This window comes from Salvelinus namaycush, chromosome 40 (assembly GCF_016432855.1).
Source record: "Salvelinus namaycush isolate Seneca chromosome 40, SaNama_1.0, whole genome shotgun sequence".
NCBI lineage: Eukaryota > Metazoa > Chordata > Actinopteri > Salmoniformes > Salmonidae > Salvelinus > Salvelinus namaycush.
The window spans coordinates 15,021,610-15,164,449 of NC_052346.1; the positions used below are offsets into that span (position 1 = coordinate 15,021,610).

The 142,840-nt window shown below is 44.7% G+C and overlaps 8 protein-coding genes across 12 annotated transcripts in view; 3 read left to right on the forward strand and 5 right to left on the reverse strand.

Annotated features, from left to right (window-relative positions):
- Positions 1-37,217: 37,217 nt before the first annotated feature.
- On the reverse strand, positions 37,218-65,252 carry LOC120033431 (rho guanine nucleotide exchange factor 7-like). Of its 2 annotated transcripts, none has more exons than XM_038979791.1 (20): positions 64,820-65,252; positions 62,341-62,424; positions 59,117-59,201; positions 58,515-58,648; positions 58,113-58,314; positions 56,430-56,518; positions 55,274-55,368; positions 55,037-55,132; positions 54,583-54,705; positions 51,677-51,815; positions 50,063-50,122; positions 48,282-48,428; positions 48,129-48,215; positions 46,911-46,989; positions 46,517-46,671; positions 44,233-44,454; positions 43,901-44,084; positions 38,918-39,017; positions 38,711-38,765; positions 37,218-38,506 (listed from the first exon to the last, which is right to left on the reverse strand). In XM_038979791.1, exons 1-20 carry the CDS (start codon positions 64,982-64,984, stop codon positions 38,384-38,386), a joined length of 2,424 nt encoding a protein of 807 aa, XP_038835719.1. In that variant the 5' UTR covers positions 64,985-65,252; the 3' UTR covers positions 37,218-38,383. The 2 variants fall into 2 exon arrangements, with proteins under 2 accessions (XP_038835719.1, XP_038835718.1); XM_038979790.1 differs by having other exon boundaries at positions 46,475-46,671.
- A 1,048-nt stretch (positions 65,253-66,300) lies between these two features.
- LOC120033297 (eukaryotic translation initiation factor 5B-like) lies at positions 66,301-85,804 on the reverse strand. The gene is made up of 22 exons (XM_038979574.1): positions 85,690-85,804; positions 83,347-83,469; positions 83,125-83,191; positions 79,522-80,296; positions 78,791-79,011; positions 78,453-78,702; positions 78,273-78,359; positions 78,064-78,135; positions 77,678-77,982; positions 77,329-77,547; positions 76,596-76,663; positions 76,368-76,509; positions 76,013-76,144; positions 75,355-75,537; positions 74,957-75,118; positions 74,261-74,392; positions 73,467-73,598; positions 73,277-73,353; positions 72,982-73,146; positions 68,042-68,180; positions 67,766-67,927; positions 66,301-67,533 (listed from the first exon to the last, which is right to left on the reverse strand). The coding sequence occupies exons 1-22, from the start codon at positions 85,722-85,724 to the stop codon at positions 67,426-67,428; spliced, it is 3,756 nt and encodes a 1,251-aa protein (XP_038835502.1). The 5' UTR covers positions 85,725-85,804; the 3' UTR covers positions 66,301-67,425.
- Positions 85,805-86,999: 1,195 nt separating this feature from the next.
- Positions 87,000-88,306, reverse strand: LOC120033402 (lipoyltransferase 1, mitochondrial-like). Its single transcript, XM_038979745.1, has one exon. It carries the CDS (start codon positions 88,158-88,160, stop codon positions 87,021-87,023), a length of 1,140 nt encoding a protein of 379 aa, XP_038835673.1. The 5' UTR covers positions 88,161-88,306; the 3' UTR covers positions 87,000-87,020.
- A 1,717-nt stretch (positions 88,307-90,023) lies between these two features.
- On the forward strand, positions 90,024-97,906 carry LOC120033506 (testis-specific gene 10 protein-like). Its single transcript, XM_038979876.1, has 17 exons — positions 90,024-90,276; positions 90,367-90,575; positions 91,462-91,617; positions 91,720-91,905; positions 92,038-92,115; positions 92,245-92,396; positions 92,559-92,674; positions 92,837-92,991; positions 93,170-93,225; positions 93,383-93,551; positions 93,949-94,059; positions 94,476-94,661; positions 94,883-95,050; positions 96,712-96,893; positions 97,090-97,194; positions 97,278-97,430; positions 97,531-97,906. Exons 1-17 carry the CDS (start codon positions 90,111-90,113, stop codon positions 97,559-97,561), a joined length of 2,379 nt encoding a protein of 792 aa, XP_038835804.1. The 5' UTR covers positions 90,024-90,110; the 3' UTR covers positions 97,562-97,906.
- Positions 97,907-102,608: 4,702 nt separating this feature from the next.
- On the forward strand, positions 102,609-115,930 carry LOC120033706 (capping protein inhibiting regulator of actin dynamics-like). Of its 2 annotated transcripts, XM_038980139.1 has the most exons (11): positions 102,609-102,647; positions 110,587-110,664; positions 110,877-111,033; positions 111,170-111,305; positions 111,403-111,564; positions 111,816-111,884; positions 112,015-112,209; positions 112,351-113,767; positions 114,054-114,098; positions 114,538-115,157; positions 115,352-115,930. In XM_038980139.1, the coding sequence occupies exons 2-11, from the start codon at positions 110,616-110,618 to the stop codon at positions 115,502-115,504; spliced, it is 3,003 nt and encodes a 1,000-aa protein (XP_038836067.1). In that variant the 5' UTR covers positions 102,609-102,647; positions 110,587-110,615; the 3' UTR covers positions 115,505-115,930. The 2 variants fall into 2 exon arrangements, with proteins under 2 accessions (XP_038836067.1, XP_038836068.1); XM_038980140.1 differs by lacking the exon at positions 111,816-111,884.
- Positions 115,931-118,335: 2,405 nt separating this feature from the next.
- Positions 118,336-122,715, forward strand: LOC120033397 (protein unc-50 homolog). Its single transcript, XM_038979738.1, has 6 exons — positions 118,336-118,431; positions 119,021-119,289; positions 120,907-121,027; positions 121,216-121,355; positions 121,440-121,547; positions 122,260-122,715. Exons 2-6 carry the CDS (start codon positions 119,025-119,027, stop codon positions 122,394-122,396), a joined length of 771 nt encoding a protein of 256 aa, XP_038835666.1. The 5' UTR covers positions 118,336-118,431; positions 119,021-119,024; the 3' UTR covers positions 122,397-122,715.
- LOC120033396 (inosine-uridine preferring nucleoside hydrolase-like) lies at positions 122,623-127,540 on the reverse strand. Of its 3 annotated transcripts, none has more exons than XM_038979734.1 (8): positions 127,221-127,540; positions 126,858-126,966; positions 126,420-126,708; positions 125,517-125,716; positions 125,200-125,382; positions 123,963-124,074; positions 123,670-123,806; positions 122,623-123,375 (listed from the first exon to the last, which is right to left on the reverse strand). In XM_038979734.1, the coding sequence occupies exons 1-8, from the start codon at positions 127,466-127,468 to the stop codon at positions 123,061-123,063; spliced, it is 1,593 nt and encodes a 530-aa protein (XP_038835662.1). In that variant the 5' UTR covers positions 127,469-127,540; the 3' UTR covers positions 122,623-123,060. The 3 variants fall into 3 exon arrangements, with proteins under 3 accessions (XP_038835662.1, XP_038835664.1, XP_038835663.1); XM_038979736.1 differs by having other exon boundaries at positions 122,623-123,401; positions 123,669-123,806; XM_038979735.1 differs by having other exon boundaries at positions 126,858-127,540.
- An 8,500-nt stretch (positions 127,541-136,040) lies between these two features.
- LOC120033511 (inositol polyphosphate-4-phosphatase type I A-like) overlaps positions 136,041-142,840 on the reverse strand; it is a 35,966-nt gene continuing 29,166 nt past the window's right edge. The window contains exons 13-23 of the mRNA XM_038979882.1: positions 141,578-141,764; positions 140,852-141,070; positions 140,402-140,546; positions 139,835-139,867; positions 139,352-139,524; positions 138,508-138,631; positions 138,120-138,387; positions 137,942-138,039; positions 137,744-137,856; positions 137,422-137,576; positions 136,041-136,253 (exon numbers count right to left, since the gene is read on the reverse strand). Of these exons, the coding sequence (XP_038835810.1) occupies positions 136,073-136,253; positions 137,422-137,576; positions 137,744-137,856; positions 137,942-138,039; positions 138,120-138,387; positions 138,508-138,631; positions 139,352-139,524; positions 139,835-139,867; positions 140,402-140,546; positions 140,852-141,070; positions 141,578-141,764 (1,696 nt within the window). The 3' untranslated portion in view covers positions 136,041-136,072. The remainder of the gene's footprint in view (positions 136,254-137,421; positions 137,577-137,743; positions 137,857-137,941; positions 138,040-138,119; positions 138,388-138,507; positions 138,632-139,351; positions 139,525-139,834; positions 139,868-140,401; positions 140,547-140,851; positions 141,071-141,577; positions 141,765-142,840) is intronic.

Sequence of the window (142,840 nt, forward strand, 5' to 3'; positions counted from 1 at the left end):
TAATCAAAATTGTCAAAACAAAGTTGGAAGTTATCTCCCTGTCACTGCCCGGGCACACGAAATGTGTGTGTTTGTGTGTGGCTAAGACACGGTCTAAGACTCTAAGGTAGGAGACAACATTGCAGCAGTAGCCCAACAGTCCATGCATCTACCTCGCCGGGGAAAGAACAGAAAACGTCAGGGAACACAAAAGCTGAGTGCACACACTCTCCTCCGCTAACAGCAGGCTTTATGGAGGCTGATGTGAGAGGGGGTGCGTCTTTATGCCAGAGGCCTTGGATGGATACAACACCTACACAATGTTCAGACACATGGTTTTCACTCTGCTCCAGTACACTTCTTCCATCCTCTTGATAATCTTCCCTAAGTGAATCGGAGTGACAACTGAATTGAGTGACCATTCCAGTATAACTACGGATGTAGGATCTTAATTAGAGCCAGTTTGCTACATCAGGAAAATAATCCTGCAGCAACAGGAAATGTGAATTATTATGTGGATTATAATTAATGGCCATTTTTTTGTAGGGGTTGATACATTTTTCATAAGGGCAAATCAAGTCTGACATTTTAAAGTGGAAATGACAAACTTTAGATGCCTGGATTTAGCGAAGGATAACTAAACACAGATTAAATACATTTTATCTGGAAGGATTTATTTTGTAAATCTTATTTCAGCTGGAGTTAACCTGGTATATCTTGCAAGAAATTCAATATGTTTGGTAACTACCTTGTACCACATAGTGATCGCCAAGAAACCAAAAAGTAAATAATTGTTACGCAATTACCATTTGATTTCATTTAACCTTTACGTAACAAAAAAAATCCCATTGAGATGAAGAGGAGCTTCCCTAGAATACAACCCCCTGGTTTAAAACAGACAGAGAGGAGAGAAAAATACATTTCTTTCTTTCTAGATAGAAAGAAAAGACATTATTATGAAAACAACATCTATCGTTCTCCCTTCCTCCCTGAGCCAGCCGTGTTGTGTTGGGGAGGAGAAGACTAGAAAACAACAAGGCTGCAGTCTGGAGGTTCCTTCCTTCCCACAGAAGGACCTGCACTTAAAGCTGTTTGTTTTGATAAGGTGAGTCTCCATTTATCTGTCCTCCCAGCCCGTGTATTACCATAATAATGATTTAAGCCAAGACTAATCCTTCCTGTTTTAATGAAGATCTTCATTTTCCCAAGCTGCCTGCTGCCTGCGTGTGAGAGGAGACGTAGTCGCTCGGCCCCTGTTCGCCGCCGCTGCCACACGGTGTCAATCTTCCAAACCTGGCAACCCGGCCCCAGTGGAATTGTGTTGATGATACTGTGTTGCCTGATGGGTAATTTTCCCAAAACGCCCCTATCATTCACTCCCATTCAATAGCCGCCCAGTCCTGCTCTCACCCCTCTCTCTATTGCTTCACAAAGGCCCACAGAGATTTCATTTATACTTTCTTATGGCCATCTACCTCTCCATTGCCGTCGGATACAAAGAGGGTAATATTTAAGGGATTGATAATATTCATAGCCAGCGCTGTGGGAGGACAATGAGGTGTACTCTGAAAAGGGAATTGTTTGGCTCTCTTTAAGTCAATACAAGTCGCAACAATGTAGTGGCACTGGTATTCATGGACTTGCCTGCCGACGGGAGATTCACAGAATTCCAACTGCCCTCCATCACAATGTCTCAAAGCCCCCGTCCCCCCCCAAAATGGCCACCCAAGTTAGCTTTATGGGGAACCCCCCTGGGAGCAGTGTCCGCCCCTCATACCTCCACTTCCCTCTCTCTTTCTCCCACGAGACCTCACCCCACCACAGCAGTTCACATGGACACCAGTCGATTAAAGAACAGTTAGCAGGGCCATTCAGACAGGGGATGGGTAACAAACAGCTTTTAGAAAAATTAGGGTGTGGGGGATTTCTTTCTGCAATCAAAGTTGACATGCCCAATTAATGTATTTATTTATGCCATGTTTTATAAAAAAGGGCACTGGTAAAAGTGTCACATGTACTCTCCCATGTCACTAAGAAAAGTATCCCAACCCTACATTACATGGATAAATGTTTTTGACCAGAGAGAGAATATAGCCTACTTAGCTAACTCTTTACTAGTCAATAGCACAGCAGGAAATGCACAACTTTGTTTAAAAAGTTTGTAATTTCCAATTTAACATTTCAGACTTGATTTGCCCACGAAAGGTTTTATTAAGCCCACAAAAACATCTATTAATTATAATGTATTTTCCTGCTGTGAGAAACTGGTCAAGTTGAAATCTTACATCTGTATATGTAAAATGAATGTAAGCACTACAGGTATGAAGTGCTTTTCAATGGTGTTTTATAAACACTTGGAATGCACATGATAATGCTGGGTGACAGTGGTGTGGTTCTATAGAATGTACAGAGACCCTGCGGTGAGTGACATTTCTCTAAAACAACATTTAAGCTAAAAGGTTTGGTGAGGAGTCCTGTGGACCAGAGAGGTTACAGCTCTCTCCTAATGCAGACCCCCCACAGAGTACAGCTCAGCTAATATTGCACTTCTGTCAATCTGTCAGAAAAACATTATACACTTGTTCAAGTCCCCTTAAGTTATGAAAACCTATTTTGTTAATATTTTCTCTCTATTCAGTTTCATAACTGTTGCTATGAAAATGTTGCAAATGGATGCAGAATAATATACACACACACACACACACACACACACACACACACACACACACACACACACACACACACACACACACACACACACACACACACACACACACACACACACACACACACACACACACACACACACACACACACACACACACTCTCTCTAGATACATGCATGTATGTATTTCCCGATAAATCTGTATGTGACATATCACTGTTTGCAGGGAAATCATCTCTTCTTCCCAACTTAAAACCCAAACACTTCAACATCTTAGGCCTTTGATGACTACGATGGTGAGGAGATTTGTAATTGGGGTGACTAGAACATTCTGGGGGATTTTCAGGGCTTTAGTTATATGCTCGCTCCGGAGTGATCCAAAATCCCTTGGCAAGAGCCACTGGAGGGATAAATATACCCAGGCAGTATGGAGGGAGCTGTTAGACTCTGAGCTGTTAGGCTCTGTTAGGCTTTGAGCTGTTAGACTCTGAGCTGTTAGACTCTGAGCTGTTAGACTCTGAGCTGTTACACTCTGAGCTGTTACACTCTGAGCTGTTACACTCTGAGCTGTTACACTCTGAGCTGTTACACTCTGAGCTGTTACACTCTGAGCTGTTATGCCCTGTGATGCTCTGAGCTGTTAGGCTCTGTGAGGCTCTGAGCTGTGAGGCACTGTGTTGTGAGGCTCTGTGCTGTGAGGCTCTGTGCTGTGAGGCTCTGTGCTGTGAGGCTCTGTGCTGTGAGGCTCTGTGCTGTTAGGCTCTGTTGATTGTTCAGGACTAGATGTACTTGTCATCTGGCCATGTGTTCCAGGCTAGCTAGTGACAAACAGCCCCTCCACTCCCAGATTGGCCTCTGGCGAGGGAGCGTGCCAAGCCAGCATCGGGAAAGTGGTCTTTACATTTTATTCTTTACTTGTTGGGCTTATTTTTTGTGCGTGAAAATCAGGTATTGTACTCAAAATATGGACGAAAAATATGAAATCCTTCCTGAACTATGAAAAAATAAATAGACATGAAACAAAATATGTTCTATGTTTTCTGTTTCTATGTTTTGGCCGGGTATGGTTCTCAATCAGGGACAGCTGTCTATCTCTGATTGGGAGTCATACTTAGGCAGCCTTTTTTCCTTTGGTGTTTGTGGGTAGTTGTCTGTGTTAGTGGCCTGTATAGCCCTAGTCAGCTTCACGTTCATTTTTGGTATTTCTTGTTTTTGTTGGCGACATTCTTAATAAAAATAAATGTACGCTCACAACGCTACACCTTGGTCCTCTCATTTCCACCCTGATGACGATCGTGACAATGGCTCCCTGGGCGAACTCCCCCTTCAACCCCCTCCCCCAGCCAACAAAATATATACAAATATTTATACAAAAATAACACTCATAAATATCAAAAAGAAGTAACAAGACAAATAGAAACACATTTGTGTTGATTTGGCACTCAAGCATCAATACATTAACCATCCCCCAACACTGTCAACCAAGAGTCAAGACTAAACCAATTCACCTTGGTGGTGTGCAGACTGGTTTTATATTACTCTTAACGATTTTGCACAAAACAGAAAAAAATGCAGCAATATGTCTGTGAAACTATATATTCCCAGTATTATGAATGAATTGTGTTTTATTTGGTAGCATTTCGTACTGTGATTGTACAGTACTAATGCATTTAGTAAAATCAAAGTTAGAGGTGCTCTTCCAGTGGGGAGACATGAGGTCAACCAACCCCTGCCCCCCTCCCCATCTCATACTTCTGAGTGGGAGACCTTCCCAGGCAGTAGCCTGCCTAGCTCACAAACTATAATCAGGGCTCCCACTCCGACAAGGTTAATTGACCCACAGTCCCACACGGTGACATGATATCATTGACGTGACGTGCAAATGAGCGATAGAAAACCGATCGGGCAAATGTCACCATTCCAAATGTTTTGGTGCGGGTGCCCCGGGGCCATCCCCGGCAAGATGCCGCCTTGGGCGGCTGCCCATGTTGCATATAGCTAAATACGCCACTGCATAGGCCATCAGTAAACAGCAGTTTTTCAACCTCAATCACATGAGCAGAGGATCAGGGGTAGTCTGAAAAATCCATCTTTGATAATTCCTATGTTTCACTGATGTCTGAATTACGTCCCAGACATGTTCTGACACGTCTGGGATTAAATCTAGTCTAAGACAGCTGTTGCTGTCAGGGGTGACTTCACAGCGGACCTCCTGTCCGTCACCAACAGATGTCCCACACCACAAGCCCCTGTCTGGCAATATTCCCTGGCACAGATATGAGAGAGGGATCTGGGGGAGATATGAAGAGAGGCAGAGTTCATGGGGATGTAGACTGTCTATGATCATGTTGCTAAACTGTGAGTTGATATTGACAGAGAGAGATGGAGAAACACTTTCACATACTCTCTCTCTCCCACCCCATCTCTCCTCTCTCTCTCTCCGTCTCGCTCTCTCCCACCCCATCTCTCCTCTCTCTCTCCGTCTCGCTCTCTCCCACCCCATCTCTCCTCTCTCTCTTCATCTCTCTCTCTTTAAACACATACAGTGCATTCGGGAAATGCATGTAGACCCTATGACTTTTTCCACATTTTGTTACGTTACAGCCTTTTTCTAAAATGTTTAAATTGTTTTTTCCCCCCCTAATCAATATACACACACAATACTCCATAATGACTGGCTCTCGAGTGGCGCAGCGGTCTAAGGCACTGCATCTCAGTGCTAGAGGCGTCACTACAGACCCTGGTTTGATCCCAGGCTGTATCACAACTGCCCGTGATCAGGAGTCCCATAGGGCGGCACACAATTGGCCCAGTGTCGTCAGGGTTAGGGGAGGGTTTGGCCGGGGTAGGCCGTCATTGTGAAATAAGAAATTGTTCTGAACTGACTTGCCTAGTTAAATAATACATAATAATAATGACAAAGCAAAAACATTTTTTTTTTAGAAATGTGTGCAAATTTATAAACAAAATAATAAAAAAATACCTTATTTATATAAATATTCAAAGCATTCATAAGTATGCTTTGGGACTTGAAAATAAGCACAGGTGCATCTTGTTTCCATTTATCAATCTTGAGATGTTTCTACAACTTGATTGGAGTCCACATGTGGTAAATTCAATTGATTGGACATGATTTGGAAAGGCACACATCTGTCTATATAAGGTCCCACAGTTAACAGTGCATGTCAGAGAAAAAACCAAGCCATGAGGTCGAAGGAATTGTCAGTAGAGCGCCGAGACAGATCTGGGAAAGGGTACCAAAACATTTCTGCAGCATTGAAGGTCCCCAAGAACACAGTGGCTTCCATCATTCTTAAATGGAAGAAGTTTGGAAGCGCCAAGACTCTTCCTAGAGCTGGCTGACCAGCCAAACTAAGCAATCGGGGAAGAAGGGCCTTGGTCAGGGAGGTGACCAAGAACCCAATGCTCGCTCTGACAGAGCTCCAGAGTTCTTCTGTGGGGATGGGAGAACCTTCCAGAAGGACAACCATCTCTGCAGCACTCCACCAATCGGGCCTTTATGGTAGAGTGGCCAGACAGAAGCCACTCCTCAGTAAAAGGCACATGATAGCCTGCTTGGCACCTAAAGGACTCTCAGACCATGAGAAACAAGATTCTCTGATCTGATGAAATCAAGATTGAACTCTTTGGCCTGAATGCCAAGCGTCACGTCTGGAGGAAACCTGGCACCATCCCTACAGTGAAGCATGGTGGTGGCAGCATGATGCTGTGGGGATGTTTTTCAGTGGCAGCGACTGGAAGACTAGTCAGGATCGAGGGAAAGATGAGCGGAGCATCCTTGATGAAAACCAGCTCCAGAACGCTCAGGATCTCAGACTGGGGCGAAGGTTCCCCTTCCAATAGGACAACAACCCTAAGCACACACCCAAAACAAAGCAGGAGTGGCTTTATGTCACGATCGTCGTCAGGGAAATGACCGGACCAAGGTGCAGCGTGGTGAGCGTACATTTTTCTTTATTAAGAATGTCGCCAACAAAACAAGAAACACCAAAAACGATCGTGAAGCTTACTAGGGCTATACAGGCCACTAACAAAGACAACTACCCACAACTAAGGTGGCAAAACAGGCTGCCTAAGTATGATTCCCAATCAGAGACAACGATAGACAGCTGCCTCTGATTGGGAACCACACTCGGCCAAACACACAGAAATACAAAACATAGAATGCCCACCCCACATCACACCCTGACCTAATCAAATAGAGAAATAAAACGGCTTTCTAAGGTCAGGGCGTGACACTTTAAGACAAGTCTCTGAATGTCCTTGAGTTGCCCAGCCAAAGCACGGACTTGAACCCGATCTAACATCTCTGGAGAGACCTGAAAATAGCTGTGCAGCGACACTCCCCATCCAACCTGACAGAGCTTGAGAGGATCTGCAGAGAAGAATGGGAGAAACTCACCAAATACAGGTGTGCCGGGCTTGTAGCGTAATACCCAAGAAGACTCGAGGCTATAATCGCTGCCAAAGGTGCTTCAACAAAGTATTGAGTCAAGGGTCTGAATACTTATGTAAATGTGATATCTAAAAATCTGTTTTTGCTTTGTCCTTATGGGTTATTGTGTGTAGATTAATGAGGGAAAAAAGCAATTTAATCCATTTTAGAATAAGGCTGTAACGTAACACAATTTTGAAAAAGTCAAGGGGTCTGAATGCACTGTATACCACTCCCTCTCTTCTTTTCACAGCTGATACAGTAGAAGAGGAAAACACCCTATCTCTCTCTGTCTCTCTCTCCAGGTGTTCATACAGTAGAAGAAGTAAACAAAGAGAGAGATGGAGAGAGTCGGCTCTGAACAAACAGAGAGAGGGAGAGAGATGGAGAGAGTCGGCTCTGAACAAACAGTGATCTGCAGCTGCCGAGGAAGCTGGGCAGAGCGTGGCACACAAGACACGGCTGCAGGCCAGTCGCCTTCACACCCATTGATATTCAGCAACGTAAGCAAGCAGGCACACACACACACACACACACACACACACACACACACACACACACACACACACACACACACACACACACACACACACACACACACACACACACACACACACACACACACACACACACACACACACACACACACACACAGCAACCCCTGATTTCTTTGCAGGATCGCAAGGCAGTCTGTCTGTTTCATCCTCAGTAAAATAAAGGCAATTTCTCAAAGAGGTGTTGCCCTGAGAGAGATTGCTCCCCGCAGGCATTTAGCCAATAGGAAAGCCACGACAGAGAGAGCGGCGAGGAGAAAGAAGGGAGAACAACACGAGGCTTAGAAAAGCATGTTAGCCCAGGCTGCATTAGTCTGTGTAGGTATCAGTGTTTGAAGATGAAGGGCTTGCAGGGCCACAGATAGATTTTTATTGCAGGGCCACAGATAACTTTTTATGGCTGCAGGGGCAGTATTGAGTAGCTCTGTTTAAGGTGCCCATTTCAAACGGCCTCGTACTCAATTCTTGCTCGTACAATATGCATATTATTGTTATTATTGGATAGAAAACACTCTCTAGTTTCTATAGCCGTTTGAATTATGTCTCTGAGTGGAACAGAACTCATTCTACAGCACTTTTCCTGATATGGAGTGAGATTTCAGAAATGTTGGCCTCTGGTCCCAGGTCAGTTTTAAAGTCCCTGTAAATCCTATGAGGATACAAACACTGCCCACGCCTTCCTCTAGATGTCAGTAAGAGGTGACAATTTGAATGGAGTCGATTGCGCAATCAGGGCCTGTATAAAACGCCAAAGACCGGATGTACCGTTCTTTTCCTGCTGCGCCTGACGCACGATGGACGTTGGACCTGCTCTCTTTCCAAGCTTGGGTTTAGCCAGTAATATTTCGCCGGTCATGTTTTTACTCGTTATAGGTGTTAAAGACATCATAAGGTAGTTAATTTAAACCGTTTTATAGCAATTTATATCCGTTTAGTGTGATTTTGAGGCAATTCTTAGTGATGCACTTTGAAGCTTTGGGCACGTTTCCAGTACCGGTCGAACGTTAGTGGGCATTTCGACGGACAAGAGGACATCTTTCGACCAAAAGAAGATTAGACCCAAGAAAGGATACATTGCCCAAGATTCTGATGGAAGATCACCTCATAGTAAGAAATATTTAAGATGATAAATCGTTGTTCTGTCGAAAAATTTTAAACGCATATTCCGCCATTTTCTTTGGTATAGCTTCGCTTGGCGAACCCTGTATTGCACAGTAAGGATAATTTTAAAAATGTAATTCAGCGATTGCATTAAGAACTAATTTGTCTTTCGATAGCTGTCCAACTTATATTTTTTTAGTCAAGTTTATGAATAGTTAATCATGAGACAAGATCACTGTCAAATATGGCGTCCGACATTTTCAGGCTAGTTTTGCTAGTTTTGTCATTGTATAACCACGTTTTTTTGTGGCTAAATATGCACATTTTCGAACAAACTCTATATGTATGTTGTAATATGATGTTACAGGAGTGTCATCGGAAGAATTCTGAGAAGGTTAGTGAAAAAATTAATATATTTTGGCGATGATTACGTTATCGCTCTCTTTGGCTAGAATCAATGCTCTGGTAACGTTTGCACATGTGGTATGCTAATATAACGATTTATTGTGTTTTCGCTGTAAAACACTTAGAACATCTGAAATATTGTCTGAATTCACAAGATCTGTGTCTTTCCATTGCTGTGAGCTGTGTATTTTTAAGAAATGTTTTATGATTAGTAATTAGGTAATACACGTTGCTCTGTGTATTTATTCTAGTCGAGTTGTGATGGTGGGTGCAATTGTAAACTATGATTTATACCTGAAATATGCACATTTTTCTAACAAAACCTATCCTATACAATAAATATGTTATCAGACTGTCATCTGATGAGGTTTTTTCTTGGTTAGTGGCTATCAATATCTTTATTTGGCCGAATTGGTGATAGCTACTGGTGGAGAGAAAAAATGGTGGACAAAGAAAAATGGTGTCTTTTGCTAACGTGGTTAGCTAATAGATTTACATATTTTGTCTTCCCTGTAAAACATTTTAAAAATCTGAAATGGTGGCTTTATTCACAAGATCTGTATCTTTCATTTGGTGTCTTGGACTTGTGATTTAATGATATTTAGATGCTACTATTTAATTGTGACGCTATGCTAGCGATGCTAATCAGTGTGGGGGGGGTGGGGGATGTTGTCATAGGTGTACCGACCTCGGGCTTGCAGCCATAATTAAAGGCCTCTTCATCCCCTTTCATTCCCAACGCCAGCAGGAGATCACAGAGAGCAACGGAGAGGGAGCCAAAGGTACATCACCGTGCGGGTCTTCTAATGTACCTCCCAAATGGCACCCTATTCCCTTATAGTGCCCATACGGCTCTGGTCAAAAGTAGTGCACTATATAGGGAATAGGGTGCCATTTGAGACACACACCTAGTGTTATTACTGGATATCTGAAGAGTAGCATTGTAGACTACCACGGTTACATTTAGCTTGGCTGGCAATACGTTTAGCCTGCAAGTACATTTATAGAAGCTTTGGAGTAATAGCTGTTCAAGGTTTATGCAATGCAACCATTTATTGTCGTGCTTCATGGACCTTGTGGTACAGTGTCTATGTAACTAGAAAGCTGTAACTAACCTGTTTAAGCCCTGTCATAAGATACTATAGAAAACAGTTATTTTGCTTTAGTTGACCAGTCATTCCAGTGGTATTGTGTAACGACTGTCTTAATTAAGTGCCTGCTAGCCAGTTACTGCCTACCTAATCCTCTCCAGCTTCCACAAGGCCAGGTGATGTAAGGATGTCCTGCTGGCTTTGACATTGTTTGTTTTGATAGCTGTGATGTGCTCAGTTTCATGGCTCTAAATGTACTAGTGAATACACACGTGCACACACACACACACACACACACACACACACACACACACACACACACACACACACACACACACACACACACACACACACACACACACACACACACACACACACACACACACACACACACACACACACTTTACACCGGGATCCACTCTCAGCATCTCTGGTAAGACCCTTCCTCACAGACACATAAACAAGCACACACACACTGCGCAGTCTGATAGCGTTGGCCTCCACTCTGGCTGGCACTGAGTGTGAGTGTGAGTGTGTGTGTTTATGCATTAATCAGAGGAGCAGGGCTGGCCAACAGGGCGACAGCCAAATGGAAAATTACAGAGTGCGCTGGCTAGAAAGCTGCTATGGCACATCACCCCCCCTCCCCTCCCGAGACAATTGGCAGTCCAGAAAATCCCCCCCACTGTGGAAACTACATGAGCGATTGAAGAATGTTAGAGGTGAAGAGAGAGAGATAGGAGGGGAAGAGACTTGGGGAGAGAGGAAATAGGTGGGGAGAGAGGGGAAGAGAGGGAGAGAGGGAGAGAGGTGGGGAACGAGGGGGAGAGAAGGTTGAGGAATGGAGAGAGAGTGGAGGAGAAGAGAGGAGAGGTGGGGAGAGAGGAAATAGGTGGGGAGAGAGGGGAAGAGAGGGAGAGAGGTGGGGAACGAGGGAGAGAGAGGGTTGAGGAATGGAGAGAGAGTGGAGGAGAAGAAAGAGGATGAAACACTGTCATTCCCTACTACCAGTGACAGTGTTCAAATCCCCTCCTAGAGTGTGGTTGTGCTTGTGTGTGTGTGTGTGTGGCAGGAAAGGGAGTAAACAAACACATAAACACACACACACACACACACACTGCCTCCAGTGATTAAACAGGTGCTTGTAAATTAATTAGCCTGATGAAATGCACCTTTAAAATGAACGACTCCCCCAACGTCCTCCCTTCCCCCTCATGCCAGACTCCTCCTCCAATCCCCCCCAACCCCATACCCTGGCACAGTGCCACCACCGTGACTGGCCCCAGGGGGATGCTGGGAGCCTGGGTAAATATTGAGCTGGGATCGAGTAAACAAGGTGCTGGCACCAGATGGCCTGGGACTGCTGCACTGACACTGCCTTCAGCCAAACGAATAGCAGAGACAGAACAAGAGATTGAGAGTGAGAGGAAGAGAGAGAGAGAGAGAGGAAGAGAGAGAGAGAGAGCGGAAGGAGGCCCTGGGGGATGGATTGCTCCTCTCCTCCTCTCCAGTTATTTACCTCCTAATTGAAATGCCCTCCTTCCCTTGTTCCCTGGTTCCCTGATGGAGGAGGGTGGGGCGTTCTCCCCACCTGTGTCTCTCCCAGCCTCCCCCTGTCTCCTCCCCAGCCTTCCTCTGTCTCCCCCTGTCTTCTCCCCCTCCCCCTGTCTCGTCCCCCTCAAACCGTCTCCTCCCCCTCCCCCTGTCTCCTCCCCAGCCTCCCCTGTCTCCCTCCAGGCTCCTGGCCTGCTGATAGCAGGATAATTGATTCCTGTAAGGCAGGTTAAATGTGACTCACTTAGAGCTTAATGAATATGATCCATCCTAAAGTCATTTATCATCTCCTCAGTCTCAGGCTGTCGTTGCTAAGCAGCCCCAGGCCCGGCCACTGATTTAGGTTGGGGCTGTGTAGCTTCAAACCTGTTTTCACTTTATTAGGTGAAAAGACTAAATGTTTCGGGTGGCCACCATACTTTAAAAAGCTTTGGGTTTGGACATGACTAATAGTAGTAGGTATTGCCAAAAACCCACCCCCACCCACAAAATGGCCACTTTGTGGATTTCCCTGCATTTCCCAGCCTGAACTTTCGCCATCAAATAGCCAGCTTTTCACATGGCGCGACTGGTAAGACGCTTCAGGAGGGCGGTAATGTGTGCAGGCAAAGCAGAGGTCCTGGGTCCTGGGTCGAATCAGGAGGGCGGTAATGTGTGCAGGCAAAGCAGAGGTCCTGGGTCCTGGGTCGAATCGGGAGGGCGGTAATGTGTGCATGCAAAGCAGAGGTCCTGGGTCCTGGGTCGAATCAGGAGGGCGGTAATGTGTGCAGGCAAGCAGAGGTCCTGGGTCCTGGGCCGATTCAGGAGGGCGGTAATGTGTGCAAGCAAAGCAGAGGCCCTGGGTCCTGGGTCGAATCAGGAGGGCGGTAATGTGTGCAAGCAAAGCAGAGGCCCTGGGTCCTGGGTCGAATCAGGAGGGCGGTAATGTGTGCAAGCAAAGCAGAGGTCCTGGGTCCTGGGCCGATTCAGGAGGGCGGTAATGTGTGCAAGCAAAGCAGAGGTCCTGGGTCCTGGGCCGAATCAGGAGGGCGGTAATGTGTGCAAGCAAAGCAGAGGTCCTGGGTCCTGGGTCGAATCAGGAGGGCGGTAATGTGTGCAAGCAAAGCAGAGGTCCTGGGTCCTGGGCCGAATCAGGAGGGCGGTAATGTGTGCAAGCAAAGCAGAGGTCCTGGGTCCTGGGCCGATTCAGGAGGAAGCGGTAGTCGCTAAGCAAGCAGCGTAACGTCCTTCACACATGCATAGGCCTTCCTAGAACAGACTCAGCTTCATACATACTGACCACAACAAACAGTCCGGATGAAATATCACTGTCTGGGTGATACAAGCCTTCCAGAAGGAAGAAGGAGAAGAAGAAGAAACCAGAAGAATGCAAACCTGGAGCTCTTGGAGGCCTTGAATCAGCAAGCAGGTGTACAGTAGTCTCTCTCTCTGTTTTTATTTACCATACATAATAACACCTCCACAACAGAAGACAAACAACAACAAGTGCTGGGTTTTGACAGCAACATGATGTCTTCTGTGTAGAAGAGCTTCTCTCCAGTTGAAATAGTTTAAATACCAGGATGACGGTTAACATTTATCTAACAGGATTCAGATTCATTATTACACTCATTTTGTATCCTCCTGTTATTCATGCATTTATCCATACACAGTCCAACATAAAACACACACATCTCTCTCACACACACACACACCCGCATGCACATGCACCCACACCCGCACACACACACACACCCTCCTCCTAATAGACCTGTAATCATAGTCTGTGTCACTCACTGCCACTCACCCCTGCTCCCCGTCCCCTCATCCCCCTCTTCTCCTCCTCTCACCCCCCTCTTCTCTCACTCCTCCACCTCCTCCCATCATCATTAGTCATTATTACATCACAGAGACTTGGAGGGGGTCTGAGGTTGGCCAGCCAACTCACTCAGATAAACTCTTAGCCTATCATGGTTCAGGTCTGACATCAATGCAACATCAACTGTGGAGAAACCTTGCAGTTAAAAGTATACATTTACCAGAATTATGTAGTGTACTCACCTCAAACAGGCAGTGAACCATCAGAAAAACAGATTGGCTTTACTTGTGTAGTTTGAGGGTTGTTAAGCTGATGGATGGAATAGTCTCTATGTAGACCAACACTGGATGGAGACGGATTATTCTATAGCAGGTTTAACTGACTACACTTACAGCCATACATCAACTCAACTAACTCCTGTTCTCTTCCAACAATTAACAAACATCTGACCAATCCGAATAGAGCAAGGTAGTTGCTTGGTAGATAATCAATTAGCATTACAATTCAACTGATTCATCGTATTTTAGAACCACACAGCGGAGACTTAAGAAATAGTGGTGTCTTTCATAAAATAATCCTACACTTGCATTTGGAAAGCAGCACCTAAAACATTTCAACTCAACTTCTTCAGGCTGGGGTACAGGATCTGACATCACATGTGATCAGTTGAGACTTCCTGGGATGGTGAATACATAACAAGCCCATTTGTTAAACTACTCAGGGATGTCCCAGCTGGGATGGTTTATTGATATAAACAAATTTTTAAAAGAATATGAAAAACATGTGTGAGGAGAAAAATCACAAATAAGAAAGCCTTACATAAAAAATAAGTTTAATATCCACAAAGATAACTATTTATTGCTATGTGTAGTTTATACGTTTACACAAAAACAAACATTTCACAACAGACAAACAAAGGTGTGCACTCACTCACACACTGATCATATCCACTAGCGTGTACATTGTGCTATTTCCTCCTGCGTCTCCCTGACTTCAGGATTGATGTGGCAAAACAAGGCCTGGAACACAATCGTCCTGAAGGGAAATAATGGAATTGAATCACCTCTGTTCTGACCTCTGAGCCAAGCCTCATATCCAAGGCCCTCTCCTCTCTCCTCTCTCCTCTCTGCTCTCTCCTCTCTCCTTTCTCCTCCTCTCTTTGTCTTCTGGCCTTTACCTCTCGTGTCAGGGTGAGAGTGGGAGCAGTGCATTCACCGTTTACCCTGACCCCGTTCCTCTCAATACTAAATCCTGAAGTCTCGCTAGGTCAGGATATCTACATTAATGGCCTGCCTGTCAGTCTGTCAAACCAACGCTTGACTTCATCCAACCCAGTCTGCCATTAGAGGTCACATGACAGAGGGCGATTTGAGGGATTCTCTCCTTGCTATCAAGCAGGAAGCCTCTCTTCCCCTCTGTCTGTCTGTCTCTGTCTCTCTCTGTCTCTCTCTGTCTCTCTCTCTCTCTCTCTCTCTCTCTCTCTCTCTCTCTCTCCTCCTCCTCCTCTCCCCCCTCTCTCTCTCCACTTCTCTCCTCCTCGTCCCCTCTCTCCAACTGCCTGGGTCCCCTCAGCAGCATTAGCATATTGGGGCTTGCTCTTTGTTTTTCTCTGACCTGTATAATGCGTGTCACATTAGCAACACAACATATCAAACGTTTGTTAATTTCCCTCGCTTTCCTCCACAGCTGCTCGCGTTATTGTGTCACCAGATTTTAATTAATATGATAAGTAACACTTGCAAGGCAGGCAGAGTTGTTTTTCTTTCCCGTTTTAATTGCCGAGTGTGAATGGAGGTAGCAGAGGAGAGGAGGAGAGGAGAAGAGGGGAAGAGAGAGACGGGGAGTTTTTCAGTGAGGAAACAAGACAAAATCTGGTGTGTGTGTGTGAGAGAGAGAGATTTGGCATTTCACCTGAGAGAGCTGCTGGGGAAGACGTGCGAACATTTCAGCGTTTGTGATATCCTGTCTGATTATCATGGGACATGATACGTTGGTAATGTCACTCTTCAGAATCATTTATAGAGTGAACCCAAAATCCTTTCAGAGGATGGAAGAACCATCACAGGGTTGTGATTAATCTAACACACACACACACACACTTTGCCCCCTGCCGTGATCTTGGAAAGACAGCTGACACTATGGTGTGTGATATGTTGCCTTACCAGATCCTGCCAATCAAAGCCATATTCATCCTGTTTCCTGATTTGAAGAAAACACACAAAGATGCAAAATTTGCCAATACCCGATTTTAACACAAATTTGTCTTCCTCTACATCTGCACGTGCGACAACTTGCACACACAAAAACAAATACGCACATACTGCACACTTCCATGCACGCACACACGCTCACATCAATACACCAGCAAGGAGACTGAGTAGTGACAAGCAGTGATTCCTATGAAGTAAAACACATGGCTACTTCCATATACTGTGTAGGATAGTACAACAATGAATACATACGAATTATAGACCAGTAGGAAACGGTTGACATATTATTGAGGGCATAACTGAAGCACTACCTAGAAGTATTCAGATGAACTGTTTCATTATAAAGCTTCTCCCAGGCCACACACACACACACACACACACACACACACACACACACACACACACACACACACACACACACACACACACACACACACACACACACACACACACACACACACACACACACACACACACACACAATCTCTTCCTCATCCAACGTTAATCCAAATTCATCCGCATTAAAAGAAAACCTGCCATGGGTGAAGTACTATTAAAACAGGTCTTTTCAGATGTTTAATCCCTCCGTCAAACACTGTGATCTTCTTCTGTCTGACAACTCCTCTCACAATCATCACCAAATCACCCCAACTATACACACACACACACACACACACATGTGGTTTCAGCTAGCTGTTTCTAAAAGGAACTGTGGATTTTCTCGACTCCCTGAGCTGGATGTATTAAAGTATCTTGAAGCATGAGATTCTGGGGGAGACAAACTCCCTACCTTGGTTAGACTGTATCACTTCTGGAACCCCAGATATAAATTTGTCCATTGAGGACAGGTATATCGAGTTCATCAGTTTAATACAGAGTTAGTTTTCAAATCCCAAACCCTATGTTGTAAAGTACTTTAGTAAAAATACTTTAAAGTACTACTTAAGTAGTTACTTTCTATTATATTTTGGACAACTTTTACTTCACTACATTCCTAAAGAAAAAAATGTACTTTTTACTCCATACATCTTCACTGACATCCAAAACTATTCATTACATTTTGAATGCTTAGCAGGACAGGAAAATGGTCCAATTCACAAACTTATCAAGAGAACATCCCTGGTCATCCCTACTGCCTCTGATCCGGAAGACTCACTAAACACAAGTGCTTCATTTGTAAAATATTTCTGACTGTTGGATTGTGACCATGGCTATTCGTAAATAAATAAAAAACAGGAAAATGGTGCAGTCTGGCTTGCTTAATATAAGCAATTTAAAATTATTTATACTTATACTTTTGATACTTATGTATATTTTTGCAATTACATTTACTATTGATACTTAAGTATTTTGAAAACCAAATACTTTTATACTTTTACTAAAGTAGTATTTTACTGAGTGACTTTCACTTGAGTCATTTTCTATCAAGGTATCTTTACTTTTACACAAGTATGAAAATTGGGCACTTTTTCCACCACTGCCCAAACCACAACCCTCTCCCCCAAAGCCCCAGCCGTGGTCCATTCACTAATGACTAGCCACAAGGTGATAGGAGTCACTCGATGGAGAGGTGGACTAGCACTTGTGTCTAACAGCTGCAATTATCAAACCCACACTAACTACTATTGATCGCCTCTCAGGTCAGGTGATAACAGGGCATTTCCCACTTACTACGAGAGCTGTTCACCGTGAGTGCTTATCCATCTGTGGAGGGGACCAGAAGGACTTGCTCAAATACCTGATGAGCGCTACGCAAATATTGGTACAGAGTTAGAGTTAGAGTGAGAGTGTATGAGGTTGCTGTGGATGACTTTTTCTGCCTGGCATGGCGATGGAGTGGGAGTGTGTGTGTGTGTGTGTTTGTGTGTGTGTTTGTGTGTTTAGGTCTACACTCTTAGAAAAAAAAGTGCTATCTAGAACCATTAAGGGTACTTTGGCTGTCCCCGTAGAATAACCCTTTGAATAAACCCTTTTTGGTTCCAGGTTGAACCGAAAAGGCTTCTACCTGGAACCAAAAATGGTTCTGCTATGGGGAACGCCAAAGAATCCTTTTGGAACCCTTTTTTCTAAGAGTGTACAGTTTAAGTCGGAAGTTTACATACACCCTAGCCAAATACATTTAAACTCAGTTTTTCACAATTCCTGACATTTAGTCCTAGTAAAAAATCCCTGTCTTAGGTCAGTTAGGATCACCACTTTATTTTAAGAATGTGAAATGTCAGAATAATAGTAGAGCGAATTATTTATTTCAGCTTTTATTTCTTTCATCACATTCCCAGTGGGTCAGAAGTTTATATACACTCAATTAGTATTTGGTAGCATTGCCTTTAAATTGTTTAACTTGGGTCAAACGTTTCGGGTAACCTTCCACAAGCTTTCCACAATAAGTTGGGTGAATTTTGGCCCATTCCTCCTGACAGAGCTGGTGTAAATGAATCAGGTTTGTTGGCCTCCTTGCTCGCACAAGCTTTTTCAGTTCTGCCCACAAATGTTCTATAGGATTGAGGTCAGGGCTTTGTGATGGCCACTCCAATACCTTGACTTTGTTGTCCTTAAGCCATTTTGCCACAACTTTGGAAGTATGCTTGGGGTCATTGTCCATTTAGAAGACCCATTTGCGACCAAGCTTTAACTTCCTAACTGATGTCTTGAGATGTTGCTTCAATATATCCACATAATTTTCCTCCCTCATGATGCCATCTATTTTGTGAAGTGCACCAGTCCCTCCTGCAGCCAAGCACCCCCACAACATGATGCTGCCACCCCCGTGCTTCACGGTTGGGATGGTGTTCTTTGGCTTGCAAGCCTCCCCCTTTTTCCTAAAAACATAACGATGGTCATTATGGCCAAACATTTATATTTTTGTTTCATCAGACCAGAGGACATTTCTCCAAAAAGTACAATCTTTGTCCCCATGTGCAGTTGCAAACCGTAGTCTGGCTTTTTTATGGCGGTTTTGGAGCAGTGGCTTCTTCCTCGCTGAACGGCCTTTCAGGTTATGTTGATATAGGACTTGTTTTACTGTGGATATAGATACTTTATATAGATACGGCTGCATGGTCCCATGGTGTTTATACTTGCGTACTATTGTTTGTACAGATGAACGTGGTACCTTCAGGCATTTGGAAATTGCTCCCAAGGATGAACCAAGGATGACTTGTGGAGGGCTACAATTTTTTTTCTGAGGTCTTGGCTGATTTCTTTTGATTTTCCCATGATGTCAAGCAAAGAGGCACTGAGTTTGAAGGTAGGCCTTGAAATACATCCACAGGTACACCTCCAATTGACTCAAATGATGTCAATTAGCCTATCAGAAGCTTCTAAAGTCATGACATCATTTCTGTAATTTTCCAAGCTGTTTAAAGGCCCAGACAATTTAGTGTTACTGTAGAGTACAACTGGGGTTCTACATTAATTAGTGTTAGCTCATTGACGTCCCTCTGGAAGAAATGACAAATGGACAGTTTTATGGTCTGCTTAATAACACTATCTCCCTACATCTTCACCTCAGCAGATCTCCCTGCTCCTGTCCAATAACGTACAGCAGACCCCATCTGGCTTTGAAAGGGGAGCTTCACACCATAGAAAAAAATAAAAAATAAAGAATCGCACTCTTTTGTTTTGCTTGTCTTCCGCCAGTCTTATTGCTATGAACAATGTTAGCAGATGGCCAGACCCTTTAATAATAGCATATTGCAATGAATTGGACTGTCTTTTCTATGGTTACACAATTTTGCTAACTTTCCCAAAGTTCCCAGGTTTCCCAGAGATCCCGTTTGGAACATTCCCGGAATAATCAGGATACCCGGAATCCTCCAACCAGAATTTCTGGAAAACCTGGGAGCTTTGGGAACGTTAGCAGAATTGTGTAACCCTAGAAAAGACAGTCCAATTCAACGCAATATGCTATTATTAAAGGGTCTGGCCATCTGCTAACATTGTTCATAGCAATAAGACTGGCGGAAGACAAGCAAAACAAAAGAGTGCGATTCTTAATTATTTTTTCCGCCAATTGGCATTTTGCAGAATGAGACTCCAGTGACAAATTCTATCGTGCCTCCACATTGAGTTACATTGTGAAAAATCACATGGATATTCTAGCTATTGTCCTCTCTAGCCGTTATATTTCTATGGGCCCCACCCCATCAATGGATATTTTAGGGCTTTGAGCTAATCACCAGTGTGCAGATAACAAAGGCAAGGTTAATGGTTGCTGACAGCATAACCTACATGAAGGATCTTGATAAGACCAGAGCCTTATGTTATTGCCACGGCAATTGCTTTGCCTATTTCCTGGTCAAGAGCCAGGGCAGCGAGGAAGACGACGATCAATGCCCAGGGGCCAATGACCATGCATCTCACATTGTAACATATATATGGCCCATTCAGATAGCCCCTATTCAAAGGCAACAGGATATACGAGGAGTGCAGTGGCCGAGACACACAGACAAAGACAGGCTTTTGTTTTGTCCCGTCACCTTCTCAGGATTTATGACGTCCAATTACAAAGGTGTACAGCGAACACTATTCCCCATTAGCCTATCAAATGCCTTAGTGGTTGTTGTGAACTGCTTATCAGGCCTTTCTGTGGACACAAAGAATTTATAGCGCCCTGAATTCCACAAAGTTGGCTTTCTTTTCTTGTTGTGCGGCACCAAGTTAAAGGACAGGTAATTTAGAGCGGAGGACTTTATGTTTCATTTGTTAGATGATTATGTTACTTAAACTTGCATCTCAATGCTGCACTTTCCCCATCTCCAACATCTCACATTTGAAGGAAGAAGTCATTGGAGGATTGTACTGCTTCAAAACCAAGCACACAATGGCTGGTTTTACTTTGGTTTCTTTCTGCTAGGAGTCATTTAAGATATTACATTAGGTGGGAAAATGACTCAATTTAACACCAGAAGGGACAGAGTCACTATCCATGCCATTCATACAAGTGTTCATTTGATCCAAAGACAAAACACAGGCCTACTCATAATAATAATTTCTCATAATAATATCTCATTTAGTTGTCTCATCCTATATATGACTCTCGTACCATGTTTCTTTGGCTCTGGACAATGTAAGCTAAACGTTGCATGGATATAAACACTTTAAATCTGTCCCCAAGTCACTGCCAAACATACATAATACATCATATATAAAACTAAATATGAATAGCTAAAAAGACAAACACATGATAAAATAGTGGTATTATACAGTAACATTTCAGATGGTTTTTGGTTGTGTCTCCGTGAGTGGATGTCGATAGAATATCACTTGATTGTTGATTGTAGAACCCAGGCTTCTCCCAGCTCCCTCTCAGACAACCCAGTGCTGGAGGACGATCTTATTCTGTCACATTTGTTGGCAAGTTGCCATCAGGGCATGACAGGGAAATAACACTCTTCAAGGATAATAATACAGCTGTACGCCATCGGCTGCTCCAGACAGGCTTTAGCGGGTGTATAGTGAAAGCCCTACCATCAATGGCAAACAAAAGGGTTTACTTTATACGATTTACATGCATCTTTTAGAATATATATGGTGCACAACTTAGATGTTGAAAATGCTTTAACATCCCAATTAATGGATTAACAAATTCCCTGTCACAATGTCTAATCATAGTGAGGAGAGAAATGGTAAGAAAGCTCTCTGTTGACATGTTGAGAATAATAACTACAGTAGGGCCAGTAAACAGTCAATTCCTGTTTCATTTCTGGTTCTTTTCCAGCCTTTGCTGTGTGTGTGTGTGTGTGTGTGTGTGTGTGTGTGTGTGTGTGTGCTTGTGCGTGTGCGTGTGCGTGTGCGTGTGTGTGTGTGTGTGTGTGTGTGTGTGCGCGCGTGCGCGTGCGCGTGCGCGTGCGTGCTTGTGTGCGTGTGCGTGCTTGTGTGCTTGTGTGCTTGTGTGCTTGTGTGCTTGTGTGCTTGTGTGCTTGTGTGTGCTTGTGTGTGCTTGTGTGTGCTTGTGTGTGTGTGTGCTTGTGTGTGTGTGTGCTTGTGTGTGTGTGTGCTTGTGTGTGTGTGTGCTTGTGCGTGTGTGTGTGCTTGTGCGTGTGTGTGTGCTTGTGCGTGTGTGTGTGCTTGTGCGTGTGTGTGTGCTTGTGCGTGTGCGTGTGCGCAAGAGAGAGACCTGCCACAGTTTGGGGTAGATTGTCAAAATTGTACATGATGAATAGCAAAATTGTTAGTTGTGTATATATGACACTTAGGCAACAAAGTTAATAATAAAAAATAAAAATAAATTAAATGTTAATATTTCTAGGTCCAGAAGTAATAATTTAGAAGTTACAAATAGCAGCATATTAAGTCAAGTGCAGAGGTTTCCCATAAACAACCCCAACAGCTAAACGTTGCTCCAAACCAGCACCGATCTGACTTTATTCATATTAAGTGCAAGACAGACAAGCATATGGATTCATGTCAGTGGTAATCGCTGCTACTATTCCCATACGTTATTTACATTCTGTCCATTACCTGCACGGCTCAATTCTCAATGTCAAATAGATTGTGGCGACTAGGAAATGGCACTCAATTTTCCTTCGCTAATGCAAACAATATAAGTTTCCTCCAAATCAATATAATAGGGCTGACCATTACCCTGATTAAATATCTACTGTAATGCACTTACATCCCAAGACCTAGCTACTTAGTTTCCTCATACAGAGGAGCTTAAGTAAGACTAAATATCCAAATTAATGTTGATGGTTTGGAATTACAGTCAATCTTCGTGATGGACATTCTCTCTATACTCCACCTGTATGAAAGTATAAGGATTATCAGATTTTTTAAAGAGCATAGAATTACAGAAATTACATTCTGTAGTTTAAAATGACTTAAAAGTGTACACAGGACTGTGTACAAGATTACACAATGTCTTCCCAAATACAAACAATCTAATACTCCCTGCTTTGCCAGTCTTCTAGAGTGAGTATGTAAGTCATTGGGCACCTGCCTGCCCCTCAGTTCATTAATGACCATGGCTGCCATGGCAACAGGCGTTGAGCTCTAACCCTGCTGAGTCGCCGTCCGTCTCACTGAGTGACAGGAAGTCAGAGCTGCCCAGCGGTTGGACACAACTTTTTGACTTCTACAACTTTCTCTGTTTCTCCCCTTCTCTTTGTAGCTGCCAGGTTTAGCCAGGGCACTCAACAACCAGGCCAAGACAGAAAGCCTAGGGGGGGCCATCAGGTCAGAAAACTCCCAAGTGACAGAGGAACCGCACTCAAGATTCAAGACAGTACATCATTGTTTTGGTGACTTTTTGACAGACCTAGAGGAAGTAGGGCTCAACAGTAGGGACTGTACATAAAAATCCCAAGCTGCCTGCAGGCCCCAGGACCAGCTGATTGTGTGAGGAGGAGTGGAGGAGAGGAGTGGAGAACACGCCGGCGTGGCCCCAGAGGAGAGGAGAGGAGTAGGAGGTAAATCCACAGGGAAAATTGCACTAAAAGAAATGCACTATTTATTCCCGCTGGGGTCCACCATTAGAGAGCCAGTGGTTTGGTGAATGCGTCACAGAATGGCTGTTAGAAAATACAACGGCGGACTCCGAGCACCCCTCGTGTCTTGGGGTCCGGGTTAAATGGAAGTGGAGAGAAATGCTGGATCTTTGTGTACAGCTTGTGGCTGCAAAAAGCACCCAAAACCTGCTGTGAACCTTGTTGCCTGTAATCACCAAGCCCGGTCATACAATTATGCACAATGAATGAATGTCGCACTCGATGGCCACAAACATTGCTAACCTGCATTGACAGCACGCAATTCTGGGTGAATTCTGAGAAGAGATTTTTGTTCACACTGTTAGCATGAGAAGCACTTCGATACTAAAGGCACCACGTTGCTTGTGTTTTTTAAGTTTCTGCTGATATTGAAGGATTTCCCCCCCCAGTTGTCACATTGGAAAATCAATGTATTTAATTGTGAAGAAAAACCCAAACCTACTCTGAGCTTAATACTCAGGTCATTGAAGTGAATATAATGATAACATGTAAAACATTGTAGGATGCTGTATGGCTGAGAAGTTGACCCTGCCATATCTGACTAGGAAACATTGTAGGATGCTGTATGGCTGAGACGTTGACCCTGCCATATCTGACTAGGAAACATTGTAGGATGCTGTATGGCTGAGACGTTGACCCTGCCATATCTGACTAGGAAACATTGTTTCTCTGTATTTAGAACAAGCACTGATGCTCTTTAATGGTCCAATCAGTTAAATCATTAGAGACAGAGAGGGAAGGGTAATCATTTAATAGCCATCTTATTCATTCCAGAGAGAGAAGTAAAAGTATTTCTGAAGTTATTGGCAAGGCTAAACAGAAGTATCCCTTAGAATTTTAAACACATTTTAAAAAGGTACTAAGGAATTTTTTCTATTTTGCTAATATACCGGTACCCCTTGTATATAGCCTCGTTATTGTTATTTTATTGTGTTACTTTCTATTATTTTTTACTTTAGTTTATTTAGTAAATATTTTCTTAACTCTTTGTTGAACTGCATTGTTGGTTAAGGGCTTCTAAGTAAGCATTTCACGGTAAGGTTACACCTGTTGAATTCGGTGCATGTGACAAATACAATTTGATTTGATTTAAGGCTTGTTTCAGAGTTGGGGTCAATTCCATTTCAATTCCAGTCAATTCAGAAAGTCCAATTCCAATTCTCTTCAATGCTATTCAATGATGAACATTTGGAATTGGAATTTGGTTTACTTTCTGAATTGGCTGGAATTGAATTGGAATTTGTTTTACTTTCTGAATTGGCTGGAATTGATTTGGAATTTGGTTTACTTTCTGAATTGGCTGGAACTGAATTGGAATTCAACCCAACTCTGGCCTGTGCTACATTTCAAATAGATAATTTGTTTACAAATCCTTTGTTATAACATATATTCAAATAGTTAATTATGGGGTAGCCAGAATGTTACGATTTTCCATCAAATATACTTCTTCTAAAAAACACTGAACTACTGTCTAGGCTACTAACAGTGTATTATCGTCAACATTGGGCCTTCATCTGTGTACAACAGTGAAGCTTATGCTTGCCCACCAATGGAAGGATGATGTGTGCTGTTTTCTCATAGAGCTCAGGTGACATCTAGAGGCCACTAGTCACAGGTGCACCTTTTCATTCGACAATCCTGGAATCTTTGGATTTAAAAACTGCTGGATGTGTAGCACTCAGCAGGATGCAAAGGAAGCTGAAATTCCTTAGGCAACACTGCCATCTACTGACGAGAACCTGTGTGACATCATCATCAACTCAGATTTCAACTCGAAAAATACCAAGTCAGACAAATCAGAGCCTAGTTGATTAGGAAGATGTAGGCTAATGGATCAGGGTGTGAAAACAATATGGTGGACATCCACTGGGAATTTCTGAAGCCATTGCATGAGTTGAGAGTAGGCTTCCCAGTACTGACAGGCAGGCAGTACTCTCCCTGTCTCGCCAGCTGATGGCAACCAAGAGTTTATGGTCGCAAGAACTCCAGGATATCAGAAACGCTTTGGTAAAGGGAAAACAACTGGGCACAGGTTAGTAGACTTTTATGGAAGGGAACACACAAACTGACAATTCACGTGCAGATAGCGTATATCTGTGAAAGTATATTTGTGTTTCTAATTAGCTACTAACTGTAGCTACTGCAGTACTGATGTGTCTGTTTTTATTTATTTTGCTGTTTGACAACTTAGCAGCAGCAGCAAGAGATTCCCGAACTGCTCAACTTAGTTTAGTCACACACGGACACACTAGAGTGAGTTAAAGACACCTCGTAGAGTTACACAGCCAAGACAGGGTGTATAATTTGCCCTTGACAACACACTGAGGTTTAGGAAACTGTCTTTGATGTTGATGTAAAACACTTCCTGGTTGCCAGTCTTTTATGATATTGTAAACAATAGTATAATATACAGGACTAAAGTACTGTATGATGGAAGCTTCACCTGTTCATATCAATAGTATAATATACAGGACTAAAGTACTGTATGATGGAAGCTTCACCTGTTCATATCAACAGTATAATATACAGGACTAAAGTACTGTATGATGGAAGCTTCACCTGTTCACATCAATAGTATAACATACAGGACTAAAGTACTGTATGATGGAAGCTTCACCTGTTCATATCAATAGTATAACATACAGGACTAAAGTACTGTATGATGGAAGCTTCACCTGTTCACATCAATAGTATAATATACAGGACTAAAGTACTGTATGATGGAAGCTTCACCTGTTCACATCAATAGTATAACATACAGGACTAAAGTACTGTATGATGGAAGCTTCACCTGTTCATATCAATAGTATAATATACAGGACTAAAGTACTGTATGATGGAAGCTTCACCTGTTCACATCAATAGTATAATATACAGGACTAAAGTACTGTATGATGGAAGCTTCACCTGTTCACGTCAATAGTATAATATACAGGACTAAAGTACTGTATGATGGAAGCTTCACCTGTTCACATCAATAGTATAACATACAGGACTAAAGTACTGTATGATGGAAGCTTCACCTGTTCACATCAATAGTATAATATACAGGACTAAAGTACTGTATGATGGAAGCTTCACCTGTTCACATCAATAGTATAATATACAGGACTAAAGTACTGTATGATGGAAGCTTCACCTGTTCACATCAATAGTATAATATACAGGACTAAAGTACTGTATGATGGAAGCTTCACCTGTTCACATCAATAATATATCAAACTAAAGTACTGTATCATAGAGCTTCACATCAACTTCATGAAAGGCTGTTTGGTTGTCAAGACAACAATCTTCAAAAGTGTCTGATTTGATCAGAAACAATCTCCAAATGAACAGATTGTCCCTGTCCTCCTCTGCTATTCGATCCTATACTGTCCTATACTGTCATCACCGCTACCATCTATATGACATGTCCTCTAGATCGGTGGTTCTCAACTGGTTTTGCCTCTGGACCCAAATTGGACCAGGTTGTCTCATTCGCGAGCCAATATTGAAACTGCGAAAAACAATCTCCAAAATACCATCCGGAAAGCTATTTTTAATGCTATGTTGATGAAGAATGTTAGTAAGCGCACTAGTTTGAGACCACAGAATCAACCCAATCTGCTAAATAGTGCTGCTAATAGCTCTATATTCAAAATACTAATTTAATATATTTTTTTTTCAGACACTAAATTATTAAAAAAATGTAGGTTCATTATTATTTCTACACACTTTCTACCTGTCTGTAGCTAGTAGTTTAGGTTCAGACTGGAGTATGTTTTAAATGGAATCCTACCGCGACCCAAATTTGACCCCCCATTTGAGAATCACTGCTCTAGATCATAATAAGACTCAAGTCCACATAGAAAGCATAAGCAATTTAGAAACACAAGCTTTCAAATCATTGTGTAGCTTTGTCCATCCTGAAGTGATTATATTCAATGCATCACAAATGATAAATCCAAAAAGGTGCGGAACTTTGAACGCACCTGAACTCAACAACATCCCTCAACACACACACATTCATCTTGGAATCTGGAAAATTAGGTTACAAATCTCCCTAACCCTCGTAAAAGCACCACAAGACAACTTTCTGATAACAAATATGTAAAACCAGCAACATGATGAAGCAAAGGTAAAAATGAACACTCACGTCCTGTCAGTCCTATCTCCTTTCTCCCGGGAAGGTGTGTTTATATCCACTAGTCCCTCCATGTCCTCTAGACTCCTCCTGGTCCTGATGCTGTAACAGCATGTCCCTTCCAACCCAGACCATCTTTTCTTTACTGGCAGCCACAGACCTGTCAGCAGTGAATGTGTGTGTCCACACGTGTGTACGCAGCAAGTGTCCACAATTCCAAGAATTGTCAGCAGGTGCTTCTCAGTCTCCCAGTAACATATACCTGCAGCTTTCAGGAACACACACACACACACTCTGGATGTGGCCCCTCCCACCATCCACACAAGTGTTCCACATCTGTTCGGTCGCTCCACAGGTAATCCAGACACACCTGTTGTTATCTATAACCCCCCCCCCCCCACACACACACACCTCTCTCTCTGAACAGGTCCAAGCTTCTGAGCAGAAGTGAAGTTCTGTTGGAGTAAATCTCTTCTTCTGGTGAAGAAGGAACAAGATAGACAAGTGCCAGGGGAGAGGAGAGAGGACAAAGAAAGAGAAAGATAGGAGAGTGGAGAGAGAGACAAACAGGAGAGTGGATAAGAGAGAGAGAGACAGGAGAGTGGAGAGAGAGAAAGACAGGAGAGTGAATAAGAGAGACAGACAGGAGAGTGGAGAGAGAGAGGCAGACAGTAGATTGGAGAGAGAGACAGACAAGAGAGTGGAGAGAGAGACAGACATGAGAGTGGAGAGAGAGACAAACAGGAACGTGGAGAGAGAGACAGACAAGAGAGTGGAGAGAGAGACAGACAAGATAGTGGAGACAGACAGACAGGAGAGTGGAGAGAGAGAGACAGACAGGAGAGTGAATAAGAGCGACAGACAGGAGAGTGGAGAGAGCAGAAAAGAGAGATGGTGAGTGAGGGGAGGTAGAGAGAAAGAGAGCAGATCAGAGATCACAGAGAGAGAGGTAGAGCAGAAAGAAAGCAGATCAGAGATCACAGAGAGAGAGGTAGAGCAGAAAGAAAGCAGATCAGAGATCACAGAGAGAGAGGCAGAGCAGAAAGAAAGCAGATCAGAGATCACAGAGAGAGAGGTAGAGCAGAAAGAAAGCAGATCAGAGATCACAGAGAGAGGTAGAGCAGAAAGAAAGCAGATCAGAGATCACAGAGAGAGAGGTAGAGCAGAAAGAAAGCAGATCAGAGATCACAGAGAGAGAGGTAGAGCAGAAAGAAAGCAGATCAGAGATCACAGAGAGAGAGGTAGAGCAGAAAGAAAGCAGATCAGAGATCACAGAGAGAGAGGTAGAGCAGAAAGAAAGCAGATCAGAGATCACAGAGAGAGAGGTAGAGCAGAAAGAAAGCAGATCAGAGATCACAGAGAGAGAGGTAGAGCAGAAAGAAAGCAGATCAGAGCACAGAGATAGAAAGAGAGCGAGAGAGAGAGAGAGCGAGCCCAGTAGCAGCAGCAACCATCTCTGAGAGTTGTGGCAGCAGGACTGGTGTCTCCTCAAGCCTCTGTTGCCTTTTATATCCTGTTCCTCATACAGTCTAGTCCTGACGCTCTGGCTTTTACCCTTCCCTTCCCTGGGAGCACCAGCATGAATATATTATTATCAACACAAAGGCCTGCTTATTGTTTATGAATTACCAGCCTTCCTGGCAACAAAGGCTATTTTCATAAGAAAACTCCATTTCATTTCAGCTCCAATTTGATTACCAGTGAAAGAAAAGGAGCCCTTTGGTCGAACCCCCAGAGGATTTCTCTTTTTTATTCATGCCCATTGAATTGGGCTTTATTGCTTTTCTTTACAGAGCTGACGTGGAAAGCTTTTAGAGTAAACCATTGACTAAAAATTATTGCTCTGCTATTTTGTACAATAACAGAGCCTAAGAGAAGAGCATCCAGTCTTCGCCCGTCCTTTGTCGCTTTTCCTCCTTTTCTCTTTTTTTTTGTTGAAAATTGAAAAGGCTGGAAATTAATGACAGGGCTGTGGAGAGAGAGAGACTAGCTCTGGCTTCTACAATACATGTCAAATCTAAATGATCACTAGCCATTGAACAGAGCCAGTGTAAAGAAGCCAGGAACAAGGCGAGGAGTGTGTGTGTGTGTGTGTGTGTGTGTGTGTGTGTGTGTGTGTGTGTGTGTGTGTGTGTGTGTGTGTGTGTGTGTGTGTGTGTGTGTGTGTGTGTGTGTGTGTGCGCACATGGAGGGTGTACCCAGCTGATTGATTCAGGCCTCTAAAAATAAAGACACCTTGATGGTTTCAGAGCTGTACAATTGGCTGAGGCCCATTGTAAGATGGCTGCAGTGACTTGCTGTCACTTTCATTCTGTACAGAACTATTGATGGCAGACAATCTGCTACTCTCAACCTAGACAATACCCCCTATTGCCTTAGGACTATAGGGCTGTATAGGTGGATGGAGGGAGCTGGCAAGACTATCATTACACTATGGGAATACTGTAAGACTTGAACACTTGACCCAAAGGCCTAAGCTATCACGAGGATGATATAACAGATGTTTAGAACATGTAACTACCGACTGTAACTACCTCACCTAGCAGTTTCCATAATGCCTATATAATAACAGTTAATTGACTATCTTTATTTTTCACGTGTTCGACGTTACATCAGCTCTGTGCTGGGCAGAACTCAGACAGGGCAGAAAGGGACAGATCGCAGCAGGAACAATTACTGATCTTTGCCATATGAGTGTTGAATGCATGTGAGAAATACACTTTCCCTTTTTGCCAGCTACCTCACCCCCTGCCATTCAGTGGAGTGTAGGAGTGTGTCCCAAACCCCCTGCCATTCAGTGGAGTGTAGGAGTGTGTCCCAAATCCAATAGTCTATAATAGCTCCCTAATCCCTCATCCTCTCCATCTGCACTGAGATGAAACAAACTGGATGACAGGTGAAAGCTACTTCCTGGTAATCTTCCAGGATAGTGCTTTCACCCATTCTTTGTTTTCACATAAAACATGAAATGATACAAGGAGAGGCAGCCACTTTAGACTATTGGACACCTTAGGTCAGAGATCTTGGCTCTCTGTGATCTTTGTCATAATCTTCGCCCAAGGCTTAAACAAAAACAGGCTTCAGCCTACTTAAGATCATCCAGTTGTTTCCTATCTCTAAAGGTACCAGGTACAGTAGGCTAGTCTACACTCAATCCCCTTGTTCCCATACTCATTATGAACCCCTCCTGGCACATCCAAGCTATCACCGCGTTTGATCTGCACTCTAAAAAGATACATTAGATGCTCTTTTCCATTTTTCTGCAGCGCTTTTGTGTTTGTGTAAGAATATTTAACGGTAGACAAAGGTGACTTATCAATTATTCATTCACCATCAAGGCCCGGGCTGGCATTCTGAAAGGAGCTGACATTTCAGACTTTCCCCCAACATCTGCAAAATTATATCCTTTCCATTGTAAGTCAATGAAGTAGAGTCATCGCCCCCATAAAAGGCAGTAAATTGCCTTGTCACTTTAATAAGGCCATCTTTCTACAACCTTCACTCTCTCCACTGCCTGCTGCTGCTGTTATGAAGGGACTGAATATGCAGCATTATCGCTTTTCAATTCACTGCTTTTGTCTTTCTATGGCTTGCATATGCATGTGTTTTAGAATGATAGAAATAAGGACTAGACAGAAACCAGGAAGCAGTGTAGATATGGGAGCCAACATTGGGAGTTCCATTTAGCTACTTCCTGAAGAACTGAAACTTAGCAGAGTTGTCTGGGAATTAGACTATCACTTCTTGCGGAGGTGAAAACATGTCTGGAAATCAGCATTATCTGTCAGTTCAAGACATGGGGTATTATTCACCTCCCATGCATTGAAAACAGAGCCTGTCTGGATTGAGCACCAGCCAGGAGAATAGCACAACACCACTGTGAGAAACTGTCATGCAGAAACAACCACCATTGAACCCCGGCCACAGTCTCTGCTTTAGTGAAACCGTAGAGACAGACTACTAGTTAAGATCCTCATCAGTTATTTATGCAGAACAGAACCACAGACATCAACAAAATGTGTTCCAAGCCCTCAGTCTGGAGATCCAGTGCTATTCTAATCAGGGACAGACAGGTAACATTTAGCCTCTGCTGTCTCTGTCTAGTGGGCAGGCCACCACCACTCGCTGCTCCCGAGCTTTGTCCTCATGTAAATGTCTACTAGATGTCATTCTCCCTCCAAATGTCATCCCTCGCTTCTGCACAAACAAAAGGAAGGAAGGAGGAAGTGTTCAGCCCCATCCGTCCGACTACGCATCCCCGCACTCTGCTCTGACTGGGTGTCCGCCCGGCGATTAAATCTCCCACAATTCCGTTGTCTCTGTGGACCTGTGAGGCTTTATGATTCAGACCGCTTTGTTTGTTATAATGGTGTTGGAGTGGAGGCTGCTGTGGTGGTGTGTTGTTGGGGAAACAGTAGAACTAGCCTCTCTGTGAGCTGAATAGATTCATTGTTACACCCAAGTTTTACTGTTTTCACTGCTCTTAAAATGGCATCTTCTCTTTACTCTATGATACAGAGAGATGATTGAATAGATTTCACTTACAGGGACAGGCAAGTCTTGGATGGACACAGTGTGTGCTGGTTTTTATTCCAGCCCAGCTCGAATGCACCTGACCAAACTAAACCTGGTCTAAACTGGCAACCATGATGAGATATATTTGAATCAAGTGTGCCAGACAGTGCAGGGTTGGAACAAAACTATCCCAACTGAGTATCAAACCATCAAAGGGTTAAATGATGCTCCCATTCGACATTGACACATACAGTACTCCCCCACGATGGCTTCAATCACAGCCAAAACCTTTATTCTCCCTTCACTCTCTCCCTTCAGCACAAACCTGGATTACTGTGAAACAATGAGGCTGTGGGCAGGAGGACAGTCACAATGGTGGAATTAATGTGGGGGGACTTACCGCCGGCTTATGCCAAGACAAAAGGTGGGCACAGCCGTCAAAGGTTTCTAGCCGTTTGAATACCCCCCCCCCCCCACACACATAAAGGAAGCTTTGTCACATGGACCCTCCACAATAGAATGAGCTTCGCTCAGGCCAGATACGCCACATTGCCAACAGAAGTCATGCAGCACTGGGACACAACCTCACCTGATGGTACAGTGCTGAAACCTGTGGAACAACAGGGCCAGTTGTACCTACACAGTTGGTAGCTGCGTTGAGAGGTGCAATGACTGAGGGGTTATACTGTAGGCAATGTTCCTTCAAAGAAATTTCAGCACTGAGCAAATTTCAGGTCTGCTGAGCGCAAACTTGAACATTGTAAAATTCAGTGCAACCTCCAACTGTGAACATTGAAGCAATACACGCTTTAAGTTACACTTTTAACAGTGGTTAATTAGGCTACTGTGGCTATTTGATCATAATGTAGGCCTACCAGAGTGGTCCTACCATCAAAAACAAGAGAAATGCATCCCATAACATTTTAACATGGAAATAGCTATTATTATTCAACCTACAGTAGAAGCCAATGTGTGGTGTTCAATGTAGACCTACATTCCATGAGACTTTTGAAAGAAAAAAAAAAACATGCAGGCCTTGACAATTAACATGTTTATTCACTTGTCCTTCAGACAAGGTGACTGAAAATGTGTTTGATGCAAGAAACCACTTTACAAAATAAAATTCATTATTATTCCCATACCATTATTACAGAGAATAATGGTAGCCTTTTGGCTACTTAGCTTATTCAAGACAACAACACTGCCCCTTAACCACAGAAAAGCTCTACCTGACTTGCTGTGAAAAGATGGCAAGAAATGTAAAAGTTGTGCTCTTGTAGGAAGCAACCACTCCCCCATTGTTGACAAGAAATTACCTATAACTGGGCCAATAACTCACTAACTAGCAAATCATTTTAACAAAATGTGCACAGGTGGCTACATGCAGCTCTCGCTTTGATAAAAAAAAAATGCTTTTTTTAATGTATCTACTCATGACTGCTCATGATGTAAACACAGTCCAGTTCAAAGTGAATGGCACAGATCCAAATAATGGCAATGGTTATTTTCATATATCGTGCATTCGGATAGTACTCAGACCCCTTGACTTTTTCCACATGAAACTTTACAGCCTTATTCTAAAATGGATTCTTTTTTCAATTTCAATCTACACACACACACACACACACACACAATACCCCATAATGACAAATAACCGTAAAATATCACATTTACTTAAGTATTCAGACTCTTTACTCAGTACTTTGTCGAAGCACCGTTGGCAGTGATTACAGCCTCAAGTCTTCTTGGGTATGACGCTACAAGCTTGGCACACCTGTATTTGGGGGAGTTTCTCCCATCCTTCTCTGCAGATTCTCTCAAGCTATGTCAGGTTCGATGTAGAGTCGCTGCACAGCTATTTTCAGTTCTTTCCAGAGCTGTTAAATTGGGTTAAAGTCCGGGCTCTGGCTGGGCCACTCAAGAACATTCAGAGACTTGTTCCAAAGCCACTCCTGCGTTGTCTTGGCTGTGTGCTTAGGGTCGTTGTCCTGTTGGAAGTCTGAACAGGTTGTCATCAAGGATCTCTGTACTTTGCTCCGTTCATCTTTCCCTCGAGCCTGACTAGTCGCCCAGTCCCTGAAAAACATCCCCACAGCATGATGCTGCCACCACGCTTCACCGTAGGGATGGTGCAGTCCTCCAGATGTGACGCTTGGCATTCAGGCCAAAGAGTTCAAGCTTGGTTTCAACAGACCAGAGAATCTTGCTTCTCATGGTCAGAGTCCTTTAGGTGCATTTTGGCAAACTCCAAGCGGGCTGTCGTGCCTTTTACTGAGGAGTGGCTTCCGTCTGGCCACTCTACCATAAAGGCCTGATTTGGTGGAATGATGCAGAGATGGTTGTCCTTCTGGAAGGTTCTCCCATCTGCACAAAGGAACTTGAGCTTTATCAGAGTGACCATTTTGGCTCAGTTTGGCTCTTGGTCACCTCCCTGACTGTTAAAGGAATTAAATGATTCCTCTATGTACTCATTAATTAAAATCTGTCTATTTATAAGAATTTGTAAGATACTTATTAACATAAAATAGACAGGATACAGTCTTATTAAAATTAGATAATAGTATTTATTCTCGGAGCACGCTCCCATTTAACCATAAACAACAGTTTATATACAAGATATGACGTCATTGGTTTACAGAATAAATCTCCTCCTCTTGACCAATATAAAACAGGTTCAAAAGTTCATTCCAACTCCCCAGCGCACACACATGACACACAATATAATTTATTCTCCTGAAGGCTCACTATAATTTATTACCACTTTAGCAGACAACTCAAGATAATGGAAGACCTAAGAAGTTACTCACTGCCTTATCTAAACATCTCAGGGCTAAGTTGGGTCAGTTCAACCATAGTTTAACGACCCTTTTTGCTTACTTTATAACCCACAGCACAAATCTCTTTCACTAGGCGTGCAGAGTTCAATTAGTTATAGTTTTATCTAAATCTAGAAATTGTTTTAGTTATTATTAACAAAATTCCTAACACTGACCAAGGCCCTTCTCCCCCGATTGCTCAGTTTGGCCGGGCGTCCAGCTCTAGGAAGAGTCTTGGTGGTTCCATTAAGAATGATGGAGGCCACTGTGTTCTTGGGAACCTTCATTGCTACAAATGTTTTGGTTACCCTTCCGCAGATCTGTGCCTCGACACGATCCTGTCTCGGGGGTCTACGGACAATTCCTTCGACCTCATGGCTTGGTGTTTGTTCTGACATGCACGGTCAACTGTTGGACCTTATAGACAGGTGTGTGCCTTTTCAAATCAATTGAATTTACCACAGGTGGACTCCAATCAAGTTGTAGAAACATCAAGGATCATAAATGGAAACAGGATGCACCTGAGCTCAATTTTCAAGTCTCATAGCAAAGGGTCTGAATACTTCTGTAAAGAGGTGACCAAGAACCCGATGGTCACTCTGACAGCGCTCTAGAGTTCCTCTGTAGAGATGGGAGAACCTTCCAGAAGGACAACCATCTCTGCAGCATTCCACCAAATCAGGCCTTTATGGTAGAGTGGCCATATGGAAGCCACTCCTCAGTAAAATGGCACATAACAGCCCGCTTGCAGTTTGCCAAAAGGCACCAAAAGACTCTCAGACCATGAGAAACAAGATTCTCTGGTCTGATGAAACCAAGATTGAACTCTTTGGCCTGAATTCCAAGCGTCACGTCTAGAGGAATACTGGCACCATCCCTATGGCGAAGCATGGTGGTGGCAGCATCATGCTGTGGGGATGTTCTTCAGCGGCAGGGACTGGGAGACTAGTCAGGATCGAGGCAAAGAATAATGGAGCAAAGTACAGAGATCATTGTCAAAAACCTGCTCCAGAGCACTCAGGACCTCAGACTGGGGGCGAAGGTTCATCTTCCAACAGGACAAAAACCCTAAGCACACAGCCAAGACAACGCAGGAGTGGCTTCGGGACAAGTCTCTGAATGTCCTTGAGTGGCACAGCCAGAGCCCGGACTTGAACCCGATCGAACATCTCTCAAGAGTCGTGAAAATAGCTGTGCAGCAACGCTCCCCATCCAACCTGACAGGGCTTGAGAGGATCTGCAGAGAAAAATGGGAGAAACTCCCCAAATACAGGTGTGCCAAGCTTGTAACGTCATACCCAAGAAGACTTGGTTGTAATCACTGCCAACGGTGCTTCAACAAAGTACTGAGTAAAGGGTCTGAGTACTTAGATAAATGTGATTGTTTTTTTATTTTCAATATATTAGCAACAATTTCAAAAAACATGTTTTTGCTTTGTCATTATGGGGTATTGTGTGTGTAAATTGATGAGGGGAAAAAAACAATTGAATACTTTTTATAATAAGGCTGTAATGTAACAAAAAAGGGGTCTGAATACTTTCCAAAGGCACAGCTTCTCTTCTGTCCTAACTTGTTGCCCCAGAAGACTAAATAAAGTAGTGCTAACCAGAATAATGTCTTACATTGATAGAACGAATGCATTAGTAATCTAGTTAACGTCTGATTTGTTTAGGGATCGGGAGAAAATGCACAATAACAGAAAGTTTGTTCTCGTACGAAATGTCCAATTGTCATCAGTTTGACCGGTTTTAAGAAAATGAAAAGCTGAGAAAACCATGAAACACGTTTCTGATAAGACTTCAGTTGATCTTGGGTGCATATTTTGTGGTTGAAATACTGTCTGCTGGCATAACAGTGTCAAAGGTAACATGTTACACTCACATTTTCTCAAGAGATGCTGAAAGAAAGAAATCATATTTCTCCACTCCTGTTCCCGAGACAAAACTGTTGTATTGTTTCACTGCAACAAATGTATAATTCCACAGCAGTTATTATATTACTCTACATGTAAGAGGGTATAGGCCTACAGTCAGTGTCCAGAGTTCAGTTACTATTCCATTTTACCCATAACTTAAATTAGGAATATTGTGTTTATTCATGGATACAGGGATACTCGTGAGCGGGATATCAACAGGTGCAAGTAAACAGCTTATTCCGAATAAGACCTTAAGCGGGATATGAGCTACTGTCCAGAATACTGTGCGCATGGAAACGTGGTCACTGTCACCATTCCTGGACTGTTTAGAGTACATTTCCACCTGAATCTACCACTGACAGGTATCCAATGAGAACTGTCTGATTCATTTGAAGTTAAAGTGACAGCACTTTGCAGGACAAAGGCTACATCACATTTAGGTCATTTAGCAGACACTGTTATTCAGAGGCAACTTACAGCCAGTGCTTTCAACTAAGATGGTTAAAACAACATGTCAGTCATCGCAAGTATTCAGATACACAAGAGATTCAGTTTACTGGTTTAATTCAGAGACAAGCTGAGAAGAGTGATAGAGGAAGAGGTAATAAATAGAGGGATATGGAGGGAGGTTTTCACTGAACAATAAACTTAAGGAGTGCATAATACCTTTCTCAGTCAATTTCATTTAAATACATAAATTACAGACATAACATAGAATCTGAAATAGTTAGATAAGTAGCTTACATTAGTGTTCATCATTGGAATCAATATTGCATTGGAATATTTGAAGTATTTTAAACTGAAGAGCCTGCCAGAAATGTAAGCTAATATCATGGAATAATTTCCTCAAGGCACATTTCATGATATTAATTTGAGACACTACGGTTCGTTTCTGTACAAATCATAAGTGACAAAGAAGTAGAAAAGCAAAAGTAGAAATACAGTGTTTTCAGGAAAGCATTAAAATAGAAAGTCCATTATCCGGTAAAATAACAGTAACAAACAAGAAATAGGTCATCCAGAATATTTCAAATCATCATCAGAAAGCCACAAAAATCACCTGAAAACGTTCCAGTATTGGATTGCTAAGGTTTCCATGGAAACATGCAGAATGAGCTAGAGGTTATGCTGTTCTGTGTGTTGGCCATAGGCTCCTACAAGGCTCAGAGGAATGGGCAGGGAGATGCTCCAGAGCGGGGTAAGAGGAGGGTGGGGGTGTTGAGGAGCTTGGCAGCAGGGTAATGCAGGCAGTGACAAAATCATCATCTGTCAAAATCGTCTGGGTTGCATCTCAATAGTCTACCGTGGCTACCTTTCCTCTGCATAAAACTGGACAGGTGGAAGGAAATCCCTTTGTAGGCACTAGGGACCTACTGCACATACGAGTGCAGATCAGCAAAGATGAGAAGAGCAAACCACGTATCTTCACTAGTGTGATTGTTCCAGCCTCTTTCCAATCCCAGATCAACACAAAGAGGTCTGAGGTCCATGCCGCAGCCAATAGTCTTCCAGAGTGATTCAGGGATGCTATGTTGCATTTTCATTGGCTGTTTTGACATTGGACCACACCCAGTCTCTTACAACAGTGACAGATCAGTGTTCCACAGTGTGTCAGTTCACAGTGTTACGTCAGATGGCTTTGTGGTTAACAACTTTGGTCCAGTCACGGTGGAGCCCGAACCCAACCATGTTGATGCGATGTCATCTGAGTATTCACAGGTTGGTCTCGTCCCAGGTGGGGTCATTCATGTTCTTCAGGACTCTCCTCAGGATCTTCTCCAGCTCCTTCCTGGCTTTCTGCTCTTCATCCAGGGTCCTCCTCATCTTCTTGTTGTCCTGTTTGGGTGGGAACAAAGATGGCCGCTGGATCTTAGAAAAGGCTCTAAATCGCACATGCCTGGAATGAACAGAGCTCTGGTTCTGGGATGTATATGCTTAGAGTTTTCTTGTCATAGAGCCTCTGATTCATTATGATGCTGATGCTGTATGACTGACATGCTATTTGATGTGACGGTTTAGAGAACTCTCCTGAACGCTCACCTGTTTCAGCTCCTGTACTTCATCCTTCAGCCCATACACCGTGTCTACTAGAGTCCTAAGGCAGACAGACATGTTAGTTAACCAACCCAACCACAGCACACCATTATCAATAAACCCCATTAAGGAACATATAAACTTCTTGAACGTGTGAAGTGAAGTTCTCCCAATCTATCGCACTGCGTGTTTAGGGAGGAATGTAGTGCTTACTTCTCCTCGATGACAGTCTGTCCGTTGCTCTTGGTCTCCTCCACGATGATCTTCTCCTCCTCAGGGAAGAGCATGTGCAGACCTGACTTCTCCCTGGATCCTGATTGGTGAAACAAGACCGTCAGCAGAGCACATTGGTCGATGGACGGGATGACTCATTGACTGATTGGCTGACTGAGGGAGGGTGACCTTTCCGTAGAGGTTTGACACACTAAGGCTGTAGGTCAATAGTTCAAACTAGCCTCTTCTCCTTGTGTCCTGTCCCCTCTGATCACAGTCCTTTATAGTAGCCCTTTCATTTATCAGCGGCAATGAAGGAAAGAAGACAAGGAGGCCATTTTAGAGTATTAGGACACAGCCCAAACCAGATTCAAATAAGTGGCTAGTCAAAGGGGGCCTGTGGAAGGATCAGGACAGGTGTGGTAGAGGAGGAGAACTTGACCTGGCAAATCAAGTCTTCCTCTCATCTATCATTTACCCTGTATTCATACAGGAGATTCCATTGAGATTCAATATCTCTGTTCTCCAAGGGAGATCTAAGCTATGACAGCAGCATATTTACTCATCATTTTAATGATTGTAACATGACACCAGGTCCTTTGAAGCCGTTAATAGTTCAGAACAGAAGGGAGGCTGAGAAGCAGTTATTCCCTTTGTCCACCGAGGTCTTTTGAGGGGAGAAGGGTGTGTGAGTGTGTGTATATACTACCGTTCAAAGTTTGGGGTCACTTAGAAATGTCCTTGTTTTTGAAAGAAAAGCAACTTTTTGCCAATTTAAATAACTTCAAATTGATCAGAAACAGTGTAGACATTGTTTAAGTTGTAAATGACTATTGTAGCAGGAAACGGCTCATTTTTTATGGAATATCTACAGAGGCCCGTTATCAACAACCATCACTCAAGTTGTGAGCTAATCCAAGTTTATCATTTTAAAAAGGCTAATTGATCATTAGAAAACCCTTTCGCAATTATGTTAGCACAGCTGAAAACTGTTCTGATTAAAGAAGCAATAAAAATGGTCATCTTTAGGCTAGTTCAGTATCTGGAGCATCAGCATGTGGGTTTGATTACAGGCTCAAATGGCAAGAAACAAATGACTTTCTTCTGAAACTTGTCAGTCTATTCTTGTTCTGAGAAATGAAGGCTATTCCATGCGAGAAATTGCCAAGAAACTGAAGATCTCGTACAACGCTGTGTACTACTCTCTTCACAGAACAGTGCAAACTGGCCCTAACCAGTAGTGCATGCATGCATGAATACATACAGTGGCTTGCGAAATTATTTTGTTGCCTTACAACAAGGAAATAAAATTGATTTTTGTTACCCAGTCCCTGTTGATGAAAAACATTCCCACAGCATGATGCTGCCGCCACCATGCTTCACTGTGGGGATGGTGTTCTCAAGGTGATGAGAGGTGTTGGGTTTGCGCCAGACATAGCGTTTTCCTTGATAGCCAAAAAGCTACATTTTAGTGTCATCTGACCCGAGTACCTTCTTCCATATGTTTGGGGAGTCTCCCACATGCCTTTTGGCAAACATATTATATTTTTCTTTAAGCAATGGCTTTTTTTCTGGCCACTCTTCCGTAAAGCCCAACTCTGTGGAGTGTACGGCTTAAAGTGGTCCAATGGACAGATACTCCAATCTCCGCTGTGGAGCTTTGCAGCTCCTTCAGGGTTATCTTTGGTCTCTTTGTTGCTTCTGATTGCTTCTGATCTCCTTGCCTGGTCTGAGTTTGTGGGCAGCCCTCTCTTGGCAGGTTTGTTGTGGTGCCATATTCTTTCCATTTTTTAATAATGGATTTAAATGGTGCTCCGTGGGATGTTCAAAACCCATCCCTGATCTGTACTTCGACAACTTTGTCCCTGACTTGTTTGGAGAGCTCCTTGGTCTTCATAGTTCCGCTTGCATAGTGGTGTTGCAGACTCTGGGGCCTTTCAGAACAGGTGTATATATACTGAGATCATGTGACCCTTAAATAAAGTCCACCTGTGTGCAATCTAACTAATTATGTGACTTCTGAAGGTAATTGGTTGCACCAGATTAGAGGTCAAGTTTTCATAACAATCGGAAATCGGTATTTTTGGGCGCCGATTTGCCGATTATTTATTTTTTTACACCTTTATTTAATCTTTATTTAACTAGGAAAGTCAGTTAAGAACACATTCTTATTTTCAATGACGGCCTAGGAACGAGGCAGAACGACAGATTTTTAACCTTGTCAGCTCGGGGGATCCAATCTTGCAACCTTACAGTTAACTAGTCCAATGCTCTAACACCTGATTACATTGCACTCCACGAGGAGCCTGCCTGTTAGCGAATGCAGTAAGCTGCTAGCTAGCATTCAACTTATCTTATAAAAAACAATCAATCAATCAATGACTGTCATTGATCCAATGTGTACTTAACCATAAACATCAATGCCTTTCTTAAAATCAATACATATATATATTTTTAAACCTGCATATTTAGCTAAAAGAAATCCAGGTTAGCAGGCAATATTAACCAGGTGAAATTGTGTCATTTCTCTTGCGTTCATTGCACGCAGAGTCAGGGCATATGCAACAGTTTGGGCCGCCTGGCTCTTTGCGAACTAATTTGCCAGAATTTTACGTAATTATGACAACATTGAAGGTTGTGCAATGTAACAGGAATATTTAGACTCATGGATGTCACCCGTTAGATAAAATACGGAACGGAATAAACGTTTTGTTTTCGAGGTGATAGTTTCCAGATTAGTCAAAGGTATATGGTTTAGAGAGAAATAGTCAACGCATTATAATTCCTGTAATAACTTGCGGCTGAATTTGAAAGGGGTTCCTTCGTTATTTTACCGTTCATGTCTTCCATAGAGAATGTCTTGATCTACTTCATATAAGGTCTGTGTTTCGTGCAGGCTTAACCCGCCTCGACGTTTTGATACCCGTGTAAATCTCACTAATATTGATCAGAGTTACCTTGTCCTATGGATATCTACACAGTTATAAGATTGGCACGGTGATGTAAGCCTACACGAAACACGGACCTTATTTTAAGTGAATCTAAAAATATCCTATGGAATAAATGAAGGAACCGCTTTTCAGATTTTGCTAGAAGGTGTCATGGGAATTATGACTCGCACTTTGGTTGTCAATTCTTACCATGCCCATTATTAAAATAGGATTTCCTACATATAGAAATTAAAGTTTTTGTTTTCAACATTCATCACAGGTAACTTAAACTCTATTTTTATTCAAACAGTTGAGAGTATTTGTCTCCTAAGCAGACTCTTCAGTATCATTGTCACTTCAGAGCTGTGTGCGTGTGTGTGTATTATATTAAGTTAAAATAAGTGTTCATTGAGTATTGTTGCAATTGTCATTATTACAAAAATGTGTGTGTATGATATATTTATATATATATATTTTTTTATAAATCGGACGATTAATCGGTATCAGCTTTTTTTGTCCTCCAATAATCGGTATCGGTATTGAAAAATCATAATCGGTCGACCTCTACACCAGATCTTATTTAAGGGCTTCATAGCAAAAAGGGGGTGAATACATATGCACGCACCACTTTTCCGTAAAAAAAAAGAATATATATATATATTGCATTTTTTTAAACAAGCTATTTTTTCATTTCACTTCACTAATTTGGACTATTTTGTGTATGTCCATTACATGAAATCCAAATAAAAATCTATTTAAATTACAGGTTGTAATGAAACAAAATAGGAAAAACGCCAAGGGGGGTGAATACTTTTGCAAGGCACTGTGCATACATACATAAGGGAGAGAGTTCATGTTAGGTTCCTCCTATCTTCAGTTTCTGAGAGGTTGGCTTGACAAACATTTCACAGAAACAGCAGACACAGCTACTGTAAACCACACATAACTAACCATGACTAAGGGAGAGGGAGAGACTACAAATGGTGGCTGAAGGAAAGCCAGGGCCGCGTTCAGCAGGACACGTTGGCCAACATTCAGATAGAAATGTATTATGTTGAACAAACATGTAGAATAAGAAATCATGTCAGCTCTATTCACTGCATTTCTATCTACAACATTTGCATACTGAATGTGGCCTAGCCAGCAATGGGATTCCAAAACTACGATGAAAGAAAATCATATTTCTCGTTAAAAATAAAATAGTTGACTAAAAAAAGGTGTGGGGGAGCGGGATATATGGGAGGAGCGACTAGAGCTCTTACGAGAAGCGGAGGAGGTCCTGTAACTACTGGCGGTCCATATACTGTCATAATCCGAGTCCTCTGATAGGTCAGACCAGGGCTCGGTCCCTCTGGACAGGCTGCTACGGCAACCTATAGTGTCCACACTGGACCGGTCAACTGGCTCGGCCAGCACGTGGTTATGCATCAAATCAGTACCCTGCCATGCTGGAACGAGGAGGGGGGGTGGATCAAACCATACGGAACGAGGAGGGAGAGTGGATCAAACCATAATAAAGCGGTGTGGGGGGGGGGGGGGGGGACAAATAATTGTTGAGGTGGGTTGTGGAGAGAGGGATCCATAATAATTGGATAAATAATATACAGATATATTTAAAACGAGGTGGGATGGTGGGGTTATGGATGAGGACAAAAATAATAATAAATATATATATTTTTTTTTAAAGGGAGAGGACACAAAATGGAGGAGGAACAGACCAAAAGGAGGAGAAACCAAAAGGAGGAGGAACAGAGCAGAGAATAACAGAATACAAAGGGGATGAGGGGAGAGAAAAGAAACAGGAGAGAACATAGTTAAAGAGAGAGGAGACAACACTGAACTATGAGTAGCAATAGACTAGACACTAGAGTATAGCTGTTTAGATTCAACTGTCAAAGAGCAACCTGTGAAGTCTTAGAACTAATCTGGACATGGTTCATGTTAGTACAGAAATAAAAGACAGGCTTCGAAGAAGTCAAATGACACCAAAGACTAGTTGGTATTGGTTGAAGTATTGAGTCTGACAGGTTGTGTGTTTGCGGCGTAGTCTTACTTGAGTTGAGTGTCTGTCGTGTTTTGGCGCTGGTGCAGTAGGCCTCGATCACTTTCAGGATCTGGGCATCCTCCTCCAGAGCTGCAGTACTCTTCCTGGTAGCAAAGTCCTCATCTGAAGGTTTCCTCTCAGGTTTACGTTTAGGCAGCAGCTTCTTCATACTCTTAGGACTTTTACTCATATCCTAGAGAGAGGGAGATAAAAAGAGGAAGAGAGGCTCTTAGAACCCTAGAAGTGGGCTATTTTATTGGTAAAGGCATCATCTCTGAAACTGTGCTGGCTATTACTGGTTGGAACCTATTCCCTCTTAGACCAAAGGCCCAGGACCATACCTCTTTATGGCAAAATGCTGCCGAGGGCTTGAGTGGGGGCGCGGGGCGGAGGCAGCTGAGGCTCCAGGGTTTGGGGGTGCTGGGGGGCTCCAGGGGACCCCACATGGGGGGGGTTTGAGGGCCCCCGTGGGAGGAGGGGTGGGGTAGGGTGTGGTAGGCAGGGCCCCCAGATACACCCCTACTCTCTGAGTGTCTGGAGGGGGTCAGGGGATGGGACGGGAGCTGGGGGAGAAGGGGAGAGAGAGAACAGAGGGAAGAAGTTTAAGACGGGTACAAAAAAGAGAGTATATCATATATACAGTAGTATTTCTTGGAATGAAATGATGCTTGCTGCGTGGCCAATTAATTAGCCAATTAAATTGGCCAATTTCAAGTTTCATAAATCGGTAATCGCCCTTTTTGGACGCCGATTATGGCCGATTAAATTGCAATCCACGAGGAAACTGCGTGGCAGGCTGACCACCTGTTACGAGTGCAGCGTCAAAAGGAGCCAAGGTAAGTTGCTAGCTAGCATTAAACTTATCTTATAAAAAACAATCAATCCTCACATAATCACTAGTTCACTACACATGGTTGATGATATTACTAGGTTAACTAGCTTGCCCTGCGTTGCATATAATCAATCAATGCGGTGCCTGTTAATTTATTATCGAATCACAGCCTACTTCAACTTCGCCAAACGGGTGATGATTTAACTAAGGCGCATTCGTAAAAAAAGCACAATCGTTGCACAAATGTACCTAACCATAAACATCAATGCCTTTCTTAAAATCAATACACAGAAGTATATTTTTTAAAACCTGCATATTTAGTTAAAAATAAATGCACGTTAGCAGGTAATATTAACTAGGGAAATTGTCACTTCTCTTGCCTCCAGTGCAAGCAGAGTCAGGGTATATGCAACAGTTTGGGCCAACTGGCTCGTTTCCTAACAATGACCGTAATTAAATTTGCCAGAATTGTACATAATTATGACATAACATTGAAGGTTGTGCAATGTAGAATATTTAGACTTAGGGATGCCACCCGTTCGACAAAATATGGAATGGTTCTGTATTTCACTGAAAGAATAAACTTTTTGTTTTTGAAATTAGTTTCCGGATTTGACCATTATTAATGTCTAAGGCTCGTGTTTCTGTGTGTTTATTATAATTAAGTCTATGATTTGATAGAGCAGTCTGACTGAGCGGTGGTAGGCAGCAGCAGGCTTGTAAGCATTCATTCAAACAGCACTTTACTGCGTTTGCCAGCAGCTCTTAGCAATGCTTGTTGCACAGCGCTGTTTATGACTTCAAGTCTATCAACGCCGAGATTAGGCTAGCAATACTAAAGTGCCTATAAGAACATCCAATAGTCAAAGGTATATGAAATACAAATGGTAGAGAGAAATAGTCGACGCGTCATAATTCCTATATCTACAACCTAAAATTTCTTAACTGGGAATTTTGAACCACCAGCTTTCATATGTTCTGAGCAAGGAACTTCAACGTTAGCTTTTTTACATGGCACATATTACACTGTTACTTTCTTTTCCAACACTGTGTTTTTGCATTATTTAAACCAAATTGAACATTTCATTATTTATTTATGTACTATATTAAGTTAAAAATAAAAGGGTTCATTGTTCATTCAGTATTGTGGTAATTGTCATTTTACAAATATGTATTTGAAAGAAAAAAAAAATCTGCCGATTAATCGGTATCGGCTTTTTTTGGTCCTCCAACAATCGGTTTCGGCGTTGAAAAATCATAATCGGTCGGCCTCTAGTAATAACCAGTTGTAAATACGAGTTGGCTGCATTCAAGTGCTTTGAAGTCGTTGAGAATCGCTGCCTGGCTAACGGGCAAACAATCTTCAACCAGAAATTTAAAAAAAAGCTAGCTAGCTTGTAAACAAATGATAGTGTTCAAAAACTATATTAATAGATTGCTTTTTATAAATAATGTTTTATTGTTGCATTTAACTGCCGAAAATGCTGTTATAGAGTTAATTTCCTCAGTATGTGACATCAAAGTTCAACATGTGGGAGAAATCTGTGATGATAGACGAGTTTCCCACTAGTGCTTACCAGTTGGAGGGGCATTCAAATGGATCTTTCCCAGTGGTATGGTCATATTTACGGATTTACAAGATGTCATGAACGCAGCATTATCCTTCCCATTCATTTGGGATTTAAACTTACAAATATGCTAATCCATGTACCTGGATCTACACAAGAAAAATGTCAGACAAACGTTGATACCTGTCCCTTTAACTGACAGACTGGAGAGGTTGGGGGTGTTACCGTGTGGCAGGGGACAGACTGGGGCTTGGCGGTGGGTGTGGTCATGATCACGGAGGGGGCGTTTCTGATCTGAGTGTGTCTCGACAGATGCTCCACCCACTCCTGCAAATCCTGCTGGTTGTTACACACCACCTGCATCCGCTCACACGTACTTCCTGTAATACACACACAAACTCTTGTTTAACTAACATTGTGGGGACACAATTTATTCCCATTCAAAATCGTATTTTGCCTAACATCAACATCAACATCAACCTTAACCTTAACCCCCTAGAAATAGCATTTTTCCTTTGGGTCCCCACAAGTATAGGTAAACATGTCCACACACACACACACGTAATTACACAGACATTACCCTTAATTTGAGCTGTTTAAACTCCACTAGTAAACATACCTGATATTTCAAAAGCGTTTTTGACCACCTCACAATCTTCTATCCTTGAGATAAGCATTCCTGTCAATGGCAGCTTACCCTTTAAAGCAAATCAACGACAAAGAGTTACAGAAACCTTTAGTGTTTACATACTTAAGGGCACTATACAATCCGTTAGATTTTTGCCTGATTCCGTTTCTTCACAGTTTTTCCCACACAAAATGTAACTTTTTTTGTTGTTGAAAAAAAAAAAAACATTTGATGTTCTAAGTCCATAACAATGCTTAAACCACATCAGGAGACCAATTCTAAGAAATGTAGATTTTTGGGTGTAATTACCCTTTAACTGCTCACTAGCCAGAGACAGTTGTTTGGTTAGGATGCTTCTGTAGCATTCATGTGATTGCAAAGTTTGCAAAACAAATGGCCACTGGATTGATGCAAATAGTCACGATATCATTCTGCCAGGTAGGCATATGTTACTTTGTAGTTGAATGGTACAATAAGCAAAAATCCCTCCACTATTTTTTCTGCTTGCTAAAATAACAAGTTTGCCTAATTTCAGTTTGTGTGACAAAACAAGCAATGTGTAGAGAATCAATGTACCATCTAAACCACTGTGAAATATATTTTCAATAACCAAAGATATTGTATTTTCAGCTGTTTGAAGCTGGTGCACAAAACCGAAAGTAAAAACTAAACTTAAGAACGGGAAGCATAGAAATAGCGCACATAGAACAGATTTACCACTTCTTAGACATGCTTTCAATGAGATGGACAGATCTATAACTCACATTTCTATGTGAATTTGGTTGGGTCACGCAAAAAGCCACATATTGCAGGTTTAACATTTAATTGAGAAGGTTTTTGGGAAAGCCTTACCATCTACCAGAAGACAGTTGGCAACACATTAGTATAATCGCTAACGACTACAAGAAGTGGTAGACAAACGCGCACACACAGACAGGCATTCCTGTGTCGTTGCCTCTTCAGAAAGTTGAAGGAAAATATGAATCACTGATGCATTTTATTTATGTCATGATAATCTTGGGCGAATTAATGACTTTTATAATAAGTTCAAACCATTTAGTTGATTTCCTACTAAGTTCAATACATTTTTGAATATTGTTGAATTACGTTTTAATGTCTCGATTCCAGGATTCCGTCATGTTCTCCACAAAGCAGATTCTATAGGGCCCTAAATACTAACAAAGGACAGAGCGAGAGCGAGATCCTGACCTGGTAGATGAATCCACTCATTCTGGAGCTGGCAGACAGCAGTAGGAGAACATTTGGGAACAGCAGGAGGTAGCGTTCACTCTTCTCCTAAAGACAACAAACACACACACTGTTAAGACGTTCCTGGGTGTAGATTTTAGATGCGCGTCTTACCTCTGATCCGTGTGTGTGGCAGAGTGTGTGTGACATGTACAGGACAGGGCCCAGGGTTCTGATGTCATCTCCCTCCCAGCGTCTGATCGTCTCAGTTAGAATCTGCAGCTCCAGCTCCTTACGTTTCCTCACCTCCTGACACCGAGCCTGAAGCCATGGAGACACAAACAAATAAAAGGAAGCTGTTTTAAAGTATTGAATCCCAGTCAATGTGAGAGACGGTGAGACAGAGAGAAACAGACAAATGTATGCATGCACACACACACACAGAAGATCCAGGCTGCATAGAAGCCCAAGGCAGGGCACCAAGCCACAGAACAGCAGAGCCAAACCGTGGAGCTCAGAGCCAGGCTAAAGCTCTTCCCTCAGACCTTGTATTAGCAAAACTGCACCGCCTGCACACAACAAGACAGAGACTATTTAACATGTCAATTTAACCCTGAATAACACTGGATTCCATATACGCTAGTGCTCAAAAGTTTGGGGTCACTTAGAAATGTCCTTGTTTTTGAAAGAAAAGCACATTTCTTGTCCATTAAAATAACAAAATTGATCAGAAATACAGTGCAGACATTGTTAATGTTGTAAATGACTATTGCAGCTGGAAACGGCTGATTTTTTTAATGGAATATCTACATAGGCGTACAGAGGCCCATTATCAGCAACCATCACTTCTGTGTTCCAACGGCACGTTGTGTTAGCTAATCCAAGTTTATCATTTTAAAAGGATAATTGATCATTAGAAAACCCTTTTGCAATTATGTTAGCACAGCTGAAAACTGTTGTTCTGATTAAAGAAGCAATAAAACTGGCCTTCTTTAGACTAGTCGAGTATCTGAAGCATCAGCATGTGGGTTTGATTACAGGCTCAAAATGGTCAGAAACAAATAACTTTCTTCTGAAACTTGTCAGTCTATTCTGGCAGCTTCATTAAATAGTACCCGCAAAACACCAGTCTCAACATCAACAGTGGCAGAGTTCTAGGCAGAGTTGCAAAGAAAAAGCCATATTTCAGACTGGCTAATAAAAACAAAAGATTAAGATGGGCAAAAGAACACAGACACTGGACAGAGGAACTCTGCATCCCGGAGTCGCCTCTTCACAGTTGACATTGAGACTGGTGCTTTGCGGGTACTATTTAATGAAGCTGCCAGTTGATGACCTGTGAGGCGAGAAATTACCAAGAAACTGAAGCATGGAATAGCCTTCATTTCTCAGAACAAAAATAGACTGACGAGTTTCAGAAGAAAGTTCTTTGTTTCAAGCCATCTTGAGCCTGTAATTGAACCCACAAATGGTGATGCTCCAGATACTCAAATAGTCTAAAGGCCAGTTTTATTGCTTTTTTAAAATCAGAACAGTTTTTAGCTGTGCTAACATAATTGCAAAAGGGTTTTCTAATGATCAATTAGCCTTTTAAAATTATAAAATTGGATTAGCTAACACAACGTGCCATTGGAACACAGGAGTGATGGTTGCTGATAATGGGCCTCTGTACGCCTATGTAGATATTCCATTAAAATGTATGTATTGTCAAAAAAAAAAAAAAAATTCCAGCTACAAAAGTCATGTACAACATTAACAATGTCTACACTGTATTTCTGATCAATGAGGTTATTTTAAAATAAAAAAATGTTTTTCCTTCATAAACAAGGACATTTCTAAGTGACCCCAAACTTTTGAACGGTAGTGTACATCATCAACAAGGGACATGTAAATGTAACCCTTCAACACTGCATAAGTCATTAAACGGAGACAGGGACGGTATATGTCCCACTTACAGAGAGGCTTTTGAAGGAGGTCAAACACTTCTGGATGTCTGGTCGATCAGGATGATGCTCCTGATGAAGAAGAGGGGGACGTTTGATTCATCAGAAGATCACAGGTCTAACACAGTCAATATAGTCTACACCTACACAGCAAAAAGCAACCATTCACAGGGAAATGATCTTTATCCATACTACAGAGACAAAAACACAGATCGATGGGACTAAAAACAAAAAAGATAACTATTGTAAAATATACTGTTCGTGAAATGTATGTAGTATGTATAAACTGGAAGTGGAAGCCTAAGTGTTGTCCATTAGTTTACTCCAATGAGGGGATGGGTGGTAGGGTTAGGGGGAAATAATAAAGGAAAATATATATACAGTATCAGCCAAAAGTTTGGACACACCAACTTATTCCAGGGTTTCTTAATTTTTACTATTTTCAACAATTTAGAATAATAGTGAAGACCTCGAAAGTATGAAATAACACATATGGAATCCTGTAGTAACCAAAAAAAAGTGTTACCGGTAAATATATTTCATATTTGAGATTCTTCAAAGTAGCCACCCTTTGCCTTGATGACAGCTTTGCACACTCTTGGCATTCTCTCAACCGGTGTGCCTTGTTAATTTGTGGAATTTCTTTCCTTCTTAATGCGTTTGAGCCAATCAGTTGTGTGTGACAAAGTAGGGGTGGTATACAGAAGATAGCCCTAGTTGGTAAAAGACCAAGTCCATATTATGGCAAGAACAGCTTAAATAAGCAAAGAGAAACGACAGTCCATCATTACTTGCAGACATGAAGGTCAGTCAATACGGAAAATGTCAAGAACTTTGAAAGTTTCTTCAAGTGCAGTCACAAAAACCATCAAGCGCTATGATGAAACTGTTCATTAGAGTTACCAGCCTCAGAAATTGCAGCCCAAATAAATGCTTCACAGAGTTCAAGTAACAGACACATCAACATCAACTGTTCCCGAGGACACTGCGTTAAATCAGGCCTTCCTGGTCGAATTGCTGCATAGAAACCACTACTAAAGGACACCAATAAAAAGGAGACTTGCTTGGGACAAGAAACACAAGCAATGGACATTAGTCTGGTGGAAATCAGTGGAAAGTCTGGTGGAAAACAATTGAGATTGTTTGGGATGAGTTGGACCGCTGAGTGAAGGAAAAGCAGCCAACAAATGCTCAGCATGTGGGAACTTTCTCAAGTCTGTGGGAAAAGCATTCCAGGTGACTCTCGGAGCTGGTTGAGAGAATGCCAAGAGTGTGCAAAGCTGTCATCAAGGCAAAGGGTGGCTACTTTGAAGAATCTCAAATATAAAATATATTTTGATTTATTTAACACTTTTTTGGTTACTACATGACTCCATATGGGTTATTTAATAGTGTTGATGTCTTCGCTATTATTCTACAATGTAGAAAATAGTAAATAAAATAAGAAAACCCTGGAATGAGTAAGTGTGTCCAAACCTTTGACTGTATATTTACAAAAAATATGTATGGGGGATTGGAAATGATGCAGACAATTCCATTGATGGAAGCTACAATCTGTCTGTAATATTAAAGCTGCTCTACCCCCTAAAATATAAATACAAAATAAACAGACTGTCTCCCTCTCACCTCCATGTGTCTCTCCAGTTCCTTCAGCAGTGCAGGGTATTTGTCCAGCCTCATGAAGGGTTTACTGAGACCAGTGGTGAGGGTCAGGATACCTGGACTACTGGCTCCCATCCCCTCCATAAACTCCCCCAGCTCCTCACTGAAACACACAGCGACATACTGAACTCCCCCAGCTCCTCACTGAAACACACAGCAACATACTAAACTTCCCCAGCTCCTCACTGAAACACACAGCAACATACTGAACTCCCCCAGCTCCTCACTGAAACACACAGCGACATACTGAACTCCCCCAGCTCCTCACTGAAACACACAGCGACATACTAAACTCCCCCAGCTCCTCACTGAAACACACAGCAACATACTGAACTCCCCCAGCTCCTCACTGAAACACACAGCGACATACTTAACTCCCCCAGCTCCTCACTGAAACAGTGACATACTGAACTCCCCCAACTCCTCACTGAAACACACAGCGACATACTGAACTCCCCCAGCTCCTCACTGAAACACACAGCAACATACTGAACTCCCCCAGCTCCTCACTGAAACACACAGCAACATACTGAACTCCCCCAGCTCCTCACTGAAACAGTGACATACTGAACTCCCCCAGCTCCTCACTGAAACACACAGCGACATACTGAACTTCCCCAGCTCCTCACTGAAACACACAGCGACATACTGAACTCCCCCAGCTCCTCACTGAAACACACAGCGACATACTGAACTTCCCCAGCTCCTCACTGAAACACACAGCGACATACTGAACTCCCCCAGCTCCTCACTGAAACACACAGCGACATACTGAACTTCCCCAGCTCCTCACTGAAACACACAGCGACACACTAAACTCCCCCAGCTCCTCACTGAAACACACAGCGACATACTGAACTCCCCCAGCTCCTCACTGAAACACACAGCGACATACTGAACTCCCCCAGCTCCTCACTGAAACACACAGTGACATACTGAACTCCCCCAGCTCCTCACTGAAACACACAGCGACATACTAAACTCCCCCAACTCCTCACTGAAACACACAGCAACATACTAAACTCCCCCAGCTCCTCACTGAAACACACAGTGACATACTGAACTCCCCCAGCTCCTCACTGAAACAGTGACATACTGAACTCCCCCAGCTCCTCACTGAAACACACAGCAACATACTGAACTCCCCCAGCTCCTCACTGAAACAGTGACATACTGAACTCCCCCAGCTCCTCACTGAAACACACAGCAACATACTGAACTCCCCCAGCTCCTCACTGAAACAGTGACATACTGAACTCCCCCAGCTCCTCACTGAAACACACAGCAACATACTGAACTCCCCCAGCTCCTCACTGAAACAGTGACATACTGAACTCCCCCAGCTCCTCACTGAAACACACAGCAACATACTGAACTCCCCCAGCTCCTCACTGAAACACACAGCAACATACTGAACTCCCCCAGCTCCTCACTGAAACACACAGCGACATACTGAACTCCCCCAGCTCCTCACTGAAACACACAGCGACATACTGAACTCCCCCAGCTCCTCACTGAAACACACAGCAACATACTGAACTCCCCCAGCTCCTCACTGAAACAGTGACATACTGAACTCCCCCAGCTCCTCACTGAAACACACAGCAACATACTGAACTCCCCCAGCTCCTCATTGAAACAGCAACATACTGAACTCCCCCAGCTCCTCACTGAAACAGCAACATACTGAACTCCCCCAGCTCCTCACTGAAACACACAGCAACATACTGAACTCCCCCAGCTCCTCACTGAAACACACAGCGACATACTGAACTCCCCCAGCTCCTCACTGAAACACACAGCAACATACTAAACTCCCCCAGCTCCTCACTGAAACACACAGCAACATACTAAACTCCCCCAGCTCCTCACTGAAACACACAGCAACATACTAAACTCCCCCAGCTCCTCACTGAAACACACAGCGACATACTGAACTCCCCCAGCTCCTCACTGAAACACACAGCGACATACTGAACTCCCCCAGCTCCTCACTGAAACACACAGCAACATACTGAACTCCCCCAGCTCCTCACTGAAACACACAGCAACATACTAAACTCCCCCAGCTCCTCACTGAAACACACAGTGACATACTGAACTCCCCCAGCTCCTCACTGAAACACACAGTGACACACTAAACTCCCCCAGCTCCTCACTGAAACACACAGCAACATACTGAACTCCCCCAGCTCCTCACTGAAACACACAGCAACATACTGAACTCCCCAGCTCCTCACTGAAACACACAGCAACATACTAAACTCCCCCAGCTCATCACTGAAACACACAGCGACATACTGAACTCCCCCAGCTCCTCACTGAAACACACAGTGACATACTGAACTCCCCCAGCTCCTCACTGAAACACACAGTGACACACTAAACTCCCCCAGCTCCTCACTGAAACACAGTGACACACTAAACTCCCCCAGCTCCTCACTGAAACACACAGCAACATACTAAACTCCCCCAGCTCCTCACTGAAACACACAGCAACATACTGAACTCCCCCAGCTCCTCACTGAAACAGTGACATACTGAACTCCCCCAGCTCCTCACTGAAACACAGTGACATACTGAACTCCCCCAGCTCCTCACTGAAACACACAGCAACATACTGAACTCCCCCAACTCCTCACTGAAACACAGTGACATACTGAACTCCCCTAGCTCCTCACTGAAACACAGTGACATACTGAACTCCCCCAGCTCCTCACTGAAACACACAAAATACTTTGCAGATATTTTAACTGAAAATAGTCCGCTATCATTTTGACAGTCAACCCAGTGTCATAAAAATCACACGATGGATTTGGTTACACACACGCATGCACACACACATTTACCTGACGTGCACACACACTTACCTGTGTTCTGTGAGGACGTTGACAGCCGAGGGGTGGTTGGAGCAGTAGGCCATGTAGAGAGCCTTCATCTGGGGCAGCAGGTTGAGGAAGAAGCCCCCTACTCTCTGCTGGCTCTCTGGAAGCCTACACACATACACAATGTGCTCACCACCACAGCACTACCAGAATCTACCAGTAGGTGTCAGTGTGACCCGTATAAACAGCATGTTGATGTACTCATATATATATGAGGAATAGTGCTCCCTCCCACACAGCGGGTTTTAAGGTGTGGCTTTAGATCCTATTGGCAGACAGGACGTGGTCTATTTCAGAGTTGGTTCATATTTGAAGCTTGCATGAAGATTATGGGCACTCGTTTGGTACATCCATGTATTGATGAGATACATTTAGTCAATGCTGGACTGATCATATGGTGTGTGTGTGTGTGTGTGTGTGTGTGGGTTCGGGGACTCACCTGGTACATTCCTCATAGGACTGAACCAACATCAGCTGGAAGGTAGAGATGTCCTCCAGATTCCCCAGGATGTGACTGACGTCTGCACTGCTCAACCTGGAGACAGAGGGAGACGGTGTGGGGAAAGCTGGAGCGATATGGTTGACTAAAAGACAGAGGGTACAGTAAGGTTCATAGTATGCTCAAATCAGACCCTCACACACACACACACAGCCATGTGAACACAAACACACTCACTTGTCTGTGGGTTGCAGTGAGTGCAGGTATGAGGTCAGTAGGCTTTGGAGCTCCTTGGAATACTCGGTCTCGGTCTCTAGAATGTTCTGGAGCACCTAGATGGAGAGAGACAGAACAGGGGGGTTAGGAGAGGATGTTGATGGATAGACAGACAGACAGGCAGGCAGGCAGACAGAGACACTGAACTCAGAAACCCCCACTGAGGAGACCCACCCTCTCTCCTCCTAACCTCCCCCTCGTTGACAGAATGGGGCCAGGGAGACCGTTCACTCTGCTTCCTGAAGCCGGTCCTCTTCACGTCATTTTTTTATTTTATCTTGAAGTTTCATACGAGGAGCCCATTAGACAGAGAAACCAGAGGACAGAAATAAACTGCTATCCTTTTTTCATCAAATACTGACCTCTTCAGTCCATGTCATCACTGGCTAGGTTCAGAGCAGGCTTAAGGAAGGATGCAGAGATGGATGGAGGGTTTAAGTTGGCTTTAACCCATCTAACATCCACTAATGGCGGACAGCCAGGTAGCTTTTAACTCCTGATGTTGTAGGGCTCATATTTCAACTCTCAAACTCATTTGGATCTTTAAACACAGGATAACTTAACATTGTGATGAGGTTACCTTCAAGTCTTCATAAAGACTAGTACTGAACTATTCACTTTTCCCCATATCATAATGTATTGATTTGTATCAGATTGCTCCATGTGGATCTTAACGTATTACTGTCCATTGGGACAATACAGATACTCTCCTCAGATATACTCTCCTCTCCTCAGATATACTCTCCTCTCCTCAGATATACTCTCCTCTCCTGACAGCTTCTGTGTCTTGAATAGTTGATATCTCCCTCCCTCCACTTCTCCTCCCCAGGATGCTTTGCAATGTGCTCCTATCACCGTCACGGCAGCAGGACACACAGTCCCTGTGAACTATCACTGACCCAGACATCAACATACACACCATAGTGACAGTGTGCTACCACTAGATAGAAACAGAGCAGCCAGTCACAGGGCCTTGAGGCACAGCTGGCCCAGCAGCCAGTCAGACAGAAGAAACAACCTACATTACTGCACACGAACACACGGCAGGCAAAAGCCTACATTCTAAAACCCTCGTGGTATTTCAGATCTCACTGCAGTAGGTGGTGTAGGTTCTCACCAGGTTATAGTAGGTCTTGCTGACAGCTGGTGTGTCAAAGCCTTTCACAGGGTTTTTGAGGGTGCCAGACTTAGGAGACACTGGTTTGTCTGTGTGGTAGAGAGAGAGAGAGGAGAAGAAAGTGTAGAGTAGAAGTAAGACAGACAGAGTAGGACAGAAACATGAAGTCATTCATTTTATAATAGAGTTTAAAGCAATGTTATCCGGCAGGAAAAGATGCTGGCTTCATTTAGCTCACGACCAGACCAGAGGCTTTCTATGCACTACAGAGAAATGGGGACACATTCATGTTGCTGTGTTTTAGTAGCTAACCCTTGGGGCAGAGATAGCATACAGAATGGAGAGAGAACAACATGACACATAGCAAAGGAACAAAAACTGTAGCTCGCTCTCTGCAGCCAGAGGGCATGTTCATGTGTGACTGATTGGATACAGAAAGGGGGTGGGTTACCACTGTGAGCTTATAGAGAAATGCCAATTAGTTTGATACATAGTTCATCATGTGTAGGTAGGTAGTAGGCCAACAGAGGGAAGCACTGGGAGCTGTTTGGTGTGTTTGGGATAGTCCCACCCACAGGCTAAGCTAAGGAATGTCCTGTCTTTGTTTAACCACGCAGTTTCCTTCCTCTCCGTTATAATGCACAATAGCTACATTAATAGTGCACAACAGCTGTGCACAAAGACAGTTTATACATCTACTATACATTTCTGTATATGATCTGATAGAACACTTAGTGTTGCAGATAGAAATATAGTGTATAGAACAAACTCAGAGTTCTACTCTGCATTACATTTCTATCTGTAATGCTTGGCACATTGCAGTCCATTGAATAGGCTGGAGTAGAGCAATGTCTTGGTGAGCTTAGTATTGGCAACACGTTCCTTCACTCTGTAATTCCTCTTCTAAAAGATGCACTACGAATAAATTGCGCCGCTATTTCCTGGTTTCTCAAATTCTAATAGTTCTAATTTCAGTTTATGCGACAAAACAAGCACGTATAGTGTAGAGAATCAATATTGTATTTTCGGCTCTTTGAAGCTGGTGTACAAAAACGAAAGTAGAAGATGCAAAAACGAAACTTAAGAACAAGAAGCATGGAAATAGTGCACATAGAACATATCTACCACTTAGACTTGATTTCAGTGAGGATGACTGATCTATAAATAACATTTCTGTGAATTTGGTTTGGACACCAAAAAGTTACATATTGCAGCTTTAAAAATCATTCTCTTCATGATCATTCTCTTTGGCCAGCAGCATAACACCCTGTATTGCTGTGAATAAGAATGTGTTCTCAGTCAACTTAACATGATTTATTTATTTTACCAGGTATCACAGCTCTAGCAGCCGGGGGAAATGCTAACTGCATGAAATGGGTATTTGATGTATAGCCAGCAGAGGATATTCCCTAGAGAGCCACATTAAATACGGTGTGTAAATCACACCAGTTATCAACAGCCTGCTTTAGCTGCATGATTCAGAGGTACAGTCAGCTATAGGGGGGACCACTATCAGATATCATCACAGGAGATATTTCCTTGAGTGTTATACAGTTGTAATAGAGCTGCTATAGATGATTATAAAGTTGTTAGAGATGCATAAGCCTAATGTTTATACTCGCCAATACAAACTATGATCCCTACTTAATATTCAATCCAAGCCACCCAATCACCGACACCCACCGCTGCCTTTGACCTCCTTGACATAGTTGCTAGGGAACCAGCCCTTGTTGCCGTTGAACGAGCCCTCCCACCAGCCGCCATCTTCCTGGCGTGACACACTGATGATGTCACCCTTGTTGAAGGACAGCTCGTCTTCATTGGTCTGCTGGAAGGTGAATTTGGCCTTCACCAGTACCCGCTGCCCACCGCTCTCCGACATGTCCTAGTGGGGAGGAAAGAGGGAGCGATGGAGGAAGGGAAAGAACAGAGGAACAGGAGAGAAATTAAGAGGGAGAGAAAAAAGAAGAGATTGAGAAAGTAAGGATGGAGCAAAAACAACCCCAAGCTGCAGGTGAGAACCACCTCAAATGGTTCCTTCTAGTTCTGTTGGTTTCTGTGGTTCTGTTGGGTTCTATGACTCACCAGGCTGCGGTACTGGTTGTGGAGGAGTTTGGAGGAGCGTCCGCGGGGAGACTGAGTGTTCAGAGAGTCAAACGACTTGATCCGTAATGAGGACGAGTGATGCGCACACACAGAGTCACTGCCCACTCCTATGTCTGTGGAGGAGAGAGAGAGGGATGAGGGGATACACATTAGCCTCGGCGGGGCCGTCAACAACCGGATGATCCGGTTTTCAGGGGAAATGGAAGAGAGTCTGTGACGTGACTTCCGCTTTCGGACGTTAACAAGACGTCACTCCATCTTAACTCCTCCCCACATTTACTGGATTGGTTGAAGAGAGCAGAAGAGAACCTCCCCTGACAGAATGTGGGGGATCTAGTTTATTTTACACCTGCTACTTTAGGTTCAACACACATTAATGTGAGTGAAGAACACAACTCAACATGCTGCAACATGCCCCCATCATTCTACACTGAAACACACACAGGCCTAATAACACACAACGCCCACTCTGATATCTAGACTAGAGGTTACATGTGGGACTTCACAGGTATGGATTTGCATAGAAAACAGGAAACCTTTCATGAATCACCCCAGACACACTTCTGTCTTTGTCCACTTACCCTCGGTGGCTTTGGCCAGTGCCACCAGAGAGTTGAGCACCTTGGTGAAGTTCAGTCCCTGGAGAAGGTCATTGACCTCAAATGGCTGAGAAGAGGAGGGAGAGGAGAGATATCCTTTAGCTTTTCAATACTTGTTTAAAATAAAACATCTATATAACTGACTGAAGACAAACAAAACTGTTTCATAACATTGCAACGGCGTAAAGGTCATATTTCCTCTGGTTCTGGTGATGAACTGACACAGGAACTTCCAGACATTCCCATAGTAGTGATTTGTGTAATGTCTGTAAAGATATTTCTCACAGTAAGGAGGGCTAGGTTTGAGGCCTGGAGAATATCACAGAGTTAAAACAACTACTGATTGACACAGGCAGCAGAACTCAGCCATAATCTATCCAAGCATTACTGAGACGGTGTACAGACGCTGGGATTTAGACAGCGCAGTGCATCGTACCACAGACACACAGACAACCACAGGAAGGACGCCCCAGGTCTAGGGACATCCTGCTCTCCTCCCTCTCTTTGTTCTCAGTCCAGACAGGTCAGGAATGTGACTGTCATGTTGAGATCCACCCGCTGTCTAACTGGGGATCAACCACTAATACACTCATGACACTTCATGCTGTATTATTCTCAAAATAATTGCTACCTGCAATGTTGGCCGTTTAATATTTGAACTTTGACCTTTAGGATAGGAGTGCCAACACACATCTGACCCTATTCATTGTATTCCTCCTTCAAGTCTTCAAGTTTTACGTCTCATTTGGCCTGGGTGTCTCTAAACTATATGTTGTTAGAGTTCATTTAATGACTATTAGATAGACACAGCCAACATGACACGCTATGAGTGCCCTGGCCTGGCAGGATATGGTGTGACTGTATTTATCAGATTACTACCTAATTCTGTAGTACAAATACAGGATTTCATCAGGCTTCCTAAGGTGACTAAGTGTACCAGGTGACTGGGTCACAGCAGGAGATGTACTAACTCTGTTGCACAACCAGGCCAACACCCAAGTTTACTTACTTACTGCTATTCTATTGTATTCAGCACCATTTGGCATGGCAGTAAGTGTAGTAGCTCTACGAGGTCTACTTCCCTGTCAGAGTATTAGGTCATTTTCATAGCTGAGTGGTAATTCAGTAGTGGCATTGGTTTCCTCAGCCCTACATGCTGCTTCTGCTCTGAGGGCAGTTTTCACCCAGTCTGGTCCAGAACTCACTGTGGCACACTTATGGCTAAGCACCCACACAGTCCCACCCTCTACCCACCCCTGCCCCCTTAGTCTGGACACACACACACACACCCTCACTCCTACCCTTTAACCACCCAGGGCCAGTCTCGGGGATTAGCAGCAGTCTGAGCCGTCTCTATTCTCTGCCTCATCATGTTCTCTAACTAACACACACCCCTAACGACCCCTTACTCTCTAATCCTATACACACACTTCTGAATGACCTCTTCTTGATCTGACAGAACTACATGGATGTATTAAGCAATATGGTGGATGGACTCAATGTGGTCTCTAGAGTGAAGAGATCTATTACGAATGAATGTCTATAAGGTAGGGGTTGTTTTGGGACATTAATCTACCATGGCCATCATGACAGCTTATTGCTCCTTCACACTACAGTGTATGTCCATGTCTGGTAATTTTGGAATTTAGCCTTGCGACCTAATTGACCTCGTTGGAAAATCCATTGGTTGGGTTGACATTCTCATGAACCCCCCCCCCCCCCCCCCCCCAGCACCATCTCTTGCATAAACTGTATTGATTCGGTTAGGCATGACTGACGACAGGACAGAGACAGACAGGACCAGACAGACAGGACCAGACAGACCTGAGTTGGGTGCTAAAGGCCATGCTAGTTACTATTGCTGCAGCCCAGCCTCAACAATGCAGTGAGCAGCCATGAGATATAACTGTCCAGCAGCTCTCACTCATGGTAGTTATGAGTCACAGGCCAATATCCACACTAGCATAGCACTTGGATGCATGCCAATACACTGCTTCATTCTTAGAGGTATCATGTGAACACTGGAACAGAGCGGTCACAGTCTTTCCATAAGGCCTGGTCTTGAAGCAGTCAGTAACAGGGTCGAGATGAGACAAGGCATTCACAAGAACTAGGCCATGGTAAGGCAAGTAGTTTACTACAAGATGTACAAATTTATATATTTTTTTTTCGGGAGTAGTGGACTGTCTAAATTCCCAGACGGATTTTAAATCAGGAGGCTGTTCAGATCACACCTTTGTTTACCTGCCATGTCTCACAATCTCTCAGAAGTTTGAGGCAAATCTTGTTTCCATGACAAATAGAAAATTGTGTGATAGCTGAACAGTATTGCAAGAGATGCCATTTGTGCTTTAAAACAGAATTCCAAAAACCCAGGTTTCACACAGTAGAAATATAATAATTATTCATTTGAAAGTGTTTTGTAATGTTGAAATAGGGTTCATGGTATTGACTGACTGAAATATGGCTCTCAGCCTTGGCTACTCATGACAGTAGATGTACCCACAGTTAAATTCCCTTGTTCTGCATATTGACCAGGACAGCTCAATATGTAGAATAACAATTTGTTGTTGAATTAAAAGGACAAGATCACTAATTTACAACTTGATGTTAGATGGTTCCTCACCCTGAAAATAGTCTATAGGCCAGGAGAAACTAGTCCATGGTGCAGTTCTTTACACAGCCATTACAAACTTCAGCTAAGCTGTGAGCATGTTTTTATTAGATTGTTATGGCCAAATCGCCTTTAAGTAACATCAAACCAAATATGGAGTTGGTTTGCCCCCATCGCTTTTTAGCTAACAGTGGCTAATGTCAGCTGAAGTTTGTAATGGCTGTGTAAAGAACTGAAACATGGACTGCAGTTTCTCCCTGCCTATAGATTATTTTCATGATGATGAACCATCTAACATCAAGTTGTAAAATGGTATACTTCTCAGTTAAACGGACAAATCATGGTGACCAAATCATTCTACCTTAACCCTACACATCGAGTAGGGTAGTATCCAAATGGCGACGGGCTGCAACTGTAGTATTTCAGCTTGTAGGCTAGTAAAACAACTGGGCTGTGTTAACGCCCCATGGGGCAGGCTCACGTGTTCATCAAATTAAATGTTGATACAGTGTTTTCAGTCATGTTTAGAGCGCGTTGTGTTGTCGATATTTGCAACAAAGTTACAGAGCAGCTGGCAGGTTAAATTACTCACCTCCACTCGGAAGGACCCGCAGCCTTTCAGAAACTCCTTTATATTGCTCTGGAACTCACTATCATTCCTTGGTTCTTGGAAGATCTGTGTGAAAGGGAGTTAAACGTTTTATGAAGTAAATCCCCGAACCGTACGTAGGTAACTTGTTTCGTTCTCGGTTTTGCAAAAGACGGTACAGATCCACGATTTCAGTGTGAAACTAAAATCTCCAATCGTTGTTTCTAAAAAATCTCTCAATCTCCCATCGGGAAATTGGATTAGTAGGAGAGGAAATGACGTGGTATGTATATTCCACGGTGAAAACCAGAACCCTGCGGCTACACCTTTGGTGCCTACCTGTGCAAACAGAACACTCCGCGACTATATCAGTAGTGGCAATCACATGCTTCATAACCTTTAATAACCTAACAATTTCTCTCCTTATTAGGCCTATCGTCAATTGGCTATTATTTAGAAGTCCCCGACCTTGTTGTTGTTGTAGTTATGCTGTTAACTTTTCCCCAATTGTGCATAAATTGCAAGTGCACAAGGGCAGGTACATTATTGCTCTGTGGGTGTGTGACAGAAATGACGTTTTTCCCCCCCTCAGTTAAAATATCAAGGCAACAAATAAACACGATTTCTTCTTCTCGTAACAAAATAGCTATCGAAACGTGTAATGTTTGTAATTAATTTGTCTTTATACAGTGGTGTAAAGTACTTAAGTAATTTTGGGGGGTATCTGCACTTTACTATTTATATTTTGGACAACTTTTACTTTTACCCCTCTATATTCATAAAGAAAAAAATGTACTTTTTTCTCCATTCATTTTCCCTGACACCCAAAAGTACTCGTTACATTTTGAATGCTTAGCAGGACAGGAAACTGGTCCAATTCACTAATTTATCAAGAGAAAATCCCATGTCATCCCTACTGCATCTGATCTGGTGGACTCACTAAACACAAATGCTTCGTTTGTAAATTATGTATGAGTGTTGGAGTGTGCCCCTGGCTCTCTGTAAAAAATAATAAAAAATCGTGCTGTCTTGTTTGCTTAATATAAGGAATTTGAAATAATTTATACTTTTACTTTTGATACTTATGTATATTTTAGCAATTACATTTACTTTTGATAATTAAGTATATTTAAAACCAAATAATTTTACTCAAGTTGTATTTTACTGGGTGACTTTCACTTTTAATTGAGTAATTTTCTATTAATGTGACTTTACTTTAACTCAAGTATGAAAATTGGGTACATTTCCCACCACTGTCTTGAAATAATGTATTGTCTCTATCCCCCTGACTGTTGTTTGTAATGTTTGTATACTCCGTTATATACTCGGTTTTCTATATTGTATATTTTGAAATGCTTTACAACAACAAAAATGCATACAAGTAAAGCCCATAGGGTCTCCCGAGACTAATGCACTGCATCTCCCTACTGATGGGACTCCCAATTATTCAGTGAAACACTCTCATTTAAGGGTTATGGAAACACCATTGTATTAGGGACAATTTTTTATTATTATTTAACTAGTCAAGTCAGTTAAGAACAAATTCTTATGTACAATGACGGCCTACCCCGACCAAACCCTAACCCGGACGACGCTGGGCCAATTGTGCGCCGCCCTATGGGACTCCCAATCACAACCGGATGTGATACAGCCTGGGTCTATTGTGATGCCTCTAGCGCTGAGATGCAGTGCATTAGTCTCGGGAGACCCTATAGGCTTTACTTTTATGCATTTTTGTTGTTGTAAAGCATTTCAAAATATACAATATAGAAAACCGAGTATATAACGGAGTATACAAACATTACAAACAACAGTCAGGGGGATAGAGAGTAGGCTAATGCGTTTCCCAATGTTAGAATGTAAGCCTATATAAGTGGTCTACTCTGATGGATAAATAATGTTAAAACAACACTGTTCCTTTAAAAGAGAGGGAGGGGGCTTCCTCTGAGTGAAATTGAAATTGCAGTCAATGGCGGACCACTCATGTGAATCTATTTGTAGTGTACCCCATTATAGCAGTTGATCCGAACCAAAAACACCCGTTTATTATAGCAACATTTTTGGGTGGAATAAAAATAAACGCAGTGGCCAAATGTGCATACTTATTCCGAAAATCAAACATGTTTTCTTTTTAAAAAAGCGTCTGTTTTCAATCTAGAAAAAAATCATGGGACTTTAATGCCATGTGTAGCCAATGTGAATACAATCGCGTTATTACTCACTTAATAGGTTATATTGGGAATAAAGGGAATAGGCATCTCATTGTCAATGCAAACTAGTGCTGAAGTGAGACACACGGACATCTGTCCGGAAATTCCACTCTACTCCGTACAATAACCCCTCTGTTGTTGTAGATCTCAAACCGATCCTAGTTTAGATCATTAACAAAGACATACTAATACCAATGTTTAATTCTTCAAGTTCCACATAATAGTTGTCTAAGGCAGAGGTGGGACATCCAGGCAATAAGATATGACCTTACTTTCTCAACAGAACCAGGGCGCAATCGCTCCACCAGCTTGCACAGGACAACCCCATCTTTGAGAGAAGACTGCAGGAATCCTTCAGGGTCAGAAATGGTCTTTTTCGGTGACTCCAAGACCCCCAACGTTATCAGCCACGTTACCGTCTGTTCCGCCGAATTCATGGCTATTATTACAATAACATCCACTCTATCCTATCCTGGGATGTTTTGCTAGAAGAGAACGATGTAATTGGAGAATAATAGCCTATTCAGAATAAAAACATATCCTAACGGATAAAGATAACATGACTGCGTTTTGGAGAGGTTGACGGACAGCTGCTTTCGTCCTTTAAATTGTAGCTCGTCTATTGGCTTCGTTTCCCAGTCTTTTACGCCTGGTAAACTGTCAACTGCCCCCCTCTCTCTCGTTATTCCCCCAACCTGTGTCGCCTGCTGCTGCCGCGAAATGCTCCAACAGAGAATGACATCACAAAGATGTAAAACTGTAACTGCTTTTAGAGACTGTCCCCCTGTTTGCGGTTTAATATTTTACTCTTAATTATTTGCATAAGTTTGCATGAGTTAGCTGGGCCTACATCAACTATTAAAGGTTGCTGTAATAATAGCTCCTTATAATACAATCCATGATATTAGATTTCAGAGTGGGCTACTGCATTTTAACGCTCAAATGATTGTATTTACTTATTCAATCGGTATTAAACGGTGTGTTGATGTGTATAAATATAAAGCTTTGCATAATACACCGTTTATTACGGACTACAATATTTAATTTATAGGACTCCCGAATCCCACGTTAGAATGAACTGTAGCGCCCCCTGCCTGCAGAATATAAAACCACCATTAACTTGAGGGTGATTCAATTATTCTTTCTATTCAAATAGCAATTATTGCCATTTGTACAACACAACCTACATTTGCTGTGCACTATAACTGTATAGATTCGCATTAACAAATAAACACAACTTAACAGGGTAACAAATACAGCCATCCACCCATTCTGCAGAAATTCATGACATTTCATGATTTAACAGTTATTGAAAAAAGAAAATCAGGGAACAGGGGAACTCGACCTCACTAATAACAGCATATGAAACCAGGGGAACCCGACCTCACTAATAACAGCATATGAAACCAGGGGAACTCGACCTCACTAATAACAGCATATGAAACCAGGGGAACCCGACCTCACTAATAACAGCATATGAAACCAGGGGAACCCGACCTCACTAATAACAGCATATGAAACCAGGGGAACTCGACCTCACTAATAACAGCATATGAAACCAGGGGAACTCGACCTCACTAATAACAGCATATGAAACCAGGGGAACTCGACTTCACTAATAACAGCATATGAAACCAGGGGAACTCGACCTCACTAATAACAGCATATGAAACCAGGGGAACTCGACCTCACTAATAACAGCATATGAAACCAGGGGAACTCGACCTCACTAATAACAGCATATGAAACCAGGGGAAGTAGCACTTCATATTTATTTTTCAAAGAATTGAATTCAATGCATATTCCATTCATACCATTATCCAAAATATACAACAAGGCAGAGGGGGGCAGAGTTTGCAACTTCTATAAATATGTCTTTATTGATGTAGATTTTTTATTATCTTTTACATTTTGAACTCAAGTAGAGAGGAGAGGGACCGCCTATTTTGTCACCTAGTTCATTCTTGGTAAAAAAAACGTCCGTAGGCACCAGTCGAACTGCACTGACAGGGGGGGCTGGTGATGAGTGGTGGTGATGTCAGAGAGGGAGGGGCTTTTTAAAAGGACCATAAAATAACTGCATTCAAGAAAAGAGAAAACACTGACAAGGTCGTATTATTCAGACGTCTAAAACGTCTGGTAAGAATGCCTCCCCTCTCCCCTCTTCTAATTGGCTCAGGCCTTTGGCGCACAGCTCCCCTTGATCCATGATAGATATAAAGAGTTCAGCAAACTAGCCTCCATGTTGGCAACCAACGTGTCATAACAATAAGGTTCTCATTTGCATTCTCAGTGGAATGTCATTCTCCTTGCGACTTCCGGTGCCAACATGGCACCCACGGAAACTTGTCAAACCCAGTTTGCTGAATTCTGTAGATCTGTGGTTCCGGTGACGCCTGACCCAGCTTTCTTCACTCCCACTCGCCCCCTCTGCCGTCTCGCCCCAGCCTGAACACCAGAGTGATTATAGGGGGCAGGACTCCAGCAGCAGACGGATGTGGAGAGAGAGAGAGCGGCAAAATGAAAAACAAAACTCAAGATGATTCCAAACAACAGGCACGTTGGAATAGTGTGTGTGTGTCGATGCTGTCTAAACTGTCACTGTTAACAGCGGGAAATAGTTTGGTTTCTCACAGAAAAACACTGTTTCCCCTCTAAAAATACACTCCCCCACCCACCAGAGGGGAGGCGATGGGGGAGAGGGGGAAAGTGGGACACTGCACTGCTCCCACCATTTATGGATGTATGCATACGTGGGTGTGATGAACAAGTGTGTGTGTGTCTTTGATCAGGTGTCACATAATCAGTGGTGTGTGTGTTTGTGTGTAAGTGTTCTGCGGCCGCCTGAAGACATGAAGGTGTGTGCCCGTTCTTCTGTTCAGATGATTTCAAAAGTCTTCTTGAGCTCCATGATGAGCTGCCAGTCAGATTTGCCCATCTCGTCTCTGAACCAGTTCTTCAGGGCATCGATAGACGCTCTGGTGATCTGGAGAACAAACAAAAGACCACATTCAGAACTCCTAAGTCTCCCTATTCTCATTATGGTCCACTACTTCTAGTACAGAACCCAACGTTGTTAAAGTTTGGGTACCTGCTGTCAGTACAATGTAACAGTGAGTACTTACAACATCTGATACAGTATTGACCTGAAAACCCACCACACGGTAATTTGAACATTGCAAAGAAAAGTGTTGCCTTTCTCCTCTCTGTGACTGTACCTTGCTGACGAGGATGTCGGTGGCCTCAAAGTGTCGGCCGAACATCTTGGGTGCCTCTCCGGGGATCGGTTCGATCTTTATACAGATCTCCTGGCCCTTCTTGGCACTGTCCACCATCTTGTGGTTGATCTCAATGCTGGTCACGATGCCAATGTCCACAAACTGACAGGGAGGAAATCAGTGAGATAATATTATTACACCTGTTTCTACATCCTACCAAGATAGAAACAGGTCCCACAAACACACACTGCACTCTACATATACACACACACTCACCCCCTTGCTGGGCACACAGATTGGGGTTCCCTGTCTGAGGACCCCAGCCTCCACGTTGACTCCCATGACTATGGGGTCTCTAGAGTTGAAGATGAACTGAGGCAGGATCTTCAGCTTAGTGGGGAACACAGCAATATGTCTGTGGAGAATGACAGAGAAAACGACTGTTACTACAGCACAATCCTACTGTCCTGTCTGGAAACCTAGCCCAGGCATACCCCAGGCCTACTGTCCTGTCTGGAAACCTAGCCCAGGCATACCCCACGCCTACTGTCCTGTCTGGAAACCTAGCCCAGGCATACCACACGCCTACTGTCCTGTCTGGAAACCTAGCCCAGGCATACCCCACGCCTACTGTCCTGTCTGGAAACCTAGCCCAGGCTAACCCCACGCCTACTGTCCTGTCTGGAAACCTAGCCCAGGCATACCACACGCCTACTGTCCTGTCTGGAAACCTAGCCCAGGCTAACCCCACGCCTACTGTCCTGTCTGGAAACCTAGCCCAAGGCATACCACACGCCTACTGTCCTGTCTGGAAACCTAGCCCAGGCATACCCCACGCCTACTGTCCTGTATGGAAACCTAGCCCAGGCATACCCCACGCCTACTGTCCTGTCTGGAAACCTAGCCCAGGCTAACCCCACGCCTACTGTCCTGTCTGGAAACCTAGCCCAGGCATACCACACGCCTACTGTCCTGTCTGGAAACCTAGCCCAGGCATAACCCACACCTACTGTCCTGTCTGGAAACCTAGCCCAGGCATACCCCACGCCTACTGTCCTGTCTGGAAACCTAGCCCAGGCATAACCCACACCTACTGTTCTGTCTGGAAACCTAGCCCAGGCATACCCCACGCCTACTGTCCTGTATGGAAACCTAGCCCAGGCATACCCCACGCCTACTGTCCTGTCTGGAAACCTAGCCCAGGCTAACCCCACGCCTACTGTCCTGTCTGGAAACCTAGCCCAGGCATACCCCACGCCTACTGTCCTGTCTGGAAACCTAGCCCAGGCATACCACACGCCTACTGTCCTGTCTGGAAACCTAGCCCAGGCATGCCTACTGTCCTGTCTGGAAACCTAGCCCAGGCATACCCCACGCCTACTGTCCTGTCTGGAAACCTAACCCAGGCATACCCCACGCCTACTGTCCTGTCTGGAAACCTAGCCCAGGCATACCCCACGCCTACTGTCCTGTCTGGAAACCTAGCCCAAGCATACCCCACGCCTACTGTCCTGTCTGGAAACCTAGCCCAGGCATACCCCACGCCTACTGTCCTGTCTGGAAACCTAGCCCAGGCATACCCCACGCCTACTGTCCTGTCTGGAAACCTAGCCCAGGCATAACCCACACCTACTGTCCTGTCTGGAAACCTAGCCCAGGCATACCCCACGCCTACTGTCCTGTCTGGAAACCTAGCCCAGGCATAACCCACACCTACTGTTCTGTCTGGAAACCTAGCCCAGGCATACCCCACGCCTACTGTCCTGTATGGAAACCTAGCCCAGGCATACCCCAAGCCTACTGTCCTGTCTGGAAACCTAGCCCAGGCTAACCCCACGCCTACTGTCCTGTCTGGAAACCTAGCCCAGGCATACCCCACGCCTACTGTCCTGTCTGGAAACCTAGCCCAGGCATACCACACGCCTACTGTCCTGTCTGGAAACCTAGCCCAGGCATGCCTACTGTCCTGTCTGGAAACCTAGCCCAGGCATACCCCACGCCTACTGTCCTGTCTGGAAACCTAACCCAGGCATACCCCACGCCTACTGTCCTGTCTGGAAACCTAGCCCAGGCATACCCCACGCCTACTGTCCTGTCTGGAAACCTAGCCCAGGCATAACCCACACCTACTGTTCTGTCTGGAAACCTAGCCCAGGCATACCCCACGCCTACTGTCCTGTCTGGAAACCTAGCCCAGGCATACCACACGCCTACTGTCCTGTCTGGAAACCTAGCCCAGGCATACCCCACGCCTACTGTCCTGTCTGGAAACCTAGCCCAGGCATACCCCACGCCTACTGTCCTGTCTGGAAACCTAGCCCAGGCATACCCCACGCCTACTGTCCTGTCTGGAAACCTAGCCCAGGCATACCCCACGCCTACTGTCCTGTCTGGAAACCTAGCCCAGGCATACCCCACGCCTACTGTCCTGTCTGGAAACCTAGCCCAGGCATACCACACGCCTACTGTCCTGTCTGGAAACCTAGCCCAGGCATAACCCACACCTACTGTCCTGTCTGGAAACCTAGCCCAGGCATACCCCACGCCTACTGTCCTGTCTGGAAACCTAGCCCAGGCATAACCCACACCTACTGTTCTGTCTGGAAACCTAGCCCAGGCATACCCCACGCCTACTGTCCTGTATGGAAACCTAGCCCAGGCATACCCCACGCCTACTGTCCTGTCTGGAAACCTAGCCCAGGCTAACCCCACGCCTACTGTCCTGTCTGGAAACCTAGCCCAGGCATACCACACGCCTACTGTCCTGTCTGGAAACCTAGCCCAGGCATAACCCACACCTACTGTCCTGTCTGGAAACCTAGCCCAGGCATACCCCACGCCTACTGTCCTGTCTGGAAACCTAGCCCAGGCATAACCCACACCTACTGTTCTGTCTGGAAACCTAGCCCAGGCATACCCCACGCCTACTGTCCTGTATGGAAACCTAGCCCAGGCATACCCCACGCCTACTGTCCTGTCTGGAAACCTAGCCCAGGCTAACCCCACGCCTACTGTCCTGTCTGGAAACCTAGCCCAGGCATACCCCACGCCTACTGTCCTGTCTGGAAACCTAGCCCAGGCATACCACACGCCTACTGTCCTGTCTGGAAACCTAGCCCAGGCATGCCTACTGTCCTGTCTGGAAACCTAGCCCAGGCATACCCCACGCCTACTGTCCTGTCTGGAAACCTAACCCAGGCATACCCCACGCCTACTGTCCTGTCTGGAAACCTAGCCCAGGCATACCCCACGCCTACTGTCCTGTCTGGAAACCTAGCCCAAGCATACCCCACGCCTACTGTCCTGTCTGGAAACCTAGCCCAGGCATACCCCACGCCTACTGTCCTGTCTGGAAACCTAGCCCAGGCATACCCCACGCCTACTGTCCTGTCTGGAAACCTAGCCCAGGCATAACCCACACCTACTGTCCTGTCTGGAAACCTAGCCCAGGCATACCCCACGCCTACTGTCCTGTCTGGAAACCTAGCCCAGGCATAACCCACACCTACTGTTCTGTCTGGAAACCTAGCCCAGGCATACCCCACGCCTACTGTCCTGTATGGAAACCTAGCCCAGGCATACCCCAAGCCTACTGTCCTGTCTGGAAACCTAGCCCAGGCTAACCCCACGCCTACTGTCCTGTCTGGAAACCTAGCCCAGGCATACCCCACGCCTACTGTCCTGTCTGGAAACCTAGCCCAGGCATACCACACGCCTACTGTCCTGTCTGGAAACCTAGCCCAGGCATGCCTACTGTCCTGTCTGGAAACCTAGCCCAGGCATACCCCACGCCTACTGTCCTGTCTGGAAACCTAACCCAGGCATACCCCACGCCTACTGTCCTGTCTGGAAACCTAGCCCAGGCATACCCCACGCCTACTGTCCTGTCTGGAAACCTAGCCCAGGCATAACCCACACCTACTGTTCTGTCTGGAAACCTAGCCCAGGCATACCCCACGCCTACTGTCCTGTCTGGAAACCTAGCCCAGGCATACCACACGCCTACTGTCCTGTCTGGAAACCTAGCCCAGGCATACCCCACGCCTACTGTCCTGTCTGGAAACCTAGCCCAGGCATACCCCACGCCTACTGTCCTGTCTGGAAACCTAGCCCAGGCATACCCCACGCCTACTGTCCTGTCTGGAAACCTAGCCCAGGCATACCCCACGCCTACTGTCCTGTCTGGAAACCTAGCCCAGGCATACCCCACGCCTACTGTCCTGTCTGGAAACCTAGCCCAGGCATACCACACGCCTACTGTCCTGTCTGGAAACCTAGCCCAGGCATAACCCACACCTACTGTCCTGTCTGGAAACCTAGCCCAGGCATACCCCACGCCTACTGTCCTGTCTGGAAACCTAGCCCAGGCATAACCCACACCTACTGTTCTGTCTGGAAACCTAGCCCAGGCATACCCCACGCCTACTGTCCTGTATGGAAACCTAGCCCAGGCATACCCCACGCCTACTGTCCTGTCTGGAAACCTAGCCCAGGCTAACCCCACGCCTACTGTCCTGTCTGGAAACCTAGCCCAGGCATACCCCACGCCTACTGTCCTGTCTGGAAACCTAGCCCAGGCATACCACACGCCTACTGTCCTGTCTGGAAACCTAGCCCAGGCATGCCTACTGTCCTGTCTGGAAACCTAGCCCAGGCATACCCCACGCCTACTGTCCTGTCTGGAAACCTAACCCAGGCATACCCCACGCCTACTGTCCTGTCTGGAAACCTAGCCCAGGCATACCCCACGCCTACTGTCCTGTCTGGAAACCTAGCCCAGGCATAACCCACACCTACTGTTCTGTCTGGAAACCTAGCCCAGGCATACCCCACGCCTACTGTCCTGTCTGGAAACCTAGCCCAGGCATACCCCATACCTACTGTCCTGTCTGGAAACCTAGCCCAGGCATGCCTACTGTCCTGTCTGGAAACCTAGCCCAGGCAAACCTCACGCCTACTGTCCTGTATGGAAACCTAGCCCAGGCATGCCTACTGTCCTGTCTGGAAACCTAGCCCAGGCATACCCCACGCCTACTGTCCTGTATGGAAACCTAGCCCAGGCATACCCCACGCCTACTGTCCTGTCTGGAAACCTAGCCTAGGCAGGACAGGTGTAGTCTTCCAATGGGCTGAGTGTGGATCACTTGTGCTATGGCCTATCACAGCAAAACAAAGTTATGGTTGGTATCATGGAGTGTGTGTGTGTGTTCACATACTTGAACTCGTCCTGCTTGGCCTTCTTGTAGTCCTCTCTGTACTTGGTGAAGGCATCAAACAGGTGGTAGATGATCTCAGCGCTGAACACCCTGACCCCCAGACTATCAGCCATCTCCTGAGAGTCCCTCTCCACCTTCACATCAAACGCCAGGATCGTTGCATACCTACAACAGAACAGCATTGATTTGTTATTGTCCAGTTTACACAGACAGGGTTAATTACGCTGAGACAGTATCCAATCAAACAAATTACGACAGGGTATAGAAAGGAGAGAAGACAGAAGAGGTCACACACTGTGGGTCATGCTCCAGCATAGTGGAAGCTTTCATCACGTCCTTCTTGTGGACTGGACCGATGTTGATGCCAGCGTACTGTTGGAGGAGACAGAAAAACATGAACATTACAGCACGTTATCTCAATACTATATTGTGGTTTGATTCGGTGTGTGTGTGTGTGTGTGTGTGTGTATGTGGGTGATACTCACAGGCACTTTGGACACTCGTAGAAACTCGAGCAAGGCTTCCAGGGATCCGAGAGTGGAGGCCTGGACGTACACACCCTTCTCCTCCATCTTGATGGAGTTCAGAGTCTGTTTCAGCTCCCGCACCAGCTCATCCTGCAGGGGGATCACAACGCAGAGGATCTCAATACACTGTGTGTGTGTGTACTAGTAACTAACTCAGAGATGGAAAAAAAAGACGAGAGGAAGCAGGGAGCCATTCATAACTATTGACATGTAGCCGTAGGTGGCAGAGGGATCCAGTCTAACACTATTGAGACACAGCCCTGTTTTCATACACAGCAGGGTTTCTTCAACTATGGGTCGAGTTCCAAGTCGGTCGCGAATTATGAGAATACATCTATAATCCCAAATTACTTCTTCTTAATTTGGGTCGTTGGAGGACGATTTGGGTCACAGGGTCAATTTCTCATTTGGGTCTCGAGCTGAACATTTTTAAGAACCTCTGATACACAGTACATTATAAACTGGGTGGTTCGAGCCCTGAATGCTGATTGGCCAAAAGCTGTGGTATATCAGACCATATACCCAGGGTATGACAAAACATTTATTTTTACTGTTCTAATTACGTTGGTAACCAGTTTATAATAGCAATAAGGCACCTCAAGGGTTTCTGGTATATTGCCAATATACCACGGCTAAGGGCTGTATCCAGGCACTCTGCGTTACGTCTTGCTTAAGAACAGCCCTTAGCCGTGGTACATTGGGCCATATACCACACCCCCCCGGGCCTTACTGCTTAAATGTGCCAGTCTCACCCTGAGCACGGCCACCTCGTCCTCCTTGTGGGCCACCAGCAGGGGGAGCCCTGCCAGGGTCTTCTCCAGGTCTTTCCCCAGGATCTTCACTCCCTGGGCCGTACACACCTCCTTATGCTTCTCATACTGGTTCTAAAGAGGACAGGGGGTCAGATCATTCATTAATACTACCTAGTGGTTCTAAAGAGGACAGGGGGTCAGATCATTCATTAATACTACCTACTGGTTCTAAAGAGGACAGGGGGTCAGATCATTCATTAATACTACACACAGATCATCATTATGGGGCCAATACATTTTTTTAAAGGTTTTATTGTCACATACACCAGATAGGTGCAGTGAAATGTGTTGTTTTACAGGGTCAGCCATAGTAGTACGGCGCCCCTTGCTCAAAGGCACAGACAGATTTTACACGTTGTCGGCTCGGGTACTCGAACCAGCGACGTTTTGGTTACTGGCCCAATGCTCTAACCGCTAGGCTACCTGCTGCTAATTCTAACTTCCACTGCCAAAGTATCGCTTAGTCTGCCATTGACAGTGAATTATTTAGTGAAAATGAGACATGGAAGTTAGGATTAACCCCTAGCCAAGTCATGGACAGCATGACATTCCTATTGAAATCAGGTCATAACTGTTTGCTGCTCCTACAAGTGCTCTTTAATAAAGAAAGGCCCAACATAAACATTTCCTCCAGACCTTGACCCTGAGCTCCTTCATGGGTGGAGGCAGCAGCAGCCCCCTGATCTGGGTGACGATGGGTCCCTCCACCCCCGGGACGATGACGGTCATGCCCTCCCGGAGAACCCCGTTGATCAGGATCACGTCTATAGTGGTGCCCATACCAGGCAGGGCTTTCACCTGAGGATGGACAGGGACACATCTTGAGTTTAATACAACATTAAATACAACGGCAATGACATCAATGTAACGGTAATGACACTGACGCAACAGTAATGACACTGACGTAACGGTAGTGCGACTGGTGTAACGGAAATTAGCCTAAAATAACAGCAATCTAACCGTGACAACAACAGGGAGGATTATTCTTCCTCGTCCCCATAAACTGTGACCGTAATGTAGTAATTGTCCCTCACCTCCATGACCTGCGCCCTGAGCTCGTCGCAGTGTGCCAGGCGTCGTGCCAGCATGGTCTGGGTGAGCTCCACCAGCAGAGCGATCAGGTTGCCCATGCCGTCCCCGGAGTGGGCCGACGTGGGCACCAGAGACACAAAGGTCCTAGGGTCCTTGTTCTCATGGAAGAGGGCTGCGTTCAGACCCTGTACGAATACACAAGCAAATCAAAGTTCATTGGTCGCATACGCAGATTTGTAGATGTTATGATGCAGTGGAATGCTTATGTTTCTAGCTCTACCAGTGAAGTAATGTCTAACACAATAACAACATACGAATGAAATGAAGAAATATCAGAAAGAGCAATGTCAGAGACCGGAAAATAAATATATATACATATGTATAATAGTGTGTATAGACAGTATATCAATAGAAAAGGTGTGTACAGCAGTAGTTATATAGGATGAGTCTTGACTAGAACACAGTATATACATATGAAGTGGGTAAAACAGGAGGTAAACATCATTAAAGTGACCAGGGTTCCATGTCTATGTACATAAGGCAGCAGTCTCTAAGGTGCAGGGTCACTCAGGGTTCACAGGTGCATCGCAATAGTGAAAAGTGCTGTCAACTCCAAAACTCTTTCCCCCTCCTTTGTTCATATATCATATAGTTAGTGACCTGCTGGGCGAACTCCACGATGACAGCTTTGGCCCTCTCGTCAAACTCATCCTTGGTGTTCTTCTTCTGCTTCTTCAGTGTGGCCACCACGTCTGTGTCCGGACTCTTCTTCCAGTCGTACAGACGGTCAATCTGGAGAAGACATAGAAATGGAACGAATAGAAGGGACAAAAATACACATGTCACATGGATGGGCAACCAATTAACTACTTGTGCAAAAAAAAAGACTTACGCAAGCTATTGTAACCTGGTAGCTTTATTCCCAGTGAATTGTGGGCCATTAATACATGCCAGTCCTCTACTAGACATCTATCCCAGAGGTAAGCTATGAGCATGTCTGACCAGACAGACTGACCTTGTTAAGTGCTACAATGAAGGGACACTTCTTCTCCTTGAGCAGGTTGATGGACTCCAGGGTCTGAGGCTCCAGGCCGTGCATGATGTCCACCACCAGGATGGCTATGTCACACAGAGAGCTGCCCCGGTTCCTCAGGTTACTGGACACACAGACAGATGGAGCGAGATGTAGTCAGACCAACACATTTAGGGCAGTGGACACACATTTTTCTGAATGAGGGTTTACCTGAAAGACTCGTGGCCTGGGGTGTCGATGATCAGCATTCCTGGGATTTTAATGGCCTCGTTGTTGAACTGCAAAGGAAACAATGAAATTATTAAAGATCCATTAAACACCAGCTATCTATTCAAATCCAATGCCCTACATACACTGAGTGTACAAAATATCAGGAACACCTGCTCTTTCCATGACAGATTGACCAGGTGAACCCAGGTGAAAGCTATGATCCCTTATTGATGTCACATGTTAAATCCACTTCAATCAGTGTAGATGAAGGGGAGGAGACAGTTTAAAGAAGGATTTTTGAGCATTGAGACATGGATTGTATATGTGTGCCATTCAGAGGGTGAATGGACAAGACAAAACATTGAACTGCCTTTGAACGGGGTATGGTAGTAGGTGTCAGGCGCACCGGTTTGAGTGTGTCAAGAACTGCAACGCTGCTGTGTTTTTCACATTCAACAGTTTCCTGTGTGTATCAAGAAGGGTCCACCACCCAAAGGCCATACAGTCAACTTGACAACTGTGAAGCATAGGAGTCAACATTGGCCAGCATTCCTGTTGAACGCTTTTGGCACTGTAGAGTCCATGCCATGACAAATTGAGACTGTTCTGAGGGCAAAAGGGGGTACAACTTAATATTAGGAAAGTGTTCCTAATGTTTTGTACACTCAGTGTACGGTCAGTGTTCAGTGTATGACTGGGTCTGAGCTGAAGGGAGAGGCGCAGCAGTACTCACGTTCTTCACCATCTTGGTCTGCTCTACGATGGCCTCCAGCGGTACGTTAGTGGCTCCGATCTGTTGGGTGATCCCTCCTGCCTCTCCGTCCTGTACGTGTGTATGCCTCAGCTTGTCCAGGATCTTGGTCTTGCCTGTGTCTACGTGGCCCAGTACACAGACGACGGGGGAGCGGAGCTTGTCCAGGTTTATGTTCTTTATGTTCTCTGCTCGCCGTTTCTACACAGGACGAGCACAGAGAGAACAACATTACACTTCTCTACCGTTTAACAATGTTGACGGGATGTGTGTGTGTGTGTGTGTGTGTGTGTGTGTGTGTGTGTGTGTGTGTGTGTGTGTGAGAGACTACCTCAATACGCTTCTTGGCCTTGTCGTATATCCGCTCCTCTTTAGTGCGATCGTCATCGGAGTCGCTGTCACTACTGGACGCTGAGCTCTCCTTCCCTCCCTTCCTCTTAGTGGCTGGGGCCTGCTTCGGTGTGTGAGGCTGACTCTCCTTCTCCTCTTCCTCCTCCTCACTCTCCTCCTCTTCGTCATCCTCTTCCTCCTCGTCCTCTTCCTCGTCGTCCTCCACTTCCTCCGGCTGTGACGAGGGTTTCTGTTGGGGCTGCTTTGGCGTCTCTGGCTTCACCTCAATGTGGACCGTCTTCAGCTCTGTAGAGGGAGAAGAGACTTTGTGAGGAGAAAATATTGCTAAATATATATTGCTAAAACCTGAAGTCTGTCCTGTCCTACCTTTGTCCTGATCGATGGTCTCAGCGATAGCCTCCCAGTCATCAACTGCAGACTCAGCTTTCTGCTCTACCTCTGGGGGAAGGGACAGGAAGACATGACACAAAATGTGACTGAGGCAATGAAAGTTGTCTGGCGTTACACCCAGATCTGGACAATAAGCGGAAGACATTAAGGCAGGCTCCGTCTCCAAGATCTATGGTCCATTTTACCTGCTGCTACTTCAGGAGTTTCCACCGCCATCGGTGAGATGATTGGCTCTGCCGTCTCCGACGTGGGTGACATGACCTCTGAGATCTCTGACAGGGAAGAGGAGGAATGAGGGATGAGGCACAAATAGATAGATGATTTTGCAGTTGGACATGTTGATGTGGATTGGAAGAGGCTGTTACCTTCAGGGGTCTGTGCTTGTTGGGGCTTCTTTTTCCTCTTGTCTCCGTACACTGGCTTCTTCTTTGGCACCGAGTCGTCTTTGGATGGCACTTCAATACCCTGGGCCTTCAGGAGTTCAAGTGTGGCCTCAGCCCTTGCCCGGGCCTCTTTCTGGGCTTTGGTCAGCAGTTTGCCCTCCTTCTTCAGCCTCTCCTTCCTCTCTTTCTCCTTCTGTTTCTTCTTCTCCTTGCGCTCCTGTTCCAGACGCTCCTGTAGGTGTTACATTGAAGATGTCAGTGTGTGTGTGTGTGTATACACAGTGTGTGTATATGTGTGTGTGTGTGTGTGTATGCTTAACCTGCTCCAGTCTCTGAGCCTCCTGCTCTTCAAGGCGACGCAGATTCTCCTCTTCCTCCTTCTTGGCGCGCTCCTCTTCCTCCTTCATGTGAGCCAGAGCCTCCTGCATGGCCTTCACTGTGGCCTTGCTGGGTCCCTTCTTCTTCTCCTCTTTCTCCTTCTCCTTGTCCCCCTTCTTCTTCTTCTTGTCTTTCTTGCCCTTCTTGTCTCCCCCTTCCTCTTCTGAAGTAACAAAACCCCAGACAGAAATCAGTCATAGCACAGTAACTATGCAAGACATTTCTACATTTTGGACTAATTGCATGTAACTACACAGTAACGCCACTTTTAACTACTAAACATTACCATTGGGTTCATTCATTGTTTCCACCACCGCATCGGCAGCTAATGGGTACAGAATTAAGAAGAGTAGACTTCTACTATTGTAACTGCATGCAACTACACATTAACAACACGTGTATTAGTATGTATTATGGATCCCCATTAGCTGCTCTTCCTGGGGTCAAGCAAAATTAAGGCATGTAACAAGCTACCTTGAAGCAGAAATCTGTTTGTTTCCTTCCCTTACCATTAATTGCTTCAAGCACCTCATCGGCAGCTAATGGGTACAGATAAGCATTTACACATTCTTAAAACGAAAGTAGTTCCTACATGGCATATGGGCAACTCATTGTAAAGTGTTGCCGTTTAGGCTGTGGAATGGATACAATATAAACCAATTGTAAATCTCACCCTCTCCTTGAGGATCAGCCCCTTCCTGATCTTCAATTTCTGCTGCTGCCTCCGTCTCTGCTGCTGGGGCTGCTGCTGGGGTTGGGGCCGCTGCTGGGGCTGCTGCTGGGGTTGGGGCCGCTGCTGGGGCCACCGCTGGCTCACTCTTCTTCACTACCTCTTTCTCTTTCTTAGGCACTGCTGCAACCTCAATACTCCCCTCTTTCTCCTCCTCCTTCTCCTTCTGCTTCTTCAGCTTAGCCCTGTCCTCCTCTTTCTTCTTGCGGTCTCTCTCCTTCTTCTCTGCCTTCTTCTGAGCTGCCGTCTTCATCTTGAAGGTTCCCTCCTCCTCTTCCTCTTCTTCACTGTCTGCCTTGGCTTTGCCCTTCTTCTTCTTGCCTTTCTTTCCGGCCTGCGACGCGTCCACCGAGTCGTCATCATCTGAATCATCCTCCCCTCCCCCCTCTCCTTTCCTCGCACCTCCATCGTCATCCTCCTCTTCCTCGTCCGAGGCCTCCTTGCGGCCTCCCTTCTTCCCTGCCTTGGGTTTCCTCCGGGTCCGTGAGGCGTCGTCCTCCGAGTCTGAGCCAGCAGCAGCAGCAGCGGGGGCAGCAGACGTCTTCTTGTCCTTCTGCTTGTCTTCGTTTTCCACGTCACCCGTACCCGAAACCTCTTCGCCGTCCCCGTCGTCATCCTCCAGGCTGGCTCGCTTGCCCTTCCGCGTCTTCTTCTTCTCCGCTTTGGTGGGCGGCGGGGGCTCGGCGGCACTCTCCGGCTCGTCTGTGGCGTCTGGTTTCTGTGGATTGCGGAAGTGATGAGTGCTCCATAGAAGCATGTGCTTTGCCAGACAGGGTCATTACATATGCATATTATCATTTGGCTATAGCCTGGTGCAGGGTCATTACATAAGCAGATTAGCATTGGGCTATTAGCCCAGGGTTTCCGGTTAGAAAATGTGGCGCCAGACATGACTGAACCCATAGGACTGTGCATTGGGTGCATACCCTGACTAGGCGTCCAACCTCGTGCTCAGAATAACAGTCATCACATGTAGATGATGGTAATTCATTTGAACAGAACAGGTCCAGGATGCAGTGACCTGTGTCCTTCTTACCGCGCACTTTGAAGACGATAGAATATCTGTCCACATGAACTTTTCCTCAGCCAACAAGACGAGTGACTAACAGCAAAAATAGGCGGCGAGTTTCAAATTTGGGGAAGCTATTTTTCCCAGGGAAAATGCACCTTTATAATAAAGCATTCCATGAATCATCGCATTAGCAGACTTATGTAAGATAACGTACTATTCTTAAGGAGTAAATCGGACAGTCAACATTTTGATTAATAATATAACTCGATCACTGTTCGCAAAAAAGACTGTTCAATGCGAGGCGGAGCGCGTATAGCGTAGAGGCCTAGGCTATATCAGATACCTTTTTTCTTTCTGTGCACGTAAAAAAATGTGGCCTTTTATAAAAACACATTTCATGCAATTCTACTACACTTTATATGACTGCAGACATTAGCAGAATCTTTTTTGAAATGACAAATGACAGGGTAGCCTACTCTGCTGACACTGACAAACAGACCAATGAAACCACGTTGTCCATATAATAGGTCTACCAGAAGGGGTGACAGAATCTAAACTGGAGGAGGAAATTATAGTCCAAAAACAAACTATTAAGTGACACTGACACGACAATGATAAAGAGTGAATATGAGCAAAGCGCACTCAACGGGGATATGGCCGATGCTCTCTGCTGGTGCCAATAAGATAGGCTATGGGCCTACGGTTGTACGCTCAATTGACTTGAGAATTTACAGATTAGACTGTTTTCATTGTCTCTCTTTACAGCAATAGCCATGCTTCTTTCCAAACTATGTTTTCCCATGATTGAATTTTGAAATATTCCGATAAGCCTGGCTGGGCCTCTTTTCATTGACAGTCATAACTCAACAATAATCTAGTTGGCATTTGCCACGTGTGCTGCCCAAATTCCGCGTGCTGCCTTTCCTTCCAACTGTAGGCAACGGGATTTAAAACGATCCACAACTTATATAATTTTTTAAGGCTAGGGGAAGCTAATGATCCTCTGTGGCCAAATCATGCTTAGTAGCCTATTTTGAATGATTTTATTTATTTCTGTATAGACAGGAGTAGGCTAATTAGGCTATATCATTTTGGCAATTTAATTAAATTTACTTAGGGAAACCTTAGCATCCCCTAGCCTTATCACTGTGCATGAGCCTGTCAATCTACTACCCCCCATCGTAGAGAAGTTGACCTATTCTATTGTACAGTTTGTTGAGATAGAAAGAGCCCAAACAGACTCTGGGACAGCTGTGGGACGACAGATCCCAAATTCATACAACCAGTAGGCCTCAGATACATAAAACATACTTTAAAAAGCAACGAGTCGGACGCAACAGATCAGAACATTTGGTTTAAATGTTTATAAAATATTATTTTTTAAGATTATTAAGTCAGCAATGTGCACAAGGCAGTAGGAGGGAATGTGCATTTGGCTACCGGACAATGAAAGAAAGTTGATAACCAACAGAAAATAAGAGAAATAGTCTACTGGTTTCAATGGCATATGGAAGTCTGAATAAAATATTTGCCTCCACGGATATGGTCGGATTCTGCCTAGTCTACTTTGAAGCAAGGTAAAACACGCCTCATAATATGTAGTAAAACATTGAGGTTTCAAACTATTAAGTAGCTATACGTTTTCAAAATGCTTACTGCCTCCAGCTCATTGCAAAGGGATGTGTGAAGCATGATGAAGCCTGCCGTCCGTTTCCTGTGCATTTGAATGACGAATGGGAAGCACGCTTCAATTACCAGTAGAGAAATAAAAAATAGCAGGTATTTTTAATCGTGGCCACAAAAATGTTTTCAACACACAATTGCATTTACAATTGTTGTGCAATGATTGGGCTTATAAAAGCTCTGTCTGACAGATTTTCCTGGTTAAAGGCTCAGTATCTTTATGCTGTGCACATGTGATTAAGAAGATACATAACGAATATACACAAGCGGCAATTTAATTACACTAAATTATGCTAATTAACCCATAGAAAGAATAAGCATGAACAGTCAAATGTATTTACATAAATTGGTATTTCCGTCAATAGGCTAAAATGCATTATCAGCTTTTCTAATTAATTACTTTAAGCCGGCTATTACTGGCTAACGGAAACCCTGTTATAGCCTAGTATAGGGTCATTATATATGCAGATTAGCACTGGGCAATAACCTGGTATAGGGTCATTATATATGCAGATTAGCACTGGGCAATAACCTGGTATAGGGTCATTATATATGCAGATTAGCACTGGGCAATAACCTGGTATTAGGTCATTACATATGAAGATTAGCACTGGGCTATAGCCTGGTATTAGGTCATTACATATGAAGACTAGCACTGGGCTATAGCCTGGTATTAGGTCATTACATATGAAGATTAGCACAGGGCTATAGCCTGGTATTAGGTCATTACATATGAAGATTAGCACTGGGCAATAACCTGGTATAGGGTCATTATATATGAAGATTAGCATTGGGCTATCGCCTGGTATTAGGTCATTACATATGAAGATTAGAATATGGCTACACTTCACCTTGCTGCCTTTAGCTCCTGTGGTTTCAAGACACAGTTCCTCCAGCTCCTTCAGGATGTCGTCTTCACTGTTAAAGATCAAATCATTATGATCAATACACAGTAGGCTGCAAAGTCCAAGGCAAGTTTAGAAATATTTCCATCCAACAGTTGGTTCTTATTTCCATAATTATTTTAAAATGGAGCGTTCATTACTGTCGAAGAGAGAGAAATAAAGACTTACTCAAAATCGTCTTTCTTTTTGTCTTTCTTCTTCTTGGCCTTTCCTTTACCTTGCTCCTTGGAGGCTCCCGCTCCTTCGATTTCTGCTGCTAGGGCGTCAAGGTCGATGCCATCGTCTTTGGCACTGAAACAAAGTCATGCAAATCACATATGATGCACATTACACATGGTAAAAGACAGCATTATCAAGCATAGCTGGGAACCACATGCTTCTCCATGCAGATTTCTGCCATATGCTATGTTACAAAAAAAATGGGGGGACAAAATACATTTATGCACGATGGCGCACACGCGTAGCCGGTTTGGGTTCCGTGTTAGCAGCAAAATGATATAAACTAGCAATGAATGTGTGGTATTTCAAATATTTGCAGCCTTGATCAAATTAGCACATTTCACACAAATATGATTTTCATATCCAGTCCGACAAAAAGACAGACCCAGTCAGTCAGTCAGTCCGACAAAGACAGACCCAGTCAGTCAGTCCGACAAAGACAGACCCAGTCAGTCAGTCCGACAAAGACAGACCCAGTCAGTCAGTCCGAGTCAGTCACAGGACACTAAAAATTCTGTCAACAGAAAATGTTGACAGATTTGAAGGCTTTACTGCGGTCCTAAAATGACTCGCTGGTGGCCACAAATCAACCCTGACAGTGGGAAGTGTGCATCCAACAAGAACAACACCTCCACCTGAATGGCAGCTGCACACTTGACACTGTTACGCCTTCAGTCCAAAAAATGCAATAACTAATTCTAGACCTTCAGTCTTATGTCAGACGATTGAAGATGAAAACCAAACATGAAAGACAAACAACTTCAGTCCCTAACCTGTAATGACCATTATGAACCTAATGATCATCTCAACTACTAACCATCCACAATCCAACCACAATAACCTTACCTGTAGCAGCACATGGATCTTTGAGACTAAAAGCCCTACGTCTGCTCAGCCTCAGACTTTATACAGAGGGTGAGGCTAGCCTCCTTGCATGCCTGTTGCATCAGCAGTGGAAAGCACCTCTATGTTAGAATGAACAGGGCCCAACCCCGGGTAAAACACACTGGGTGCACAGTGCACACACCCTTGCCTTTGGGTAATAAAATCATGAAGAAGCAGCTGATAGACAGGATGTTGATGGAGTTGATGGAGTTATCCTGTTCTATCAATGTTATTCCTTTCACTTATTTACCTGTAATAACTACTATGAATATTGCTTATATACAAGTGGCTTTAGGGTTAGGGGCTAGTGGTTGTTTCTGGACCAGACCTGTAATAGTTGTTGGTTATGGGGAACAGAGAGGACCATAGTTAATCAAGCTTTAATATCCTTCCGCCATTGCTGTTCAGTGCCATCTTTAGCCCTGGCCTGATATCATCTTGACCTCACAGCAGAGTTGACTGGAGCAGGAGCAGGCTGCAGATCAGCAGTATACAGTACAAGGGGTGAAAGCTCACCATCACGGCAGGTCAGTCAATATATATCCCTCAATAATCAACTTAAATGGCAGCTGCCGCCACCAAGCCAGCACGACACTTAGCCTACTGTCTCTCTGTCAAGGCTCATTCCCACAGTCAAAAGCAGACACCTGGTCATGACCCCCCAAACTGAGGACAACAAAAAATCTCTAACAGGGGTATCAATCGCAAATGACCATGTTTACTCACACGGGGACACAGCCATTGGATGGATACTCAAGCCATAGAGGCGACAGTTGGGACAATGAATGAGGGCCCTTTCTGACAGCACAATGAAAAGGGATGATGTTGCAGGCATGGTGCATAGCCAGGCTGGAGGTCCTCACTTGTGCTGTCAGTGACTCAAAGATTCAGCAATAGTTCGCTGACAATGTCCTCCTAGAATTGCATCATATATAGCTAGTTATCTGCGTTAGTGGGCGAGCAAGTTAGCTAAGTTAGATAGCTCACGAGCTAATGGATATTAACTTTAGAATGTGACTGCATGGAGCCTGGCTAGCTAGCTAGCTGGTAGTAGGATGCCTATGTAGCTGCATAACATATGCTAGCTAATAGCGAGAATAATAGGTTTCGTGTCTCTGTTGTTCAGCATCAAGTATGTTTATACGAGATATAAATTGGTTAATTCATTGTCAATATGAAAGGTAGAAAACAAGTGCACGAGGATAACGTTAGCTTATTAATAAGCCCGAGACGGGAGGCCTAGCCAAAGCTACCTGCCGCCACATGAAACTCATGGCTTCGGTATCATGCTAATGCTAGCCAGCTCAGCCTGTACGACTAGCGTTAGCTAGCTATATTCATAGAAGTCTGTTGCATACATCACAACTTTCTCAAATCGTATGACACACGGGCCACTCTATCATGTACCTGTCATCGCCTGACTTTTTCTGTTTCTTCCCCATTCTCCTTGTTTTTATTTTTATCCACAATGTTCAGCCTCGTTGTTCGCCGATACAGCACATATGGTTGATCCAATGGTGGTTGGTCACACATCCTGCGCAGTTGCAGAGCGTTTCCTATTGCCTGTACTGAAGTGAAGGGCATCTTCACTGCGCAAACTGCGCAGGTATAATGGAGTAACAAAATATTATTATTATTGTGACAGGTGCAAAGAAATGCGTTGTTTTACAGGGTCAGCCAGTACGGCATCCCAGGGGCAAATTAGGGTTAAGTACCTTGCTCAAGGGTACATCTACAGATTTTTCACCTTGTCGGTTCAGTTATTCAAACTAATAACCTTTCAGTTACTGGTCCAACACTAACCGCTAGGCCAAAGATTTTTATAATCAACCCAAGATAGACAGCAGCATGTCATTTCCAATGAATGCAATGTAATCATAGAGGGCACTGTGCAGAACAAGCAACCTATGGGCAGAGCCAAGAACGAGCTAGTGAGATCCTATTGGCACGTTCTAGCATGTATTTGCATATTTCAGTTAGGGAACGCCACTCTGTGAAGTGTGCATGTGAAATAAGTCAATTGGCATTTCGCCCTTACACTCCTTCTAAACAAAGCTATTTTTTACAACTTTGGCAAAGTGTAAAGTCTACTCTGTTCATAACAGATTTTAGTTTTGGGAACAGAAAACTGTATTGGGATCAAATGTTTCATCGATGACAAAATTTGCAGAATGTCAGCCAAAATCCATATCGCTCCATCTTCCCCCACTGCCCGCCACTGGGCTTCCTCTCATCACTTGTTTTTCAAAGCAGAGGATCACTGGTTGAAGGATGTGGGGGAAGCTAAGTTGTTAGCAGCACACTGTCCCCCATTACAGAGGCAGCATTTATTGCACTCGGGAAAAGGATGTAACCTATTTTCTAAAGGGTATATTTAAGAAATAAGGCCAGAGGGAGTATGGTATATGGCCAATATACCACAGCTAAGGGCTGTTCTTACGCACAACGCAATGCTGAGTGCCTAGATACAGTCCTTAGTTGTGGTATATTGGCCATATATCACAAACCCCCAAGGTGCCTTATTGCTATTATAAACTGATTACCAGCGTAATTAGATGTTTATGCAGAATTTGTGCTATGGAAATACTTTGTGTGCATATAAAGTCAGGGTCTACAGATAACTTTCTAGAACGGCTATACAGAGAGCACCCCTTCCCTTGGTCCAGAGAAATTGGTGATTAAACTATCCCAATAACAAAACACTGGACAACTCAGTGTGTCATGCAGCAGTGCTTTATTCACATCATGAAGACAACTCTTCGGGACAGATTATACATCTTTCTTTCAAGTTCTTTATTTTGTGGGATTGTCCTCAGAAATTCTGCTGTGATTACTGATGTCTCGTAGGGACATAATTTCCCACCTATCAGGTGTAAGGAGAACTCTCGAGACAACTCCACAGGTAGCCAGTCCGAGGGAACCTCAATGTCACAAGATTCTATAATGCCATTTTTTATGTCTATGTTTAGAGTTGCATTGCAGATAGACGTGTCATTTTTCAACTCAAAAGTCGTACAGATACTGAATTTAGGAGTCCTTCCAAATGTCCACTCCCATGCCAACAGTTCACGGGCCATTCTTTGGATACCAGGCAAGGACAGCTCATCACTTGGGTCCACAAGTGTTACAGGGCTGCTGAAACCAAACTCTGTGTTGTACTGGGATGCCACTGAATCCATGATAGTGTCACAGTCCAACGTCGGGTCCTCATCCAGCAGGTTTTTCACAGGGGATGGCACGCTTTGCGTTGCATTGCTCTTGATACCCTGGCAGGTCGGTTTCAGCACCACGGACAGCAGTGCCCTGTCCGCCGAACACAGCAGGGTGCAGTGATGGTAAGCTGCTGTCCTTCCCAATTTAGCAGCGGTTCCTGAAATCTTGTGGAGGCCATTCAGCAAGATGTCAAACCTCTCTGTTGCACGTACATCCATGTCTGGCCTGAGTCCTTTCAGAGCACTTGTCACGACTTGGAGATTCCTGTGACGGTCATAGTTTTTCTTGGACGTGAAGAAAGTCAAATTGACATTTCCTAAATCGTGGAATACAGTCCCGCCCCCACTGCGTCGCCTGGCGAGCGGTATCCCTTTCTGTCTCATGACCTGAAGGTTGCACTCTTGCCATGGGTTCTGATGTCTCCCTATCACCACCGCTGGGGCATTACTCCATAAGAAGAGCATACTCCGGTTTTGGAGGTCAACATGATCGTGTATCCAGTCCTCCAATGCTAAGTTTTCAAATATGTCTGTTGATAAAGATTTGAGGATAAATCCTGATTTACCAGTCTCGTCAATGACAGCTGACAATGTGCTCTTGGCTCGAGCCGATCGAAAACATGCTTGGTATTGTGCGAACAAATTCGAGAATGTTCTTAAAATCATCGTGCCTCTTACTGTCGTTTCTTCTGTGCATCTGAAAATAGTTTATCACTTTTGTGGAATGAAACTTTTCCAAATACATGAATGTAAACGTTCAGAGTGAATACGTTTTCAGATCTAATTCGTTTTAACACACATACTTCCGCTTTTCTTCCTCTTATTTTCTTAAAGGCACGGTTTATTTACTCTTGTTGTAACACTGCCACCTGCTGTGCTGGAGCGATATCGACTCCCTTGTTGCTCAAGTGATTTTCGATGCTGGTTTTACAGCGCCACCCAGCGGTTTAATATTTATATTGAGTCAAAAAGGATTTACTAGTTCCTGAGGGGCTGGGTTGGATTTTAAATATTATTTTTGGCTTATTTTTCAAAATCAACAAACTAACAGGTCAACACTTGCCGCTCTGCAAAAACAGCCACAAAAGGCTCACTATATGAAAGTATCATGTACTGCAGAGGGACAACAGCTAGGCTCCCACAAACAGATTGACAGTGCAATTTATTATAGTAGCCTACTTTTTAATCCTGACGAAGGCAAAATAACTTGAAGCCTGGGGTGCAGGCTTCAAATTGAAGCCTGGGGTGCATTCCTTTTGTTTTAAAATGGTAGCATAAATTGCATAGAACACTGCAATACATTTAGCAATGCAGTCAAATCAGTCATTCTGATGCATAATACTTTTGCATTTAGACTTGGAATTACACTAAACTAACATTATCTTCTGCTAACATTATCAGCACGTGTTGTCAGTGTGTGGTGGAGTACCGGGTACACTACGTTGTCAAGGTAATGGACGCACACTGTGAAGAAAGGGCCTTTGCTGATTGGCTTGCAAGCTTGCGACATGTCGAATTCCGATCGAATCCTGACATCTGATTGGTCAGATCGTTTATCCCGTATGAAAAGCGGTTTAGGAGCCATTCAGGGTTTACAACAGCAAACCCCAGTGATTTATCCAGATAACCTCACGTAACTATTTGCTAGCTACAGCTATAACTATTTCATCCATAAAGTAAGTTGAAGATCTCTCTCTCAACCATGTTTTGTTTTTGTTTACATCTAATGTTTTACTTAGACAAGCAGTAGCTTTAGCCTAATTCTATAAGTGTTTAGCGAGCAATCTTGCCATAATAAAATCAGTATCGCGTTCGACAATTCAAGGCTAGCGTCGTTAGCAAGATTGCTGTGATTTGGAAGACACTACTTTGCAAACTAGCAACCTTTTGAAATCCAATACAGTGCTGTTTATAATACATTCATAATCAGTATCTCGATTAAAAGCACCTGTTCGCCAAATAAGGAACTTGAATGCAATGTTTTGGTTAGCAAGGTCAAGTTTGAATATGCTTGGTTACCATGACAACGTCAATTGTTTAGAGCAGTGTGTCATAAATCAGGCACTCTTGTTAGTTTTTTTAATCTATCAGCTTGATACAGACACATTTTCTTATTTTATTTATTTTCACCTAATCCCCATTGCCCTTCCTGTGTCAGGCTGCAGAGGTTAGTGTGGCTGGTGTGCAGGCTGAGGAGGTGCAGCTTCAGCAGGGGGTGAGGGGAGGAGAGGGGGGAGGAGGAGGTGGAGGAGCTGTCTTTGGGGAACCAGCAGGAGCCAGGCCATATCAGTACACCAGCTCAGCTGCAGGACGAGCAGGACCAGCAGGGCCCCACACTGGAGACAACAGAGGACCACACACAGCATGCAGAGGTAGACTTACTGTGTGCCTAAGAGGGGATGCGATGTGAATACTGAACACAATGGAGGGGGTCTGGTTTTGTAGAGCATCATCGAAAACCTGCAGAGGAAGATCACGTCACTAGAGGGCGCTATCACCAAAGTGACACCTGTAAGACCACGACTGATACCACTATATTGCAATCTAATTCAACAGGCATAAAGAAAATAGTATAATCAATAGCCTACATTTACCATCCACCCTGGGTTCTGGGCTATGTCTCAGGATAGCGAGTCGGCAGACACTGAACCAATAGAACTTGAGACCCAGCTGAACCCCACAGTAGAGCAGAATCAGGAGCAGGACCTGCAGGCCTTACTGGACCAGTTGCACCAGGAGAGAGACAGTCTGAACAGACTGGTGCAGAAGCTCAGCCGCACAGGTGAGTTACTCTGGGGCTTGACTGCGAGGAGAGAGGGTAGTGGAGAACGAGATGCCAGAATGTGATGTAACATTGTTGGCTATCCTACAGAGAGAGAGCAGGTCCTGTTCACAGAGCCAGGCGGCAGGGGGAAACGTGGCTCTCATCTGGACAGCTTCTTGCGGAGCGTGGAGGAGGAGAGGGACTACTACAGACAGGAAGCAGACAGCCTGAGGAGGATGCTGAGGGGCAGGTGCTCCTGTAGCCCCTGTCGGGGGCACCTCCAGAGCCGCAGCCCCACCCGCCAGTCCCCTGTCAAGGTAAAGGAATGGCTGTCTAATATTAACTAGAAATGTAAATAGGGATTTGTTACACCATCTTCAGTGTTATAAATGTATAAATGACGCTATATATCAATTTTCAGAAATGTTGGTAAATTATCTTTGATTGCTTAAAGAAATGATGAAAAAGATTGGTGTGTTTTTTCACTATCTAATCATGGCATGGGGTTGTTCACTGACAGACGTGTATTTGTTTAAAATATATTACTTGATGGTTTCATTTCAGAGACAAATAATCATATTTCTTAGGAAAATGCTATATATCCGGCTCACTCTCAGAGAAATAAGTTGTACTGCTAGGTTTTACACAGTCAAATGTAATACATGGTAACATTTTTAATAAAGAACTGTAGAAATTATATATTTTTTACATCAATATAATAAAACAATTAAATAAAAATGTATTCAGTAATATAAAACCTGTGAAACATTTACATTTGACATTTTAGTCGTTTAGCAGATGCTCTCATCCAGAGCGACTTAAAGTAAGTGCATTCATCGTAAGGTAGCTAGGTGAGACAACCACATATCACAGTCAAATATACAGGATACCAACATTCCATTCCAGCAAAACAATATAGCGGTTAGCAAAATAAACACATTTTCATACACACTAAAATCTATTAATTAAACATCTGAGAACAGTAATATTTTACACACGCATGAAGGTACCCATAAGCAATCATTTCTGATGAAAAAATACAAATGTGAAAAATTGGTGGACATAGCATTTTGTAAATAAACTCTTCAAATAATACTTTTTCCATATTAATCAGAAAAAAATCGCATTTCTGACCAATATCTCCTGGACTGCGAGCACTTTGTCATAATACTAATGTAACAGCTGATGTACTCTTTTGGGCAGGGGGTCAGCTATGATTCTGAGCTGATGAGGGTCTTGAGAGAGCGGGACGAGATGCAGAACATGCTGGATAAGTATGAGCGCCACCTGTCAGAGATCCAGGCCAACGTGAAAGTTCTGACTGTCGACAGAGACAAGACCAGCATGCACTATCAGCAGGCCAGTACCATTCTTAAAGGAATAGTTAACTCCAACTCCACTTCGCTCAGGTCCAAATGAATGGGAAATCATTTTGCTGGTAACAATCCCATTCTTCATCAGGCCCAGCAGGAGATAGCATCGCTGCTTCGCGAGGTACTGAAATCCAAGTCGTCGCGCGCAGATAAGAGCAGTGTCACTGTGTCAGCTCAGAGCATCCTGAAGCGCGTGGAGGCGGAGAGAGACGAGGCCAAGGTCGACCTCCACCGTATGAGCACAGAGAGGGACAGTCTGAGGGAGAGACTCAAGGTCAATATATTAACCAGATTGGACAATAATCTACTTCTGAGTGTTCCAGCATGGCCATCTATTGACTACCAATGAAAGTGTGTGTGTATCCTGCTGAGAGAAAGTGTCTATGTGTGTGTTGCGTGTTGTCAGATCTCTCAGGAGACAGCCATCAGTGAGAGGGCTCATCTGGAGCAGAGGGTGGAGGACCTGCAGACAGCCATTCTCACTGTGAGTGAGGAGGAGAAAACCTCCATAGAAACACAATGACTAGAACAGACACACTCTTTAAATGTCCTTAGTTTGGAATGGAATGTTCGTTCTGCTAATTGCATTTCATGGTGATTCTCCTTGCTGTAGCTGGAACATGAACGGGGGGACCAGAAGAGCCGTCTTGCCCTGATGAGGGAGTCCATGATGGTGCTAGAGGAGGAGGTCCACACCCTGGGCAGGAAGCTGACCGCTGCTGAGGACGAACACAGCAGGACCAGGAACGAGTGTGTCATGCTGAGGTAAGCAAGGAACCAGCACTGATGTATGAAGTCATGTGGTTGGGGATTCACTTCCTGCATCAGCCATATACTGGACACGTGTGGGAACTGTTGCTTCTATAGCGTCCATTTAATCCCTTTTTTAGCATCCTTTTAAGTGTGTGCTCGCATGTGTGTGTTTAGACTGTCCAACAGTGAGACACAGAACGCCCTGAGTGACAGCCAGCGCAGACTGACCTCCCGCATCGGAGAACTACAGAACTCCCAGGAGAGGAACAAACTGCTGGACGAGAAGAACGGTGAGGAGACAAGGTCTCTGTGTGTGTGTGTGTGTGTGTGTGTGTGTGTGTGTGTGTGTGTGTGTGTGTGTGTGTGTGTGTGTGTGTGTGTGTGTGTGTGTGTGTGTGTAATAACGCTATTTCAGATAACCTTACCAAACTGAACCTTATCTGTTGTGTCAGACTCTCTACTGAGGCAGATGTCTGGTCTAAGAGAGGAGGTGAGCAGTCTACAGTCCACCATCACTGACCTGGACCAGAGGAGAGACTCCCTGCAGGAGCAGCTGGAGAACAAGACTGACCTCCTTAACTCAGCCCACAACCAGCTGGACGACAACGTAATCAACTGAACACTAACTACACACACAGCCAATTGTACCTGCCAGCCTACCTGCCAGCCACTATGTTTAGGACGTTGACATGTCCACTTGGATATCACCTCATGAGATGTGACACATTGGTCTAATATCAGTGATTGAGTGATGGTCTCTTTGGTTTCTATGTGTTTTTCTTCAGGAGAAAACCATCAGGAATCTCAGGTTGTCCATTGAGGATCTGGAGACATCAGCAGAGTGAGTCTGAGTTGTCCAGTACCACAAAGCTTCACACAGCAGCATCAGATGCCAAGTCACCATACTAAGGTTCACTCAGAGACGCATACGGATTGCACCACCTGTGTAAGTTAACCTCGAAACTCTGACCCCTGGCTGTGACCTTTCTGTTCCCCAGGAGCGTTCGTGAGGAGCTGGCAGGGCGGGAGAGGGAGCTGGAGGCTTTGAGGAGGAGGCTGGGGGATGCGGGGGAGGAGCTGGGGGCTTTGGCCAAGGTGAAGGATTCCACCCTGAGGGAGAATGCTCAACTCCGAGAGGAACTGGACAGGAGCCGCCTCAACAACCAGGTCAGATACAGCACTTTCTGACCAAACCAGGAGCACAATTATTCTTTTTTAACTTTGAAATGATCAACCTTTTTGGGTTCATATTGTTTAGGGAGGATGGTATGTAGCCTGGTATCTGTCTCTGTTCAGCTATTACATTCCACTCCTTGTACTCTGTGTCATTTTCCAAGTGACAGGAGTGGAAAGGATTGGAATGTTAGCTAAAAAGACTGGAGCCCAGACTAGATGCCATGGGCTCATGGTCCAGAATAGTTTTTCATCCCAGGTGATTGGTTAGGGCAAACAGTAGTAGAAAACACTAGGACGCCATATTATTCATGATATACCAACCTCATGGCCATTATCTCTTTAGAATCTCACAAACACTTTGTAAGGTCTAGTTTGTTTTGCTGTCCAGGCCCTGGAGCTGAATTCTGAGGACTCTGCCCAGGAGGTGCATGAGCTGCAGAGGAAGGTACAGGACTATGTGGCTGACATCTCCCGCATCGAGAACCTGCTGTCCACCAAGGTACCCTCTGCTGTAACTGTGAATGAATGATATTTCAATCTGTGATCTGTTAGTTATGTCTTGTCGAACTAATTATCACTCATCCAGAGTAGCTATGGCTGCGTTTACACAGGCAGCCCAATTCTGATATTTAGCCCAAACATTGTCAAAAGAGCTGATCTGATTGGTCAAAATACCTATTAGTGGAAAAATAATCAGAATTGGGGTTCTGTGTAAACGCAGCCTTTGAGTTCCAGATCAATTCCTTTTTGAAAATGTGTTTTTTTCCTTTCCTCCTTGTGCTTACTGTAAGCGGCAATCAACGTTTTCAGACTGGAGTTGGGTAGGGACTGATAGCCAAGACCTTTTCACTTGCACTGATTCGTTGTGGAGCTAAACAAATAATCCAAATGGGTGTGTGTGTGTGTGTCCACCAGGAGCGGGAGTGCAGGGAGCACCAGGAGGCTCGGCGGCGTGCGTCGGCCCAGGCCGAGAGCTGGGAGGGGCAGGCGCGGCAGGCAGAGGAGAGCATCAGCGAGCTGAGGCTGGAGCTGATGTCCTCAGACATGGAGAGACGCAGACTCAAGGAGAAGGTGGAGGCTCTGGATGCCAGTCTGCAGGAGGTCTGTCTAACCTCACTGTCTCTATCAGTAGGGATTATCACTGGTTACACACTGGGTCATATTCATTAGACACCAAACGGACTGAAACAGGGTGGGACTACCTGAAGTTGTCCAATAACAAAAGCTAATTTTAGTTTTCTGTTGTAAAAGGTTTTGCGACGTTTTACCATGTTGTGCGTAATGAAGATGACCCTGGACTCCTATAGTTGTGTGTATCCTAGGCGTTGTCTGCAGAGCGGAGCTGCAGCAGCCAGGTGTCTCAGCTTAACAGGAGTCTGCTGCACACTGAGGAGCAGTTGAGACAGGCCCAGGGGGAACACACCGCCACTCAGACTGACCTGGAGAAGACCAGGGAGCTCTGTGTCAAACTGGACGCCAGCAAGGAGGCTGTGAGTCATGGAGGGGATGGTGTGTGCGCGTGTGTGTGTGTGCGCGCATACAGTACCGGTCAAATTTTTTGAACACCTACTCATTCAAGGGTTTTTCTTTATTTTCACTATTTTCTACATTGTAGAATAATAGTGCAGACATCAAAACTATGAAATAACACACATGGAATCATGTAGTAACCAAAACTTGCCTTGACAGCTTTACACACTCTTGGCATTCTCTCAACCAGCTTCATGAGGTAGTCACCTGGAATGCATTTCAATTAACAGGTGTGCCTTCTTAAAAGTTAATTTGTGGAATTTATTTCCTCCTTAATGCATTTGAGCCAATCAGTTGTGTTGTGACAAGTTAGGGGTGGTGTACAGAAGATAGCCCTATTTGGTAAAAGATAAAGTCCATATTATGGCAAGAACAGCTCAAATAAACAAAGAGAAACGACAGTCCATCATTACTTTAAGACATGAAGGTCAGTCAATACGGAAAATGTCAAGAACTTTGAAAGTGTCTTCAAGTGCAGTCACAAAAACCATCAAGCGCTATGATGAAACTGGCTCTCATGAGGACCGCCACAGGAAAGGAAGACCCAGAGTTACCTCTGCTGCAGAGGATAAGTTCATTAAAGTTACCAGCCCCAGAAATTGCAGCACAAGTAAATGCTTCACAGAGTTCAAGTAACAGACACATCTCAACATCAACTGTTCAGAGGAGACTGCGTGAATCAGGCCTTCATGGTCGAATTGCTGCAAAGAAACCATGACTAGAGACTTGCTTGGGCCAAGAAACACAAGCAATGGACATTAGACTGGTGGAAATTTGTCCTTTGGTCTGATGAGTCCAAATTGGAGATTTTTGGTTCCAACCGCCGTGTCTTTGTGAGACGCAGTGTGGGTGAACGGATGATCTCCGAATGTGTATTTCTCACCATAAAGCATCGAGGAGAAGGTGTTATGGTGTGGGAGTGCTTTTCTGGTGACAATGTCTGTGATTTATTTAGAATTCAAGGCACACTTAACCAGCATGGCTACTACAGCGATACGCCATCTCATCTGGTTTGAGCTTTGTGGGACTATCATTTGTTTTTCAACAGGACAATGACCCAACACACCTCCAGGTTGTGTAAGGGCTATTTTACCAAGAAGGAGAGTGATGGACTGCTGCATCAGATGACCTGACCTCCACAATCCCCCGATCTCAACCAAATTGAGATGGTTTGGAATGAGTCGGACCGCAGAGTGAAGGAAAAGCAGCCAACAAGTGCTCAGCATATGTGGGAACTCCTTCAAGACTGTTGGAAAAGCATTCCAGGTGAAGCTGGTTGAGAGAATGCCAAGAGTGTGCAAAGCTGTCATCAAGGCAATGGGTGGCTATTTGAAGAATCTAAAATATATTTGGATTTGTTTAACACTGTTTTGGTTACTACATTATTCCATATGTGTTATTTCATAGCTTTGATATCTTCACTATTATTCTACAATGTAGAACATAGTAAAAATAAAGAAATACCCTTGAATGAGTAGGTGAACTTTTTATGTCAACATGCTCATGTGTGTGTGTGTGTGTGTGTGTGTGTGTGTGTGTGTGTGTGTGTGTGTGTGTGTGTGTGTGTGTGTGTGTGTGTGTGTGTGTGTGTGTGTGTGTGTGTGTGTGTGTGTGCTTGTAGGTGCAGTGTGAGCTGGAGCTGCTCAGGAAGCAGCTTTCCAGTGAGCGTCTGAGCATGAAGAGTCTGGAATCCATGCTGGTGTCCACCAGGGAGAAGGAGCTACACCGACAGCTCAGCTCCCAGGAGAGACACACGGAGATCCAGCTGCTCAGGGACAAACTCACCGCGGCCGACAGCAAGGCGTAAGCAGACACTTGGTTGCTGTTGGAAGGGTTTCTGATTTGTTCGGTTGCCTGTTTTGACCGCTTCCCTCTTTGTTTCTCTCCCTCTTTCTCTCCCTCTTTCTCTTTTCATCTATCCACCTCCAACTCAATTCTCTCTCTCTCTACATTTCGTTCTGTCTATCTCTCGCTCTCTCTCTCTCTCTCTCTCTCTCAGGAGCGCTCAGCGTAGAGAGGTGGCTACATTGAGTACTCGTTCGGCACAGCTAGAGGCTGACCTGGACATGACCAAAAGACAGCTATCTACTGAGCGGTTTGAGAGGTCTGTCTGTCTGTCTCTCCTTGCTTGTCGTAAAGGCTTGGCTTGTGCTTTACTCTCTCTCTCTCTCTCTCCCTCTCTCTCAGGGAGAGGGCAGTGCAGGAGCTGCGTCGTCAGGGTCTGTCGTCATCGTCCTCTGGCCTGCATCCCTCCTCCCTTCACCTGCGTCGCTCCCTCAGCCCCAGCAGGCCCCTGTGGTCCACCGCAGACCACCTGGCCAGAGAGAGATCCCCAGAGAGGTGGGCCCCCTCCCTGAACACCGCACATTGAATACAGCACACATATATTTCTACATCTCACTCTGTATGTGTGTGTGTGTGTGTGTGTGTGTGGTGACAGGAGCCTGGGGTTCAAGGACCTCTACGACTGAACAGATCTCTCTCTGGAGGAAAGACAACCCAACCTTCTCTCTAGTCCTCACTGTGCTATGATGTCATTCTTCAACTCAAACCCTGTGATGTCATGATCAGGACCTCAGGTTCAGAACAACCCTCCTAGACCGGAAATAGTTTCAACAAGTGTTATCTCAAATGTATTTTTTATAAAATTTTACAAATGAACTGACATCACTGTGTTTGGTTGTGTGTATTGATCTGTAAAATGAGTGACCATTCAGTATATTTTTGATGAAGATTTGATTCAAATGAAATACAGCTAAAAGAGGGAAATTATGTTCTTTCATTAATGTATTACATTTTTTGTAAATTGTCTGAGAAAAGTGCTTTAATAAAAATAAAAATAAATTGTTCTGGTTTACTTTTCAGTCATAAGTCAGTTGAACCTTGCAGAATGGTACTGTAGGCTACATGTTCAACTGGCCACTCAGTCTGTCTCCCCTGGGATGCTTTCTTCTCTAAATCATAGATGGGAAACTGGTGCTCCGCACGGCCCCCCTTTTGTAGGCCCGCGGATCAATTTACAAAATGTGTTATTTTGATTTATTGTTGCCGGGGTCTCAACTTACTGTTGAGCGTTAGAATAGTAGAAGGTTCAATTGTGCATCAGCGGTTTTTCTCTTGTAATGCCAGTCACTGACGGTCACTCAATTAGCCCGTCAGCAAATTTGAGTTATGATTGGTAAATTAGTCGAGCAATCTAAACTTATAGTAATCATGGTCAAATTACTGACTGGGGGCCACCCATTGATTTTGTAATTCACTCTCACTCAGATATCATATTAAAAACTGCAATTATTTCTCTCCAACCTATGGCAAAATTCATAGAATTGCAGGAAATTAGCTGTAACACTGCTAATTCTTCTCTGCCCCATTGCATAATGAGCAGAATTGCAGGAAATTAGCCTAGTGATTAGAGCGTTGGACCAGTAACCGAAAACTTGCTGGATCGAATCCCTGAGCTGACGAGGTAAAAATCTGTCGTTCTGCCCCTGAACAAGGCAGTTAACCCACTGTTCCCCGGTAGGCCGTCATTGTAAATAAGAATTTGTTCCTAACTGACTTGCCTAGTTAAATAAAGGTTAAATACATGTTTTTAAAAATTTAAAATAAAATCTACAATTTAAGTCTTCTCTCAGCCCAATGGCAAAATGTTAATAATTGCCTCAAACTTGCTTTAAACTGCAACATTTTCTCTACGCCCCATGGCAAAATGTGTAGAACTGCAGGAAATTAACTAAAACAAATGTTTTCTCTGCTGCCACTAAAATGTTTTGCTCACAAGGGCCCCCAAAATGCTATGGCTCTGACTGCATGTGTTCGGTAAGCAGACCTGCTAGCTACACGATGAGTTCCGTTTTTTTCCGGGCCCCCACCCCAATCAAAGTTGCCCATCTCTACTCCAACTCAACAGAAGGCAGGTACAGTAGGTTAAAAGTGCTATGATCGATCACCATGTTTACTGTATGACTAGACAGAAACATGATAATCCTGCAATAAACGAAACAGATAGGACAGGCACAGTACACCCAACACAACAAACAGCATTTACAATCATTAGGAAAGATAATATCACAGGGGTTTGTGAAACACAAGCAGCAATCTATTTGAATATACAGTATCTACGGCATGAACAGACACTCTCACATCACACATCAATCAACAACAACAAAAAGAAGCTTGCACTGTTTCTATCCAGCATTATTTTATGGCATTGTGTAATATTACGGTTCATTGGGCGTGGAAAGATGCTTCTGAGAGATGAAATAAGACCAATAATAAGACTAATAACCAGGAAATACGTGAGAACAAGGTCACCTTCAGCCTTAAAATAGGAAAGCCCTGAAGAGGGAAGGAGAACGGAAAGAGAGAGAGAGAGAGCAGTGAAGACACAGTGGGGGGTACCAGCTAGTTATACCTGTGGAGGGTGTTCTGTAGAAATTAGTACTGGTGTGTGCGTGTGCGTGTGTGTGTGTGCAGTTTCATGGTGTGACTAGCAGTGTGCCAGGTGTGTCATAAAACTCCTGTTCTGTCTCAGAAGTAGATTGGGTAGGCTGAATGTCTGCGTCCTGCCCAAGGTAATGACTATCCAAAGGTTGCTGCCAGGCTGCTGGCAGGTTGCTGCCAGGTTGATGGCAGGTCGTTGACAGGCCGCTGCCTGACTACAGGATGCAGGAGAGCAGAGTTTCTAGTCCCCCCTAGTTTTCTGAGCAATTTTTAAAATGTATTTCATTTTATTGTTAATTTGGAAATCTGTTACAAAAAAATCCTATGCATGATAGAGATACAGTGTATGTGATCAAATCAAATTGTATTTGTCACATACACATGGTTAGCAGATGTTAATGCGAGTGTAGAGAAATGCTTGTGCTTCTAGTTCCGACAATGCAGTAATAACCAACAAGTAATCTAACCTAACAATTTCACAACAACTACCTTATACACACAAGTGTAAAGGGATGAAGATTATGTACATAAAAATATATGAATGAGTGATGGTACAGAACGGCATAGGCAAGATGCAGTAGATGGTATAGAGTACAGTATATACATATGAGATGAGTAATGTAGAGGATGTAAACATATAAAAGTGGCATTGTTTAAAGTGGCTAGTGATACATGTATTACATAAAGATGGCAAGATGCAGTAGATGGTATAGAGTACAGTATATACATATGAGATGAGTAATGTAGAGTATGTAAATATTATATAAGTGGCATTGTTTAAAGTGGCTAGTGATACATTTTTTACATACATTTTTCCATTATTAAAGTGAGCTGGAGTTGAGTCAGTATGTTGGCAGCAGCCACTCAATGTTAGTGGTGGCTGTTTAACAGTCTGATGGCCTTGAGATAGAAGCTGTTTTTCAGTCTCTCGGTCCCTGCTTTGATGCACCTGTACTGACTTCGCCTTCTGGATGATAGCGGGGTGAACCACCTCGCTTCGCGTTCCTGGGAAACTATGCAGTATTTTGTTTTTTTACGTGTTATTTCTTACATTGGTACCCCAGGTAATCTTAGGTTTTATTACATACATACAGGAACTACTGGATAGACATGTAAACAAGGGTTGAAATGATTATGTTTTAGTCAAATTATAGATCTGTTTGGGCTTCTTGCGGTCAATCTGCAGTCTACAAATGATTTGTAATTATGTTCTGGCCCCCTGACCATCCGCTCAAGAAACAATCGTCCCGAGGCCGAATCTGGTTGGTGATGTCTGTTCTAGCGTGTCTCTAGAATGGCAGAAATCATCTACATAGAAAGAGTAGAATGGATATCAATGGGATTTTTTCCCACTACAAGACCATGGAACTGGCCTACCGAGCAGTAAGAGGAACTGCCCCTCCCTACCGTCAGGCTATGCTCAAACCCTGCACCCCAACCTAAGCACTCCGTTCTGCCACCCCTACGGGAGGGCAGCTCCCGCTCAGCCCAGTCCATGCTCTTCTCTGTCCTGGCACAGCAATGGTGGAACCAGCTTCCCCCTGAAGCCAAGGCAGCAAAGTCCCTGTCCATCTTCCGAAAACATCGAAAACTACACCTCTTCAAGGAGTATCTTAAATAATCACACCCCATCGTGAACTTTACTTTTTCCCTCTTACTAGCTCTGACTCTGCTGATAGCTACTTTATTGAGGAGAAATGTACTTACTATGTCTGATGTGTGGTTGTCCCACCTAGCTATCTTAAGATGAATGCACTAACTGGAAGTCGCTCTGGATAAGAGCATCTGCTAAATGATTAAAATGTAACATGTAAAAATGACAGTGGTGTTCCCATTATAGTGGATCAACAGAAGTTGCCATTCATTGTTCCATGTATGTGAAGAACACTGAGAAATGCACTGAACTCTGAGAGATGAATATGAAAAGCTTTGAAATGGGAAGATACTGTACCTTGCAATACCTGAATTTGGAATTCACCCAATATTCTTCATAAATATGAAAGAAAGAAGTGGGTCTCAGTTAGGATAGTTAATAATCGAACAGCTGCTAGCTAGTCTCTCCCTTGCCACACCATTCATCTGGAAACCATGACAGCGAGGTTAATGTTTACACAAGCCTTCTTTGTTGGGGAGCAACACTCAAGACATTGGACATTTCTAACTCTGGTAGTCAATGTCTTCTGGGCTGAGGTGTGCAGGTTCCTCCTTTGCCTGTACAGGCAACATAAGGCCACACTCTTAGAGGTAGTATTATTACATGTTTGTATTTCACAATGATTTTCAGAAGGCCAGTCCTGAAAGCACACTTTGTCCAGGGAGGGAGGGAGTGGAGGTAGTGGTGTCAGAAAGGTGAGCTGTCTGACTCCTGACCGTTGATTGGGTGGGTGGGACTGCCTGAGCTGCTTTTATAAGGACCAGAGCTAATGTTTCACTCAGGTAACAGTGTACTTGAATTGGAGTAGTCAGAATAACGTTAGATAACACACAGGACACAGGATTAAACAGTAAAGTACACAGAGGGGTGAAAACATCAATGTTTGTAGGGTCTTGTCTTTCAAGCCTGTAGAAACCTGGTAAGCCCAGGAGGCTATAAGGTAGACCCAATGCCTACAACGGGTCACTAATTACCACTTATGAGAAAAGTGACTCATTCACTCTAATTATTAACTCTTTATGAACACATACTGAGATACGTAACTGCATTCAGACATTCAAATACTTTTGAATGGGAGTACTTAGGAAATGTCTTTAAATGTAGATATTTGCCGAAGAACCTAAAAGGTATAGAGGGGATAAATGATGCAGGACAACACAACACATTTGTTCTCTGGACACAGTTCATTTAAGACAGCTTTCCACTCCTGTCACTGATCCTATGAACACTACCCTTGCAGTGCCACTCTCTCTCACTCCCTCTCTCCCTTTCTGTCCTATCACCTCTCTCCTATCACCTCTCCTTCTCTCGTTCCCTTCATTTGCAGATGGCGGTGGAGTGAGGTGGCTGAGGACTAGTATGTGTGTGAGTGTGTGGAAGGACACATCCTCCCCTTGGAGAGAAAGAGAAGACAGAGAAAGAGAGAGAGGAAGAAGAAGCAGCTGCTCTCCAGTAACAGGGTAAGACAATTCCACCCGACTGAACTTGACTCGTACTGTAAATGAACTAGAAACCACCCACAAACAGTTGTATCTGTTGATAAAAATGATAATTGATAAGATAATTTGCAACATATGATCTTCCATGCTGTTGTACAGTATTTCAACTGTTTCTTTTTCCATAACCTTTGAACTTTTAACTACAGTGTGTTGAGCACGAGTTCTGCATTCCTAAATGGGATTAACTGATAAGAATCAAATCGTGTCCGACGACCTAAACAATAACAACTGTTATGATCTCGAGTTTTTTTCCAGGTAAAAAAAATGACGTGCTAGGGTTTTGAAAACTCCAGATTCTGTGTGATTATTCCACTGCCTACAGAGAGGCTTCAACCTGTTTCTGTCAAAACAACACTATGCACTCATCCAGCAAGAAGGATGATTGCCATTACAGTGTTTGTCTTTCCTAAGTTATCCTTCATTGTCATCTAATAAAACTGCCTTTGGTAAACAACACTGCTCTGTATATAAAGCATCATGCTGGTTGTGAACAGGACCAGAGTAATCGCTGATCCTTCACTGGACGATCAGATTTCATAACGGCTGTTTGGTTAAAATACCTTTATTAAAGGGAGAGCACAAAACCATTGAGTTCCGGTTCATATTGCTTTAGTCTAGTACCCAGAGATAGATTTTAGGGGGTTGCTCTCTACCTTAGTCCCTCCATTATCAACAGGTAATACTCCATGTGTTCACTGCACTGCCGTGGTGTGTGGAGACTTGCTGAAAGTGTCAGGTCCCCTGGGCTTGTGTTGTTTGGCTCACTGAGGAGTCCCTTGGCTCTCATTGTGCAGTGCTGTTACGTAGGACTTATCAGTCACACTTCCTTTTTAGAGGCTTTTTCCAGGGACCATGTTGGTACCTGGTTTCTATTTACTTACATGGTAAGTAAGCAGCAGTGGGGGCTGCTGAGGGGAGGATGGCTCATAATAATGGCTGGAACGGAGTGAATGGAATGGTATCAAACACATAGAAATCATGTGTTTGGTGTATTTGATACCATTCCACCCATTCCACTCCAGCCATTACCACAATCTCATCCTCCCCAGTTAAGTTGCCACCAGCCTCCTGAGGTAAGCAGGTCATAAGATGTTAAGATAGTCTATACTTTGAACTTTTTAAATAATTTACATAAATGTATGTATTTCTTTGTTTATTGTTCTTTAGACATTCAGGTGTATTTTCACAGCCATTTCCAGTTAATAATTCACTCATTGTCTACAGCTGAAATCTATTTCTATTCAAATGGCCCGATTCATTTACATTCCGGAAGCATTTAATCAGATTATTTTATTGTATGCGTGGCGCTGTAAAAAGTAGATGGTTTCCTCTTATCTATACAGTAGCTCAGCTGTGGGGTTCCATTATAGCCTTGGGGGAACAGCCAGCCATGCTGACGTCACTACAGGCACTCGAGGACCTGAGGTGTCGCAGCCGCAGGTGTGTGTGTGTGAGGTCTAAAAGGTTACACAAGTTCATCATCTCATTAAACAGTAATACACAGGCTTATCCTCGCCAGATCCACAGATAGACAGAGCCATGGATAACCAGCCATCATATACAGTCTCTTGGCTTGATTTAGAATTTTAATAGACACCATTTTGACACTAAAAGTTACATCTGAGACATTGACACTTCTAGTTACAATGCAAATTAGAAGGTTTTAATCATGGAAAGTTTGGTGCCAACAAGGAGGATAGTTAGCTGAACTCTATAGCTCTTAAAGGCTCTTCTACCACAGAGTGCATACATAGTATACAGATGCCGTATCTTCATTTGAGCCAGTTAAAACAGCATGAATATAATCCTGCAGCAACAGGAAATGTGAATTGTTATGTGGATTATAATTAATGGACATGTTTTGTAGGGGTTGATACATTTATCATTAGGGCAAATTGAGGCTGACATTTTAAAGTGGAAATTACAATTCCTTCAACAACAGGATGATCAAATTAAGATACAGCATCTGTACTATGCTGTTTGTAGCCAGCTGGATCAGGACTGGCCAGCCAGCTTCAGTAAAATCCTGTAGCTGCAGGATAGGATTCCACCAGAGACAGTACCCCTGCTGTTCCCTATTGTTGGGCTTGTTCTCTGCAGGTATCCATTCTGCTGGGCACCAGGGTTCAAGGTTCAAGGCCTGGTTGCTGTTTGTGGTTCAGTAGTTGGGTTGCTCAGTGAGCTGCACCGACCTTTAGTCTTCTACTCTGCAGGGAGATTATGTTCCAGTTGACAGCTAGATGCAGAGCAGGGTTGCTGTATTAGACAGGGTTGCTGTATTAGACTGGGTATCTGTATTAGACTGGGTATCTGTATTAGACAGGGTTGCTGTATTAGACAGGGTTGCTGTATTAGACAGGGTTGCTGTATTAGACTGGGTTGCTGTATTAGACAGGGTTGATGTATTAGACTGTATTAGACTGGGTTGCTGTATTAGACAGGGTTGCGACAGGGTTGCTGTATTAGACAGGGTTGCTGTATTAGACTGTATTAGACAGGGTTGCTGTATTAGACAGGGTTGCTGTATTATACTGGGTTGCTGTATTAGACTGGTTTGTTGTAATAGAATTGGTTGCTGTATTAGACTGGGTTTCTGTATTAGACAGGGTTGCTGTATTAGACTGGTTTGCTGTAATATAATTGGTTGCTGTATTAGACAGGGTTGCTGTATTATACTGGGTTGCTGTATTATACTGGGTTGCTGTATTAGACAGGGTTGCTGTATCAGACAGGGTTTCTGTATTAGACAGGGTTGCTGTATTAGACAGGGTTGCTGTATTAGACAGGGTTGCTGTATTAGACAGGGTTGCTGTATTAGACTGTATTAGACAGGGTTGCTGTATTAGACAGGGTTGTTGTATTAGACAGGGTTGCTGTATTAGACTGGGTTGTTGTATTAGACAGGGTTGCTGTATTAGACAGGGTTTCTGTATTAGACAGGGTTTCTGTATTAGACTGGGTTGCTGTATTAGACTGGGTTGCTGTATTAGACTGGGTTGCTGTATTAGACAGGGTTGCTGTATTAGACAGGGTTGCTGTATTAGACTGGGTTGCTGTATTAGACAGGGTTGCTGTATTAGACTGGGTTGCTGTATTAGACAGGGTTGCTGTATTAGACAGGGTTGCTGTATTAGACAGGGTTGCTGTATTAGACTGGGTTGTTGTATTAGACTGGGTTGTTGTATTAGACTGGGTTGTTGTATTAGACAGGGTTGTTGTATTAGACAGGGTTGCTGTATTAGACAGGGTTGCTGTATTAGACAGGGTTGTTGTATTAGACTGGGTTGTTGTATTAGACAGGGTTGCTGTATTAGACAGGGTTGCTGTATTAGACAGGGTTGCTGTATTAGACAGGGTTGCTGTATTAGACTGGGTTGCTGCATGTGGTTTGCTGGCTGGGTTCAGTACACTAACCCAGTCTTCTCCCTGCTTGGATACGTCTTGGAGAAAGATGGATTGGGGGAGTTTGGGCGTGCTTAGAACTCTGGTGAACCTCTGGTTTTTGTTGTCTTCTTTCAGACATTGTGTGAAAGAGCTGTGTGTGTGTGTGTGTGTGTGTGTGTGTGTGTGTGTGTGTGTGTGTGTGTGTGTGTGTGTGTGTGTGTGTGTGTGTGTGTGTGTGTGTGTGTGTGTGTGTGTAAGCATGATGAGTCTGGGAAAGGTTGAACTCAGGTCGTGTTTAAATTGTCTCCTTGTTATTTAATGTCACGTCACGTCATCAGTGGACTGCTAGGCAACTCCTATTCAGGTCCAGGAACAAAGTCAACACGGGAGCTGAAAGCCTCTTGTCTGGTCCGCTTGTTCTAATCAAACGCTCCATGATATCTGCTGAAAGAGAAATACTGCTGAAACTAATTGGAACTGCTGACACAATAATCACTCAACTGGCAAACTTGAAAAGCGCTTATTTACTAACTATAAATAGCTAGAACAATGACAATAGCAAAGCTAATATCTAACGCCTGACAAAAAGTAGACCATTTATCAGGTTTGTTAGGTTTCATAAACGTTGCCTTAGTTTAGAGGTGTTATCAGCTCGTTCAAGGAAAAGAGTGTGTGAAACTATTTATTATCAATGAAGGTGTCACGTTCCTGACCTGTTTTTCCTTTTTCTTGTATTTATTTAGTTGGTCAGGGCGTGAGTTGGGGTGGGCTATCTATGTGTGATTTTCTATGTTGGGGTTTTGTGTTCGGCCTGGTATGATTCTCAATCAGAGGCAGCTGTCAATCGTTGTCCCTGATTGAGAATCATACTAAGGCAGCCGGGGTTTCACGGGTGTTTTGTGGGTGTTTGTTCTTGTGTCAGTGTTTCGCCACACAGGACTGTCACGGTAGTTATTTTGTATCGCATATTGTTTTTGTTAATTATTAAATCACTATGGAAACTAGCCACTCTGCGTATTGGTCCGATCCGTCTCGCCTCTCCTCTTCCGAGGAGGAGGATTACGACTGCCGTTACAGAAACACCCACCCCCAAAGGATCAAGCGGAGTGGTAAAGGGCAGCGACAGCAGCAACAGAGGACACAGGACTCGTGGACTTGGGAGGAGATCCTGGACGGCAAAGGACCCTGGGCTCAGCCAGGGGAATATCGCCGTCCCAAGGTGGAGTTGGAGGCAGCGAAGGCAGAGAGGCGCTGGTATGAGGAGGCAGCGCGGCGACGCGGTTGGGAGCCCGAGAGTCAGACCCAAAAATTTCTTGGGGGGGGGGCACACGCGGAGTGTGGCAAAGCCGGGTAGGATACCTGAGCCAACTCCCCGTGCTTACCGTGGAGTGAGAGGGCGTCGTACTGGTCAGACACCGTGTTATGCGGTAAAGCGCACGGTGTCCCCAGTACGCGTGCTTAGTCCAGTGCGGGCTATTCCACCTTGCCGCACTGGCCGGGCTAGGTTGGGCATCGAGCCGGGTGTCATGAAGCCGGCCCAACGCATCTGGCCTCCAGTGCGTCTCCTCGGGCCGGCGTACATGGCACCAACCTTACAAGGGGTGTCCCCGGTTCGCCAGCATAGCCCAGTGCGGGTTTTTCCACCTCGCCGCACTGGCAGGGCTACGGGGATCATTCAACCTGGTAAGGTTGGGCAGGCTCGGTGCTCAAGAGCACGTGTCCTCCTTCACGGTCCGGTTTTTCCGGTGCCACCTCCACGTACCAGTCCTCCGGTGGCAGCCCCCCGCACCAGGCTGTCTCTCCGTCTTCTCTCTCCAGTTGCTCCCACCTGTCCAGCGCTGTCAGAGCCTTCCTCCTCTCCAGCGCAGCCAGTGTCTGAGCTGCCTGCCTGCCCAGCGCTGTCTGAACTGTCTGCCTGCCCAGCGCTGTCTGAACTGTCTGCCTGCCCAGCGCTGTCTGAACTGTCTGCCTGCCCAGCGCTGTCTGAACTGTCTGCCTGCCCAGCGCTGTCTGAGCTGCCTGCCTGCCCAGCGCTGTCCGTCTGTCCTGAGCAGCCAGAGAAGTCCAGCCATGAACAGCCAGAGCCGTCAGCCAGCCATGAGCAGCCAGAGCCGTCAGCCAGCCATGAGCAGCCAGAGCCGTCAGCCAGCCATGAGCAGCCAGAGCCGTCAGCCAGCCATGAGCAGCCAGAGCCGTCAGCCAGCCATGAGCAGCCAGAGCCGTCAGCCAGCCATGAGCAGCCAGAGCCGTCAGCCAGCCATGAGCAGCCAGAGCCGTCAGCCAGCCATGAGCAGCCAGAGCCGCCGTCCCTCAGTCCGGAGCTGCCGTCCCTCAGTCCGGAGCTGCCGTCCCTCAGTCCGGAGCTGCCGTCCCTCAGTCCGGAGCTGCCGTCCCTAAGTCCGGAGCTGCCGTCCCTAAGTCCGGAGCTTCCCCTCATTCCGGTGCTGCCCCTTAGTCCGGTGCTGCCCCTTAATCCAGTGGGGTTAATTTGGAGGGTGGTCATTGGGAGGAGGCTACAAAAGCGGGGATTGACTATGGTGGGATGGGGACCACGCCCAGAGCCTGAGCCGCCACCGTGGACAGATGCCCACCCAGACCCTCCCCTAGACTTTTGGTGGTGCGCCCGGAGTTCGCACCTTGAGGGGGGGGTTATGTCACGTTCCTGACCTGTTTTTCCTTTTTCTTGTATTTATTTAGTTGGTCAGGGCGTGAGTTGGGGTGGGCTATCTATGTGTGATTTTCTATGTTGGGGTTTTGTGTTCGGCCTGGTATGATTCTCAATCAGAGGCAGCTGTCAATCGTTGTCCCTGATTGAGAATCATACTAAGGCAGCCGGGGTTTCACGGGTGTTTTGTGGGTGTTTGTTCTTGTGTCAGTGTTCCGCCACACAGGACTGTCACGGTAGTTATTTTTTATCGCATATTGTTTTTGTTAATTATTAAATCACTATGGAAACTAGCCACTCTGCGTATTGGTCCGATCCGTCTCGCCTCTCCTCGTCCGAGGAGGAGGATTACGACTGCCGTTACAGAAGGGTCTTTGTCTCTGGAAAGACAAAGTAATTTACTAGTATGTCGGCTGGATAATCAAATGTGCTATTATTAAATAAATAAATGTTATTAAAATACGACAACTCCAAAATCTGTTGACAGACAATGTATTAAAATATATATATATATATATATATATTTTAATGGTTTTTAGTATTTTTGACAGTAGTGCAGGAAATGTAGAGGGAGACAGCTAGTAAGAGCATAGACAGAGAGTGGCTGAGACAGGGCTCCAACCCAGATCACCAGGGGGGCATAGACAGAGAGTGGCTGAGACAGGGCTCCAACCCACATCACCAGGGGGGCATAGACAGAGGGAGGCTGAGACAGGGCTCCAACCCACATCGCCAAGGGGGCATAGACAGAGGGAGGCTGAGACAGGGCTCCAAACCACATCGCCAAGGGGGCATAGACAGAGGGAGGCTGAGACAGGGCTCCAACCCACATCGCCAAGGGGGCATAGACAGAGAGTGGCTGAGACAGGGCTCCAACCCACATCGCCAAGGGGGCATAGACAGAGAGTGGCTGAGAAAGGGCCCCAACCAACATCACCAGGGGGGCATAGACAGAGGGAGGCTGAGACAGGGCTCCAACCCACATCGCCAAGGGGGCATAGACAGAGAGTGGCTGAGACAGGGCTCCAACCCACATCGCCAAGGGGGCATAGACAGAGAGTGGCTGAGACAGGGCTCCAACCCACATCTCCAGGGGGGCATAGACAGAGAGTGGCTGAGACAGGGCTCCAACCCACATCGCCAGGGGGGGCATAGACAGAGGGAGGCTGAGACAGGGCTCCAACCCACATCACCAGGGGGGCATAGACAGAGGGAGGCTGAGACAGGGCTCCAACCCACATCGCCAGGGGGGCATAGACAGAGAGTGGCTGAGACAGGGCTCCAACCCACATCGCCAAGGGGGCATAGACAGAGAGTGGCTGAGACAGGGCTCCAACCCACATCGCCAAGGGGGCATAGACAGAGGGAGGATGAGACAGGGCTCCAACCCACATCGCCAAGGGGGCATAGAGAGAGAGTGGCTGAGACAGGGCTCCAACCCACATCGCCAGGGGGGGCATAGACAGAGGGAGGCTGAGACAGGGCTCCAACCCACATCGCCAAGGGGGCATAGACAGAGAGTGGCTGAGACAGGGCTCCAACCCACATCGCCAAGGGGGCATAGACAGAGAGTGGCTGAGACAGGGCTCCAACCCACATCGCCAAGGGGGTATAGAGAGGTATATTTGGCAGTGTGTGCACAGTACCGATACTCAGGCAGTAAGACTGAGGCCAGTCCTGAAAGCACACTTTGTCCAGGGAGGGAGTGGTGTGATAGAGGTGAGCTGTAACCTGCAGTCTACTGGCTGCTGAATGGCTCACAGGAATAGCCATTGTTCAAACAAAACCCTCTGACGTTGCTAAATACGATGTTGTTGAAGGGTTTTTGTCTTGCCCTGTCTCTCTTCCTAGGTAAGAGCAGCTAACTCCAGTCTCCTGTCATGGATACTAACGCTGGGGAAGTAGAGGACTCAGGAGAAGAGCTTACAGGTAGAACACCTGTCTTCTGTCTTTTTAAATGATTGACATGCCTAAACCAATGTAAACAGACATACGTAGCTGGCAAATCATTCATTCCCAATACACCCTTCATATACAGTGCATTATGCAATGCAAACAGGAATGAACTACACAGCAACAGTCTCATGTCTGACTCTGCAAACAAAACCAAATGTAGGACAGTAACTTCCTGGTGGTTTCAGGGAGGAAGAAGTCTCGGTTCAAGCTGCTGAAGAGTCGTCTGTTTGGCCGTCTGAAGAGGAAGGAGACTGAAGGACTGATGAAGCAGAGCCAGTCCGCCAGTGATGTCACTGCTGATGTCATAGCTCTGGGGGACAACGACTCAGAGGATGACTGTTTGTAAGCATCTGACCTCTTTCACTCACTGGAAATAGTAGCATATCAAGTTGATCAAGTTATCAAGTTTAAGTAGCATGTCCACTGGGAAATACTGTATGTACGTAGTAAACATATTTTTGACCTGTGTCACTTACAGGGGCGGTCCAAATACACTGGGGTCCAGAGCTCTGTCACATGACAGCATCTTCCTGGCTGACCAATCACAGAGCTCCTCTGAGCCGACGAGGGTTCTGTCTCAGGAGAACGTACACGGCAGGATACGAGAACTGCAGGTGAATTCGTAGGTGGAAGGGTCCTTATAGTCTAATCTACTGTTGTGATTGGTCCTGGAGTATGCTCATCACACATGCACTGTTTCTGATTGGGCAGCTGAAACTGCAGCAGCAGAACATGTGTCTGGGCCCTCCCCCCTTGCTGATCCCTGGAAAGAGAATGGAAGATTCCGGAGCCACCTCTGAGGATGATGGTTTACCCCAGAGCCCTCCAGAGATCTTGTTCCATGACCGAACAGCACAGGTGCCTTCCTACAAGGTGAATGGGGCTGATCACATATACTGCACACACATAGATACAATTGATCTAACTTGTATTTATCCAGGATAGTCTCATTGAGATAACATCTATTTTTAGAGAACAAACCTTGCAGTAGTCAGTAGAGTCTGTTGGTACACTTGCAAACAAAACACAATGTAATCATCACCATTATCATCATCATCATGCTTCATTACTCTTCCACCACCTTCCACGACTGATTGACACCTCTCCCTCCATTCCATCCCCAGTTCCCTGACACTCACAGGCACCATAGCTCTCTGAGTTTAGCAGGGACAGGAAGTGAGGAGGAGGAGCAGGTGATGCAACTTCCTGTCTGCATTACACCACATCTCACATTCACATACTGATCATCCTAACAACATTCACCGAAAACCTGTTTGTTGGGTCTATTTCAGTTGTTACTGTGCTTTTCTACTTTCTCCTCAGTGCCTCTCCCAGCCCTCCTCCCGTCCTCTCTCCCCGAATCCTGCTTCCCCCTGTGATCCAGAGCCCTCCCCTGCAATGGACTTCACCAGCCCAGCCCAGTACACTCCTAGCCTGGACAGCTCTGCCGCCCGTCACCGCATGTCTGTTAAACCCAGGAACCAGAGGGCCAGCGCCAAGGGAAGGAAAGGTCCCCTGGTAAGATCTCACTGTATAGTGTAACATCAAAACACCACATAGTGGGTACTGGGCAGCATTTCAATCTCTAATACCTTGATTACAGTGTAAATATAAGACCATGGTTTAGCAGGCTGTTTATCTTGTCTGTGTCATTACTAGAGAGCAAGCAGACTCGGCTCAGAGAGCCTGAGTGACCTGGACCCAGACCAGCCCCAGTCTGAGAGGGAGGAAGAGCAGGATGGAATGGAGGACGAGGACAGAGAGGAAGAGGAGTGGAGGGAGCGACCGTTCTCTTCATCTCCAAAAGACTCTGAGGAGAAGCCCTGGCAGTCAGTACCCCCTGGTGGTCAGAAAGAGGTATTACAGAGACAAGTGTCCTCTGAGACAGAGGGACGCGTCACCACCAACCCTCTCTACCTCCAGGCTATGACCTCTCTACCAGAACCCATGACCAAGACCTCCATCCTGGAGACCCCGAGCCTGCCCACTCCCCCTTCAGCAGCAGTGGAGGAGCCACAGAAGCCCCCGGAACCTATCCGGGTCAAACGCCCAAGAACTCTCATCCAGGATAATTCAGACCAGGGAAGTCGGCCTGGGTCTACATCTGAAAAGACCCTCTCCAGGCCTCTAAGTCCTGTCTATGGATCAAATAAGGTCACTTCCACCACAAATCAACTGCCATCAAAAGAGAAGCCAGAAGAGAATATGACCCCAGCCACCTCTAACAAGGGAGACAGGTTGAGCAGAAACACACAGGGTGTGAGCCTAGCAGACACCAGCAGCTCTACACACCACTCTGCTCTACCTACCCCTGCCCCTCGCGTTATAAGACAGACACAGAGACCTGCTTCTGAGAGAGCGTCTGTCAGAGAGACTACAGCAGTCCCACTGTCGGGCGTTAATGAAGAAACCTACAAATTGGACCTGGTGCAGAGGAGGAGAGGGCTACCTACTGGCCATGAAGACACACTGCCTAGAGCAAACAGTTTCTCCACCTCCTCCTCAAGACAGCGTTCCAAGAGCGCCACTGGCAGTGCCCACACAGGGACGAGAAACGAGGAGATGAATGCAGAAGGAAAAGGAGGGGAGGGTTTGGTGGCCAAGAACCCTCATCAGGAGTCTGTCAGAAGGCAAGAGGTAAAACCAGAGCAGGCCACATTTAAAGGCCTGAAGGAAAACCAACCACAACCCGCGCCTCAGGAGAGAAAAGTACAAACAGAGGTAGAAGTAGTGGAGGAGACAGGACTGAAGGGAGGAGAGAAAAGGGATGGGCAGAGTGAGGGAAATGGGGAGAAGGAGCAGGAGAAGGAGCAGGAGCAGGAGAGGAGGAGTGCTTTCGGAGTGAAGCTGCGCACCACTTCTCAGTCTCTGAAGTATCGCTTGCAAAGGGACCAAGAATTCAGGGTTAAGTGTCATATTGTCTCAACAACTGCAGAACCAGTCAAAGGCGAAATTGGCACAAGTTCAAAGGTCAGGGGTGACTTGGCAAATAAGGCTTCGAGGAAGGGCCCGTCACAAGTGTCTGACTGCCCCCCCTCATACACCCCTGACAGAAACAGACTCAACGAGAACCAAGGTACGTATGTCCTCTAGAACGTCGTCGATAGTTCAGCGGAGAAGTTGAGCCTCGCGTTCAACGCTCTGAGTTGTTGCGGAAATTGACCCACTACGCTGTTTACTTTCTGAATCTACGTCATATCGCTGAGTCTATATTGAATAACTATTAACTTGGACTATGCACTAACTAACTTTGCACTAACAAGGTGTTCTAGCTCACACGGTTGCAGCTATGTCAGTCTACTGAGGGCCCTGTTTCAATAGCATGTACTCACCTCTAGGCACTGTCTTGGTTCTATCCTTAGATGATGATGATACTGACCTGGTAGTAGATGCCTTTTTAGACCCAGGTAACATATATCTACTGAACCACTGAACACTTCTCTAATAATCATACAATAGTAGTTACAGTATAATGAGCACTTCTGAATCAGAGTGGGCAATTTCCCCTCCAATCAAAACTGGATCCAGATCTTATTACAAACAGTGCCCCCTGTAATTATTTGGACAGTGAAGCATTTTTTCTTCTTTTGGCTCTATACTCCAAAAGTTTGGATTTTAAATGATACAATGACTATGAGGTTAAAGTGCAGACTTTAATTTGAGGGTATTTTCATCCATATCCACCTCAATTAAAATATTGCCAATATCGACCAAACCAAATGAACCACAGAATAAATTAGGATGATCTGATTAAATAATGGATTCACAACTTCAGTCCTCAAACACCACAGTATCTTTTAAATAAAGTTTGATTTGATTTCAATAATGTCACCCATTGTTCCTCAGACAAAGGCCCATCCTCCAGACCTGCTCTGGGGCTCCCAAGAGGGGCTGAGACCCCTGGGCCTAATGGGTCAGCTGGATCGGAGCCTGTCTGGATGTCCATGGCCCGGGAAAAGACTAGGAGTCTCCAACAGCATCTCAGTCCAGAGACAGAGCCTGGGACAGGGGGGACAGGGGGGACAACAACGCCCCAGTACACCCCAGCACCACGGCCAGCTCCAACCCCAGCCCCACAGCCTAGATTACAACCAACAGCTCAGCCATCAACACAACCTCCATCACAATCACAGCCAAGCACAAAAACAGCCTCGCAAAATCAAACATCAGCCCCAGTGGTACAACCACCATCTCAACCAATACCAAGCGGTAGACCAATCCTACGGGGAATGCAACTGACAGCTAAACTCACAACATTACCTTCAGATCAGCCTAACACACAAACAGCATCACAACCTACACCACAAGGAACTGCTCAACAGCTGACACAACCGTCCTCCCAACCTCACATGCCAACCAGACCAACTCTACGAGGAGCGTCTGAGAGATCCTCCACGTCTCCGAAGAGAGCTGCGAAGATGCCTGTGGAGAAATGGACAGAAAGAGCACTCCCGACTGGGACTATGGTAAATATTTGACTGTGCCCCCACTAGGGTCGTAAATATTTGACTGTGCCCCCACTAGGGTCAGACGTTTTTCCCGGTCAGTTCACGTGGTGAGGAAAAACAACTGACTCAACCAGAGTAAGTCTTCATTTTGTAACTATAATGTAATGTGGCCATTTTAGTTAGTAATATGTCATCTCTGTATTTTATCTTAGGAGGAATCTAGCAATGGTCAAATTGAGATTCACATCGCAAAGCATGAGATACCTTCTTCATCGTCATCATCATTGTCACACCGGGGTCAGCCAACCTGGATGGAACTTGCCAAGAGGAAATCTCTGGCCTGGAGTGACAAGACTATGGACTAAGAGAAATGCACGTGGGTGTCTGTGTGTGTGTGTGTGTGAGGGAGGTAAAGGTGTTCCTAAAGAGAGTAAGAAGACTGAAATAAAATAATGATTTTTTCCTGACTTTGTTACTTGAACCTACTGGATTCAGAGTATGAGTTTAAAACCCATTTCCCATTACCGTGCCTTATTCTTCTAACCATTAAATAAATAAAAAACGACTTATATTTCACGTTGGCCAGACTGATGCTAAACTATTGCATATAACATCACTAAACCAAGAGGTCTGGACTTTTATGGCACAAGAGGGCATACTCTTGTCCTGTAACTTGTTGGTTGCTGGTTCAAACTCTGCTTCAGTTTTTTCACTGCTTTTGACATATCACTCCATGCTAGATCCCTTCTAACTACTGTCTCAAAGTGTTGTCTGGAATAAATATACTGTCAATTGTATTCTGACTAGTTTGAATTGTGTGGGCTCAATCAATCATCAATGAGCTATTATCAACCACAATGGGGCTGCCTCATCAATGGGGCCACCGTGGAAATGGTCAATAACTGCAAATTCCTTGGCGTACATATCTCAGAGAATCTGAAATGGTCTAACCACACGAACACCATAATGAAAAAGGCACGACAGAGATTCTTCAACTTCAGAATGCTGAAGAAATCCGGCCTGTCCCCAAGGGCCCTCACAGTGTTCTACAGGAGCACCATCGAGAGCATACTGTCGGGCTGCATCACAGCCTGGTACGGCAACTCCACCGAACGCACCATTGGGTGCACACTGCATGCTCTACAGAGCACCTAAACTCAGCAAAAAAAGAAACGTCCTCTCCCTGTCAACTGCGTTTCAGGAAACTTAACATGCGTAAATATTTGTATGAACATAACAAGATTCAACAACTGAGACAAAATGAACAAGTTCCACAGACATGTGACTAACAGAAATTGAATAATGTGTCCCTGAATAAGGGGGAGGGGTCAAAATCTAAATTAACAGTCAGTATCTGGTGTGGCCACCAGCTGCATTAAGTAATGCAGTGCATCTCCTCCTCGTGGACTGCACCAGATTTGCCAGTTCTTGCTGTGAGATGTTACCCCACTCTTCCACCAAGGGACCTGCAAGTTCCTGGACATTTCTGGGGGGAATGGCCCTAGCCCTCACCCTCTGATACAACAGGTCCCAGACGTGCTCAATGGGATTGAGATCCGGGCTCTTCGCTGGCCATGGCAGAACACTGACATTCCTGTCTTGCAGGAAATCATGCACAGAACGAGCAGTATGGCTGGTGGCATTGTCATGCTGGAGGGTCATGTCAGGATGAGCCTGCAGGAAGGGTACCACATGAGGGAGGAGGATGTCTTCCCTGTAACGCACAGCATTGAGATTGCCTGCAATGACAACAAGCTCAGTCCGATGATGCTGTGACACACTGCCCCAGACCATGACAGACCCTCCACCTCCAAATCGATCCCGCTCCAGAGTTAAGGCCTCGGTGTAACGCTCCTTCGACGATAAATACGAATCCGACCATCAACCCTGGTGAAACAAAACCGTGACTCGTCAGTGAAGAGCACTTTTTGCCAGTCCTGTCTGGTCCAGCGACGGTGGGTTTGTGCCCATAGGCGACGTTGTTGCCGGTGATGTCTGGTGAGCACCTGCCTTACAACAGATCTTCAAGCCCTCAGTCCAGCCTTTCTCAGCCTATTGAAGACAGTCTGAGCACTGATGGAGAGATTGTGCGTTCCTGGTGTAACTCAGGCAGTTGTTGTTGCCATCCTGTACCTGTCCTGCAGGTGTGATGTTCGGATGTACCGATCCTGTGCAGGTGTTGTTACACGTGGTCTGCCACTGCGAGCATGATCAGCTGTCTGTCCTGTCTCCCTGTAGCGTTGTCTTAGGCGTCTCACAGTACGGACATTGCAATTTATTGCTCTGGACACATCTGCAGTCCTCATGCCTCCTTGCAGCATGCCTAAGGCACGTTCACGCAGATGAGCAGGGACCCTGGGCATCTTTCTTTTGGAGTTTTTCAGAGTCAGTAGAAAGGCCTCTTTAGTGTCCTAAGATTTCATAACTGTGACCTTAATTGCCTACCGTCTGTAAAGTGTTAGTGTCTAAACGACCGTTCCACAAGTGCATGTTCATTAATTGTTTATGGTTCATTGAACAAGCATGGGAAACAGTGTTTAAACTCTTTTTTAATGAAGATCTGTGAAGTTACTTGGATTTTTATTAATTATCTTTGAAAGACAGGGTCCTGAAAAAGGGACGTTTCTTTTTTTGCTGAGTTTACAAGAACAGGTGTCGCAGGAATGCCAAGAAGATCATCAGGGACCCCATAGCCATGCCCTGTTCTCCCTGCTTCAATCACTCAGAAGTGGGCAGTACAGGAGCATCATGGCAAAAACTGAAAGACTGGCCAATAGTCTGAGGGTAACTATCAGACTGCTGAATAGCCACCACTAGTCAGCTACCTGCAACCCCCCCCCCCCCCCCCCCCCCGTGCTACTCCACTTATGGACATTTGCCCCGCCCCCCGGTACTCCGCCCATCGACATTTCCCGCATGTTGGAGCTCGAAGCCTAAGATTTACACTCACACCTGCAACCATGCACATGTGACTAATAAACACTCTGAATCACCTATGCTATACTGCTTTTACATACATATTCATTGTACTGCCCGTTTAATTTAAAAACACATGCAAAAATCCCTATCCATACTTTTATTTTGGCTATGTCAGAGGGGAGTGGTGATATGCTATGATAGATCGTACTACAACAAAGCTTGTTTATTTTCTTTCTGACTACAATTCCCAAGATGCAATGTCAAAGCGCCTCTTGGTCACTTACCGGAAGTTTCTACGTGTTCAGTTGTCCGGAAAAGCTATTTTTTTTACTGAGGAAAAGGAACTTTCTTCTCAATATAGGAGGTTCAGTAGGTACGTTTATCCAACATTCTTATCTCTGTTTGCAACTAAACCATACATTCAGTTGTAGTCTTGGCTAACGTGCTACTAAGGCCAGCCAATTCCATGTCCATCAAAGGGTCTATGCCACAGACCTAACGTCAGCTAGCCATAGCTAGCTACTTTGTTTAGTCTAACGTTTGTCTTGACACAAATTACTTTAGTTTAAACAATATTGTTGGCACGGAAAACCAGTTTGCCAGCTGACGTTAGCTTTCAAGAGCCATCTAGTTAGCTACTACTAGTCTGTTAGCCTGGCATGTCAACAAATATCTGAGCACAGTATATCACACTATCTGTCGTGAGTCTGTTACAGACATATCAGATAGCTAGTAAGATGTCTAAACTACCGCAGACAGACTGACATTGTGACTGTTGCAATGCCTTACTGTAATTGCATGGTAAAAGTCTATTGTACAGGATGTTGACATAAGCTGACAGTACTGTGTCACCAGGTGAGGCCTATGCAGGGACAAAGGGAAGACTGCACCTCCACTGTAAATCAAATTCTGTATATCTATGGCTCTGATTTGGGCATCGTGATGCTTCCTGTGTTTCCCAGCACTATGTTGCCGACCACCTCGCCGCAGAACGGAAGCCTGAGCGCCCGCGATGCGGCACGCCACACAGCGGGCGCCAAGCGCTACAAATACCTGAGGAGGCTGCTGCACTTCAAAGCCATGGACTTTGAGTTTGCCGTGTGGCAGATGCTCTACCTGTTCACCTCCCCACAGAGAGTGTATCGTAACTTCCACTACAGGAAGCAGACCAAGGACCAGTGGGCCAGAGACGACCCTGCCTTCCTGGTGTTACTCAGCATCTGGCTCTGTGGTCAGTATCTTGGGTGTTTTTCACAGCAGTCGATCTATAACAATCACCTGCCCTTTCTGAACAAGTGTGCTTTATAAAAACAAGAAGTGGGAACTGTGTAGCAATAGTTTGACCACTAGAATAACTTTTTGCAATTTAGAGAAAGTATAAATATGCACAACCCCAACAAAAAGCAAAGCACCTTTAAGGCATCATATTAAAGCTTTGATTAGAAATGAAGCAGCAACAGAAATCATTAACAAACTCAAAATAGGATGCAATAAGGCTTTCTGTATCGGATGTAACCAGCAATCAAACAGGAATGAATGTATCATTTGGAGTATTAATGCCTGGTTATGGGACCCTCTTTCCATTGACTTGGTCTCATCTCACATGTGATGAAAACAGATCAGAGACATAAAGAGGTTGTGATGAGACTGTGCAGTCTCAAGAAATGTTTTGATGATCTGTTACTCCACATGCTCGGCACTGAAAGAAATTGATAGTAATATGATTGTGGGAGCTGTTTTGTTAGACTTGTACAGTAAAATATATAACTGAGACACTTAACACAGAGCTCCAGCCAGTTTTACAATGGCTAACTAGCAATAGGCTGATGCTAAATATCTCTAGGAAAAGCATCATTTTTGGACAAATCACTCGCTCAATGCTAAACCTCATTTAGATCTATTATTGAATAATGTGGCTATTGAGCAAGCTGAGGAGACTAAACTGCTGGGTGTAACCCTAGATAGCAAGCTGTCATGGTCAAAACATATAGACTCAATGGTTGCTTAAATGGGATGAGGTTTGTCCGTGATAGAGCGTTGCTCAGCCTTTGACATCTCGGTTGTCCAGACAGGTCCTACAGGCCCTAGTTTTGCCGCACCTGGACTACTGCCCAGTTGTGTGGTCATGTGCGGCAAAGAAAGACATGGGTAAATTGCAGTTGGTCCAGAACAAAGCAGCCCGTATCTCACTTAGATGTACTTGGAGGGAAAGTGTCAGTAACATGCATGTCAGTCTCTCCTGGCTCAAAGTAGAGGAGAGATTGACTGCATCACTATTGGTCTTTGTGCGAGGTATTGATGTGATGAAGGTACCAAAATGTCTGTTCAACCAGTTGGCACAGTTTGGACACTAACCGGTACAACACACGCAAACAGAGGTCTCTTCACAGTCCCCAGGTCCAGAACAGAGGCTGGGAAACACACAGTATTAAATAAGAGTCATGACTACATGGAACTCTCTGCCACCCCAGGTAACTCAAGCTAGAAATAAAACCATTTTAAAATACAGATAATAGCACACCTTACTGCACAAAAGGGACTGTGAAGAGAGACAGTCATTTAATATAGCTTGTATTGTAACTTGCACTATACTACTATGTATTAGACCTAGATATTGTGTGTGTACTGATGTAGGCTATGTGTGACGTTTTAAATGTATGTAGTTCAGTCCTTAACTAATAATGTTCTGTACTATGTATGATGTCATGTTTCATGTGGAACTCAGGAAGAGTAGCTGATGCTTTTCCAGCAGCTAAATGGGGATCCTAATAAATAACAAATATATTACAAATTACAATATTCTCATCTTTATGCTTTGTGGCTGACACCTGTCTCATCCTGTGTGTAGTGTCCACAGTGGGCTTTGGGCTGGTGCTGGACATGGGCTTTGTGGAGACTCTGAAGCTGCTGCTGTGGGTGGTGTTCATAGACTGCATCGGCGTGGGCCTGCTCATCTCCACACTCATGTGGTGAGTAGAGATTTACAGAAAGAGCTAGATGGACGTAAGGTGTATGGGATGGCTGGAAGCATCATTGTGTGTATGTCTATCTGGTCCCTTCACATACAGGCTAGAGGTTGTCTTCGGGCTGTGCAAATGTTTAAATGCTGGTCCTTCCCCATGCTCTAAAGGCCCTTTCCTGTCTGCTGTATCCCCAGGTTCATCACCAATAAGTACCTGCTGAAGCCGCCCAGTAAGGACTATGATGTAGAGTGGGGCTACGCATTCGATGTGCATCTCAATGCCTTCTACCCCCTGCTTGTCATCCTGCACTTCCTACAGCTCTTCTTTATAAACCGTGAGTGCAGACTTGTTATTACACATTTCTAACATGTTAAGGTGTTATGTTGTAACGGTGTCTGATCTCTGCTGTTTGTTTCAGATATCGTAGTGATAAACTCAGACTGGTTCCTGGGGTACTTTGTAGGGAACAGTCTGTGGCTGACAGCCATCGGCTACTATCTATACATCACATTCCTGGGATACAACGGTGAGGCCCCCTTTTAACAAAGATTTTTTATAGCTAAACCAAGATAGACCACAGGCTGTCGTTTCCAATGGGAACAAATTAGTCATAGTGGGCAGAACAAGCAAGGAGGTGGGCAGAGCCAAGCACGAGCCTCTTGGCCCATTCTAGCATGCCTCTGCATATTTCTGTTAGGTGCCCATGTGCTATAACTCAATTCGCCTTTGCTCTCCTTCTAAACAATGTGTTTTTTTACAACTTTGGCAAAGGGTAAAGTCTACAAGACTTAGTCCACTCTGTTCATAACAGATTCTAGTTTTGGGAACAGAAAACTGTATTGAGATCAAAACTTGCAGTATGTCGGTCATCCTTCCTCTGCTGGCCACTGGGCATCATTTTACATTTCATTTAGCAGATGCTATTATCCAGGGCGATTACAGAGTACAGGGGCATAGACAGATTTCCCCCACCTAATCGGCTCAGGGATTCAAACCAGGTCCCTTTCGGTTACTGGCCCAATGCTCTTAACCAGTAGGCTACCTGCTGCTTCCTCTCACTGCCATATTTGGTAGTGAGTGGAAACAACAAGCGGATGCTTCACATTTATATATTTGTTCTGTGGTTTTATTCACCTTTAAAGGGATAGTTCACTGGGGGTGAAACCATCAGACCCTCTAACAGTGGTTACGTCTACCAACTGTATATTTACTCCAGTTCCTCTCTCGCTGTCCCTCAGCATTGCCCCAACTGCAGAACACAGTGGTTCTGCTCTACCCCTTCGCCCTGCTAGTTCTCCTCTACATCCTCTCTCTCTCCCTGGGATGGAACTTCACCAAGGGCCTCTGCTGGTTCTACAAGTACCGCGTCCAGTAGACACTCTGGAGTCAGGACCAGAGCCCACAGACAGGCTGACAGTCAGGTGGCTCTGAGGACTCATGGACAATGCTTTCATTCTGGAATGTGATTGAATGGGGTGATGCAGTTTTGTATACTTTGTAAATAATACTTTGGCTGTAAGATACACAAATCGTGGATTGTTTTTAAGATTATATCTCGGTTTGTTCTCTTTTTTTTTTTATATGACGAAGAGAAATAGAAGTAATGAAAAGTGGTGAATTTGTATTTCAATTGGATTAAGGGGCGTTTCTCTGAGTACATTCCTGAGCACTTTCAATAAAGAGGTTTTACTTCATCCCTTTTTCATTAACAGGAAAGAAATGCAATCTAAAACAAGTAACTGATAACCTGGTAACATCACTCATGGACATTTGCTGCTGAGCTCAAGTAAGACAATATCAGAAAATTAACTTCCTGATAAAGTAAAATGATTGCTGGTGATTCAGAACATAATGGCAAGTCAAAACAGACACTAGAGACATATCCACCACCACAAACTGTCTCCCTCTTATCAAGATCTATCTGTACTAAACTCATTACGAAGAGTGGAATTTTGGAGCCCCCCTATAATTTAGTAAAAATAAACAATTGAAAGCAATATGGGACAGCGGTATAGGTGTAGTTCCCAGCCCAGCGCTTATTACTTCAGGAAGTCCATCAACATCCCCTTGAAGCTCTCCAGGTCCACTGTCCTCATGATGACAACTTGGTGCTCCTTCTCCAGGACTCCCAGCTTGTCCAGGACCATCATGCCCCGGGTGTAGGGCCCCTGAAGCTCCACGGTAACCGCCAGCGGCTCAGACACCCACATGAAACCTTCATCGATGGCCGCCGCCATGGCGTACGAGTCGCACGACACGAAACCCGGGCCAGCCGTCATCTCCCGTTGGTAGCGAGCACAAGTGGCCACGGTGTGTTTGAAGATGCTCTTCATGAAGTGGGCCTTGTCTGAGTCCTGGGCCAGCCAGTTGTCGCAGATTAGAGACGGATGGGACAAGTGGGTTTGGAGAAAAGACAAATCAATTTGCTCAAACAAAATGTAAAATCTTTGTAAAAAGGCTGCAGGAGATATTTCGATAGTAATGAATTGTCTGAGTAAGCCAGTGGATGCATCTCAATAATTGAAAGTTGCCTCATTTCCTCCCATCTGCTCTGATGTGAGAGCTGGACCAGTGCTTACAATTAGCCTGGTAGTGTGAGAGCCTTTATTTAGTCTGTATAGGTAGATGACCAGAACCTGTGGTCTTACCCATGGTAGCTTGTTCTCACAGCAGAACTCCCAGGTAGCGATGTAGGTTGGACAGAAGAAGCGGTTCAGGACGATGTAAGCAGCCTCCGGGTCGGCAGCAAAGTTGAACTCTGCAAACACTGTAGTGTTCCCCCTCGCTGCAAACACAAATAACAATATCCAAGAAACAAATATGTTATTATTATTTACATCATTTCATAACATCCTACCAGGTCAATTGACTGTATGACAAAGTATGTTGATAACAAGTCACTAGGCCTATACAAATTGCATTATAGACATAAAGCCCTTACAGTCAGTGTTGCCTCCCATGATGAAGAGACCTTTGAGTTTCTGAGGGAGGGTGGGGTCAATCTTCACTGCAAGGGCCAGGTTGGTCAACGGGGCCATAGCTACCAGGCACACCTAGACAGAGAAACAACACTGAGTCAATCCAGACATCTATTATGAAGGGGGATAAAATGCCCTTAACGTCTTGGCAACGAAGCACTAGACCTTCTTGTTATAAACTGGTCCTGAGCATCTCAAACTAAGAGCATTGTATTTGGTACAAATCATTAAGTGCTAGATCTCAGCTGAATCTGGTAATGAATGGTGTGGCTGTTGAACAAGTTGAGGAGACTAAATTACTTGGTGTTACCTTAGATTGTAAACGGTCATGGTCAAAAATATAGATTCAATGATTGTAAAGATGGGGAGAGGTCTGGCCGTAATAAAGAGATGCTATGCTTTTTTGACACCACTCTCCAAAAAGCAATTTTTGCAGGCTCTAGTTTTGTCTAATCTTAATTATTGTCCAGCCGTGTGCTGCGAGGAAAAACCTAGTTAAGTTGCAGCTGGCCCAGAACAGAGCAGCACGTTGTGCCCTTCATTGTAATCAGAGGGCTGATATAAATACTATGCATGCCAGTCTCTCTTGGCTAAGAGTTGAGAGACTGACTGCATCACTTCTTTTTAAGAAACAAAGGGTTGAAAATCCCAAATTGTTTGTATAGTCAACTTACACACAGCTCTGACACACACACACAGTTATCCCACCAGACATGCCACCAGGGGTCTTTTCATAGTACCCAAATCCAGAACAAATTCAAGAAAACGTACAGTATTATATAGAGCCCTTATTGCATGAAACTTCCATCTCATATTGCTCAAATAAACAGCAAACCTGGTTTAAAGAAAAGATAAAGCAACCCCTCGTGGCACAACACCTCCCCCCTATTGGACCTAGATAGTTTGTGTGTATGCATTGATATGTAGGCTACATGTGCCTTTTTAAAAATGTATGTAGTTCTGTCCTTGAGCTGTTCTTGTCTGATGTTCTGTATTATGTCATTCTGTATTATGTTTCATGTTTTGTGTGGACCCCAGGAAGAGTAGCTGCTGCTTTTGCAACAGCTAATGGGGATCCTAGTAAAATACCAAAATACCTTGTTGTTTGGATTCCAAGCCCCAATGCAAAGACATTTCTTATAGATCTAGGGGTGCTGGGGTTTGGTTTTAGCCTAGGAACCTAACCCTTTTGTTACCAACCTCTCCAGGGTTCTCATTGACCAGCCTGATGATGATGGCTTCCACAGCCCCTTCTGTCTGCAGCAGCTCCAGGCCCGGGGCATCTGGGTCAGGGGCGTCCCTCAGCCCATCCTGCCCGTGGAAGGAGCCTGCCGACAGAGGGTGGCCCATCAGAGGCTCCGCAGCTCCACCGAACACTGGGATCTAACGCAACACAGCAGATATAATACACACTGATATTAGTCTATAATAGAGCATAAGCTTACCACCAAAATTGTATGATCGTTACAAATCAAATCGTTGTTTAATGAAGTGAGCAGTCTTTCCACCAGGCCTACCTCAAGTCTCTGGCAGACCTTGAGGACGCGCAGTGTGTTCCTGCAGGAGTTTTCCAGGGAGGTGTTGCCGCTTACGCAGGTGATCCCCAGGACCTCCACGTTGGGGGCTGCGAGAGCCATCATGATGGCCTGAGCGTCATCCACCCCCGTGTCCACGTCAAGCACCAGTTTCTTCTCGGACCTCCTTGGATCCTTGAACGCTTAGAGGAGCATTCAACGACATATTCAGAACAGCAGTAACATTAAAATGGGACATTACACTCCAAAATCTAAGTTTGTCAACAATTTCTTTACCCGCAAGATTGTGCTTGACGATAGTTTGACTGTCGCTGCGGACGCGTCTTCTTTGAAAGACTAAAGCATGTCTGCTACACCTTGTCATGCACCTTGATATCGGAATGAATGGAGAAGACACAGTATAGGAATTGAATCATAAGTTATCAGGCTGAGTCGAGCAGCCATAAAGATGATCTGATATTGCCTATATGGAAACCCCATGTGTAACCCTGCCGGCTATACATTTTGCTGTTGGAACTGGCTTCTCAATGCATTTTTGGAATTGACCGGGCTAACGTTCTGTGCATAGAAATATAATTATATTTCTCATGGTTCTGTGCTACACGAAACCCACGGACCAATGTCCTGCGCACGTAGGTGGATACACAGGTCAAAAGGTTGGTCAACTGTAGCCTGTTATTACCAAGGTGATTACCACTGGAGTCCACGTGGTGAACCGTTGTGTAAGCTCACCAGACTTCCGGGTGGTTGTTCGAGGTCAGGTAAAAAAATAACACCACCACTACGCCGCTGTATGTGAGGGTGTAACATCCCCAACGTTGTGGCAACGTAATGGCAATGCTCCGTCCTTAACATAATATCCCGTATTTTGTCAGAAATACTAACCAGATCCAGGCCGCCTTTTTCTTGCCTGTTCTCTTAGCGTTGTGTCGGTGTCCATCACCATTCGAATCCCTTTGGTCACCTCTTGTTTCTTTCGCTCACATTTTGGAGGACAGTTCATTGTCGCTGCAATGTTGTGAATGTCCTTCGGTAGGATGACTTTTCCAGTTACTTTGGTGAGCTCTTCGATCACCAATCTTTTGTTGCCATCGTACTTTGTCAGCAATTCTGAACACTTGTCGCGTTCAGCCGGACATAGTTGTCTCCTCTTGGGGTAGTGCTTGAATGCAGCCTGTACAAGAACATTCCTTTATACATGTGTGAACAACCATCAACCAGTAATTATTATGTGATAGTCCTACTGTATTTTATAACAGTAAGACTATAAAATGCATCATGGTATTGCCAACTGGAATTGAACCCATTATGTTGACCACCCACCTCACTGACTTCATGGTTGTGTATTTTGACCATTTCCTTTACAACTAATCTCTCTCCATCCTCTGTAGTTTTGACTTTGATTAAAGCTGGGCATCCAACTCTGCTGGTACTGGAGACAATGAGCCTACTTTAACATTGTTCAAACAATGTAAAACGAAATACTTTAATAATGAAAAACTTTATTTTTATTTTTATATTGTCCCCACTACAAAAAAAGCTCTCTTGTCCTGGAAAACATTACATTGAAATACTCTTATTATGACGGACGGTGGCTGCAAAACAGTGCCCCCTGTCAGCAGATATGTCGGCTGCATGACCATGGATACAAGCAAAAAAAGTCATCTAGAAATGGAAGTTAGCTACCTCGTTTTCGGACGCACTCCTTTAGAATGTGATAAGACATTTCTGCCACCGTGTATACAAGTCAGATGTATGTTCACATACTTCAACTCAGGATTGTAATGGTGCCTTGGATTTAATCGTTTGACTTTTTCAATTGTTCTTGCGTCGCGGCGGTAAAACTGGACAAAATTCAAATTTTCGAATGCGGTCACCGCATTATTAAAGTCTGTATAATTTGAATATGTCGACCCAACATTAAGAAAAGCCATTCCTCTGCGCGACACAAAGACGTCCTTTCACGGAACCGCAGCCACTACTACCGAGTTCTTCTTATTACCCCCTTTTTGTTCGTTCCGAAGTGTGCAAACCAGATGTTGAGTGCATTACTGCACCGTCTGGACTGGAGTGTGATTGAGCGTAATAGTGGACTGAATGAATGTGGACTGCTTATGTCTGCCAAGGTTGTATTCTTAGCAGACTGTGTAGTTCCCCAAAACCTTTTCCTAACGCAGTCAAAACGTATTAAAATACCAATGGACGTATCCTGAACAGTGGAAGAAAAATATCTATACATTCCAGAGATGTTTTAGTCAAAATAAAATGTGTCCAATATTAACGATCAAATAAAAATAATACAGGGTTACAAATGGGGCTAAAGGCTGAGTAGATGTGCATTCACTGTGCGTGACCACTATGGGCCTGACAGTTGTCCAAGGAATTCGACCCGGTACTCCTTTGTAAGAGAAGTGAAAAATAAACCCAATTACCTGACGCTGATCTCCATAGTGTGCCGTATGCCAATGGTGCTGCCATTGTCTTCAAGTAGCACTGTATTTTAGGAATCAAAATGTGTTTTCTTTCTAGTTGTGACTATGAGTACGTCTTTGGATCACGCCACAGACATTATAACTGGCTTCATATCTCTACAGCTTTGCTACTGTATAACAAGTGGCATCTTGCAGAGAACAAAAACATTTCTAGTAGCCAGACAAGGTCTTTTGTTTTACTGTGGCTGTGACCTGGCTGGATGACATTTCACTCTAGCTAGAGTCACCCAGATAAGATTCTGGAATAGAATGAATTGCAATGAGAAGAACGGAACATTCCAACAGCTTGATGTAAACTTTCAAGTCTTCCATTACAAAGACAAAAGAAAGACGTTGAACATTATTTTATTAGCGTCAGATATTGATGAAAGCTTCATCTAAAGCAACAGTCAGGCCTATACAGTTATCCTCTTTGTGCAGGATACAAGATATGCGCTCATTACAATAGAAAGAAATACAAATCCAATCCCAACACTTATTGAAATATACCCTATAGTATAGTACATAAATGCAAAATATAGTCTGCAGATAGCAAAATATGTTTCCAATAATACAAAAAAATATTTATGAGCATGAAAGACACTACAGTAAACAACAGACTAAATGTACACAAACTGAATCTCACAGTTGAGTTTATGGGTAAATCCTGTCGTGTGCAGTACAGAAGTGCCTGTTGAAAAGCAAACATTATATGTGAAGTTTTGATACATACACACACATATGACTCATTTGCAGGGTCAAGTCTCCTCTGGCTCAATTGTTTATCAAATTGCAATCATTAAATGTTGCAAAACAGAAAGTCGACATTACCGCTTGGTGGTGAAAATAGACATGACAAATATGTTGTTGTTGAGCAGCACAGTTTCCAGATTAACGTACAATTAAACTCCCATACCGATAACAATTTTACTGACTATTTTTACCCTGGTCAACAACGCCTGCCAACAAGACAATCCTAAAATAACAGTGCAACAAATGCAGAAAATGATCTTAAAGAAAAGTGCTTCTTGGGTGTTTAAATGGTTTACTACTGGCCTTTACTTGGTTCAACATTAGAACAGAAAATAATCTACTCGATTTCCTTTACAAGTCAATGTTATATAATGTATTATGTTTCCTTTGTTACCCTCAAACTCAACTTTTTCCAGAAATGAACTTGGTAAAAGAGGGAAGTGGATCTTTCTAGAACATTCATAGCTTTTTCATATTCCTCTTTAAGTCTTAAAGGAATAGTTCAGGATTTTGGCAATGGGGCCCTCTTTGTGCTAAGCTAGTTAGCATTGGCTCGCGAAACTATCTGTAACTTCACCCGACTCCTGGGTGAACTCGTGCCAAAATCCCAAACTATCCCTTTAAGACAGTGCTAAGACTTCACAGTGCGCTGCCAGATAATGCCACCCAGCTAAATCCATTCACAATCACAACCCTTAATTTGGCAAAGAAGTTAAACGCAGGCTTTCCAGATATGAAAAGGGAAACAGTACATAGGTGAGGTACGCATCAGACACTGAAAGCTCTGGTTGGTCTTGGGTTGCCATTGCAGTCTGTGGGACGTCTCTCTACGGGGTTTCTTAAACTATGGGTCGGGTTCCAAAGTGGGCCCTGGGCATGCAAGAGGTGGGTCGTGAGTTATGAGAATACATCTCTAATCACGCACTATTTCATCTTCATTTGGATCGCTGGTGAACCATTTGGGTCACAGGAGGATGGTCAATTTCTTATTTAGTTCTGGAGCTGAAACCGTTGAAAGATCCCCTGCTCTACAGGATTAGAGTACTGCTAAATCCACGTGGGGAAGGAACCTTTCATCAAGTCCATCAGACTGGCTTGACTTCCACAATGTGTAGTCCATACGTAAAACACTCCCTAAATAAGGACTCTGGCCAATGACGCCAACCAAATGTACGAATCCCAGTTTACATGTTAACTATGGGTTGAGAGACAACTTTGAACATAGTCAGCATGAAGTAGCATCGTCCCAGTATGAACGTTTGGTGACCTATAGATTGCCTGAGGCTCTGAAAAGAACTAAAAGTCATCACTGTGTATAGTGGTAAAGAATCAGTGACCGTCTTTTCAGGAAAACGACCTCCTTGCTGTATCTTGACTACCCTAAAAACGTGATGTAACCAGACAGTGTTGTTACTAGTCCCACCTGACTTATCTACAACTTCAGAACAATCTAGAAAGGTATGTATGTGAGGTCTGAATAAATTGTATATCGTTTCTCAACTAGTAGTGGTTTGGCATTTTCCCAATTCTATAGTTTTTGATATTTGTCTTTGAAATGGAAAATATGCATTGATTCAGTGCACAGGTATTTACCACAGGACTTCTGCAGCTACAGTAGGTTGAAGACCATCTAACCATTCATCATTTGTTTTATGTTGCTGTCCCTATTACAATAGAATATATTATGATCCAAATCAAGTCTCAACCTTCCCAAACGTTCCGTCGGGGGGCCTGTAATGTTTGGGGAAGGCCTTGAGCTGCAGACAGTTAAAAGCATACTTGCGACATCCCACGTTCTTCATGGTATTCTCCCGTCTGCAGCCCTCACTGGGAAAAAGGAGGAGGGAGGGAGGGCAAGCACAGAGAGAGAGGATGACAGCAAAGTGAAGAAAACAAAACAAAAAAGGGCTCGTGTTAAAAGACAATGAGAAACCCAAAAACCAACCAACACATTGACGCCACTGTCAGAGAAACATGGGGGCAACAGCTAAAGCGAACGGTCGGACGGATGGTTCCGGGACATGGGGAATATCGGAATGTTGGAGGGAGGGGTACAGAACACTAATACTGTGTACAGAAGACGTGCTTTCTACATAGAGTTACGAGCACCACAGATAAAGTGAAACAAGGGCAATAGCAAACGCACAAACTTAAAAGTTCTACATTCTAATGTCAATGCAACAGTTCCATTCCAGGGAAAACAGAGAACTGCACTATTCAAATACTCTATAGTGAAGTATACACCTTCTCCTCTGATACATTTGGCATGATGTTTATTATATAACATTAAAGCTGATTCTTTGGGCTGCTGACTAATTGACTGCTATTGCACTTTCCAGAGACAAGCATTAGAGAGAAAGGGAGAAACGTCTACTATTTCAGAGAGAAGCATTAGAGAGAAAGGGAGAAACGTCTACTATTTCAGAGAGAAGCATTAGAGAGAAAGGGAGAAACGTCTACTATTTCAGAGAGAAGCATTAGAGAGAAAGGGAGAAACGTCTACTATTTCAGAGAGAAGCATTAGAGAGAAAGGGAGAAACGTCTACTATTTCAGAGAGAAGCATTAGAGAGAAAGGGAGAAACGTCTACTATTTCAGAGAGAAGCATTAGAGAGAAAGGGAGAAACGTCTACTATTTCAGAGAGAAGCATTAGAGAGAAAGGGAGAAACGTCTACTATTTCAGAGAGAAGCATTAGAGAGAAAGGGAGAAACGTCTACTATTTCAGAGAGAAGCATTAGAGAGAAAGGGAGAAACGTCTACTATTTCAGAGAGAAGCATTAGAGAGAAAGGGAGAAACGTCTACTATTTCAGAGAGAAAGGGAGAAACGTCTACTATTTCAGAGAGAAGCATTAGAGAGAAAGGGAGAAACGTCTACTATTTCAGAGAGAAAGGGAGAAACGTCTACTATTTCAGAGAGAAAGGGAGAAACGTCTACTATTTCAGAGAGAAGCATTAGAGAGAAAGGGAGAAACGTCTACTATTTCAGAGAGAAGCATTAGAGAGAAAGGGAGAAACGTCTACTATTTCAGAGAGAAGCATTAGAGAGAAAGGGAGAAACGTCTACTATTTCAGAGAGAAGCATTAGAGAGAAAGGGAGAAACGTCTACTATTTCAGAGAGAAGCATTAGAGAGAAAGGGAGAAACGTCTACTATTTCAGAGAGAAAGGGAGAAACGTCTACTATTTCAGAGAGAAGCAGAGAGAAAGGGAGAAACGTCTACTATTTCAGAGAGAAGCATTAGAGAGAAAGGGAGAAACGTCTACTATTTCAGAGAGAAGCATTAGAGAGAAAGGGAGAAACGTCTACTATTTCAGAGAGAAGCATTAGAGAGAAAGGGAGAAACGTCTACTATTTCAGAGAGAAGCATTAGAGAGAAAGGGAGAAACGTCTACTATTTCAGAGAGAAAGGGAGAAACGTCTACTATTTCAGAGAGAAAGGGAGAAACGTCTACTATTTCAGAGAGAAGCAGAGAGAAAGGGAGAAACGTCTACTATTTCAGAGAGAAGCATTAGAGAGAAAGGGAGAAACGTCTACTATTTCAGAGAGAAGCATTAGAGAGAAAGGGAGAAACGTCTACTATTTCAGAGAGAAGCATTAGAGAGAAAGGGAGAAACGTCTACTATTTCAGAGAGAAGCATTAGAGAGAAAGGGAGAAACGTCTACTATTTCAGAGAGAAGCAGAGAGAAAGGGAGAAACGTCTACTATTTCAGAGAGAAGCAGAGAGAAAGGGAGAAACGTCTACTATTTCAGAGAGAAGCAGAGAGAAAGGGAGAAACGTCTACTATTTCAGAGAGAAGCATTAGAGAGAAAGGGAGAAACGTCTACTATTTCAGAGAGAAGCATTAGAGAGAAAGGGAGAAACGTCTACTATTTCAGAGAGAAGCATTAGAGAGAAAGGGAGAAACGTCTACTATTTCAGAGAGAAGCATTAGAGAGAAAGGGAGAAACGTCTACTATTTCAGAGAGAAGCATTAGAGAGAAAGGGAGAAACGTCTACTATTTCAGAGAGAAAGGGAGAAACGTATACTATTTCAGAGCATATTCATAAATGGTTATCCAAGCAATCCTGATATTGGGTTGGAACTGGGCAAAGTACCAGATAAGGGTTAATACAAAGATATCTGGAACAGCAACTAGAATTTCTCCCTCTCATTATAAAGTGACACCTGCATGAAGATGATGTAATCACATCAAACTCTCCATAAGAATACATATATTTAGCAAACGTGAGCATTTAGACATACAAGCATGAAAATATAATGCAACGCAATATAAATATATTCTCCATAGTCAAAAGCGCTAAGGAATTCATGAGAAACAGAAAAATAAAACTTGAGAATTGAGTCATGAACTTGGTTTTAGTTGGAATATTCCTGGATTTAGCATCACTATGGTTACAACATGTGTAAAGTAGTGGGTTTCTTCATCGGAATTAAATACACCGGCAGAACAAACTGTCACCAGCACATTCTGCAACTTTAGAATGGGCTCCTAATTGCATGTATCCCCAGAATGGAGCAATCCAACTCTTTTCATAGGACCTACTGAAGCTACTGGGTGACAAGCTTCTGTAGTATCATTACCAACCAGCAGGAGGAGCTTTTTCACATTTGGTTGAAGCAAACGCCATCCTAACATTGTACATACTGGTGATGTGTCCTAAATGGCGCCCTATATAGTACAATACTTTGACCAGGACCTATAGGGCTCTGGTCAAAATTAGTGCCCTACGTAGGGAATAGTGTGCCATTTGGGACAGACAATGGGTGCTGCTCTCATGGAGCACATTTCCCCCTGGCTGTCCCTCAGAGCTCTCCTCCCCTGGCTGTCCCTCAGAGCTCTCCTCCCCTGGCTGTCCCTCAGAGCTCTCCTCCCCTGGCTGTCCCTCAGAGCTCTCCTCCCCTGGCTGTCCCTCAGAGCTCTCCTCCCCTGGCTGTCCCTCAGAGCTCTCCTCCCCTGGCTGTCCCTCAGAGCTCTCCTCCCCTGGCTGTCCCTCAGAGCTCTCCTCCCCTGGCTGTCCCTCAGAGCTCTCCTCCCCTGGCTGTCCCTCAGAGCTCTCCTCCCCTGGCTGTCCCTCAGAGCTCTCCTCCCCTGGCTGTCCCTCAGAGCTCTCCTCCCCTGGCTGTCCCTCAGAGCTCTCCTCCCCTGGCTGACAGTCAGCTCTTCTCCCCTGGCTGACAGTCAGATGGTGTTTTATGGGACAATAGAGGTAGTTCTACACCAGCATACTTATCAATAGATGATCTGATTTTATACATTTCTATTATTTACAATATGGATTTACAAGATTGAAAAAGTAAATACTGTGGAATACTGAGAAAAAAATACTGCATGTACCTACGTATTTGTCGATAATGTAAAACAGTAACATTGCACAAAAATAGGTAAAAAAACAACTGAATATTCAAAACCAAACCATTGAACTAACCTAAATACACCATTAAACCCAGCCTATCTCTCATACCAGTCACACAGGTGAGAGGCCTATAAGAAGCTTGCATATAGCTCAACCAACAAGGACAAAAGAATCCCTCCAGTTTTCTATTGTGGGGGTCTAGGAGTTGGAAATGGGGGGTGGAGGGAATGTAAGACAAGCGTGACAATCTCACAGAGGCTATTTTGGGACGGATGGTCCATTTCTTTAGTAGGTCACTTTAGATTGGATTGAGTGTGGCCGTCTTGGGACGTAACACAGCACTGAAGACAGGTATTATACTGATTAAAATGGAGAGAGGCTATGGGGCAGGAAAACGATAATACCACTAGTCTACATATTAATGAGTGCATATACCATTAGATGGCTAATCATGTTTTTATGGGACTAGATAGCAACTACTGTATATGATAATGGTGGGTGGACTCCCAGCAGAGACCAGGAAGTCCAGAGTGCAAGGCTTGGAAGTAACCGAAAGAATCTGATATCAAATCTCCCTTTCTAGGGCACTTGTGGAAGCGGGATGGATTTGGGCTGCTGGGAGATCTGGAAGTAACACTTTGACCTGGAATAAAGATCCAAGACCTGTATCTAGCATCTGAGACCTGGCTAAAACATTTGGCACAACAAGCATGGGCTGTGTCTCAAATCATCCCCTATATTTAGTGCACTACTGGTCAGAGGTAGTGCATCATTTGGTGGTAGGGAGCCATTTGAGGTTTGCCCATGTACATTCTCTTCATCTTCTCTGTCATTTCCCTAGAACTGCAACACTTATAGGTTCTCTAACAAAGAACCAATTCATATATACAAACTCCATAGTAAATAGGAAACTTGGTACAGACATGAAATCTGATATCAACTAAAAAATAAACACCTCGGAAACACTACACTGCATAATCAAACAAGCCAACAAAGCTCCCCTGAAATATCATACATTCCCAGATTTAGTCAATTCAAATTGCTCCGACCAAGATGAAACTGTGTCAATTGGCAAGACAAGCGAATAACCTTCATTAAGATGACAACGTTGATTAAAAAAAGTGCATTGTTTTAAAGTGAAAGCGGACACAAGTCTCTCCTGCTGTAAGAGTAGGAAGGCCTGAGGAACAACAACAAACTGGCCACCAGATCAAAACAACATCTGCTTGATATTTCATGGCCAAGCCATCCCTTGGCTTATGCTGTATGCAAACCTTATGGAAGACGTAAACGTCAAGCAAGCCAGAACATTTGCTTGACTGAAAATAAGCTCTGTGCAAAACCAAAGGATCCATGACATCACATTATCATAATAGCATGGTTATAATCATGTCATGAGTTGGGAAGCTGCATTATAAATACTCAAGGACAACTGGGACAAAACTTCCATTAAATTCAGCTAAAACTTCTTACCGGCTATATTTCACAAAGTTTCTCTCCATACTCTCAGTTTGTATTTGATTGTTGTAAAACAATGAGTGTTAAACTAAGAAATGTGTTAGAACACTGACAGTAACAGTCTCATACAGTACATAGACCTTTAGACCAGCCTCCTGCTCTGACTGGATTGGTTAGGACAGAGAGCAGGGCGGGAGGAGTGCTGGCTGCCCATTAGGTGGAACAGCTGGCAGTTTATGTGCGTCACTCGGCTAAAGTCCAGGTCAGGTACACACGGTCTGCCCTCGACCAATCAGAGGGTTCTCCCGGCTGAGCTCCAGACAGACTGACATAGAGCGACTGACTGACTCCCTGACTGCCTGTCTTCCTCCTTGACTGACAAACTAACTTTTTGCCTTTCTTCCTGACTGACGGACACACTGGGGGGAACGGGCAGAGAGAAGAGGTGAGTAGAGGTCGAGAGTAGGTGGGGCTGGGTGGCAGAGGGGCTGTGCCTTCAGCTGCAGCGGAGCTTGGCCAGGAAGTAGGCGACGCTGAGGAACAGCCAGACGACCAGCAGGTTGGGGCTGAGGGCCAGCAGGGGCAGGGAGTACAGCAGGCTGGGGTCCAGCCTGAAATCCCGCACAGGCAACAGGCCACTCAGGTTCTTCTGGGTGACCCCCTCCCTGGTCCCAATGCTGCGGAGAGGGGGAGGGAGGAGAAGCCGGGGCCAAAAAGTACAGGTGGCATGGATGGATGGATAGGACAGGGATGAAGTGGCCAATAAGAGTGGAGGAGACGGTAATAAACAATATGAATGATATGTGGTGGCCATGATCAGCCATGGATAACAAAGAGAGATACCAGTGATGGTGCAGGTGGGGTGTGATAACATTAAGGTTAGGGACACAGCCAGTGATGGTGCAGGTGGGGTGTGATAACATTAAGGTTAGGGACACAGCCAGTGGAATGGAACGTGAAAGCCAGAAACAAATCCCAAACAAGGATAAGAAACACCCCAAATTAAAAACGGATAACGGAAATCATTCCAACCAAAACATGAGAAATGATAGACATTGTCATAAAAGAGGAAGAGAAAGAGAGAAAGGAGAAAATTAAGAGAAATGTTCTGTATCTTTAGGAAAGAAAAGATCAAGAGGTAAGAGAAGACTGTGATGATTCTCAATGTTCATACCACAGACAACAGATATGGGGGGGGGGGGGGGGGGGGGGGGGGGGGTTGTACTCCAATCCATTTCATTTCAGTCAAGTCATTGAATTTGGATTCACTTCCTGAATAGCAGGTGGGGTGGGGGGGTATGCCAGCCTCAAGCCATGCACTTAAAATTCCCCATACCAAATAGGAACAGGAAGTGGGCAGGTGAAGAGAGGAGCGAGAGACCATGCACGGAGCTGCAGGACAGCATTGCATTACTACCCAACACATCTTTCACTTAACCTACAGTACTCTACAGGGCTTCTGTTCTGGGAGTCGTCACATCCTTACACAAGGTTTCTGTTCCTTCTACCCTCCTTCACTTCGTCTAGCCTTTCTTATCTTCTCAGCAAGCAGTGTCAGAACAGGGGGATGGGGTTGGAGGAGAGCTGGATAGGGGGATGATGTGGGGGTATGGAAAGCGAGCTCTGTCATCATGGGGGAGCATTCTCCACAAACTGGCTGGACAGACTGACAAGCAGATGCTGCGTGAGGAACCAATGCTAATTACAGAAAATTAAAATAGGACTTATATATATATTTTTTTTTAATGGGGGAGAGGGAACCCTGTAGTTGGCACTGTCCCAGCATATGGAGCGAGCAATATGGGTGTGTTTCATTTTAGTTCAGGCAGTGGGCTGGACACCTACCTGCGCATGCAGTCGAGGGCCTGGGAGAAGACCTGTGGGGCCATGCCATGTTCGTGCTGTAGGATCAGACACTGCTCCAGGGTGACAGACATGGCCGTGCGGTCCTTAGCACTCTTACAGCTGGTGAAACGCACACCGTTCAGACGACGACAGATCTGGGGAGGACAGATACCAGGAAATAAGACAGCAGGCTGCTCACTACAAAATCATTATTCAGGCCTGCTCTGGATCCTCATTAGTAACATCCATACAGAAGGAAATGGACTCGAAAGGATAAACTCCAATAATTAATTCATGGCCCTGCAGCGAAAAATGGGCCTACCTCTGCTGCCTGCCACAGGATGTCTACATTCTTGTTCTTCCTGGCGTGGACGTTCTGTCCCAGGAACCTCAGCAGCTCTGGTAGACACGTCTGGGAACGGGACCTGGGCAGGCCTGAGACCAGGAGAGGGGGGGGATGTTATAGGCTACATCTTAACAATATTCTCCATATAGGGCCATTTACTTCATGGTGACTTACAGTCCTCAGGTAGGACCTCCTTGAACTGTTGATAGTAGGAGTTGAGTCTGGCCAGACTCTCTAGGTTAATGATCTCCTGCAGAGACGTGTCTCCAAACCTGTCACAAACAGGACACATGTCAACAATACAGGGACATCACCACTCTTCATCCCTCTATCATTCCTCCCCCCCGCTCACTTCTCTGCCAGCGTCTGCTGTTCGTTGATTCCCACGTTGAAGAGCACCGGCTGGACGCGCAGCAGCATGCCGTTCTGGATCTCCCGCGGCAACGCGTCAAACATGGTCTCCGGCAACGGGATGCGGACGTTGAAGCCGTCCCGGTTGCCGGTGATGACCGGCAGCATGTCGGGGGAGGAGCTGGAGGTTGCCTGGGTCACCTTGAAGGTAACGTTCCGTAGGTCCATGATGCCTACCGACATGTCCTCCAACATGGACAGCTCCTCGCCTGGGAGGTGGGAGGTATGTGAGAAAGTGAACAATTATTAAACAGAGAGAGAGAGAATGAGAGAAATAGAGAACGAGAGAAAGAACGAGAGAGCAAGAGAGAGGAGAGTGTGTACTTTACCGTAGGTGCTGAGCAGAGACTCAAACTGGGCCAGCAGGCCGATGGTGTAGAGCTGCCTGAGGAAGCCATCGTCACGGAGACAGTTCCTCAGCTTGATGATGAAGCCACAGATGAGGGCAGTGAGCTGGAGACAGATATTAACATTAACACTGAGTATACAAAACATTAGGAACACCTGTTCTTTCCATGAGACGGACCAGGTGAAAACTATGATCCCTTATTGATGTCACCTGTTAAACCTCCCTTAATCAGTGTAGATGAAGGGGAGGAGACAGGTTAAAGAAGGATTTTTAAGCAATAAGACATGGATTGTATATGTGTGCCATTCAGAGGGTGAATGGACAAGACAAAACATTGAAGTGCCTTTGAACGGGGTATGGTAGTAGGTGTCAGGCGCACCGGTTTGAGTGTGTCAAGAACTGCAACGCTGCAGTGTTTTTCACACGCAACAGTTTCCCGTGTGCATCAAGAAGGGTCCACCAACCAAAGGACATCCAGCCAACAAGACAACTGTGGGAAGTATTGGAGTCAACATGGGCCAGCATCCCTGTGGAACGCTTTCGACACCTTGTAGTCCATGCCCTGACGAATTGAGGCTGTTATGAGGGCAAAAGGGGGTACAACTCAATATTAGGAAGGTGTTCCTAATTTTGGTATAGTCAGTGTATATTAACACTCAGTCACTTCAACGTCACATCATTTTTTAAATTTACACACATTCCTCTACCTCACCGCTTGTGTGCATGTCTGTATGTATGCCCACGTGTGTTTGCTAATGGGTGTCTGTGCACACATGTATATGCATCTGCGTGTGTGCGCACGTCAGTATGTGTCCTGTGCTGACCGTCTGGCAGAAGACCACGTCTCGTCTGTACTGCAGGGAGAGGTCCATGGCGATGGTAGGAGCACTGTCCTGCATCAACAGGAACACCATGGAGCTCTTCGCCTTGTCACTCATCATAGCCACACACTCTGTCAGCGTGGTGAGGAGAGGGTACAGCGCCTCGCTCCACTCCCCTGGGCCAGACACACAAACAACAACAGTAACACACACACACAGTAACACACACACTATGTACTCTTCTGCACTGAAAGCATCCCGAGAGACCCTTGAACTGCTGCTGCAACTCCATATAATGTGAGACAATAACATGTGACAACACATTGGACTTTAAGTCCTTCATTTCTGATAAGGTACTAGAAACAGAGGTGTCATACAGACGGTGATATATATAGAGCCAGACGAAGCAGTAGCACTGAGCTGGGCTGCATTTAGAAGCAGTCAGAGAGACGGGGACAGAAGCTGGGGAGAGGACAGAGCTCTTACCTGGGAAAGCCTCCTCGCCACTGGGGCTGCCATCTGGAAGGGGTGGAGGTGCCACATGCATGGTTAGGGAGCGCCATCAGCAACATGGCAGACAGCACACACAGTACAGTACAGTAAGCACATAATAAGCTAGCTGGCTACAGTACATAGGCTGAGTTGACACATAGGAGGCCACAGCAACGGGACTTTGGCTGGCCTCCAGAAGCACTGACAGACCTACCTAACACAGAGAAATGAACCATTCACAAATAGGAAATATACATCTTTGGAATGTTTAAGAAAAAATACTGCACAAAAACAAGGTAGACCAATTCTAATAGGTTGAGATATTCATCATATGATAGCAGTATGACGATAGGACAAATGTGCATGACAAAGCAAAAAAGCAAGTGAAGTGAAGAAACCTACATGGGTTTTTGTCAGGGCTGGGTGGGCATGCATGAGTCAGATTCAGGGTGAGAGCAGGCAGGAGGGAGGATGATGATGGTGAGGAAGGTAGTGATGGTGAAGGCTCCTCCTGGGTCATGTATTCGGGGTTGATCCAAAATGCCCTGGTACTCTGGTTACCTTTTTTACTGCTGCCGCCCTGCTGGTGGCCTGGGGTAGTGTCCCCCTGGCTGCTGTCGCCAAGCAGACGGTCCTTCTGAAGGAGTTTGTCCACCCGCTGGATGATACACTCCAGACTCTTGTCTACATTTACCCACACCTTCTCCTGGGGGGAGGGAATGAAGAGGAGGAATACAAAAGAGAAGAACAGTGTAGGGGAAGGGAGAGAAGGGTGGAAGAGAGGAGAAGGGAGGAGAGACGAGAATAAACAAAATCCAATAAAATTTAGTTCAATAACATTGAGTTCCAGTCTAGACATCTGATGGCCCAACAAACCAAACAACAAATCCCTCAGGTAACACACTGCTTTCTTCCTTACATACTGGAACTGGATTTAAGTGCTCCTAAACCACGAAGGCTAAACTGGAGTTGACCTGTGAACCCCTGAGCCCTGGTGACCCCTTGCCTTACCCACTCCTCCTCGTGCCAGTCGACGTGCAGCGAGGAGCGGCTGTTGCATCCGCTCCACTTGGCCAGCAGCGTGTCCCGGTCGTTGCGCAGGACAACTTGATCGCTGGCGTCGGCGGAGGGTGACGCCTTGGAGGCGATGTACTCGGGGCGTGCCGCGTTCAGCGCCTGGATGGCCGACGCCAGCAGTTTGCAGTCGCACTCCGTCACCAGCTGGCGAGTCTGAGGGTAAAGGTCATACGAACCACACAGCGGGAATTGAGCCAAGCAAGAGAGGCCATTCTGTATTCTCTTCAGTCCACATGACAAATTAAATTGGTCAAATAATATATCGATCTCTTTGGGTTTATGACTGAAGACAAAATACACACCTCACAAAGGTCAGTAAAACAGCACAAACAGACCTGGTACCAGGCTAGAGGCTCTCCTTCCCCAACAGACCTGGTACCAGGCTAGAGGCTCTCCTTCCCCAACAGACCTGGTACCAGGCTAGAGGCTCTCCTTCCCCAACAGACCTGGTACCAGGCTAGAGGCTCTCCCTCACCAACAGACCTGGTACCAGGCTAGAGGCTCTCCCTCACCAACAGACCTGGTACCAGGCTAGAGGCTCTCCCTCACCAACAGACCTGGTACCAGGCTAGAGGCTCTCCCTCACCAACAGACCTGGTACCAGGCTAGAGGCTCTCCCTCACCAACAGACCTGGTACCAGGCTAGAGGCTCTACCTCACCTTATCAGCCAGGATGGCGAGGGTCCTCTCCAGACCATTGGCAGAGCGGTCCTTGGCGGCGCGGGACAGCCTCTCAGCATAGTAGCTGACCTGGGTCTTCAGGGTGTTGATGTGGGAGATGATCTCCTTGGCCCGGACAATGTCCTGGGGGATGTACACTATAGACTGACAGCTGGACAGGGCACTGCTGCAGGGACGGACAGGGTGGGGTGTTGAGAGAACACAGCATTTACTCTGAATCACAGACACGTAGACACAGAGACAGTAGTCACAGACAGACGCAGAGACAGTAGTCACAGACACGTAGTCACAGACACGTAGACAGTAGTCACAGACACGTACACAGAGACAGTAGTCACAGACACGTAGACGCAGAGACAGTAGTCACAGACAGTAGTCAGACAGTAGACGCAGAGACAGTAGTCACAGACAGATGCAGAGACAGTAGTCACAGACACGTAGACGCAGAGACAGTAGTCACAGACAGTAGTCAGACAGTAGACGCAGAGAAAGTAGTCACAGACAGTAGTCACAGACAGTAGACACAGACAGTAGACACAGAGAAAGTAGTCAGACAGTAGACGCAGAGAAAGTAGTCACAGACAGTAGACGCAGAGAAAGTAGTCACAGACAGTAGTCAGACAGTAGACACAGAGAAAGTAGTCAGACAGTAGACGCAGAGAAAGTAGTCACAGACAGTAGACGCAGAGAAAGTAGTCACAGACAGTAGTCACAGACACGTAGACACAGACAGTAGACACAGAGAAAGTAGTCACAGACAGTAGTCACAGACAGTAGACACAGAGAAAGTAGTCACAGAGAAAGTAGTCACAGACAGTAGTCACAGACACGTAGACACAGACACGTAGACAGAGACAGTAGTCACAGACACGTAGACACAGACACGTAGACACAGAGAAAGTAGTCACAGACAGTAGTCACAGACACGTAGACAGAGACAGTAGTCACAGACAGTAGTCACAGACACGTAGACACAGACACGTAGACACAGACACGTAGACACAGACACGTAGACACAGACACGTAGACAGAGACAGTAGACACAGACACGTAGACACAGAGACGCAGACAGAGACAGTAGACACGTACAGAGACAGACAAGAGACAAATGACGCAGATGTGTAGACAAAGATGGTAAAAGCACACACAGGAACGTGAGACTGAATGTGCACTGCATTCTGGGAACTGAAGGAGATGGTACTTCTGCAACATTCTCTCACACTGCTTGACATATTACACACC

What these genes read in the sequence shown, in the direction of transcription:
- LOC120033431 (XM_038979790.1), bottom strand. Translation starts at nt 64,984, where the DNA reads ATGAATTCGGCGGAACAGACGGTAACGTGGCTGATAACGTTGGGGGTC. An exon ending in TGAGTGGATTCATCTACCAG is followed by an intron (nt 46,990 to 48,128) that starts GTCAGGATCTCG and finishes TTTGCTTTAAAG; the next exon opens with GGTAAGCTGCCATTGACAGG. An exon ending in CAGCATTTTGCCATAAAGAG is followed by an intron (nt 44,085 to 44,232) that starts GTATGGTCCTGG and finishes CCCTCTCTCTAG; the next exon opens with GATATGAGTAAAAGTCCTAA.
- LOC120033297 (XM_038979574.1), bottom strand. Translation starts at nt 85,724, where the DNA reads ATGGGGAAGAAACAGAAAAAGTCAGGCGATGACAG. An exon ending in AGACCAAGATGGTGAAGAAC is followed by an intron (nt 76,664 to 77,328) that starts GTGAGTACTGCT and finishes TTTCCTTTGCAG; the next exon opens with TTCAACAACGAGGCCATTAA. An exon ending in CCGACATCCTCGTCAGCAAG is followed by an intron (nt 67,534 to 67,765) that starts GTACAGTCACAG and finishes TTTGTTCTCCAG; the next exon opens with ATCACCAGAGCGTCTATCGA.
- LOC120033402 (XM_038979745.1), bottom strand. Translation starts at nt 88,160, where the DNA reads ATGATTTTAAGAACATTCTCGAATTTGTTCGCACAATACCAAGCATGT.
- LOC120033506 (XM_038979876.1), top strand. Translation starts at nt 90,111, where the DNA reads ATGTCTCAGGATAGCGAGTCGGCAGACACTGAACCAATAGAACTTGAG. An exon ending in AACGAGTGTGTCATGCTGAG is followed by an intron (nt 92,397 to 92,558) that starts GTAAGCAAGGAA and finishes GTGTGTGTTTAG; the next exon opens with ACTGTCCAACAGTGAGACAC. An exon ending in ACTGCTGGACGAGAAGAACG is followed by an intron (nt 92,675 to 92,836) that starts GTGAGGAGACAA and finishes CTGTTGTGTCAG; the next exon opens with ACTCTCTACTGAGGCAGATG.
- LOC120033706 (XM_038980139.1), top strand. Translation starts at nt 110,616, where the DNA reads ATGGATACTAACGCTGGGGAAGTAGAGGACTCAGGAGAAGAGCTTACA. An exon ending in CACAGGTGCCTTCCTACAAG is followed by an intron (nt 111,565 to 111,815) that starts GTGAATGGGGCT and finishes TTCCATCCCCAG; the next exon opens with TTCCCTGACACTCACAGGCA. An exon ending in AGATGCCTTTTTAGACCCAG is followed by an intron (nt 114,099 to 114,537) that starts GTAACATATATC and finishes ATTGTTCCTCAG; the next exon opens with ACAAAGGCCCATCCTCCAGA.
- LOC120033397 (XM_038979738.1), top strand. Translation starts at nt 119,025, where the DNA reads ATGTTGCCGACCACCTCGCCGCAGAACGGAAGCCTGAGCGCCCGCGAT. An exon ending in ACTCAGCATCTGGCTCTGTG is followed by an intron (nt 119,290 to 120,906) that starts GTCAGTATCTTG and finishes TCCTGTGTGTAG; the next exon opens with TGTCCACAGTGGGCTTTGGG. An exon ending in CTCATCTCCACACTCATGTG is followed by an intron (nt 121,028 to 121,215) that starts GTGAGTAGAGAT and finishes CTGTATCCCCAG; the next exon opens with GTTCATCACCAATAAGTACC.
- LOC120033396 (XM_038979736.1), bottom strand. Translation starts at nt 127,468, where the DNA reads ATGGCTTTTCTTAATGTTGGGTCGACATATTCAAATTATACAGACTTT. An exon ending in CATGGGAGGCAACACTGACT is followed by an intron (nt 123,807 to 123,962) that starts GTAAGGGCTTTA and finishes TTGTGTTTGCAG; the next exon opens with CGAGGGGGAACACTACAGTG. An exon ending in TGAGAACAAGCTACCATGGG is followed by an intron (nt 123,402 to 123,668) that starts TAAGACCACAGG and finishes CCCATCCGTCTC; the next exon opens with TAATCTGCGACAACTGGCTG.